This window comes from Balaenoptera borealis, assembly GCF_965194805.1.
Source record: "Balaenoptera borealis genome assembly, chromosome: 16".
In the NCBI taxonomy this organism is placed as follows: Eukaryota; Metazoa; Chordata; class Mammalia; order Artiodactyla; family Balaenopteridae; genus Balaenoptera; species Balaenoptera borealis.
Genome location: NC_138872.1, coordinates 44,289,103 through 44,391,642, shown reverse-complemented (window position 1 = coordinate 44,391,642; position 102,540 = coordinate 44,289,103). Strand labels below are relative to the sequence as shown.

At 52.9% G+C, this 102,540-nt stretch overlaps 3 protein-coding genes and 2 long non-coding RNA genes across 8 annotated transcripts; 1 reads left to right on the top strand and 4 right to left on the bottom strand.

Moving 5' to 3' along the window:
- Positions 1–759: 759 nt before the first annotated feature.
- On the bottom strand, positions 760–30,888 carry APMAP (adipocyte plasma membrane associated protein). Of its 2 annotated transcripts, XM_082360167.1 has the most exons (9): positions 30,729–30,888; positions 21,931–22,047; positions 17,323–17,438; positions 9,945–10,037; positions 7,209–7,325; positions 5,925–6,099; positions 5,209–5,343; positions 4,601–4,793; positions 760–1,840 (listed from the first exon to the last, which is right to left on the bottom strand). In XM_082360167.1, exons 1-9 carry the CDS (start codon positions 30,818–30,820, stop codon positions 1,631–1,633), a joined length of 1,248 nt encoding a protein of 415 aa, XP_082216293.1. In that variant the 5' UTR covers positions 30,821–30,888; the 3' UTR covers positions 760–1,630. The 2 variants fall into 2 exon arrangements, with proteins under 2 accessions (XP_082216293.1, XP_082216294.1); XM_082360168.1 differs by lacking the exon at positions 5,209–5,343.
- Positions 30,889–36,967: 6,079 nt separating this feature from the next.
- On the bottom strand, positions 36,968–78,832 carry ACSS1 (acyl-CoA synthetase short chain family member 1). 2 transcript variants are annotated; one of them, XM_082360165.1, is made up of 14 exons: positions 78,492–78,831; positions 70,849–70,945; positions 57,033–57,232; positions 50,693–50,868; positions 50,181–50,333; positions 47,064–47,211; positions 45,853–45,990; positions 43,938–44,030; positions 42,934–43,046; positions 42,602–42,728; positions 41,898–42,025; positions 41,718–41,781; positions 39,443–39,561; positions 36,968–38,483 (listed from the first exon to the last, which is right to left on the bottom strand). In XM_082360165.1, exons 1-14 carry the CDS (start codon positions 78,781–78,783, stop codon positions 38,304–38,306), a joined length of 2,028 nt encoding a protein of 675 aa, XP_082216291.1. In that variant the 5' UTR covers positions 78,784–78,831; the 3' UTR covers positions 36,968–38,303. The 2 variants fall into 2 exon arrangements, with proteins under 2 accessions (XP_082216291.1, XP_082216292.1); XM_082360166.1 differs by lacking the exon at positions 50,181–50,333 and having other exon boundaries at positions 78,492–78,832.
- On the bottom strand, positions 74,295–78,484 carry LOC309613409. The gene is made up of 2 exons (XR_014235709.1): positions 76,806–78,484; positions 74,295–75,236 (listed from the first exon to the last, which is right to left on the bottom strand). It is a non-coding gene; the product is annotated as an uncharacterized lncRNA (long non-coding RNA).
- A 1,233-nt stretch (positions 78,833–80,065) lies between the features above and the next one.
- On the top strand, positions 80,066–90,626 carry LOC309613199. Of its 2 annotated transcripts, none has more exons than XR_014235579.1 (3): positions 80,066–83,456; positions 83,786–90,435; positions 90,542–90,626. It is a non-coding gene; the product is annotated as an uncharacterized lncRNA (long non-coding RNA). The 2 variants fall into 2 exon arrangements; XR_014235580.1 differs by lacking the exon at positions 90,542–90,626 and having other exon boundaries at positions 83,786–90,002; positions 90,315–90,403.
- A 246-nt stretch (positions 90,627–90,872) lies between these two features.
- On the bottom strand, positions 90,873–96,977 carry VSX1 (visual system homeobox 1; the record flags this gene model as incomplete). Its single annotated transcript, XM_082359743.1, has 5 exons — positions 90,873–91,194; positions 92,390–92,570; positions 93,392–93,515; positions 93,924–94,002; positions 96,596–96,977. 5 exons carry the CDS (start codon positions 96,975–96,977, stop codon positions 90,905–90,907), a joined length of 1,056 nt encoding a protein of 351 aa, XP_082215869.1. The 3' UTR covers positions 90,873–90,904.
- Positions 96,978–102,540: the final 5,563 nt, after the last annotated feature.

Below are 102,540 nucleotides of genomic sequence, written 5' to 3'. Positions count from 1 at the left end.
TCAAAACAAAAAAAAGACACCTTTGCTGAAAACTGTGAAAAGCTACCAGCTTCTCTGTGCAGCCCTCAGTTCCCAACCAAGAAGAAACGTTCAGGGTCAGCGCGCTTGGGTTGTGTGTTTTCAAGGCAGAATGGTGAGGTTTCACCTTACTATTCCTGCAGACTCGATACACGGGTGCACTGTTGCCTGTTAAAAAGCATTTCCTATGAAGTTACATCACCTGACAGGACACAGGTCACATCACGGCCATGCAGCCAGTCTGACTCTGCTGTATGCGGCTGTGCGTAAAGCTGGCCCCGAGGAGGCAACTCGGAATGAGCCCCCATCAGATCCTGACTCTCTCCCCTAAAATGGAGAGGAGCAGGGAGGGGAAAGGAGCTATGAACCAGCACAAGACACAAACGGTTCAAGTCTCACCACGATGTCGGCCATCCTTGACGTTCAATGTCATCCCCTAGTCAAAATATCGTCTTTTCAAGTCACAAAGACAATTCCAGGGACACAATCCCTGACGTGTTCTCACAAATACGTGGGAAAGGAAGGAGCAGACATCAGCCCCACCTTGCAGAATGGAAACAGGAGAGCAGTGTCATGTGGACTGAGTCAGCGTGGGAGGCAGGCGGCCACAGGGGAGGCCCCGAGCAAATCTAAACATGACCCCAGCAGAACGGCCCTCACGACAGGCAGAGGACAAGACCTCACTCACTGTTAAAGTAGATTAAAGCACAGAAGAAATTCCCAGGCAACACCATCAAGAGGTTAATCAGCAGAAAAGTCCATTTAATTACCATAATCACATGGATCACCCCACAACCGGGACCATGTGTGGACACACCCGTCAGGACACACAGCAGCGTCAGGCTTGTAACACTAGAGCAGACGCAACCCCAGCACGTGCACTATTCACACCTGGGTCTGGGGTGAGGAACCAGGCGTATGAACAGGACTCCTGGTGCCCAGCGCCCACCTTCACTCCCCATCCTCTGATCCGCACGGCAGGCTGTCCATGGAGAAGCCGGTGAGTCCTCTGAGCTGCTGGAATCAACGTGCTCTTCCTCCACACACACCCAGGGTCCTGGCCTTCAGAGCGCTGGCGGGGACCCGGGTAGGGAGGGGGCCAGGTGCAGTAGGAGGGTGGGAGCCACAGGAGGGACGCCCAGGGCCGAGGCTCGGGCCTCACTTGACTCTGGGGAACGTAGCCGTGCCCTCTTCGCCTGCACAGCCCGTCCGAGGCTTCACACACGTTTGCTCTGAGCTCTGCGAGCCCTCCCGGAGCCCCTCTCACAAAGACAGATATCACCCATTTAACAACAAAGGCATCGAGGCTGGCGGGATACAGCCAGCAGCAAAAGCGAGACGCCAGCCGACTCACCCACAGCTCCATCCCCACACCTGAAGCCTGTTAAGTGCACCAAGTCCCCGGGTCCTAAAGAATCACTGCGCTTGGGAAGGTTTGGAAGAGAAAAGGGCTTTACGTGGACTCATCTCCCCCACGGCAGATGCAAGGCCAAGTCCAGGTAAGGGTGTCCCGAGAGGCTGCACCACACCTCCGCAGACCGGCAGGTGCAGGTGGGAAGGGTGTGTCCACGCACCTCCTGGCCCAGGGGTGGCGCGCAGGGCAACGACAGGCCTAGGCAGACTGCAGGCGGAGTCTGCAGAGGAAAGGGGACCTAAAGGAGCCCAGGTACAGGTGCCCATCATGCTCGTGCACCTCGCTCACGTAAGCGGCCACCTGCCCATCGGGGTCGTGCAGGCTCCTCCGGAAGGCCCCGCTGTCACTGAGCTCCAGGACGAGGCTGTACCGCGGCACAAACTTCATCACCGTCTCCTGGCTGAACAGCTGAAAGGGAAGCACAGTGAGAGGGGAGCGTGATGCGGGCCACATGGAGTCCCACAGGCCGGGCACCGTGGCTCTCGTCACCTGCTGTGCACGTCCCACCCACCCTGCCCCCCACCTCTCCCGGCCGCTGGACCACCTCCCCCCCGGCTCGCTTCCACACGGCACTGCAGCTGCCTTTTTAAAATACTGGCACACCCCACACCTGAACAATTCAGTCAAGAAGTGGCTTGTGGAGCCAAGCAGGGTAGGTGCGTGCAGGGGCGGCCCAGACCAGAGAGTCGGTCTGAGCAGGGAGAGTCCACGCTGGAGAAAAGACAGGGCCATGGCTCCAAGCAGGGTGTCAGGGCCCAAGCAGGGGAGATGGTGTCCTGCAGCAGGGTGACCTGGCACAGGCCATGAGCCCTTGAGAGGTAAGGCCCCTGCACACGGCTGGGAGGAGGGAAAAGGGCTGGCATGGGTGCTAGAGCCCTAGCCGGGGCCATGTGATGCGGGGGCCACATGACAGCTGAGGCCACGTGACAGGGGACAATGGCTACAGACAGGGACAACTGGGGAATCTGATCACATAGGTATGAAGGAGCATGAGACCCAGGTTTTTCACCCTTAGAGAAGGGAAGTACAAACACAGATGGTAAGAAAACTGGCAGCTTAAAACACACCCCCAGCTCTGTCACGAGGGCCTGGGAGCAGCGACACCCCGTCAGTAAGCACACTTGGCACTTGTCCCCTCTCGGAGGAGCCAGGATCCCTGAGAAACGGCTGATCCCAGAGTGGGGCAGGGAAAGAACGAGAGGAGCGTGAACAATGTGCAGGGCCAGGAAGCAGGAACTACTCCAAGAACGACTGGGACACATGCAAAGGTCAAGGGGCCATACGGATGGGGCTCCCACTGGCCACAGCCGGACAATGTGAGCGTCAAAGTAAGCAACAATGGTTAACCGATCATAATCACTGATAAAACCATCAACCCCGAGATCATAATGACACTTACTAACTATCCCCACTACAATTAATTACAAATGATAAAGAGTAACTTCACAGTGGAAACCCGGCAGCCACCACTGGATGAGGTGACGGGCACTGCAGGGACAAGTGGACACCAGGCACCTCCCGACAGGTCACACTGAGGGCACCGGAGAGGCACAGCCTGAACCTGACCGTGAGAAACACCAGGCAGCCCAAGGCAGGGACATTCTGCAGCAGAGCTGACCTGGGATCCTGAAGGTCAGGTCTGGGAGCTGCTCCAGGCTGAAGGGGACAAGGAGAGGCAGCGACTAAGCCAGCCCGACCCTGGGCACAGTTCCATTACAAAGGACACCCCTGGGCCACTGGCGAGCCTGAGCTGAGTCTGTGCACCGGAGGGTCACCCGTATCCACGGGATATCCTGTCCCAAGGGGGTCGTCCCTGCTATAGGAACAGTGCTTAGAGCGTCCGAGGGCGACTGGTCAGCCACCTGCCTGCAAACAGCTGAGGGAAAGACGTTCTCTGTTCCCTTCCTGCTGCTTTTTAGGTCTGATGTTGTCTCAAAACTAAAAAAAGAAAATCCTCAAAGACTTCAACAACATTCTGAAGAAAATCTAACCTCCTTTTCAAGTCTGCAAGGCCTGTGGTCCTCTCCCACCTCCCACCTGCCCCAGACCCACCATCTATCTCCCAGCCACATGAAGACGCCGGGCCACTCCTGCCCAGGACGCCCATGTCCGAGAACACGCCCACCCCGCTGGCTCTTTCTCACGCACGGTCTTGGCTCCTGATGCAGACACTGTTCTAGGCGCTGAGGATAAAGGAGGGAACTCAACAGAAAAAGCACCTGCTCTGATGGAGCACACGTCCCACCAGGGCAGAGATGCATCCTGTCAACCAGGGGAGAGATGCGATCACCACGGACAGAGCACATCCTCTGATGGGTACCAGCTTCAAGCACTCAGCTAAGGGCATCATCTGCATATTCTCATTAAATTTTTCCATCACCTAATGAAGTGCTATTATTCTTCCCACTTGACAGATGGAGAAACTGAGGCAGAGAGACCACGTCCCCTGCCCAGGGCCCCATAGCTGGTCAGGCCTTCCTCAAAACCCTTCTCCTTGCCCACTCTGCCATTCTGCCCCCCTCCAGGCCCCAGCGAACAGATGTAACTCTGCAGCCGATGATGCGTCATTTCTGAACAGTGACCTGCCGAACTCGGAACAACACTGAAGGACGTGGGCCAGCCTCACTGAGAAGGTGCCCGCAGCCCTTGGCAGGGCACAGACACAGGGCTACGTGTCGCACAGACTCAGCAGCAACTGCTGCCCAGCACCTTCCAGGACCTTAAGTCTCAAATAGTTTAGTATTTGCAACTAAGGACATGGGCAGAATCCCATGAAGGGGGTGATGAGGCTCCGAGGAGGCAGGAGGAAGCGGGGCGGGAGGAAGGGGCACCTGCAACCACTCAAGGAAGAGCTGAGTTTGCTGGGGGCGGGGTCTGGGGGAGAGCGGAGAGCAAGAGGGACAGGCAGGGCAGAGGCCCCAACAGGTCATGATGGGGAGGGTGACGATAAAAATACCCAGACAAGGAAACCAGGAGAAAAAATCAGAGGGCTCAAATGTTTACATTTACATTACAAGGTGAAGAATAAAATGTGTTTTAAAGAAGTCATTAAAAGCACCAAATACTATAAGCAGAACTAGAATTTTCAGAGCTTCCATAAAGGTCAAAAAACCCATAATTAGATGCATTTTCATTTTGTTTTTTGAAATCAATAGTTTTCACAGTTACCTTAAAAATCATTCTTTTAAGATACGGTCTCTCGGATAAGAAATCCAACATGGAAAACCCAGGATTGGAGCGAATGGTCGACATGCCGACCCAGTAACCCCCGGAGCTGCTGGCTCGGATGTTGTCCGGGAATCCAGGCAAGTTCTCCACAAACAGGTCGGCCCCTCCCTTCATCAGGCCAGACACGTAGAACCTGAAAAATTCACCCAAGCAGGCAATGAGTGGCAGCCCCCCAATTGAAGGAAAAATTTTAGCCGAGCACCAAATTGGTCTTGGTCCCAATAACCGAATGGATACAACTGTAAACACGTCCATCACGAACGATGTCACGGCTGCTCCTAGAAGCCCTCAGAGCCCTGGGCCCAGCGAGAAGCAGGTGCAGGAAGCAGGGCCGGACCAGGCCCACCAGCAGGGAAAAGGGCCGGGATTGCAGTCAGCATTCCATCAAGACTCTCCCAGCCCATGACGCGCAAGAAGGCTGAGGAAGGGAGAGGGAAGATGACTCTCTCATCACACAGGACAGGCACCCGCTGCGTCGCAGGCTCTGCAGCTGACACCTCACACCCGCCCGGCCCACAGCCCGGTGGACCTGACATCAGCTCACGCACCTCCTGATCCTCGCCATGGTCAATTCCGCCACCAGGACAAAGTCCTCCGCAGGAGAGAGCTGTACCCCGTTGGGGAACCGCAGGTGGTCCAGCAAAACCTTCACCTCCTTGGTCTCGGTGTCGTACTCCAGCAGGCTGCGGGAGCCAACAGCGGAGGGTCACACAGGGTGTCTGGGGGCCCCTGCTGGGCTGGAGCCCTGCTCCCGGTCTGGGCCCTCGGGCCAGGGCCTATGGAGGGGGACTCGTCCTCCACAAGAGTAGCAGGGCCCCCATCCTCTGCTCAGACCAGTTCCAGGCTGGCCCTGCAGGCCCATCCCTGTCCAGGGCAGACCCAGGCACCCTCCTCCAGAAAAGCCCACAGTCAGTTCTCTCACTGACCGTGGCTGGTTCACTGGTTCAGCACCAGGGAGGGCCACCGTGGCTGCAGCCTCACAGGAGTCCCCTTCAGAGGCCACCTGTGAGGTCTCCCCCGGCTGCGAGACCACACCCTCAGACAGCCTGGCCATTCTACCTTCATTACTCCAAAGAAGAAAGTGAGAACATCTCGCTGTTTCATTGTGTCCGCCACCTGTTTCCAGGAGACGGTAAGATCCTCCCTTAAAAGCTGAGTACTATGCTCAGAAACACCCCAACAATTCCGGGATGTAATAAGCTCTGCGAAGTCACCCTGCCTGTCTACGGCCTCCCTGAGGAGAAGATCCGGAAGGAACACTCACCGACCATCATCCGTCCCCTCCATCACCAGAAGCAGATAATCTCGTCTTTGCCATTTGCTGCTAGAATCCGTAAAATAAATCTTCCTCCCGTCCCGAGTTACTGTAAGATCGTTCACGAAGGACATTTTCCTCCCCTCAATGGGTGTCTCGGAGGACAGCAGCAGTTTTACTTCACCTGAGGGAAGGGGGGGAGGAAGAAAAGGAAAGAAGGGGAGAGACTTGCTTGTATTCTAAGAACGTGTATCTCAATAATTTCAAAATATCAATCGGCCTAACTGATTTAAAAGGAAACTAAAAGAGCTTCTCCGTGTCCTGACAGAAGATTTATTCCTTCTTACAGTAAAAATCAGTGTTTTCCTTTCTTTCTATTAGGTGATGAATGTTTTTTAGACCAGCTCCACTAAAGGCAGAATCCCCCCTCTAAGGATGAGGAACTCCTTTTATCAAGACCAACTGACTTAAAAATCTGCTAAGGATCTTAGGTTAAAAAGGCAATTTTCTATTTGTTTGCTTGAGAGAATTATAGAATGTTCACCTCATCTGCTTTTAAATTTAAAAAGCAGGAATCATAGTAAATCTTTTTAGATTGTAGCACAAACGTTCAAGGAGCACTCAGCGCTTCCCACATATAATCCCATTTAAACCCCCCACAACTATCCCACATGGCAGGCACTCCCGTCATCCCTGCCCCGTGGGTGAGGAAAGCAGGCACAGAGAGGCTGAGTAACTCTCACACAGCCAGCAGCCAGCAGAGCAGGGGCCGCCCGGGGGCCCGGTGCACCACCCCCGATGGCAACTCCTCCCTCAGCATGAACCTCCCGCTGAAGCGCACACAGCAATACTGTAGCACTGATCGAGGTGACATCACGCCCAGTCAGGGGAGAGAAACAGGAGAAGGAGCTGGAGGAAGGAAAAATGAAAAGACAGAGAGGCAGAAAACAAACAGCGAGACCAGAAGCAGAGAAATACACAGAGAAGTAAAGTTAAGAAGAGGAGCCTAACATCCTCAAAATGAGTCCTGCTGAGATCCTGTGGCTCAAACACAAAGGCCAGGGGAAAGGAGGGAATGCGCCAGAAGCAGGCATAAGTGAGGAGCCACACGGTGTGAATACTGGCTGGTATCTGCAGGTAATATTTTCAGTTCCATTCAGTGAGTAAGAAAAACATCAGGGTCTCCAGTAGACTGTACTGAACAAATTCTACTAAATCCATTTATAAATAAATGCACATATTGTTTAAAAGATCAGCAATCATCATAGAAGGAAACAAGTTACTGTCACTTACGTTTCCAGGGATTTACTTCAAATAGCCCTTTGTATGCATCAGCCACAAAAAGGGTCCCGTTGGGCCCGGCCCGGATGCCCAGGGGTCTCCCACAAGCAGGCTCGTCATCTCGGGTTTCTAGGGAAACAAACAGACAGGAATCAGTGGCTGGTCCAAGATTTGTGGCCCCTCAGTGTCCAAACACCTCCTCCACCCCGTCCTAAACCTGCATCATGCTGCAGAGAACAAAACAGACCATGGCATCAGAGACAGACTCGGCCCCCCGTGTTCCAGCCCCCCTAGAGCTCAGGACAATTGTCCAGCATGTCTAGAGGGACCACCCGAGAATCTGGATGTGGACATAAGCACAGCAACTGATACCCAAGAATCAAGTTCACATCAGCATCCTGAGACTCAAACAGTTAACTCAGGGACGTCAGCAGACACAGGCCCCACTCCTGAATCCCCCAGAACCTCAGGAGTGGGATTTAAGCCCAACAGCTGGACCTGAATGCTGTGCCCATCCAGGGACATGGCAGGGTCCCTCCACCCGTCATAAAGGGAAAGCTCCTATTTTACTGCTTAGATCCATTCTCCTGTTCTACTACCTATACTCTTTTTAAACCTGTGGCAGAGCATATTTATTGCTGGGCACTCCCTGCAGGGCACTTATCACAGAGTGCTTACTGCAGGGTGCTTACTATAGGGTGCTTACTGCAGGGTGCTTACTGCAGAGTGCTTACTGCAGGGTGCTTACTGCAGAGTGCTTACTGCAGGGCACTTACTATAGGGTGCTTACTGCAGGGTGCTTACTGCAGAGTGCTTACTGCAGGGTGCTTCCTGCAGAGTGCTTACTGCAGGGCGCTTACTATAGGGTGCTTACTGCAGGGTGCTTACTGCAGAGTGCTTACTGCAGGGTGCTTACTGCAGAGTGCTTACTGCAGGGCGCTTACTATAGGGTGCTTACCGCAGGGTGTTTACTGCAGTGTGCTTATTGCAGAGTGCTTACTGCAGAGTGCTTACTATAGGGTGCTTACTGCAAGGTGCTTACTGCAGAGTGCTTACTGCAGGGTGCTTACTGCAGAGTGCTTACTGCAGGGCACTTACTATAGGGTGCTTACCGCAGGGTGTTTACTGCAGTGTGCTTATTGCAGAGTGCTTACTGCAGAGTGCTTACTATAGGGTGCTTACTGCAAGGTGCTTACTGCAGAGTGCTTACTGCAGGGTGCTTACTGCAGAGTGCTTACTGCAGAGTGCTTACTATAGGGTGCTTACTGCAAGGTGCTTACTGCAGAGTGCTTACTGCAGGGTGTTTACTGCAGTGTGCTTATTGCAGAGTGCTTACTGCAGAGTGCTTACTGCAGGGTGCTTACCGCAGGGTGCTTACCGCAGGGTGTTTACCGCAGGGTGTTTACTGCAGTGTGCTTATTGCAGAGTGCTTACTGCAGGGTGCTTACTGCAGAGTGCTTACTATAGGGTGCTTACTGCAAGGTGCTTACTGCAGAGTGCTTACTGCAGGGTGTTTACTGCAGTGTGCTTATTGCAGAGTGCTTACTGCAGAGTGCTTACTGCAGAGTGCTTACTATAGGGTGCTTACTGCAAGGTGCTTACTGCAGAGTGCTTACTGCAGGGTGTTTACTGCAGTGTGCTTATTGCAGAGTGCTTACTGCAGAGTGCTTACTGCAGGGTGCTTACCGCAGGGTGCTTACCGCAGGGTGTTTACTGCAGTGTGCTTATTGCAGAGTGCTTACTGCAGAGTGCTTACTGCAGGGTGCTTACCGCAGGGTGCTTACCGCAGGGTGTTTACTGCAGGGTGTTTACTGCAGTGTGCTTATTGCAGAGTGCTTACTGCAGGGTGCTTACTGCAGAGTGCTTACTATAGGGTGCTTACTGCAGGGTGCTTACTGCAGAGTGCTTACCGCAGGGTGCTTACCGCAGGGTGCTTACCGCAGGGTGTTTACTGCAGGGTGTTTACTGCAGTGTGCTTATTGCAGAGTGCTTACTGCAGAGTGCTTACTGCAGGGTGCTTACTGCAGAGTGCTTACTGCAGGGCACTTACTATAGGGTGCTCACCGCAGGGTGCTTACTGCAGGGTGTGCTCCTCAAGGTGTATACTGCAGGGCACTTACTGCAGAGGCACTTATAGGCAAAATACGGACTGGGAAAAAGCAGGTTAAATACCCAAATGTAGAGTATGATTCCATCACATAAAACCATGTGTAGGTGTGAGTATCCATGAACAGAAAGAAATCTGAAAAGTTATTCATTAAATTGTTAACAGTTACATCTGAGAAGACTCTGAGGTGATTTTTACTTTCTTCTCCGCGTTGTTCGCATTTCACCCTAAAAATGCATCATTTTTAGAAAAACATTCTAGCTCTTAAAAAAAGATAACAAATAAGTCTGGGAGCTATCAGTTTTTAAACAGTGAGTTTCTAAAAGCTGAGTGACCTAAGGGTATTTCACTCTGGACGCAGGGCTGAGGTTCCTGAGGGGCTAGTGCAGGAATGCGCTCTAGCACGTGAGGAACAAAGCCCACACCTCTTGCAGCAGCTCTGGGGTGTGGGGGCCCGGCAGGGCCACGGCCACAGCTGGATGGGAAACTGCAAGCACAGGTGGCAAATGAGGAGCCCAGGCAGCCTCTAGCTGGGCCATCAGGCTCTCCTCCTCCAAGGACCCGACTTCTGGGGAACTCAGCTCCTCCTGGCACCCTCCTGGGTGCCTGGAAGAGACACGTGTCAGGGGTCACTGACTTACTGCATGGGCCTGAGCCAAACCGGGCGATGGTCTCTACTTCACCGTTTTCAAGTTTTACGACTCGGCCATCCGCTGTACCAGTGAACATTACATCTGTTTAAAGATAGGAGGGAATAAGGGTGTTACTGGGTTAGCCTAAGAACTGTGCTCTCACAACCTTCTACAACAGAGGCGGCCAGTCTGTGCTTTTTATCTCCAGAGAGGAAACGGCAGTTTTGAAGATGAAGGCAAGTGGTGTCTGGGGACAAAAGTCTTAACACGTGCAGCGATAAACCCCATGGGGGCCTCAGAACCAGCATGGTCATGACCCTGAGGCTGGATCCAGGGCACAGCAGACACCAGTAAGGGATAAAAACAGGATTTTCTACCCTCAAAGAAGCGGGGACCCTCGGGCTGACACTCAGCACTTGGGGCTGTTCATGTCTGCTTCATGTCAGTGTCTGCTGCTGTAGCCAATTACACCCAACCAAAGGGGAAGAACTGCTAGGAAGGCCCTCGGTGTAAAATTAAGTGCTCACTTCAGCAGCACATACACTAGAACTGGAACCACAAAGATGATGTGCAAATTCATGAAATGCTACATATTTTTAAATGTATATTGCAAACTCTAGGGCAACCACTAAAAAAAGTTTTTAAAATAAGTATAACTGATATGTGAAGGAGAGAAAATAGAATCATAAATGTTCAGCTGAAACTACAAAGTCAGAAGGAGAGTAGAAGAGAAAATAAGAAATAAAAAAACAAAGGCAATGAATAGAAAACAGTAACAGATATGGGAGATAGTAATCCAACTACAGTTAACCCTTGAACAACCTGGGAGTTAGGGGTGTCAACCCTGTGCACAGTCGAAAGTCTGTATAACTTTATAGTCAGCCCTCACACCCTCCAGGTCCTGCATTCGAGAGGTTCTGCATCACAAGGTTCCGCACCCGTGGATTTAAGCAACTGCGGATCGAGTAGTGCTGCAGAATGTATTTACTGGAAAAAAATCCACGTGTAAGTGGACCCACACAGTTCAAACCTGACTTGTTCAAGGGTCAACTGTATATCAATTATCACTTTCAACATCAATGGTAGAAAAACCCCAATTAAAAAACAGAGACTGTCAGAGTGTATCAAAAAACAAGACCCAACTATATGCAGTCTACAAGAAACCCTCTTTAGATATACAGACACATATAGATTAAAAATGAAGGGACAGAGAAAGATACACTACACTAACACTAATCAAAAGAAAGCTGGAGTAGCTCTATTAATCTCAGAGCAGCTGCAGACCTAGGAACACAATCAAGGATAAAGAAGGCCTCCACGTAATGACAAAGGGTCAACTGTAGAGAAGACATAACAGTCCTTAACATGTATGTGCCTAAAAACAAACATCAAAATACATGAGGCAAAACTGACAGAACCGCAAGGAAGCAGATGAATCCATGATTAGGGGAGGAGACCTCAGCATACCTCTCTCAGAAATGGACAGATACTGATGGACAACAAGGTCTGACTGTACAGCACAGGGAACTATATTCAATGTCCTGGGATAAACCATAATGAAAAAGAATATGAAAAAGAACGTATATATATGTGTAACTGAGTCACTTTGCTGTACAGCAGAAATTAACACAATGTTGAAAATCAACTATACTTCGATATAAAAAAAAATAAAAAGAAATGGAAAGATCCTACAGACAGAAAATTAGTAAAGACACAGTTGAACTCAACAGCATCACTGATTAACTGGATATCAACTACCTCATCCAAACAACAGCAGAATATATATTCTTCTCAAGTTCACATGGAACATTCACCAAGACAGACCATATTCTGGGCCACAACACACACCTTAACAAATTTAAAAGAATAAAAATCATACAACGTCTGCTCTCAGACCAAAATGAAATTAAACTAGAAATCAATAACAGAAAGAGAGTTGGAAAATCACAAAATACTTGGAGATTAAACAACGTGCACTTCTAAATAACACATAAGTCAAAGAAGAAATCTCAAGAGAAATTAGAAAACATTTTGAACTAAATTAAAATGAAAATACAACTTATCAAAATTTTCTGGCTGCAGAGAAAGCAGTGCTTAGAAAGAAAGTTGTAGCATCAAAGGCATATATTAGAAAAGAAAAAAGAACTAAAATCAATCATCTAAGCTTCCATCTTAGGAAACTAGAAAAAGAAGAGCAAATGAAACCCCAGGTAAGCAGAAGAAAGAAATCATAAAAATTAGAGCAGATATCAATGAAACTGAAAACAGGAAATCAATAGAGAAAAATCACCAAAACAAAAGCTGGTTCTTTGAAAAATCAATAAAATACTGGGTTGGCCCAAAAGTTTGTTTGGGTTTTTCCGTAAGATGCTACGGAAAACCCAAACACACTTTTTGGCGAACCCAATAAATAATCCTCTAGCCAGGCTAACAAAAAAGAGAAAAGACAGAAATTACCAATATCAGAAATGAAAGCGGGAACATCACTATAGACCCCATGGACATTAAAAGGATAATAAAGGAACACTATGAACAACTCTATGTCCACAAATTTGATAATGTAGATGAAATGGTCCACTTCCTTGAAAGACACAATCTGCCAAAACTCACACAAGAAGAAAAGAAACAATCTGAATAGGTCTTTATCTATTGAGGAAATGCATCAATAATTAATAACCTTCTAAAACAGTACCAGGCTGAGATGGGTTCACTGATGAATTCTACTAAACATTTAAGGAAGAAATGATACCAATTTTCTATAATCTCTTCCAGAAAACAGAAGCAGAGGAAATACTTCTTAACTCATTCTATGAAGCCAGCATCACCCTAATACCAAAACCAGACAAAGTCATTTCAAGAAAACTACAGACCAGACTTTCCTGGTGGCGCAGTGGTTAAGAATCTGCCTGCCAATGCAGGGGACATGGGTTCGAGCCCTGGTCCAGGAAGATCCCACATGCCGCGGAGCAACTAAGCCCGTGCGCCACAACTACCAAGCCTGTGCTCTAGAGTTAGCGAGCCACAACCACTGAGCCTGCGTGCCACAACTACTGAAGCCCGCGCACCTAGAGCCCATGCTCCGTAACAAGAGAAGCCACCTGAGAAGCCCGCACACTGCAATGAAGAGTAGCCCCCGCTCACCGCAACTAGAGAAAGCCCTCGCGCAGCAACGAAGACCCAACGCAGCCAAAAATAAATAAATAAAAATAAATTAAAAAAGAAAACTACAGACCAACATCTCTCATGTACAAAGATGCAAAAATCCTCAAGAAAATATTAGCAAATCAAATCCAACAATGTATAAAAAGAATTATACGCCCCAACCAAGTGGGATTTATCCCAAGTACACGAGGCTAGTTTAGCATTTAAAATCGGTTAAGTAATCCACAATATCGACAGACTAAAGAAAAACTACATGAACATATCAATAGATGCAGAAAAAGCATTGACAAAAATCCAACACTCATTTCATGATAAAAACTTTTAGCAAATTAGGAGTACAGGGTAACTTCCTCAACTTGATAAAGAATATCTACAAAAAACCTACAGTTAACATCATACTTAATGGTGAAAACTAGACGCTTTCCCACTAAAATCAGGAACAAAGCAAGGATGTCTGCTTTCATCACTCCTTTACAATACTGGACTGAAAGTTCTAGCTAAAGCAATAAGACCAGAAAAGGACATAAAAGGTATACTTATTGGGAAGGAGAAAATAAAGCTATCTTCACTTGTAGATGACATGATTGTTTATGTCGAAAATCCCAAAGGATCAACAACAACAACAAAAATTCCTGGAACTAATAAGCAATTATAGCAAGGTTGCAGGACACAAAGATAATATACAAAAGTCAATCAGTTTCCTACATACCAGCAATGAACAAGTGAAATTTGAAATTAAAATCAGAATACCATTTACACTAGCTTCCAAAAGAATGAAGTATTTGGTTTAAATATAACAAAATATGTACAAGATCTAGATGAGGAAAACCATGGAACTCTGATAACAGAAATCAAAGAACTAAATAAAAGGAGAGATATTCCATGTTCATGGATTGGAAGATTCAACATTGTCAAGAGGTTCTTCCCAACTTGATCTATAGATTCAAAGCAATACCAAGCAGCTATTTTGTAGATATCCACAAAATGATTCTAATGCTTATATGGAGAAGCAAAAGACCCAGAATAGCCAACACAAAAAGCTGGAGGACAGACACTACCTGACTTCAAGACTTATTATAAAGCTACAATAATGAAGGCAGTGTGGTAATAGCAAAAGAACAGACAAATAGATCAAAGTAACAGAATACAGAGCCCAGAAATAGATCCACAACTCATCTCTAACAAAGAAGCAAAGGCAATATAATGAGGTATAGATGGTCTCTTCAACAAATGTTGCTGGAACAACTGGACATTCACCTGCAAAAAGATGAACCTAGACACAGACCTCACACCCTTCACAAAAATTAACTCAAAATGGATCATAGACCTAGATCAAGTAAAACACAAAACTACAAAACTCCTAGAAGATAAAAAAGGAGAAAACTTAGTTGACTTTGGGTGTGGTGATGACATTTTAAATATAAAACCAAAGACATAATCCATGAAAGAAAGAATTTATAAGCTGGACTTCATTAAAACTAAAAACTTCTGCTCTGAGAAAGACACCGTCTAGAGAATAAGAAGATAAGCCACAGACTGGGAGAAAATATCTGCAAATGATGCATCTGATAAAGAACTTGTATCCAAAATATACAAAGAACTCTTAAAACTCAACAATAAGAAAATGAACAATCCAATTTTAAAAATATCCCAAAGACTTAAACAGACACCTCACCACAGAAGATATACAGATGGCAAATAAGCACATGAAAAGATGCTCCACATCATATGTCAGCAGGAAATTGCAAATTAAAACAGCCATGAGATACCACTTCACACCTATTAAAATGGCCAAAATCCAGAACACTGACAACACCAAATGCTGGCGAGGATGTGGAGCAACAGGAACTCTCATTCATTGCTCGGGGGGAATGCAAAATGGTACAGCCACTTTGAAAGGCAGTTTGGCAGTTTCTTATGAAACTAAACATACTCTTACTATATGATCCAGCAATTATTTTGGTATTTGCCCAAATGAACTGAAAACTTAAGTCCACAAAATAATTTGCACACAGATGTTTACAGCAGGTTTATTTATAATTTCCAAACCTTGGAAGCAACCAAAATGTCCTCCAGTAGGTGAATGGAAAAATAAACTATGCTACATCCAGGCAACGGAATATTATTCAGCAATAAAAAGGAATGAGCTATAAAGCCATGAAAAGACATGGAGGAACCTTAAATGCATATCAGTTAAGTAAAAGAAGTCAATCTGAAAAGAGTATATGCTGTATAATTCTAACTCTAAGACATTTGGAAAAGGCAAAACTAAGGAGACAGGAAACAGACCAGTGGTTGCCAGAGGCTGGGAGCAGAGAGGGATGAAGAGGTGGAGCACAGAGAATTTCTGGAGGGGCAGTAAAAATTCTCTGTATGATACTATAATGATGGATGCATGTCATTAAACATTTGTCCAAACCCATAGAACGTACACACCAAGAGTGAACCCTAATGTAAACTGTGGAATCTGGTTATGATGATGTGTCAATGGAGGGTCATCAATTAAAACAAATGTACCATCTCATGGGAGATGTTAATAACGGGGCAAGGGGCTTCCCTGGTGGCGCAGTGGTTAAGAATCCGCCTGCCAATGCACAGGACACAGGTTCAAGCCCTGGTCCAGGAAGATCCCACATGCCGCGGAGCAACTAAGCCTGTGCACCACAACTTGAGCCTGCGCTCTAGAGCCCGTGAGCCACAACTACTCAGCCCGCATGTTACAACTACTGAAGCCCCCGCGCCTAGAGCCCGTGCTCCACAACAAGAGAAGCCACTGGGATGAGAAGCCCACATACCGCACGAAGAGTAGCCCCCGCTCAGCGCAACTAGAGAAAGCCCGTGCACAGCAACCGAAGACCCGATGCAGCAAAATATAAACAAATAAAATAAATAAATTTTAAAAAATAATAATAATGGGGCAAGTAGGGGGTAGGGGATATACGGTAAATCTCTGTACCTTCCCCTCAATTTTGCTGTGACTCCAAAACTGCTCTAAAACATAAAGTCTATTTAAAAAATTAAAGGATGTTCATCGGCACCTCCTGAGGCTAGTGCCTCCCTCCACTGCCCGCAGCAGTGGGTCCCCGGGGCCTTTGTGCGGTTCACACCTGCAGGGGGTAACCAGAAATATCACCAAAGGACAAGCAGCTCCTTTAAGAGAGAAAAGGGAGGCGTGATGACAGAGCAAGATGAGGCATCAGGCCAAGTAGAAAAGACAAGAAAAGCATCCTCTGAGAGATTTTTTTAAAAATCACTATAACTCCTCAAAGTTCCAGTTTTAAATGTCAATACTGGTTTTTTTAACCAAAAACACAAAATCTGTGAAATTAATAAACATCAAAATCTTTTTAAGAGAAATATGAAGCTCTATCATGAAGTGCCCATCCCTCCTGAACAATTCTGACTTTGCCAAAGAGAAACCACCAACTGCAGAAATACCCAGTCCTCGGGCCAGCCAAACAGTAGGGCTGGGAAAGAGGGGCTGGTCCACAGCAACAGAGGTGGAGGCGTGGGCCTGACAGGCCTTCGGAAGGAAACAGAAGCACACTGGCCATCCATGCCCACAGCCGTTCCACCGTGCTTTGGAAAGACGGCCAGTGAGCCGAGGTAAGAAGTGGCTGGGAAATCCTCATGCCTCAACCCTCAGCAACCTTTTCATTAACTATATTTTTTGATTCCTGAGCTTAATTCTCACTCTAACAGACAGAAAAGACCTGTTCCAGGTTGCTACAGACTCAAGAATTAGAACCAGACCCTATTCCAGTTCTTAGGTTTGGGCAAGTTTGAAGCAGATGGTTACCCTTAAATGTACCCACCAAAGTGAGCTTTAAAAAAAAAGTGGAAATATTGAGAATGGTTCCTGTTCTTTCCAAAAATGAAATCTACACAAAGACAATCTGTGCTAGGAATGTCCTATCAAGTAACACCTACCCAATGTGATAAATGAACTAAACACCAATGTTTGTCCACATTTTTTCCTTTCTCCTTTCATTTTAAAGGGTCCAACAGTTTGAGCAGAATAAAATGCTTCACAGACATGAACTCAAAATCACCCAGCACTAAAATGGCCTGCAACTCGGAGAGGTGACAGGCTCCCGCAGGGCATCTGGTAGACAAACACGCACACGACCGCAGCCAAGAAGGCTGCCCGGGGCTCCCCACAGAGCTGCCCCCACAGGACCCCACTCAGGCAACAGACAGCGCCAAGTCCCAGGGGTCTACTTACCCCCGATATGTGCTATGGACTCTGGCCCAACAAGCTGATTTTCAAAAAGCCTTTCCGCCTGTCGTAACTTCGTATTTGGCTGCAGGACACCAAGCAAGAGCGGGGGTTCTTTGAAGCTGTAAAATAACGCAATTATAGGGATTTGTCTATAAAAGTACATGAAGAAAGTATTTACGGAGGACCTACAAGGACCTACACGCATAACTCCCCATTCTTTGACAAAGCGCACACGTTCCAATAACATCCTTAGTTGCCAGAAGCACAAGTTAAGAAAAAGAACTTCCTGGGATATCAGGACAGGTCATAGCACAAAAGAGAACTGAGAACATAAGCGTGGCTGATGCAAGAACTCCACACACGCGCAGCCACCCGAGGCCACCGGGCCTCCGCCCACCCATCCAACCTGCTCCACCTTCCGGTTCACACACCCAGGCCTTTATTCTCCCCCGGCCTGCCAGGCCATCCGGGTCCCGCTGAGACAGAGGGAGCGGAGTGGACATTTCACAGTGACAGCCTCACCTCCCACTCCACAGAGGGGACAGAAGACGGCTGGGCCTGGCGCCACAGCCCCAGCGTCCGCACCCGCGCACCTGTCTCCCGCCTGTCACTCTCGGGGGGCCCCCAGCTCCCTCTGTGGCCTGGACCCCTCCCCGCACGCAGAAGCAGCCCCAGGAGCCCTCCCCTCTCCGTCCACAGGCAAATACGCCGTTTCTCCCAACCCGTCAGCAACTCTTGCTGATGGCGCCTGTACAAGTCAGGTCCTCTGCTGCCAGCCTGGTCCATGCCACCATCTTCCCTCCCCACCTCCTCCCTTGTCCTCCACAGTCTGCTCGCAACCCAGCAGCCCCCCTGCACCTTGGGAAACAGTCAGATCACGGCATCCGCCCCTCAAACCCCTGCAACGGGCCCTCTCCCCCGGAGCCAAGGTCTTCCATGAGCTCCTCGCCCTGAAGTCCGGCCACAGCCTCCTCTCCTCCCCTCACTCTGCCTCCCTGCTGGTCCCTGAGGGCACCAGGCATCTCCCATCCTAAGTCTGCTGCCTCCTCCCCATAACCTTCTCAGTGAAGCCTGCTCCCACCACCCAATTTAGCGCCCAACACCGCCCCCAGAAGCACAGACCCCACCCCACTCGACTTTGTTGGCAGCACTTTTCAGCTCTCACTTCTCTCTGTCGACTGTCTGTCCCCACAAGAACACACGAGATCAGGAATTTGTTGTGTTTTTTCCCTGTTGTATCCTGAACACCTGGCACCCAGGAGGCTCCCAGGGAGTACCGTGGGAGGGAGGGAGGGAAGAACGGGGGAGAGCTCCCACTTCTCCCCCACCTCGCCCACCAGAGTGGGACAACCAAGGGGGGGTGGGTGGCTGGGGGGTGGCGATGTGGGAACTCTCCACCCCCATCCCCCTCCAGGCAGAGCTCTTCACTCCCTTCCGCCCCCTACTCAAGACACAGCACAACTCCCCCCAAATTAAATCCCCCCGCTTCACCCTCTGCTGCCTCCCAATTATGGCTTTCTACCTGCTTTTCAAAAATACACTCTTGGGTTAACTAAGGAGTTTTATTTCCAAAGGGGGAGAGCAGGACCATGACCTGCAACACACTTGGGTTCAAACTCTGCCCGGGAAGGTCACACCTCCCGAGGCGCAGGTACATGTGTAAACGGAACAACAGACAAGCACACAGAGCAGTGGCAGAGGAGCCTCCCCTGAGACTCAACCTCCCTCTGCCCACGTGTACGCTGCCGGGTTCCCTACACTCAGGAAGTCCTCAGGGAACGGCTGCAGCATCAAACTACTCAGTGTATCACGCGCTGTCCCTGCCCCCAAGGAGCCTGAGTAATCTGCCGCTGGGCGCAGAAGCATCAGGGAACAGCAGACCAGGAGGCCCAGCCCAGCACCTCGGGCCGGCCCAGGTCCCGTGGACTCGCATTGACTCATTAATTGTTAACGCCTATTCACTCGTGCTACTCCCCCTAACTTCAGTCACCACTTATGCTCAGTTTCCAATTTTATCCTGTTTCTCCCCATGGTTCCATCTGATCAGGATCACTCTTTCGTCTTCCTTCCGAGATCGAACTGATGAAATGTCCCCCCGACTGTGAGCTGTGAATGTGTCTCACAAGCATGTGGCCAGGACACGGCCCATGGGCCCCAATTCAGCAGTGATCACCGCAGCCTCCACCCACCACTTTGTGGAAGGACTCAGCTTCCATCCAGAAAGGAACAGAAACATTATTTTTCATAAAAGGATAGGACTGTTTCTGCCATATTTAAACCATATTTTTCAGTTCCTGTAAAATTTAACATAAAAAACACTGTTTTAAAGAAGAGATTTTTGTGGCTATGATTTAAAAAACCAACAGGAATAGTAATTCTTCTAGCAACTGAAAGCTATTACCATTACTGTCAAAAGTATGCATTTTATTAGCAGGGTGAAACTGTAAAACTCAAAGATAATAAATAAATCGTAGCAACAAAGTGCTACAGGTGGTCAGGGATGTGAGGAGCAAATAGAAACACAAAAAATAAAACTCAGGCAAGGCCCACGGGAGACCTGCAGGGGAAGGAGAGAGACAGTGTCCCATGCCCCCTGACCCCTTCGGTAGGGAGACACACTGGGCTCCTCAGAGGTGCTCAGGAAACCTTTGAGCCACCCCAACCCCTCTGGTTCCACGAGCAGACCCTCCTGTGCCGTGAGGACCACTGAGCTGATGCAAGTTTCCTGCGCCCGTGCCAACCACAGGTGACCACAACCACTGTGCTCCCATCTCTCCACATGGAAAATGTACCCTGACGGACACTGGGCAACACCCTCCAGGAATCGGGATGTCACGTGTGTCGTGTCCACTAGTCCCCAATCTTCCTAGCGAGGAAAAGAAGGCTGCTGTGCACAGCAGGATCTGGCCAAGTCTGGCAGCCTTCCCGGTGACTCTGCTCCCTAAGGACTGCCACCAACTGCATAACAAGCCACCCTGGAAGGGTCTCCCCTGGCCTTGCACCCTCTGGGTCTGCCTGTCCTCTGTTTTCCTGAATCCCCTGCAGACAGAGCCCCCAGGACACCTCCGCCAACTGAGCCCCACCAGCACTGAGACTGCACCGCTCGCCCCAGTCGGTGGGTCTCCCCCTTCCTTGCTCATTTTGCTCTGAAGGGAGTTTTACAAAAGTCCCGTTTGCTGCTGTCATCAGCACTTTTCCCCAAACCCCAGATCGTTCCCGTTCTCACCATCTGCCAGCCTTCTGCCTTCGTTCTGGCTTTGGGGGCCCACACCCCCAATGTGGGAGCCAGTCATTCCCTAACTCTGAGCCCTGGAGAGGCCCATCAGCCACACCGGTTTCTCTGGGTTTCTCCTCACCCGGCACATCTACTCCACAGACAGGGCTCACTCTGCACAACCTCAAAGCCTTCCTGACCTCGCTCCCCTCCAGGCTGTCAGGACTTCACACCTTCTTTCCCCGAATTTCTTCACCACTCTGCACAATAAATGACCTCTACTGAGACCACAGGTCTTCGGTCACGGAAGCTCTAATCCTCCCCGTCCCCTCAGACGCCGGATGCTCACCTGCTCCCCGCTGCCTCCTCTCTCCAAGGCCAGCTCCCCAGCCCAGGTTTTGATCCCCAGCTGTGGACACAATTCATGCTCCCGCCTGGCCAACTGGATTATCCAGAAAGGCCCAGGCAGTTTGCATTTGGGGCAGGCTTAGCCGCATCCTTCTACACAGTGAGGGGGTCGGCAGGAGGGAGCCCGTTGGAGAGGACGCCCAACACACCACCCACTATGAAGCCTCAACTCTCACTCACAAACCACCAACGTGTTATTCAGTTGTACCTGTTAGATTCTCTCTATACTGAGACAGGGTTCTTATCTGAAGCTTTTAAGTCTTACATGAACTCACTCACAGTAAACTTCAGACAGCCTCATGACCCTGGGCGGTTCGGAGGGGAAACAGGAACTTACTGAAGCAGACTGCACAGCCCCTGATGTCATAAATAATCACACCAAGAGGAGCCTGGCTCTGCGTGACTGTAATTACAAATGTGAATACATTCACGAGACCCTGAGGTGTATACTATTTTTTCAAGTTATAACGGACTGCATTACCCACAGATCCCCACTGATAAAGAGTAAGTTAGGAAAAACAGAACAGTAATTACAAGATTTACTAAAAATCAGCTACTTATAAATCCTTATTCCAGCAAACATACTTGTGACTGCTGAACAAATAGCACTTATCAATAAAAAAAACAAATCAGCTACTTAAAAAATTTAAAGAAGGCAACTTGAACTTAACCTTCGTTTATGTGTGCTTTTGACACTTCAAATGAATTCAGGTTAATCATCTCTAACACTTAAGCTTCTCTTGTTTGGGATTTTTCTGGTTTTTAATTTTGGTTTGTACAGTTTTGTTTTTAAAACAGTAACACGGATAATACTGTACAACATCTAACTTAACATGAAACACAGGCACTAAAGAAATCACAGATCTCTATTTCCCCTAATAACCTACCTTTCAGAGCAGGTTGGTTTATCAGTCGAGAAGTCGTTTCAGCCCGTTTACTATATTTTGTCAAGCAGCACCCCCAGCCCCCCAAGCTGTGCAGCAGCTCACCTGAGAGGCTGCGGGTCTATGGGAGAGTCCAGCAGCATCATGGCGCCGAGCAGGGGGACGGTGAGGAACACGGCCAGCATCAGGAAGGTGGCTCGGAACACTCTGCCGCTGAAGGAGCTGCCAGAGACAAAGCACACGAAGGCACCGGGCAGGGCTCAGGCGGAGTGGCCGCAGTCTCGGCCCTCTGGGCAGGGGCAGCCCTCCCGCCCGGCCTGCCCGCCACCACCTCCATGCCAGTGACTGAAGGTCAGCAGTGTCTGCACTCCATGCCCTTGCTCTTTTGTTAACCTTTCAGCGTGTGGGACACTCTTCTCGGTTACTTCCCAGGTAGTCTGCTAAGCTGTATCCTGGATCCTCTAGCAGAGGTCAAAAGTGGGCAAACCCAAAGAACTGATGGGCACAAAGTGACAGAGGAGAGACTGGCGCTGAGGCGAGGAGCCACCCTCATCCACGGGGAAGACAGCATCCCTGAGCCACCACCTCTGGCCACCTGGACTCAAAGAAGCAACGCTCAGAGACAAACTCAAGAAGGAAACAGGGCTTCCCTGGTGGCGTGGTGGTTAAGAATCCGCCTGCCAATGCAGGGGACACAGGTTCGAGCCCTGGTCCGGGAAGATCCCATGTGCCACAGAGCAACTAAGCCCGTGCGCCACAACTACTGAGCCTGCACTCTAGAGCCCACGCGCCACAACGACTGAGCCCAAGTGCCACAACTACTAAAGCCCACGCACCTAGAGCCCGTGCTCTGCAACAAGAGAAGCCACTGCAATAAGAAGCCCACGCACCGCAACGGCCCTCCCTCGCCACAACCAGAGAAAGGCCACGTGCAGCAACAAAGACCCAACACAGCCAAAAATAATAAATAAATAAATAAAATTAATTAAGTAATTTAAAAAAAAAAGGAAACAGAAGCAGAACATCCTGAGCATCCAACCCCCAACCATTTTGGGCATCGCACCTCTAAGAGCTCAAGAGGTGACCCCAGCTCTTCTGCCTGGGAGAAGCCTGACAGATACAGACAGTTAGAGAATCTACAAAATCACACCTCCAGGCCATTACTGCGAAAGCCGTGGGGAGACCTGACAGTGCCCTGGGACCTCTAGCAAAGCGTGGGGACAAATGACCACTGGGGACTGAAACTCCTCTCCAACAATCTTCACACACATCCTCACTCACCCTGGACCAGAGAGCACGTGAAGCCTCCTGCTAAGAAATAAACTGACCAGGATCACTGTTTCCTTGCATCAGGGTATTCAAATTCACTGAACACCTGAAATCAAGAGTAACTTAAAGCAAATTAAAATCATGAGCTCCTGGGGGTTTCCCTGGTGGCGCAGTGGTTGAGAGTCTGCCTGCCAGTGCAGGGGACACGGGTTCAAGCCCTGGTCTGGGAGGATCCCACATGCCGCGGAGCGGCTGGGCCCGTGAGCCACAATTGCTGAGCCTACGCGTCTGGAGCCTGTGCTCCGCAACAGGAGAGGCCGCAACAGGAGAGGCCGCGATAGTGAGAGGCCCGCGCACCGCGATGAAGAGTGGCCCCCGCTTGCCACAACTGGAGAGAGCCCTCGCACAGAAACGAAGACCCAACACAGCCAAAATAAATAAATAAATAAATAAATAAATAAATACATTTTAAAAAAAAAAAAAATCATGAGCTCCTAAAGTGGGAAATCTTTTTCTACCAAAAAAAGTTGACTTGAAAAAAATCAGGACTCACACTTAACAAAGCAACTTGACGTGAGGGCAATGTTTCACTTGACTTTTGACAAGATGGTTTCAATGTAGAATGCAGAAATGTGGGGGCCTGGGTGCCAGCCCCAGCTGTCCCAACTACAGCCACGCCACTTCAGGTGAGCTACTGCACCCCAAAGCCCACGGTTCCCCACTGTGACTCGGGGTTTGCGGCAGAGTAACCTCAAAGTCCTACCCGGTTCTGAACACTCATGATTTTAATAAGCAAATAAAGCAGAAAACAAATCGTTCTGCTTCTACTGGGGGTAGGTGGAAATGAAAGAATGACAGAGTGCCCCCTGCAGACACATGGACAGCATGCTGAAGTGCTTGAATCCTGCCCTCAGTCTAAACAGGAGGAACAGACTGTCCTTAGAGCTGCCAGGAGGAACGTGGTGGCCCTGCTGATACCCTGGTTTCAGCAAAGTGAGACTGTGCATGACTCCTGAGCCCGAAACTGTGAGAGAATCAATTTGTGTTGTTTACATTAAGTGTGTGGTTGCTTGTCATGGCGGCCACAGAAAACTAATACAGTTTTTTTTTTAATTTTATTTTATTATTTATTTTTGGCTGCGTTGGGTCTTCGTTCCTGCGTGCGGGCTTTCTCTAGTTGCGGAGAGCGGGTGCTATTCTTCATTGTGGTGCGCGGGCTTCTCGTTGCTGTGGCTTGTCTCTGTTACAGAGCACAGGCTCCAGGCGTGCGGGCTTCAGTAGTTGTGGCATGTGGGCTCAGTAGCTGCGGCTCACCAGCTCTAGAGCGCAGGCTCAGTAGTTGTGGTACACGGCTTAGGTGGTCCGCGGCATATGGGATCTTCCGGACCACGGCTCGAACCCGTGTCACCTGCATTGGCAGGCGGATTCTTAACCACTGAGCCACCAGGGAAGTCCTAATACAGTTTTCTAATTAAACTAAATCTGCTACCTGGAAATGGGGCGCTGCTATAACAAATACCTAAAAATGAGGAAGTAGCTCTGGAATCGAGCTGTAGGTGGAGGATGAAAGAATCGTGAGGAGCAGGATAGAAAAGGTCTAGATTTCTTCGAACTGACTGTTGTTAGAAACACGGACCTTGAAGACTCTGCTGGCAAGGGCTCAGGACGAAGTGAGAACAGACTGTGAGCTGAAACACGGACACGGAAGGCACCGCTGGTGAGACCTCAGGAGGATGCCAGGACAAGGACCAGACCTGGAGGAAAGCAGACCTTGTCATGCGGCAGCAGAGAGCCGGGCTGACTGTGTCCCACAGTGAGGGGGGACAGCACACCTGTACCTGACGAGCCGGGACACCTCCAAGCAGAACTGAGGTGCACCTGTACCTTCATGCACAGGGGACAGTACTGACCTTTGACACTTCCCTTCTGCTAATGAGTGTCCCAAACTGCGCCTATTTTCCCTCTAATAACCTCCAAAAAGCGAGTTTTGTTCCTAACCCCCTTTTCGCATGGGGTTGAGGACGCACCCCCAGCAGATGAAATGCCGAGTTGCCAGGCTCCTGGCAGAAGACAGGTGACCAGGAAGGGAAAATCAGGCAACCCGTCCCTCCCAGGCCGGTCTCGAAACCCCATGAGCCTTCTTCTATCGTGACTGACTCACGTGGTCAAGGGTACGAGAACAGAGAGTATGCAGCGCACACGTGGCACAGATCAGCACTGACCACCAGACACAACAGCAGGCGGGCACGGCCTGAGAGGCCTGCGACGGGCAAGGAGCAAGGGCCCCGAAAAGGGTGACGACAAAGACAGTGAAAACGAGAGGTGCCATGCAACGTGCTCAGGAGGGTGACCGGGCGGAACTGGACCGTCCGCTCCAGGACGAGGGAAGCAGATGGGGCACGGTGGCCGGAGAACGGCCCACTGCCAGAAGGACGAGACCAAGGGCCAGGTCTGACCCCAAGCCCACAGTCACTGCTAGCAACGCCACCTGCTGAGGACAGGAGGAGACGCCTTGACCTGGAGCCTGGAGTAGCGTTTGAAACACTCTGCACAAGCTGACTGTGTCTGCCCTTCTGGGCGTTTCGGGTAAATGGAGCTACCGGTGTGGCCTCTGTGAGCCGCTCCCTGCGCTCAACACGACGTGTCCGGCTTCATCCAAGCTGCAGCATGTGTCAGCACCTCCTGCCAACGTTTATCCGCTCATGTGCTAACGGACACTTGGTGGGAGGGGAGACAGGGAGTGATTACTTAATGGGAACAAGGAGTTTCATAGGATGAGGAAAAGTTTTGAAACCAGAGTGGTGGTTGCCCAACACGAAACATCACTGAACTGTACACTCTGAGGTGGTTCCCTTTATTTTATGTGAATTTCACCTCAAAAAAAGTTAACGGTGATGAAAATATTCTTAACTTAGACTGTGATGACTGTTGCAAATCTCTCTGAATAAACTAAAAACCCCTGAATTGGACATTCTAAACTGGTGAATGATGGTATGTGAATTACACCTCAACAAAGATGTCAAGAAAGTAAACAAAGTCAGTGACCAACTCTGCAAACCGCCCATTCAGAGGCTGGGACATGCATCACTCACTCGGTGCCCAGTCTGTCAGCGTGATGGCCACAGCCAGTGTCTGCACAGCAAGAGGGCATCTGCAAGGGCGCAGGGCAGGAATGACTTGGTCCTGTGGTTCCTTTAAAAGTGGAATCCCAGGGGCTTCCCTGGTGGCGCGGTGGTTGAGAGTCCGCCTGCCAATGCAGAGGACACGGGTTCGGGCCCTGGTCTGGGAGGATCCCACATGCCGCGGAGCGGCTGGGCCCGTGAGCCACAATTGCTGAGCCTGCGCGTCTGGAGCCTGTGCTCCGCAACAAGAGAGGCCGCGATAGCGAGAGGCCCACGCACCGCGATGAAGAGTGGCCCCCGCTTGCCGCAACTGGAGAGAGCCCTCGCACAGAGACGAGGACCCAACACAGCCATAAATAAAATAAATTAAAAAAAAAAAAAAAAAAAAGTGGAATCCCAAAGAGCAGGCCACACGGCACCGCACAAACCCTTCCGCAGGGCCCCCACAAAGAAGGACGGGCCGTCCTGCAAAGGGGGCTGATGTAATCCCCCTACCCCCGGCCCCTGCTCCTCAGGGGAAGGTGCCTTGTGCAAACTCACCAACGAAAATGGTGACACTGGCCAAAGCGCCCCTTTTCCTTGCCGAACACGATTCCACATAAAACAGAGCCTTCCCATCTAGCTCGGACTCTATATTGTTAACTCTCCTTTTCTACACTGTTGTGTACATTTGAAAATCTTAATTTAGGAATGTGATTTAGAGCTTGTGGCAGCGTGCTTGAAGACCTGGTTGCCCCTTCCTACGACGGAGAAAACGAGGAGTCCAGCCAGGACAGAAGGCAACTGCATACAGCTAGAAAGGCGGCCGGAACTCAGACAAAGGCCTGTGTCCACACAGCCCATCCCTGCTCCGGACCCAGCCAGTCCCCTCTTACAATGAGAGTATAAAGAACTGGAGAAGAACCTGGAGGCCACCCAGCCCAGTACTCCTGAGGGGGGCACCTCCCCTGGGGCAGCTGTAAACAAGGCCCAAGATTCTGTCTTGCAGGTTCAAGCCCCCCCAGTTGTGCCTGATGTGCGGCCGGACACCGCTGACCTGATCCAAACCCCTCCCCAGTGAGAGAAGTCCATCAACACCCTGGCTGACCGCCGGCCAGCCCCTTTGGAAAGTTCTGCACAGGGTCAAGTTTTAGAAACAGCAGCTCGGCCCCAGGCTGTTTAATTCCTCACTGCAGGCTGAGACACCTTAGCTCAAAAGGCCCATCAGCGCCAAACTCCAACTTTACATATCCAATTACTTTAAAAATAGCCCAAACACAAATTTTTAGCCATTTAGAGCCTGCCTGCTTTGCATTCTCTGTGAAACCTCACCAGACAGCTATTACCCATCGATAAAACAGAGCCTCGCCACTCCCACCCCACTCCTGCCCTTGGAGCTCTCTGACCACCTGCCTTGACCCGGGAGCCTCTCTCATCCCCTCCCCCGTGAGATTCCCCCACACGCAAACCCGTCAGTGTCACCCATGAAGCTCATGTGGCTGCTGCCACCCCACAGTCACATCACTTTCCTTCATCAGCCCCAGCATCCCTCAAACCCGCTCCATAACACCAAAAAGGGACTAAATTTTTAATTTTGGTTCATTTTAATTAATTTAGACTTAAGTAGCTACATGTGGCCAAGTGGCTGCCACATCAGACAGCACCACCTGGGAGCCCACAAGCATTTAATGGCCACCTCCCTACACGGCAGGCATGCCAGGCCCCATCAAGTTCCCGCCCTCCGTGCATCCTGGTGTAAACACGGCCCGCCAGGGAGTGACAAGCACACAGGGGAACAGTACGACAGGTTGGGCAGAGGGTGGGGAGGGCTCGAAACCCATGAGCTCTGCCCAGAAACTTCAGGAGAAACCACTGGGCAGAGCCATGCAGCCGAGGACACACAGGACTCAACGAGCTCTCGGCACAGGCGAGAGCTGCACTCCCCTGGGCACTGAGCCTGTAACTGCTGGGTGCACAGGTCCTGGGGGTGAGGTCGGAGGGCTTCCCACCCAGGCTCTGGGCACACGGTTGTTTTAGCCCAAGGTTCATTAACTCTTTGGCAGGTCCATCTCACCGCCAGCTCCTGTGAACTCACAGTCAGCCACAGTTCTGCCTCTCCTGCCCAGCTGCCCCCACCGCACACCTGCCCTGCGTCCACTCAAATAAAGGACCCTCCATTCATCCGACAAAGTGCTGCACGTGCCCATCCTACTCTCCTTCCCAATCTGGGCTGACACATCCGGAAGGCCAGCAACTTCCCTCCCAGGTGCCATCTGGGAAATCAACTTGTTTGCCCCAACCTCTACACCTGCACCCTGAAATTTCCTACAGTCTCTAAGGCAAGAGAGCGATCACAGTGACGCAACAGGATTTGACAACTACCATCGGCTCAGCCACGACTTACAAAATCCTGTTGCAGCACCAGCCAAATGCGGCGGAGGGCGTTCTCTAACCACTTCTGCACACAGGACATCAGGGCCTTGAGTCGCAGAAAGAAGTCCTGACCAACAGACTCAGTGAGATCAAAAAAGACCTGTGATTTTTATGGAAAACCTGTTAGGCCCAAATCCAGGGGAGACTGGAACCCAAGGTGCCAAGGTGATACCTGGAACCTGAGAGTCACACACAACTCTTCTCAATGCTTCTCACTGTCCAGCGGCCAATTCTGTCCTTCATTCATTTTCATGTCACTTGTGACTCCATTCCTCTGTAACTTTACATAAACCACGTCACTCACAGAGACCTCAACGACCTCATCAGGAAAAGACAGCTAATGCCACCTTTCATGCCAAGAGTCAGGAGACTGAGCAAGGTATCATTCAATGTCCTGTCCACCGAAATCTATTGTCCTGCTTCTGTTAACTGAACAGTATGTCCTTCAAGGCTTCCTTTACTCTGTTCAGCACGTCTGAAGTTTACTCTATCATCATCACGTTTCTACTTCCTTCAGATTCCTTTACTTCACCCATTATACACAACGTTTTCGCGTCTTAGGGTGAACCCTCAACTTTTAAGGTAATTCAAGATGACAATCAGATGAACTACTAGAAACCACCACAAAGAAGTGAAAAATAGAGAAGAACTGCATGATAAAAATAAGAAAAAACTAAAGAATTACAATATACACATAGGAAAGAAGGTGGGTGACAGGAAAGAGACTGTTACAAAGATACAGAAGAAGAGCAAAGAAGAGAAAGAGGGAAACACAGGAAAGCCAAGAAAATGTCTTAAATCAACACAGTGCAAAAGGCACCCAGGGAAAGACCAGCAACAGGTGAGGACTTTGGAACATTCGATTAACCCTACCATTAAGGAAGAAACCCCCAGAGAAACTGAAAAACAATTGAATTAACTCTGCCCTGGGGCCTGAAGTGCCTGGGGGAGCCCAGCTGAGAGTTGGGCCCATGGAACGAGTGCCCTTGGGCACTCTATGCCCTGCACCTCCAGACAGACCCGGGCTGGCTGCTTCCTGGTCTCCTGGGCATGAGTGTGTAGAGACTCGGTGTTGGCACAGTTTCTGGACCACAGCACTGCCAGTCGGATCATGTCTACTCTAAAGGCTCCTAAGTAATCACCAGATGATTTCACAACACCCACAGTCAAAAAGGCGTCCAACCTGTCCTGGTTTGCCCTGGGTCAGCACTTAGAGTCCCACGTCCTAAAGTCCAGGGCAAACCAGGAAAGCTGATCGCCCTACAGTGAGGGCTATATACGGAACATATATCTGACCTTTCCACTGATCCCGAGACTCATATTATTGAAAACTCTCCATGAATCTCCTTTCTAGAGCCCAAACGCTCCTCTCTGCTATGTCTCTCCTTCAGATGTGTTCCTCTCATTATCATCAGGGAATAAATTCGGTCTCTCTCGGCAAAAGCTGTCCCGCATTCAGTATGTACCACACCCGCTGGCACTCCAAGAAATAGTCCCAATATTTCTATCAACATATAAGTCAATCAGTTCCACACTTTGAGCTTGGTCTGTGTGGGGCCTCTTGGTTCTTCCTAAAAATCCAAAGTTAGGACACTCAGGGCATAAAGTTAAGAGGAGGATTTTAAGAATTTTAAACGCTTATGCTTCAGTTTTTAGCTAACAAAGCAAAGCATATTTAAATTCCGGAAGGGTGGTAAAAGAAGCGAGACCAAAGACCTGAGATTTCCTTTATTAGGCACCAACAACGACAGTACCCTATGCATCTCCGTCCCTACCAGGAAAATGTGCAAGGCTGGACCCTCACAAAAACTGCCCAACAACGTCCCTTCTGCTCCCCGTTCTTCCTGAAGGCGCGGAAAGAAGGGCAGGTGCGGAGGCCCTCTCCGCGCGCCCCGGGCTGCTCCGCAGAAGTCCCCACGGGAAAGTGCGGCCGGGCCGGGGGAAGGGGGGCCCGGGAGCCGGGCAATGACCGAAGGGCCGCAGGTGCACCGCGCGGCGAGAGCCCGCTTCCTCCCGTGAAGCCAGGCCCCCGGGGACTAAACGAGGCGCTCGCCGCTGTCACCGCCTCGGGGTCACGGTCCCGCTCCGGGCCGGGCCTACCTGCCGCCCTTGGCCTCCGGGACCCGGGCATCGTCCGTGACGACCTGCGGCCGCACGGCCCGGCGCTGCCGCACCCCATCCGCCTCGCTCATGGCGCCCGCGCGCCTTGCTGCCTGGGTCGCGTCCCCCCTGCCTCCGGCCAGGAGCGCGGAAGTGACGAACAGGCCCCGCCTCCCTCCTCGGCAGCGCGCGGAAGTGACTTAGGCCCCGCCCCTTCCGGCCGCTGGGGCGGGCGTTGCTGCAAGGCGCTTCTCTGCGAGTCCGAGCTAGCGCGCCATCCCGGCGGCGGCTTCTGGGGTCTGCATCGCCGCGTCCTCGCCAGCCGTCCCAGCCTTTCACGTCCGGTCTGACCTCGAGGCGGGGCCCACCAAGAATCCCGTGGCCGTTTCCTAACCGATGGGGTTAAGGGGAAAACGCGCCGGAAAAGGGCAGCCGGCCGTGTTCGCCGTTGTGTCGGTCACAGCGACGTTGGGCGGTTTGTAAGCGTGTGGACAGAGCTGTCGCCAGGAGCGGCGGACAAGCCGAGGGCCGGGCCCGCCGACGGACCCAGGCGATCTCCTCCCGGAAGAGCCGACTCTAGCCGGTCGTCGTGAGACACTTTGGGGTTTTAATGAGGAATTTTGCCGAAGGAGACCAACGGGCTCGTGAGGGCGTCCGGCAGATGACGGAGCTGAAGTTGGATGGAATTGGGGAAGACACTGGGAGGAGGCTTTCCCGGCAGAGGAAACCGGCTCCTGTTACTGTGCAGCGTCTCCAGAAAAGCCCACTCAAAATGAAACCCTGAGAATCGATTTCCTTCCTACTAGGCAAGGCGGTCCCCAGGCCAGTGTGCCACGGCCTTTCTGGGTGCTCAAGGGCACCGGACTCCCACCCAACTGTCCCCAAGAAAAGCTCGGAAGACCCAGCGTAGGGGAATGAAGAGTCCTTGTGTGAATCCAGGTCGGCAGGGTCCCAGATTATAGTTCAGGCCTTGGCAACATCTTACTTCATTCCCTGCGGGATGCAGCCAGTACAGCTGCTCTGCCAGGGATGGTTTTAACAGCGCTGCATGATCGGCCCCTTCCTACCTGTCTGGAGTATCCTTGCCCTGAATCCTGTGTTTCACACACTCAGGATTGCTTGCTATTTCTAATTCTGTGCCTCCCTGCCTTGGTCCTTATTGTTCCTTCTCTCTGTGATAATGCTTTCCTTCACCTCCACTTGGTCAAACCGGTTTTATCATTCAGGACCCACTTCATTTGCTGAAAATCCTTCCCCTAATTTCACAAGCAGGACATCTTCCTTGTGTCTAAGGCACTTTCACTGGAGCTATTTGTTTTCCATGCCAACTGAAAACAGCCAGGAACATGGCTGTACAAGAAAATAATAAAAGGTTAGGTTTATTCAACTTGCTGCAGCAAAGGAATGCACCAGAGGACACGTGAGTCTCCTCAAAACAGGGGTGTTATGGAAGGGTCCTCGAGGGGTGTGGGGCTGTAGTTGGCCATAGATGGTCTTGGCAAGGATGGGTCAGAATTTATAATCAGGAGAGCCGCTGGAGGGGTCAGTGGTTTTGTCTTGGAGCACGTACTCTGCATGAGCTGAGTCACGTGTGTTGCACGGCATGGTTTAGTCCTGTTTTTCTGTTTGGGTGTCATGGTCAGGCCCACTTTGCTAGCTGTGGTTTCTTTCCTTCTCGGTCCCCCCACCCACCCTCCAGCATAGCTGCCACCCCGTTCCTGGCAGGGGGAGGGGACCACTATGATTGGTTAGATCAGGTCCCTGAACCTCAGTGGTGTTGACAGTTTGGGCCAGATAATTCCTTGGAGGGAAGGGAGAGGGAGGAGCTGGCCTGTGCACTGTAGGATGTTTAGCAGCGTCCCTGGCCTCCACCCACTAGATGCCAGCAGCATCCCACCTAGTCGTGAAAATCAGTAACGTCTCCAGGCCTTACCAAGTGTCCCATGGGTTAGACCAACCAGAACCCACTCCCCCTCACCCTGAGCCTGTTCCAGCGGTGCTGCTTCCCAGTCACTTGTTTTTAAGTCACCTGTGCCAGGAGGACCGTCCCAGGGGTTAGATGCCATAATCAGAGTCTTGAGGCCTTCACAGTGTCGGCAACTGGACTGAAAGGCATGACATGAGGGTGAAAATAAACACGTTTGCCAGACAGCAGTGGCAAGTGCCCCAGCTGGTCACTGATTCGTGTTGCCCCAGGATGCTGTCCCTCTTTAAGACAGGGGTTCTCAACTTTAGCTGCATATTAGAATCATCCAGGAAGCTTTGAAATATCCTGATGCCTCAGTCCCATCCCAGAAATTCCAATGTAATCGGTCTGGGTTGTGGCTTGGGCATGGGTAGTTTTAAAGGGTCCCCAGACACTTTTTTTTTTTTTTTTTTTTTTTTTTGGCTGTGTTGGGTCTTAGTTGCAGCACGCAGGATCTTCATTGCGGCATGTGGGATCTTTCACTGAGGCGCACGGGCTCTCTTTGTTGTGGCGCACGGGCTTCTCTCTAGTTGTGGTGCACGGGCTCCAGAGCACGCGGGCTTTCTAGTTGAGGCGCATGGGCTCTCTAGTTGAGGCGCGCCGGCTTAGTTGCCCCGCGGCATGTGGGATCTTAGTTCCCCGACCAGGGATTGAACCCTCTTCCCCTGCATAAGAAGGCGGATTCTTTACTACCAGGGAAGTCCCTCCGCAGACACTTTTAAAAGCCGAAGTCGAGCATCACTGCTTAGAGAAGAAATAAGAAATAAAGACATATATACAACATTCCAGTTTGGGGGGGACAGGGGTCTGAGTCCAGTATCCCTAAGATTGGAGACCAAGAGAATCACCCCACCACCACTTCGCTTTGGGAGCCTCAGAGACTGCCTGCGGAAAACATGTGAGAGGCAGCTCTGCGCCACGAGGGGCTGGGGGGGACTCAGGCATGACCCTGAGGACTTGGGACCGGAGGGGCTGTGACTTGTCAGTGGGAACACAGATTATGATGAGGAACGGGCTGGGTGGCTTCCCACACGCAGGCAGTGTTTCCTCTCATGACCTTGACGGGAGTTACCTGGGTGTTTGTTTATGTCAATTTGTTAAGCTGTACATTTATGTTTTGTATACCTTTCTATGTATGTTTGTTATATTTCATCCCCAAAAATGTCTGAAAGAAAGCTGTTGCCTAGTTTGAAAGCTGTCTTTGTCCAGATCACTTTCGTAAATTGAAATAGAAGGAAATGCATTTAGTGTTGGGCTTGATCAGTGATCCCCGAAACTGGACCAGGGCCTGGCCAACTGTGCAAAACACCTGGGAATTGTTAAAAGTCCAGATTCCCAGACCCCAACCTCCCAAAGACACCGCATCCTGACACCATCACCTTGGAAGATAGGATTTCAACATGTGAATGGGAGGGGAGGGGGGCAAACATTCACGCCGTTGCAGGGGTCGAGCATTCCTTTTGATCCCATGGTGCAAAGATGGGCGTGGATGCCCATTTCAGTCTTGTTTGTGATGTAGACAAATTGGAATCACCTCAGGTGTCCATTAATAATGGTTAAATAAATGCTCATATTCAGTGGTTTGCCATATGCAATCAATGTAAGGAATAAGATGGGGAGATACTTGCATTATATTGGGAGGGAACAAACAAGTACAAAGTAGTATGTAAAGGGCCTCAGTAACTTATGGGAAATGCTTGGGTGAAGTGGATGTTGGAATTCAGAACCTTTCACATTTAAAGAACATTATGCATGACTTTCTGTTCGTGTGATGGCAGATTAGATAACTGAGACAACTGGCAGTGAGGGCGATGATGAACGAAACATTTGAAACATCAGCGTGAAGACACTGGCAAGCCCAGCATGGTGATCAGGTAACAGAAAGGGTAGAGAGAGGCCCAGGAAGATGAGCCCAGGGTCGGGAGCCACTTTTTCCCCCGAGTGCGTTTGCAGGTCCAGAGGAGGAAGTTGAGAGGCCAGCCAGTTCCGAGACACATGTATAGGATTCCTCGTGAGTCCTGCGAGGTCAGCAACGGTTGCCATGGTGTTAGTTACCCTCCTTCCCTGTGTCACCCCCATCCCTCACACTTGTTCCTGGAATCACATTCCTAAGTAAGAACAGGGAGGGCTGCATACAAGCCTTTATCTCAGGCTCTGCTTTCAGGGCAGTCGAGTCCAAGGCAGGCAGAGAGACTAGAACATGAGAAGTTCCAACATATGGGATGTCTGCGTCCTCAGAAAAGAAGCGAGAATGACAAAAACCTTATTTAAAGATATAATGAATGATGGAGATATTTCCAAAATTGATTCAGGTGGACATCAAGCCACAGACCCAAGAAGCCCTATGGAGCCCAGGCAGGATGAATAAAAACAAGTCAGTGAAAAATAAGACTGTGGAACCAAAGACAAATGGTTTTCACAGACCAGAAAGGATCTGTTTGCTTGGTTTCACCCTGTTACGCAGCAGAAATTCCCAATGATGAAGGAAAAGCCTCTAACTCAGAGTGGAGGTCACCACCCTGCCTCCTACCCCGCGGAGTCACTGCCTCTGGGAAGGCTTTCTCTGGGCCTGCACCTGGGTGCTGCTGTCCCCGGCCCAGATACCAACACAGAGGCCAACAGTAAGATGCCTTAAAAATTATAAAATACAAATTAAATGTAGATGTTCCCCTAAGCTCTCCCAGGAGGGGATCTGAGCACGGGGGTCAAAGATGGAGTCAGCTCCATCCAAACCCAGCTCTGCCACCTTCCCGCCTCCTCTACCAAGTGAGGACAAGTGTCTGCTCAGGAGGCGCCGTGAGGATGAAGCGGGCTGAGGAGTGGAGCACCTGGCAGGGCCTCCTTGCCCACTGTGCTCAGCAGCAGAAGCATTTCTGTTCCGACATTGGGTATCGTGAGGGCTGGAGGTGGGGGCAGGTCAGTCTGCGAGGACTCGAGTTAATTTCACTCGAGTCAGGCCGAGGCAGTGGGGTGAGAATTCACACTACCTTTCCTGCACTACAGGCTCAGCCGCCGTGGGTGAGCCGGGACCGGCATGTGCCTGAATCACCTCGAGATTTACCCTTAGATAAATGTGCAGTCACATCACGACGGTCTCTGAGTTCCGCCTGGTCCCTGCGCTGCTTCCACACCATCCGACATCCGTCTCTGCTCTGCATTCTGCTTCTTGGCCACTCCGAGCTGGGTCTTTGTTAGGACGTTTCAGCCTTGACAGAAGATCCAAAGCAGGAGGTGAAGCCTGGGGCCGGGGTGGGCAAGAGAAGCTCAAATGTCCCTGCGCATCCCCCGGCTGGGCCCCAGGCAGGCCCTGCTCGAGGCTCACCTCCGCATCCTGTCCTCTCTCAGTGGCCTGATGCATCACGTGGCCAGGGACTGTCATGCTGGGAATGACCTTCACAAGCCCCCAGCAGCCAGGAGACGAGATCAGGGTGGCTTCACCAGAAGGGGGCGCTGGGCAACTGGACTTGTTAAAAGCTTCTGTAACCCTCTCCTGCTGCCCTGCCCTGGGCCAGACTATCCTGATAAGAGGGAAGTCCTGCTGTGACTTCCCAGGCATCCAGAGGTGCAGATCTGGGTTGTTCCCCGGTGAGCCGCCTTTGTAAATTCAGCATCCTCCACAGCCTCCCTCCCCACACCTGGGGCTCGGGATGGACGCTGTCCCTGGGACAGCCCAGCTCCTGCTCTGGAGGAGCATTTCCTGTCCCATCTCTCAGGGCACCAGTTCAATGCGTTCTTCTCTAAAGCCTGCATCTCATCCACTGAAGGACACAGAAACCCTGGGCAGGGGGTGGGTCGCAGGCAGGCTGAGCTGCTCACCTGTGGGGTCTGCACGGGCGGTGCTTCCTGGGTGTGGTTTTGCATCCTTGTTCTCTGTGCTCTAGACCAGCACCCACGGCCAGGGCTCCATGTGACGAGGGGGTCTCGTGTCGTCCAGCCTGGTAGCTCCTGGCCACGTGGCACCTGAGTAGTTAACTATGGCCACTGCCACCAAGGGACTAAGTATTTTATTTTATTGTTTTTTTTGCTTATATCTAACTAGCCACCTGTGATTAGTGATTGGCCAGCACAGTGGTCTAGAGACAGGTAAGTTTACCAAATAACAGTCTAAGATAAGTGAGCGCTTATTGTGTATTTCCTCCCCATAAGACAGTGAATTTTTTAAGTGTTCTCTGTTGAGTGAATAGGTCTCTTCCAGTTTTGTTCCAAGGATTATATTCAACAACAAAGAATAGCGTTATTTGATCAAAAAGCATCACCACAAAAAAGAAGAGAATGAACAAAATAAAGCTTTATTTGAACGGCCCTGCACATCATTTTGAGGCCCTGGTCGCTGTCCCAGTTTATAGCTGTCATTTCATAAGTAGCACCCTAACCATAATCCGCCAAGTCCAGCAAACTGCTACCGGTACAGGTGGTGAGAGCTGCCAATCTGTGTGCTACAGCCAAGGCCACCCGTCCTCACCTTGTCACCGAGAGGCCAGCACAGCCACTTACGGCGGGTGTTGAGCACTCCAGGTCCCCGCGAACACGTGCACAGCTGCAGGGTACCGCCCTCTGTGGGGTGCAGGTTGGAGCAGCCCTCCTGTCCTCCAGGACCCAGCTCAGCAGGCCACCCTCCCAGCACTCCACAAGTGGGCCCTCTCATGCTTGGCTATCAATAGGCACTTTGCAACCTAATGGTCGACGTTGTCTTGCTAAGTCCAGAGGACCCAAGGCACGTTGGAAAAGGGAGAGACCTGGCTCAGAGTAGGGAGGTAGGGCAGTTTTCAGGGACCCAGTTCCGGCTGCATTACTGAGTCCCTGGCTTCCCTGAACAGCCCTAGGCATGGAGCACGCCAACTGGCTGCTGAGTGTCCAAGGCCGGGGGGAGGGGAATGTTTCCAGACCGCAAGCTGCAGAACCACATGTGACCGGAGCCCTTCAGAGCTGAAAAGCGCGCCCATCCCCACAGGTGCTTTTAGCGGTTAGATTTCATCACACACAAACCAAGAGAAGTGGAAACATACACCAAAAACAGATGCTGTGGGCTTGAGAGATTTCAAGATGGCTGTGTTCAGACGGAGGCACAAACATTTCCAATTCGGATTTCAAGTAGGCCAAACGGTACCCAAAAGTGCACCCTCCAACCCTCCACATTTCCCCATGAGCAGAGGCAAAGAAGGAGCTTTTCGTAACTGTTAAGAAGAGTGTGTACAAGTAAACCACACATTGCATATATGTGTTTGCACCATTTTTCTTTTGAAATATAAAAGTATAAAAATAAAATTTCCACCTTTCGTTTCTAGAAACACCTGGAGAAAACATGACTGCTTGTAGTTTCCAGTCGCCTGAGCAGGCACAGGGGCTCCACCTTCCTGTGCTGTCGGGAAGACATGGGAATGGAGGTGACGGACTTTTCACCGGGAAACCAAATTCAGGGCAAGTGGGAGAAAGCTCACCCTGTGTGAGGACCTGTCATGGGTCCCCACGTAGAGGGAAGGCAGGGACTTGGGGCTTCGTGTGGAGGGCAGTGTGGGTTCCGCTGGGGCGTCTAGGAACAAGCCGACTCGGGAGCTGTGTTCTAGGAGCGTAATTTCGGGGCCTGGCTCGGGGTCTCGGCAGAGCCATCGTCACTGGGCGGCCCCCCGCTTGTCTTTGTACTCCTGGTAGGCGCTCAGTATCTCCGTGATGACAGTGGGGTCCTCCAGTGTGGTGGTGTCCCCCAGGTCCTGAGCTCTGCCTGTGACGATCTTCCTCAGGAGCCTCCGCATGACTTTTCCAGACCGAGTTTTTGGAAGACGTTTCACTACCTGGCAGGGAAGGCGTAGCATTAGACTTTGGGTGGTGCCCAGACTCCCAGCCCGTGTCCGATGGCGTTGAGATGAGGAGGGTACTGCTCAAGGGAGGACGCCCCTCCCCGGGGACCCGACAGGAATGGCTGATGTGCAGCCCACCCCAGAGAACAGCGGGGCGGTGGCCTCTGGTTTTACCTTCCTCCATCTGGACCTAAAGCTGAAATCAGCCGTGGTCAGGGGTTTAGCTGAGCCTCCACCAGGGGGCTCTCCCCTACCCAGGTGGACCTCACTGCCGACACGCGTTTCTCCTGCCCGCTACACCGGGAGGCTCCCAGGCATTCTCGGGGCGCCTTGTCTCCTCCCCCCGCCGGGGCCATAGTTGGCTTTTTCTAACATAAGAAGCAAGGGGTGCTTAAGAGGAAAATGTCTTGCTTAGTGTTTGAAACTTAGCCTTTGCCATTTTCCAACTACAGGCATCCAGCGTCAAGGCGATATGTTAAGGGCTGCGTTTGGGGCCTGTAACAGTGGCCTCTCTTTTGAAAGAGTCCAGTTAACCTACGGGGAGTTCAGGTGAAGCTCTGGTCACCGGGCCGACAGTCTGACCTTGTACGGCACCGAGTGAAGCTGGGCCCTCCTGCCACCGAGGCCCAGCTCCCAGCCAAGGAAGGAGTGAAAAGCCAGCAGGGCTGAGAAGGTGGCCCAGCTCCTCTTTGAAACTGGCCCCAACACAGGCTCTCAGGCAGGGTCTGGTGGTGTTTCCTCACCGGCCCGGGAACCTCTGGTCCCACTCCAGGCCTCTGTTTACAATCCACGATGCTCCACGGCCCAGCCCGGCCCCTGCGCAGGTGGCTGTGTCTCCCTCCGTCCGAGGACGCAGCAAACCACTGCCCTTGCCCACCTCCTGCCACTGTCTCCTGTCAATGGTGGGAAGCGAGGAGGAGCAGTGCTATGGCCCCGGAGGTGTGTCCACTCACCAGGACCTGGTCGGGCACCGCGTACTTGGCGATCTTAGAGGCCACCGCCGACCGGAGCTCCTTCACCACCGCGTCTGCGTCACCCGCGTCATCTTTCAACACGATGAAGGCGAACGCAGCTGGAAGGAGAGCAGAGGATCAGGCACATCAGACCACGACCCACCTCCCGGGGCAGCATGTTTCACACAAATCGCCATATATCCAAAGGGGCTTTAAATCATAGGCCGGTGACCCTGTGGCAGCTGGTCTCTTTAGCTGCAGCCCCGAAGGTGCATTTCCAGTTTCATTCAAGGTGGAAGTGACTCCACTGGCTCCTCTGGCGCCCCGGGTGGCGGGCACGTGTGGAGAGACCCTGGAGCCGTGACTCACCTCTGTCCGCACACCCGTGACACAGCCGTGACGTGGGCTGTAGGAGACTCACTCTCCACCCCGTGCGACAGGTGTGGAAACACCGCCCAGGCACTAGTCTCTGGGCACGTGTCCAGCCTGTGGACACCAGCCACGTGGCTATTTAAAGGTAAGTTAAATGTAAAATGCGGCTCCCCAGTCACGTGAGCCACATGTAGCCGGGGCCCACCATGTGGACAGCACAGACGAAGAATGGCTCCGTCGAGGCAGGAAGTTCTGTTGGGCTGTGCTGGTCAGCCAGTATTTTAGCACAAACACCAGGTTTTGTTTTCAATACTTCAGCGAGGATCAGAGTGGCTCCCACGGGCGTCCAGCACGTTTCTCCTTAACCCACCGGGGATGATCTCGCACACGGACCCAACTCCAACTCCATTTCTCTCCAAGTGAGCAATCGCTGTCCCAGCGCCACTTGGGACGGTCTGTCCTTTCCCCGCTGACCCACACTGTCCTGCCTCCAAGCCAAAGGTCTCTCCACAGCCTCCTTCTTGCTCACTGACCTGTCCGTCCCTGCACCGAGCCCACCCCATCCTGAGCTACACTCCCTGCGCACCACCTAACCCCCACTGGTCCTGTCCGTCTGCCTCTCCCCTCTCCCCCAGCCCCTCCAGCACATGAGCCCCCGGGGAAGGGACTTAGGTCGCTCTCCAGGTCTGCGTCCTAATCACACGAGACCTGGGGGCTCCCCTCCGTCAGATCGAGTGCAAACAGAGACAGTGGGGACAAATACACACCCACAGCTTTTGCTGTTGTTCATGTTTTACAAGTGGACAAATGCTCAAATTTGTTAGAAATCAGGAAAATGCACATCCTCATACCCGATACACGAATTCTCCCCCAAAGCCTGGTAGGCAACGCCAGAGTGGCTTAGGATGCAGGAAAGGGCTGCTGGCGGGAGCGTGATGTGGCCCGAGACCCCTGAGACGCACACTCGAGGACCCGTCCTGTCTCATACCCTCGACCCCCAACAGCCCCCCACATCCCAGCCCCTGTTATCATGGGCGACATCCTCACGGGCACATCCTTCTGTGGCAACTGAAAACGCTTTTTTAAAGCACTTAAATAAGTGTTCAATTTTCCAACAGGTTGGCTTAGAGACAGTAAGTAACAGAAGAAGAGCACACAGGCGTGGCTGGGAGGCAGGTGACACTGGGTCATCGTGCATCCTGACAGCAGGAGGGAGAGTGCCCAGGCCATTCAGCCGGGCAGTAGAAGTCAGTCTGCCCAGCAGTGCAGCATAAGGTCAGAGAGTGTCTGGGTCACGCCAGGCCAGGCCAGGCCAGTGTGACTGCTACGTGCCTGGCATTACAACACTCGGGTGACCCTGCCCCTTCCCAGACCCACCGCTTAGAAACTGGCGGACTTTGGAACAAAGTGTGTCCCCAGTAAGGACCAGTCCAATCACTGGCTCTGTGCTCCCCTGGCCCATCGCTGTGCAGGGGGAACCACAGGTCAGACTCCTCCAAAGAGCCTCAGGCCAGTCAAGGAGCCGCTGCAAGGCACGGGGCGCTGTGACGGAGCACGTGTGAGGGACGTGTGGGCAGCACAGGGCATTTGCACACACTGTCCCTGACAGGGCCGCCAGGGCCCTGTGGACGGGGAGGAAGCTCCCCAAGCTCAGCTGGGCCAAACAGGTCACAACTGCTTGTGGGTGAGTGTCCTTAAAGGACGGCAGAACCAGGACATTTCAGAGTCCTGACTTTTTTCTAACACTTGTGTCTGTTCAGCCTCCTCACCCAAAATCTCTGCTTGAGAGAGACGTGAACCAGCAGCCTGACCCACAAGAAAGCCCTGGCCCCCGCCCACCAAGTCTGCTTCTCCTACAGGAGCCCTGGCCCCAGGGCCAGGAGGGTCCTCGGGGGACACGCACCTTCTCCCTTGATGTCGTGGGGGTAGCCGATGACGGCGGTCTCGGGCACTGCAGGGTGGTCAGCCTGGGCACGACAGAGAACGCAGAGGTGAGGCAGCGACTCAGCCAATGACGACCACCCCAGACCCCAGGCAGCGGCAGCCGGTGGCGGTGCAGGGCACGGAGGCCGGCTGGGCTCACCATGGCGTCCTCAATCTCCGCCGTCCCCAGCCGGTGGCCGCTGATGTTGATGACATCGTCCATCCGCCCCGTGATCTGGTAGTAGCCGTCCTCAGTTCGGTAAGCCCCGTCTCCTGTGAAGTAGTAGCCTGCACCACAGAGGGGGGATTCAGCACCAGCTCTGAACTGGGACCCAGCGGGGCTCCCGTCCTTCCATGAGGGACACCCCCTGGACAGGAGGAAGCGCCGAAGACCCCCTGCTGACGCAACCCCCCCCCCCCAATGAAGACACCTCTCCAGTGCTGCTAAGCTGGTGCCAGTAAAGGGCAGAGGGGCTGCCAGACAGCAGGAGGCTGCGAACGTCTGGAAGCAGAAGATACGAGGAGCCCACTCGAGCTTCCCCAAGGGTGAGTGTCGCTGACATGCTTGCGAATGCAGAGCATCGGTTCCCAGGGGCACACGTGTACGTGAACTCCCACCCAACGACACGACACAAGCCGGGAAGACAACGACACGGAGACCGGGGGGAGGCCTGGAGCCACCGCGATTGTCGCCAAGGTGGCGTCCTGCTCCTCTCCTGGGAGCCCATGGCCTGAGCCCCTGGGAGAACCCTGAGCTGGACCACTCCTGGCTCAGAGGTAAGGAAGGGAGGGAGCGTTCACGCAACCCCCGGCCCCTCGGAAACGGTTCTGAGACCGAGTCCAGCGGTGGCAGGAAAGGCTCACCCGGGTAGGCCTCGAAGTAGGCGTCCATGAATCGCTGGTGATCTCCGAAGATGGTCCGGGCCATGCCTGGCCAGGCCTGGGACAGGCACAGAGCCCCGGACACATCTCCACCCTTCAGGACATTTCCCTGCAGACCCGGGAGATGGGGAGACAGAAGGAGTGACCATCTCGCGTTCTCCGAACTGCCAGGCCCGACGCAGGAACAGGACAAGTGCCCCAGAGGGAGCTGCCCGGAGCTTTCTCCTCTGAGAGGAGACCCTGCGGTGGGTGCCGCGCAACGGGCGAGGGCAGCCGAGGCCAGGGGGGCGGGGCACGTGGACGGGGAGACTCACCTTCTCGTCCATGAGAACAGGGACGATGCCAAACAAGGGCCTCATCGCCATGCACGGCAGGATTTCTGCCCCCTCCTCCGAGGGCCGTGGCGAGATGCAGATGCCCCCCGTTTCTGCGGGGGGTACAGGAAGAAACACCAGTGGGCCTGGGGCTACTGACACGTGTATCCAGACCATATGGACACAGGGTCCACACACACGGCTGCTCTCCAGAGTGGGAGGGGGTAGACCTGCCGTCCGGGGCAAGGAAACAGCCCCCAGTGACAAAAGGACCTCTGAAGAGAAACCAGGCTTGGGTGCCGGTCCCCTCCACTGTGGAAATGAGAGCGGGCCGGGGGCCAGGTTCAGCTCCAGGAGCCACGGCCCCCATCCCGTGCTGTGGGGACACAGGGATGGCGGAAAGGAGGGCGGAGGGAAAGAACGCCCATGGGTCCTGCCCCCAGGCATTCCTCTGGCTCCGGCCTCCATCAGCCCGCATGGGAAGGGCCCCCCCAAGACTCTGCTGTAGGGAACATCTGGGGCCTTCCTGAACCATGAGGCCCGCGCCACTGGGAACGTCTCACTTTCTGGCTTCTTGAAGGACGAGACCTCAGCCACGTTTATTACGTCAGTGGTGGTCTCTTGCCCCCCAAATCCTGATAAGTCAGACACCCCAGAGGAGGGGGGCAAATCAAAACACAGTGGTGCAGAAAAAACTCCTTTCCCTCTAGATCCAAATCTAGACTCAAGATCGCTTAAACAGCAGGACCCATCACTGGGCCGCACCGGGTTCAGGAGGTGGGCCGCCAAGGAAGGGAACCTTCGCGGGGCCCTGTGTCGCCCCTCCGCCCCCTCCCGGGCCCCACCTTACAGATGAGGAAACAGAGGCTCAGGGAAGCCTTCGAACCCATGTCTCACAGCTGCAGAGCGGCAGCTGCTGCCCCGAGCTTCCTCTCCCCACACGCCAGGCGCCCGTTGAGCTGACGCTCCGCGCTCCCTGCCCCTCCCCCCGGGGACATGCTCACCTGTCTGCCACCAGGTGTCCACCAGCGTGCACCGGCTGTCCCCCACCACCCTGTGCAGCCACTTCCAGGCCTCCTGGTTGATCGGCTCTCCCACTGCACCCACACGAGAGAGAGAAGATGTTAAGAGACCTCAAAAAGGCTGAAACCAAAAGGAGCTGATTTCACGACGAAAACAGCTCTATAATTTTCCCAAAAGACACAAAAGGAGACTTGAAAAAGCAGTGAGATCATCAGGTTTATGGCTATGGAAGAACACAAATGACAATGAGATATTTTCACCATCAGAGGGTCAAAAACCAAGAAGTTGGCAAGAGTGTGGAGGAAACAACACCACACACACTGCTGGAGTGCAGTTTGGAGAGCGATTGGAGTGTTTCTCTTCCCGTTTAGAAGTGCACACACCCGTTGCAACTGCTTTGGACGCCTGCTGGTGAGGGAACCCACTATAAAGCCAGACACACTCGTCCTGTGACTGGAGGAGGTCGCTCCAGGCACCCACCCCCAGAAGCAGACACAGACGAGGATGTTCCCATGGCCAAGAGCTAAAAACTGTCCGTGGAGAGGAGAATGGCGAAGTGAATCGTGGCACGTTCGTGAGGGACCACCACCGGCCAAGGCATGAATTGTCCCAGGTGCAGGAACCGCCGTGCTATTCACCCACCTGCCAGCACGGCTCACTGATGCTGATGGAAGAAACGTCCACACGTTGAGGTGCGGGGAAGTCATTCTGGCTCACACACCATTTAACTCAGACCTTATGCTAACTGGAACAGCCTGCCAAACATACACTGCACATCTGCGTTAATCATTAAAGAAAAGGGCACGCTGTCCAGAAGTAAAGAATGTCTGAAGATAGAGATAAATGCCTCCCTGGGACGCCAATGCTGGGACTCCTTTGATGATAAGACTCCCTTCCCAGAGCCAAGGCTATACTAACTCTCTGTGTACGTGCTGATCTGCGTTTTTGAAACCTTGAAGGAATGTATCCCTGACTTGTTTGATGTTCTTTGTCCTGATAAAACTGCTGAAAACCATGCTTCTCTGGAGCAGTTCCCTTAGAGCTATAGTCCTCAGCTTGGTTTGAATAAAATTCTCTTCCATTCTTATTATAGATTGGTTACTGATTATTTTCCTCGACAATACCCTGGTCTCAGGAAACCCCCGCAGGGCTCTGCTGTTGGAGCTGGTTATGCAGCAGAGGTGCCCCCAAGCTACACAGAGCCCAGCCAGCTGGTGAGGACCCCCTGGGGGGAGTAGGGGGTCCCTGCACACTCGCTGCTGCCTGGTCCAACCAGAGAGTGGCTCTGGTCACAGCCCTTATAGAGTGAGGCCCATAGGAGCCCGCCCCTGGCCTGGGGGACGCGCAGCAGAGCGCTCTGAGCACCTGCCTTGTCACCTGCGTACTGCTTCCTTAGTAACCGAATCCCCTGCAGGAGAACAGGCCTGGCGCCTTCCCCCTCCCGGGACCACCTCAACTCAGGGTAACCCAGGTCACCTTTCCAAAACGCTCTCACATGACTTGGCGACATCTATCCTGATTACGAGTGGAGATAACCTTTGATCTCACAACTCCCTCCCTGCCTGGAAACACGCACCCAAGGGCAGAATGGCACTGATGACAGCGCTGGGAACAGCAGGGGGTGAGAGCCTGGGCAGCCACTAGCGAAAGGGCTCGGGCCTGACCTTCCAACGGTGGTGAGTTTTCATAATGAAGATGGAGCACAGACAACATCACAATGCTGAGCCCCAGACCCTTAACGGCTGTGGGCTCCCAGAAGGGGCTTCCACGTGGGACATCTGCTTTCTACTGGCTGCAGCGCATCACATGAACTCAGCGCAGACACAGCCTTTGTGATGAAGCCATCCAGAGACCTGCGCTGGCTCTGGCACACACATGCCTCCTGCAGCCGCTCACCTGAGCCCAGGGTCCGCAGGGAGGAGCGGTCATACTTCTTCACCCAGGAATCCTCGAATTTCAGCAGCAGCCGGAAGGCCGTCGGGGCGCCATAGAACTGATTGATCTTCAACCTCTGCACCATCTCCCAGTACCGACCTACGAGAGGCCCCGGGTCACGTCACCTCCATGAGCCGCACTTAGAGGCGGCCCACGTTACCGTGCGCCGGACGTGTGCAGACACCCACGGTGTCCACGAAACCCACTCTGCATCCACCTCCGGGACGGGAGGGGCTCCCCATGGGGCCGCCTCCCGCACTCCCCGCGTCGGAGGCTGGAGCCTCCGCTTGGCCCTGGGTGCCGACCCACACGCTGACAGCCCATGTCCTGACCCACGGGACACAGCGAGGAATCGGGTCAAAGGGATATTACCGTGAAGTAGCACCAATGCAGAGCCCGCATTCAGGCACATTTAAATGGTCTCTAGTGGCGACCCGTGCTTCCCCCGGAGCAGCAGCGGCACCCAGGACGCACGCGCCCCATCAACCCCCCAACTCGCCGCCACCACTCTGCACACAGGAGGTTGAGGCCACCTGAGACTCGGCTCTCATCCCTAGCCGGGCCCCCTGCGCGTCTTCCGGGAGCACATCTGGCCCCTGCGGGAGGCTGGAGAGAACCTGGGAGGGGGGGACCAAAGTTCCAGGCACCAAACCATCAGCACTATGGACCGCCTGCGCAAGAGCCTGGGCAAGAGCCTGGGCAAGAGCCTCGGCAGAGCCGCCAACCTTCGGTCACGTTTGAACAAACACTTGAAGACGCTGTGCCGCAAGGGAGGAAGATGCCAGGGGAGCAAGACGTGGGTCCTCAAAGGCACCCCTCTCCATGGTGGCGGCTCCAGGCCACACACCACGAGCTCGGCCCGAGCAGCCCGAAGGCACAGGCAGTAGGGCACACGGGGAGGCTGGCCACTGGCCTCGGCTTCGAGGAAGGGCAGGATCCGGTCAGGTGGCCGCAGAGGTTAGAGGGACACTAGGGTGGGTGGTCTCTCGAAGGCTCCAGCGATTGGACCCCCTCCCATTGCACGTGTGATCCCACTGCAGGCCTGGCCCGGCCCCTGCCGCCCGGCAGCTTTGTCACAAGAACCCACGAGCCTGACCCGAGCAAAGCCTCCAGCCTGCAGCCCGCACCCCCCAACCTCTCCTCCCTCGTCCTGCCCCTCCTGCAGTCCGCACCAGCGTTGGGGTAAACCGGGGTGCTCTCAAAAAGGACGCTGGTCGCTCCATTGCAGAGAGGCCCGTACACCACGTAGCTGTGTCCCGTAATCCAGCCGATGTCAGCCACGCAGCCAAAGACGTCACCTGGCCAGTAGTCAAACACAAACTGCAGAAACAGGAGGAAGGGCTGTCAGGAGCCTGTCACCCACTCCCACACGTCACAGGGCGTGTTCTGTCCCACGGCCCCCGAGAGCAGGAGTGAGGGCAGAGCAGCCACAGCAGTGATGAGAGGGGAACCACGGGTGACAGCGGCGCCAGGCCCGCAGATGACAGCGAAAGAAGCCGGACTTCAGAGGGGACACTCTTTGAGCCCCAGCACAAAGCCCACCCATACGCTGGAGGTCGTCTAGCACTAGTCCTGAGGCGGGCGGGGATGGGAGTTTTGGGGGAGCGGGCGGATGTCAGGGCCTGAAGGAGCTGGAGATGCTCGCCACACGTGTACCCACAGGTAAAACTCCATCCAGTCCTATGTCTAAAATAAGGGCACCTTTCTGCATTAAGTTACACCATAGTTTTTTTGTTTTTTTGGTTTTTTACACCATAGTTTTTTAAATCCTTTTAAAACTGCAAAAAACAAAAGCCAAAAAGACCAAGAAACGCATCAAGCATCATCAGCTTCTAAGAGTCTGAGAGACACGGGCATCTCCTTATTCTTGCCAAAAGGTCAAACCTGAACCTGACCCTGTCTGTGGGTCCACTTGCCCTTTTGCAGGAGACACTGAGGACAGAGAGACACACAGCCGGGCACTACGACCGACAACGTTCAAGGAGATGAAGGGATGGAGGGAAACCCATTGGCTAAACTTGGCTTAAAAGGCTTACCCAAAACAGTCAGTGGGCAAGAGTAAGCTACAGTACCTAGGGATGCACATTTGGGTGACAAAACTAGAAAGGGCAGGGACACTATGGGCCATGAAGGGGCTTCTGTGTGAGGCTGGCGATGTGCCAGTTTTTGACTGAAGTGAGTTTGTCCAGCAATAATTCATTAAGCCACACATTTGATTTCAGTGGTTTTCTATATCTGTGTTCTATTTTGCAATAAAGATGTTTTTTCAACCTTTGGGCGAGTGGCCCAGTCTCTTGCTGCCACAGACACACACTGAGGTCCCCCAGGAGTTTCCAGACAGCACAGTGGTCTCGAGTCTGCCAGGGTCCTGTGGAGCCATGACCCAAGGCAGAGGGTTGGAAACTGCACTCCCACTGCACCGGTGAAGCAGGACGCCCACACCCCAAGGCCCACAGCATCCCGGAACTGAGAGGATTTTTAATACGAGGACCCACAGTGCCACATCTTTCACGGGGCTGGCGACCTCTCTACCTGCCGTTCTTGGAAGGAGAACAGGAGCCCGGGACCGGCCACGCTCCAAAGGGCACCCTGACCCCACTGCTCACCCTGAAACCTGCCCATGTCCCCACCGTCCCTGCAGAGTCAACTGTCCTTTTCCCTGAAGAAACCAACAGTCCTAATACCTTCAGCAGGTGCACGGGCGGACACACACACACACACACACACACACAGACGTACACACTCATCGACACATGCTTATGTACAGAAGGCTGAAAGTTTCTATTCCTAATGCTTTAAAATGCCCTCACTGTATTGAAGAGAAATTCAAAAGATGGTCCCGTCCTTACATCCCCACTTCTTTTGCTCATGTAGACAGTGTCCTGGTAATGCTTGAAAACAAAAAATGAAGACTCTTTCACCACATTTACAGCTCCCCTCATGCTAATTTTGTTATAAATGGATGGAAACACGTTGACCCATTCTGTGACTTTCTTGGTGTTCGGTCTCGGTAGCTACATTTTCCAAAGTGTCCTGACTTACACTACATGTCAGTCTTTGCAACATGCCCACCCAGAGCTGAGCAAGAGGCTTTCAGACGAGAACAGCTCTGTGATGCTCACGGTCACCCAGCGGCCAGAAGACAGCGGCTTTAACATGGACTGTGTCAAGCATAATACCTCGTCTTCCCGGCCTGGTTCTGTGCCGCGTCTATCTTTCTGCCTCACTTCCGCATCTTCAGTGCTGCCCGCAAGTGGCTGCCACTCCCAGGCCTCATCTTTGCCCTCCCAGGACCCGCTCGTCGTCCGTGCTCATCCGTGAGGTCCACCTCCGGATGACCAGGCCTGGCCGATCAGCATATCCCACTCCCCCCCACCATAGTGACTGACTGGGCGGGGCCCTGGACCCCAGCCAGACTGTAGGTGCTCTCAGCGTCCAAGCCCTGCCTGGATGAGCCTGGGCTTCCCGGTCACGTGGCCAGTCAGCTCCCCTGCTGCTGGCAGTGCCTAGGGCTGAGTTCTGCCTTTGGCCAGAGAGAGAGTCTGGTCCACAGACAATATCCTGAGACCCCATCCCACCTGGGGAGCGTCAGCTATTCCCCAAGGCAACCAGGGATGCATGTTAACCAAAATCCCCCCACCCACCCATGTTTAAATGAGTGCTGATTTTTAAATGCATTTACTATAATAAAACTGTGCCAGACCATTTGCTTTATAATCCTTAAAGAATGGTCCCCTGTAATACAATTTCCATACACTAAATTTAAGTCTCCTCATAAAAGCAAGTCTTTTTTAAAATTTTCCTTTTAAAATGTGGCCCCAGTAAGCAGAGCCTAGAGGCCACAGCACTTTTAGAGGCCCATGAAAATGTTTTACTTTCTTTTAAAACCAGATAAAAAAGACCTCTTAAGTAGAAGAAAGCGTCTTAACAAATAACAATAATGTACTCATATTTACACCAACCTTGCTGTATAGGAGAAGAGCCCAGGAAGGCCAGAGCACCTGGACTCTCAGCACCTAAAAGCAGCCGTGCCAGCCAGCACATCAGGCCTAGGGAGGGCTTGGCACACGTGTGACGGGCTAAAGACCAGCAGAAGACACAGGTCCAGGACCCAGGCCCTTCCAACAAGGACAGAAACTCAGCCCCCCAAGCACACCCCTCCACCACGCTGATGCCAGGACACCCGGCCCTGCTCGTGAACACATGAGGAGAAGACGTTAGCAGGAGCTCTGGCCCCAATCCAGCCTCTCCTGGCCCCCCGCCCGGAGCCCCCCGGGGCAGCGCCCTACCCGGTGCGTCAGAGCGGCGTACAGCAGGTAGCCCGCCTGGGTGTGGACAAGCCCCTTGGGCGTCCCAGTGCTCCCCGAGGTGTACAGCAGGAAGAGCGTGTCCTCACTGCCCATGCTCTCCGGGGCGCACACTGGCTCCTCCTTGGCCATTTCCTGTGAGGGAGAAGACCAGACAGCCCGTCACGGGCAGTGACCTCGCCCCTGCACCTGGCGTCCCCTCGGCCTCAGAACTCGGCAGACAGGGTTCAGAGTTCACCTTCTCTAGCCTGCCCTAGTTTAATTCCAAATAAAAGGATGGATCCAGTCATTTCTGTTATGTTAAATGTTTCCCTCTGTTTGTGGAATTTGAGTTCCATCTTCCCTACCAGGATGGAAGCCCATCAAATAGCAAAGGGGAACCCTGGGCACCTCTGGGGGACCCAGATTGAGAACCACAATCTGACAAGACTCAGACTCAGTTAATCCAATGACAACCCCTTCTCCTCAAACTATACAAAAGGAGATAAACCCACCTGCTCAAGGGGGATGTCCAGATCCCCCATGTGAACCTTGTTGTCTGTCCTGTGAGCCACGAGGACATGCTGGACGGTTGGGCAGAGCTTTATGGCTTCGTCCACAATCTTCTTCAGCTCCACCACGCGCCCTCCCCGGAGTCCTTGGTTGAAGGTGATAACCACCTTGCACTTGGCTATCGGAGTCAAAGGCAGGTAATTCTGGTCAGTTTCCTCCCCACTCTGACCTTCACAGCCCAGACAGCCACACACCCCAGGCCTAAGGGTGTGACAGAGAAAGTCCATCCTTGAGCAAGAGAGTCAACAAAAAAAAGTGAAGTTCCACCTGCTCTGGGATCTTTGTGCTCAGAGCAGGAGCGCCAGCCTTTTCCCGGCTCTGGGAAGAGCAGGTGTAACTGGAGATAAGTCACCGGATGCTCAACTCTGCCAGACTCCCGCTCCCTCCCACCTGCCCCAGGGCCTTCCCAGGCTACCCTCCACCCACCATGCTCCAACCTGGGATGACCCAGAGGCATCACGGCTGAGGTGGGCTATTGTACAACTGGCCCCTGAGAAAGAGCCTGGAACAACCATCCAGCTGCCATGCTGGTGGCCACGCACAGCCCTGAGACCTGTGACGTGGGCACCGAGGTCTGATTTGGAGCCACAGGCAGGAGTGTTGAGGAATCACCCCACCCAGTAGTCCTCAACCAGCCCCTCGGGGTTCATGCTGACGCCCGGGGCCCCATCGCCTGCCAGGGTTTCCCTGCGGTCTGAGCCCTGGGCACCCACAGTAGGAGCTCCCCGGCCTCACTCCCCGCAGCCCGCAGCATCTCCCAGGACCACCTCCCCAGTGAACTGCCTGCACTTGAACTCTTGCCTCAGGGCGGCTCCTGGGGGCCCTACCTGAGTCTCCCTCAGCTTTCCAGTCTGAAACGTGCTTTCTAGAGACATGCTCACAGCCTCTCTTCCTCCCAAGAGCCCTAGAGGTGGCACAGCCCCGCGGGCCACCTGAGACCCCTCCAGCACAGGCCTTTGCCTGGGTCAGAGAGATACTCTGGACTGCTTGGGGCGCCTAGGGCAGTGTCATCAGCTCTGCACGCCAGGCCCCGGCCACACACACTGTTTGCTCCTCAGGCCTTGGCAATCAGTCACCTTGCGGAGACAAAGTCAGGTGGACAGAGCCCGCCTGAGACGCTCCAGGCCTACATCCCCGAGCTGGGACTGTCCAGGGAAGCTCCCTGTGGGGCAGGAAGGGAGATGGCCCAGCAGGTAGAAAGGGACCCTGCTCAAGGGCATGAGAGACAAAGAAAGCTCAGGACCCTCTGGAGAAAACAGCGGCCCCTGCCCAACCTGGGTGCTGGAATCCCGGCCGCCGAGACACAGGCCTCGCTCCCGGTGCCCATCTGCGCGAGGCCTCCCTGCCCGAGTGGTTCTCCAGGGCAGGAACCTCCGGGCCCGACACGCCCAGTCCCCAGGAGGTGCTTGGGGAGCACCCTCTCTCTGCGGTCCCCGAGGGCGGGCAGCGGGGCCGTGGCAGGTGCACGGCATCAGCGCAGGCAGCATCAGCAGATGCTTCGGTCTGGGGGGGATTCACTTTCACCCTGGCTTTTGATCACGTCTCAGCTTCTGTATCCCATAGCCAATTACCAGAAATTTAGTGGCTCAGAACCCCCATTTTTTTTTTTAGCTCACAGTTCTGTAGTCTGGGTGAGCTCGGCCGTGAGACTCTAAGCTGGGTTCTCTGCTTAGTCTCACGGCCAAAATCAAGGTGCCGGTGGGGGTGGGGGCAGATGTCACCTGGAGGCTCTGGGGAGAATCTGCTTCCAAGTTGCTCAGGGTGTTGGCAGAAGTCAGGTCCGTGTGGCTGTAGGACTGAGGCCCCCATTTCCTTGCTGACTGTCAGTCAGGGGTCGTCCTCAGCTTTTAGAGCCACCTACACCCCCTGCACACAACCTCCTTCATCTTCAAAGCCAGCAAAGGCAGGTCAAGTCCTTGTCACTTGGAATCTCTCTCACCTCCCTCTCTGCCACATGTTTTCTGCTTCAGCCAGAGAAAGTTCTCTGCTTTTAAGGACCGGTGGTTACACCGGGCCGACCAGCATCATCCCCCCATTTTAGGGTCCCATCGCATCTGCAGAGGGCTTCTGCCACGTAAGGTACATATTCACAGGTACTGGGGAATTCGGGCGTGGACAACTGCTCGGGCCACTGTTCTACCCCCACAGCATCTCCCAGAGCCATTCTCCACCCTCCCCATGCCTCCCTCTCTCCACTTCTCACACAGCCTAGAGCAGGAGGGAAGATAAAGGAAGAGGAGTGGCCAGAGCCCAGAGGCCAGGCCAGGGGGCCGGGGCCGTAGAACAGGACATACTAACCGGAGTGGCTGCCTACTCACCGTGAGACCTGGTCGCCACACTGACACGCTCCTTCCCGGGGGTGGACAAAAGACAGCTGTGAATTCTCTGACCTGGTCTCACGCCACTTCTCATGGACAAGTAGGGTCTAGGCCCCCTCCCCTTAAATCTGGGATGGCTACAGACTGGTTTGACCAATAGAGTATAGCCAAAATGATGCTATGCATATTCCAGGGTCAGCCTTTAGGACAAGTGGCAGTTTCCTTGCTTCCTCTTGGAGTCATAAGCCACCATGTAACAAGTCTGACCACCTGAGGCTGCCTTGCTATGGGGAAGCCCAAGTTAGTCATGTGAAGAGGCTACATGAACAGAAAGAGACCCCTGGCCACCCCCAACCATTCAAACCAATCCAGCCAATATCCCAGATATCACAAAGCAGAGGGAAGCCATTTCTACCATGCCCACCTGACTCCTGCCCCACAGAATCATGAAACATAATAAGAAAATATACTGTTCTAAGTACTTACTTTTGGAGTAGCTGGTAACACAGCAATAAATAACCAAAATACCACCCTCACTGAGCCAAGAGAACACAGACACTTGTCCCAACAGGGTCTTGCCCCCAGGAAACTGACACCTGAATAGTTGGACATGGAGGCCGTAGAGTGCTGGGGAAGAGCCGATTAATGGCAAAGTTCTAGAGAAAAGTTATAGGACTTTCCCCTACTGAGTCCCTCAGAGCTGACTGGGCCCCTGCCTTCCCATGGCCTGGCTGTTTAGGATTCCTGAGTTCTGGGAGTTGCCCAGCATCCAGCTACTAATTCTCCAGAGTCGATTGCTTTTGCTTGTTTCAAAGAATCTTAACAGAAACACTTGGTAACTGTGGCCACATCAGCAAGAGAGGAAAGGAGCAGCCTAATGTAATGTTGAAAGCATTGGTAGAATGCCTGGGTTCAAATCCTGGGTCTGTCACTAAGTAGCAGTGTGACCTTAGGCAAGTCACTTAACCTTTCTGTGCCTTAGTTTCCAAGACCAGATGGCTTCACTGGTGAATTCTACCAAACAGATAAAGACAAATTAACATCAATCTTTCTCAAACTCTTCCTAAAAATTGCAGAGGAGGAAACACTTTCTTACTCATTCTGTGTGGCCAGCTTTACCCTGATACCAAAACCAGACAAACAGATCACAAGAAAAGAAAACTACGGACCAATATCCCTTATAAACACTGATGCAAAAATCCTCAACCAAATGCTAACAAACTGTATCCAGCAGCATATTAACAAGATTATACATCATGACCAAGTGGGATTTATTCCTGGAATGCAAGGATGGTTCAGCATACGAAAATCAAGGATAGATATATAGATCAGTGGAATAGAATAGAGAACTCAGAAATAAGCACTCACATATACAGTCAAGTTATTTTTGACAAGAGTTCCAAGACCATTCAACAAAGGAAACAATAGTCTCTTCAATAAATGGTATCACTGGATATGCACGGGCCAAAAAAAAAAAAAAAATGAAGCTGGGCCCTTACCTCACACCATATGCAAAAATTAACTCAAAATGGATCAAAGACCTGGGACTTCCCTGGTGGCACAGTGGATAAGACTCCGTGCTCCCAATGCAGGGGGCCCGGGTTTGATCCCTGGTCAGGGAACTAGATCCCATATGCATGTTGCGACTGAGAGTTCCCATGCCACAACTAAGAAACCCACGTGCCACAACTAAGGAGCCCATGGGCTGCAACTAAGGAGCCCATGGGCTGCAACTAAGGAGCCCTGGAGCTGCAACTAAGGAGCCTAAGACTTTGCATGCCACAACTAAGGAAACTGCCTGCTGCAACTAAGGAGCCCACATGCCACAACTAAGGAGCCGGCGAGCCCTGGAACTGCAACTAAGAGGCCCGCCTGCCACTACTAAGACCTGGCACAACCAAAATAAATAAATATTTTTAAAAAAATGGATCAAAGACCTAAATGAAAAAGCTAAAACTATAAAAAACTCCTAGAAGAAAACACAGAGGCAAATCTTTGTAATGTTGTACTTGGCAATGGAGTCTTAAATAATACACCAGAAACACGAACAACAAAAGGAGACAGATGAACTGGACTTTATCACAATTAAAAATTTTTGTGCTTCAAAGGACAATATTGAGAAAGCAAAAAGACAACCCACAGAATGGGATAAAATAATTGCAAATCATATATCTGATAAAGGTACAGTATCCAGACTATCTAGAGAACTCACAACTCAACAACAACAACAAAAATACAAACGACCAATTAAAAAAATGGGCAAAGGACTTAAGTAGATATTTCTCCAAAGAAGACACAAATGGACAAGCACATGAAAAGATATTCAATGATATTAGTCATTAGAAAAATGCAAATCAAAACTACAATGAAATACCACTTCATACCCATTGGGATGGCTATAATTTTTTTTTAAAGGAAAATAACAAGTGTTGATGAGGATTTGGAGAAATTGGAACCCTCATACATTGCTAGTAGAAATGTAAAACAGACTAGCTCCTTTGGAAAAGTTTTGCAGTTTGTCAGTAAGTTAAACATAGATTTACCATATGTGCCAGCAATTCCATTCCAAGGTATATACCCAAATAATTGAAAGCAGGTATTCTTGTACATAAACGTTCATAGCAGTTCTATTCACAATAGCCAAAAAGTAGAAACAAGTAAAAATACCCATAAACAGATAAATGGATAAACAAAATGTGGTTTATTCATACAGTGAAATATTATTCATCTACAAAAAGAAATGAAATACTGATACACACTACAACATAGATGCACCTTGAAAACATGATGCTTAGTGAAAGAAGTAGAACACAGAATGCCACATACTGTAGGAGTTCATTTTTACAAAACCTCCAGAACAAGCAAATCATAGAGAGAGAAAGCAGATTAGAGTTGTCAGAGGCTGGATGGAGGGGAAGTGAGGAATGCCTGCTTAATGGGTATGAGATGTCCATTTGGGATGATGGGAAAGTTCTGGAATAGTGATGATGGTGGCACAACATTGTGAATGTGCTTAATGTCTCTGAACTGTACACTTTAAAATGATTCAATGGTAATAGAAAAAGGGAGAGGGTAGAAATAGCAAGAGTATTATCTCATATAATATTTATGAAGACTAAGTTAAAATGAAGAGAGATGGCCTTCACAAACTGCTTAGAACAAAACCTGGCACACAGTAGGTGCTACAGAGCTGAGGGAGAGAGAGAAAGGAGTAGCAGCACCAATGCTTGAAATTAGAGGGGAAATGTTGGAAGGGAGCAGAAAGGCTCCCCAGTCTTTCCTAAAGAGAGTGGTCAACAGAGGTCTGAGAACTATGCCCTTCAGCTCTGTCCATTACCCAAAGGCAAGTCTTCTGTGAGACACAAAGAATTCGCAACAGCCCCCAGGGGAGCCAGCTCAGGGAACCCTCTAGGATCTCAAGGGAGCAGGGGTCAGGCTGCACAGACATGAGGCCACCATTCAGACACTCAGCCCTCCGACACCAGAAAAAGGAAGGAGACGATACTGCTCTGCACACCTGTCTGGGAGGCTCTGACCTACCTGCACACAGAAGGCCTTAAAGACACACCACAAGGCCCACGCCTGACTCCAAGCCTCAGGAGATGGCCCACCCCGTCATTCCTCACCACGGAAGACTTCCAGCTGTTGACCTGTGGAATCTTCCCCATATCTCCCCAGCCTCATCTCACCCTACGTTTCTTCCCTCCTCCACTGCAGCCACACAACCTCCTCCAGCCGGTACCTATGCCATTCCCTCCACCTGGAATCTTCCTTTCCTTCCTCTGGTTAAATCCAACGCACTCAGATCTCAGCTGATGGAGCAAATGTTCATTCAGCCATGCGCTGTCCCTGGTAGTGTCCATCATCTGCATGTGTCACTTTCAGTGATATCTGTCACCACGCTAAGTCCCTGAAGGCCAGGGGACCCAGGTGCCTCCCTCCCTCCCACTGCCCACGTGCTCACCATCATTGATCCTCCCAGCCAAGGACCCCGCACTGAAGCCAGCAAAGACAACAGTGTGGATGGCTCCAATCCTGGCGCAAGCCAGCATTGCGGCCACAGCCAGCGGGGAGACAGGCATGTAGATGGCTACCCGGTCCCCTCGGTGGACTCCATGCCTCTTGAGCGTGTTGGCCAGGCGGCACGTGGTCTCCAGCAGTTCCCTGCGGCACAAGGAAGGGAGGGCTGTCAGAGAAGGGGGAGGGCCGGAACGCATAGTCATTTGGCTGGAATAATTCTTCAGACTGCAGGCACTGGGGCCCCGGCCAGCCAGAGGGAGGGCAGCCACTCCAACACTTGATGCATGGAAGGCTCTTTTCAGAAAACATTGTAACTTTGTAGGCTTGTCCTGACACAGATTCACGGCCACACTGCTGAGAAAAATCGCCTGTCCCCGCATCCACTGAGAGCAGGGCTTCTCAGAGACCTGGGTCATCCGGTCCCGGAGTCTTCTGACACGTCCTCCCCGAGAGGCCCCTGTTCTCTGGGTCAGCACAAGCCTTGCTGGGCAGGGGACCCCAACTCTGCGAAGCCTCAGTGATTTGGGAAGGAAAGCGGCCCGCAGCCTGGGGCAGGGCTGGGTGGTGAGGGACCGGGACACTGTGCCCTGCCTCTTGTGCCCACATGGTCCCTGCCTCCACTGCAGGGGCTTAGGCTTGGTCAGCCAGAGAGCAGCATCCCGCTGAACAAGCTGATTGGCTTGGGGTTGGCACGGAACCCAACACAACCCCGAGAGGATGACAGTCTACCAGAAACCAGAACAGGAAATGGAGGAAAGTGCAGGAGGGCAGAAGCAGGTGGACGCTGGGTTCAGCACTGCTTCCCACGTGGTCCCACTGAACCCCACTTCCCACAGGAAGGGACATTTCCCATTTTCACTGCTCTTGTTTTATTGTATTTGTTATTTAACAGAAAGCTGGCATGGAAGGGCAGAGTAAGTCCGCCCCACCCGCGTGGCTCCACCCTCCTGGCCAAGACCCAGGAGAGTTTGTGGTTGCCCTGTGCTCAGAGGCCCAGAAAGGGGCAGCCCAGCAAGGGCCAGCAGGAAATGAAGGGTGGGCAGTGACAGGCCTTGTGGGAGACCAGACGAGAGATCACTAGTGTAACCAAGCAGGACCTTATGGGGCCTTCTTGGGACAGACCCCTCCCCCATATCCTCTGCTTTAGCTCCTCTCTAAAGTACCTAGATAATAGTATCTGATGCACATTCCTGAGTTGTTTTACAGATGTTAAAACCCCCACCAGATGGAAGAAATTAACTACTTGTAGCCTCCGGACCTACTGGAGCCTGAGGATTGATAATGTTAACAGCCCCGTTACGTCACCATCAACCAGAGAACTGTGGTGAGCTGATCACATACTCTGGGACTCCCCTCCCTCACCTTGCCTTTAAAAAGGCTTTCCTCAAACCCATCGGGGAGTCGGATGTTTTGAGCACCAGCAGCCCTGGACTCCTTGCTTGGTGCCTGCAATAAACGCTGCACTTTCCTTCACCCCAACCCAGTGTCAGTAGATTGGCTTTACTGTGCACGGGCGAGCGGACGGACCCAAGTTTGGTTCGGGTAACACGAGTGCAGCCTGCGCTCCCCCTCGACTCCTGCCAGGCTGGCACAGTGCCTCTCCGGTAGGACCCTATCCTTTCTCCTTAAGGCTTTAGGAGGACAAAAGCGCCATTCACTGACCCCATCCACCGCGCACCTGAGCTTGTGATGAAAGAAAGAGCACCCCGACAGCCCCCAACAGCAAACTCCCCGGAGCCAGGGCCCAGAAACACACCTCCTGCGTGCAGCGAGGAGGCTAGGATAGTCTGTGACAGCACTAAAGAGGCAGCTATGGTCAGTCACACAGAAGGATAACTTAAGCCCAGCGCAGGTGCCATTTTCAACAGCGCTAAGGACTTAAGGAGTCGGTGCTGGGGAGATGGAGGCTCAAGTGCGTCAGAGGTCAGTGGTGATGAAATCCAGTCCTTTTTCTGCAGACAAAAGGCAGCATTTTGAAGTTGAGGAAGGCACAGAACCATCCAGACAGAGAGGCCTGGGTTGCTTTCTATAGGAGCTGCACAGGCATGGGAGCTCACCTTTCTCAGCTGCCACAAGATCACCTGAGAAACAGCAGGCCCCTTCCACCTTGTTTAACTGTCACGAGTGTTAATGAGAAGCTTCACCCACTCAGGACCCTGCCAAACATTCAGTAGAGATTATCTTTACCATCAGACGTCTTTGTTTGAAATTACTTTCTGGAAGTACTAAAATCAACTAATTCATTTTGATGAATTTGTAAGATGTTAAAAATTCCATTCTAGGCACCACAGGGGCGAGTAAGGCACCAGACAAAAGAAATGAGAGGGAAAGTGTCCTCCTGCAACCCAGCTCCCACTGGGGAAATGAAGGCACATGAAAGTGTGATGGGCGTTTATCACCTCAGCTTCTGGTACAATTACTGAGGCAGCAGGGAGAGCTTTCTGGAAAGGTTGGCTGTGGGGAGGAGGAGCAAGGCAGCAAAGGGGAAAGGATTCCCTTCAGGGGCAGAAGTTGCCCGGCGGTCAGAGCTGGGCAGCTGACCTATAGCCCTGGGAAGGTCTGGAGACCAAGCTGAAGTAGCCCAGGTGTTCCCTGGAGGATCGAGGGGCCTTATCATGGGCCCTGGAACTGAGTCTGCTGGGTCCCACACTCTTGCTGCTGCATCCAGAGAAGTTTCTGATAAAGAATCTGATCCGGGTGAATCTCTTAAGTTCACTCCCCTTCCCATCCTCTCTGCCAAGGCCATAAAACTCAAGGTCGAAGAGATCCTTGAAGCCTCCCTGGGGTTCCTGGCCACAGCGGTCCAGCCTCTGCTTAAACATCACGTTGCTGGGAGTCACCCCGCACAGCATTAAACAGTCTTCCTAGAATCAGGCCAAGACTTGTAGCTGTTCCACTTCCACCCCTTGGTCCCAGCTCAGCCCTTTAAAGATGTCCAGAGAAAATCTGTCATTCGATGATAGCCCTTCAGATTCCTGAATACCCCCCACCACTACCTCACAAAGCCTTTTCTCTCCCAGGTTCTCTCGCCCAGCCCTCCATGACGCCACTCCCATTCTCTAGAAACCCCCAGGTTATCAAACGGACCCCGGCACTCCCATGGTATCTGCCCGGGTCAGAAAATGGAATGCAGACCCTTGACCCCAACTCTACATTTAACCATGTAAATGAAGAATACATTTATTTTCTAATGCCTGACAAAGGTGGCCCAGATTCAACATGAGGTCACTAACCCACTGACCATCGCCACACACAGAACAGGACTCCAACCAGGGCTCCTCCATTATCACAGTCAGCAAATTAATTTTTAAAATCGGACTTTCCAGACTATCCATTTGTCCCTGTTTAATTCCATCTCAATTTCTACTCATCTTTCCAGTTCATCCATTATTTTTTTAAACTTGGATTTTTCATTTTAAGCTTTTGCTTTTCATTAGCAATCTCCTCCAGACTTAGAACGCTGGAATATATGGTCAGCAAACCTAGGTCTTCAAATCACAAAAAAGTAAGTGTTATTCAAGTGATCCTGTGACCCGAGGTACTCAAAAATCACTCAAAAGCAGTTCTTGGATACTCATAACTTCTCAGACTTTCACAAACCGAAATGCTGTTTCTGTATCAAACAGATAATGCAGCCACTCAGTGACGGGCGCTCTGGGCTGTGGCTGCAGGATGCACTGGTGTCCTCCTTGCCTGCGGGATCTTTCTAAGGGACAGTGCCGTGCAGCTTTCTGAGAAATGATCTCAACAAAATGAGTCAGAGTTCTATTTTCAAGTGCCAGGAGAAATATAGCATTCGTCATGCAGGTTCTGAATAAGACATCTACGTTTGTCTGTGAGTAAACTCCTCAGGGCCGTGCCTTCCATGTGGACGCATGCAAATGACAGGCACAAATACACAGACTGGCCTCATATTCAGGGTGCTGAACACCAGCAAAATGCTGCCTTGGTCTTGGGGGAAGGAAGGAGACCCTTCTACAGCCAACTCTAAGCTTCAAGTGGGAGGAGCATTCATCCAATGCTAATCCGTAACCAACACGACATCTGCCCAAACACAGACAGAAGAAAGGCACCTCTGGCCCAGCTCAATCCAAAACAGGACACAGCTGGACAGCCCCAGGGGAAGTAAGATAAGCCGTGTGTGTTTGTGTGTGTGTGTGTGTGTGTGGTGCTGTTGTATTTAAGAAACTCATCCGGAATGCATGCCTTGCTTACTTGCTACCATTACTCCGGCTCTTGTGCTCATTAAATAAACACTGGCTAAGAGGCTACCTCTTTCTTTGTCCACCTGCCTCACTGAGTATGAGCTTTACTTTGGCAGAGATTTGTTCTTTGCTTTCCTCCCAGCGTCCAGAACCGGGCCTAGCTCAGAGAAGGTATGCGACAGATATCTGTGGAATGGAAAGGAAGAGCAGGTAAGCAAGAAAGGACGAGAGCCCTGGCGGGCGCAGGGCAACTGGAGCCCGAGCTCTAACCATGAGCGCCGGTCCACTCTGCAAATGCCTCCCAGCCTCCTGTACCTCCTGTACCCTGGCAGGAGACATCCTGCCCCTCAGAGAGAGCGATGGGCAGGACCGCCCCACTGATAGGCCAGCACACAGCTACTGTCCTCTGCATTTCCTTCTGCCGATAAGGGAAGGAACCCAGGGAACTGTGTCGATGTGTGCGTGGAAGGCCTGTGACAGTCACTTCTTTCCTCCAAGCCTGGTGCTGAGGGGAGGGGTCAACACCATAGTCCAGATGCAGGACTGGACGGGATACATCTTTCTTCGGTACACTTTTCTAGACTTTGATATTCTCTTCAGCCAGCCATTTCTGGAAGATGGAGGTGGTGAGAGAAGCAAGGGCTGGCTTTCGGAAAGCGGAGCACGGCAAGGGGGTCCCCTTCTCACAGGGAGAAGCTCACCAGGCCTCGGGACCAACTCCTTCCCTCTGGCAGACTCCTCTGGCCCAGACATTACTGTAGCCACTAAATCTAATCTAACGTAATGACATGTGCTTGCTCTGCTACTTACTGCCACCGAGAGAACAGAAGCCCAGGAAATTCAGCTGAGCGGGCTCATAACCCAAGTATGAAATTCCTCTCATGTCATGATTTGATCACGTGACCGTGACCTTGAGCAAAGGTAAGCTGCAGTGAACTATAAAGCAGCTGCCACATGTCAACACAAAAACACCCAAGCTGCCATTGCCAGGGAAGGCCCCGGACACACTCAGCGTTCACAGAAAACGAGAGCTGAACTGCCACAGCTGACACCAGGCCAGCCAGTGAACTTGTGATCACTAAAGCTGCATGTTTTCTAAATTTCTTACAAAAAATAAATGTATTCTCCTTGAGGCTTTGCTACATTCTGCAGAAAGTTCTGGACTCAGAGAATTTCCCTCTCAGGAGAGTGCCTCAGTGAACGACATCTGATCAGAGATGGGGCTCCCACCCAGCTCTCCATACACCCAGGGTCTAGACTGTCCCAACCATAGAATGGCCTAATAATAGGACCACTACTAAGGTGGTCTCGAGGACGCCTGTGGTCTGAATGTCTGCAGAATCCTAACCCACAAAGATGATAAGATGATAGCATTAGGAGATGGGGCCTTGGGGGGTAATTAGGGCATGAGGGTGGAGCCCCATGATGGGATTAGTGCCCTTATAAGTGAGACCCCACAGAGCTCCCTTTTTCCTTCCACCATGTGAGGACACAAAAGGAAGGCACTGGCTGTGACCCAGGTGGAGGGCCCGACCAGCAGGTGACCGTGCTGGCACCTTGATCTTGGACTTCCAGCCTCCACAACTGTGAGAAATAAGTCTCTGTTATTTATAAGCCCCCCCACTCCCCGTGGTCAGTGGTTTTGTCATAGCAGCCCAAACAGACTTAAGACAAGACCAAATGTGAAGTCCTAGGCACATATAAAGGCATCCTATAAACAGTAGCTATAATTATCGCAGAATGGCAGAAAAATTAAATTGGTGAAAATCAGTGGTTCCTTAACAGCAGGAGGGAGAGTGAAAATGCCAGTTTGCTCTTGTGTAAATCTTAGGCAGCCATGTCACTGGCTCAGGGTGAATGAGAGTCACCAGTGTATTCGAATGTGGTTCGAGAATCCCTCCCCTGAAGGCCCACCTGCTCCACGTGCCCTGCGGTGGTTGTTGATGGGAAGCCCTCGTTTGGGGTGGGAAGTGGGTCTGAGGATGCATCATCCACAGTCAGGGCTGCTGCCAGCTACAGATTCCAGGCACTTGGCCATGGCCTGGGGTTCCGAGAGCCTGGAGGGAAGGCAGGCCCACCGCCATGCCTGTGCACCCCGCCCACCCGCCACCTGCCGTGTCACCCCACCGCCTCCACCAGCTGCCCCGTCTTCTCCAGCCACGCTTGCCACCCACTGTGAGCACAAGGAGCCTCCTCTCCAGGCCAGCCTCGGCCACCTGCAGGCCCACGGGGTCCTGCCTCCTCAGCCTTCCCCAACCCGCTGGTGTTACTGCCCAGAGAAGCCTCCTCCTGCCCGCCCACTGCCACCACATGCACAGTTCCTTCAGTGACAGCAGGAACAGCACTGCTCTGAACCCTAGGCACATCTGTGGAGCACTCACAACAGCCCGTGGGCTGGGAGCTACCATCACGACCCCATTTTCCAGATGAGGAAACTGAGGCACAGAGGAGTTAAGTGACTTCTCAAGGCTATGCAGCTGAAAGGGTCAAGGGTCAGGTCAGGATTCAAACCCAAGCCTGGCTCCAAGGGCAGCTCTCAAAACCCACAGCTTCAGAACAACTCACACCCTATTTCAGAGGTTCCCAGACCTGAGGATGTTTGCCATCTGCCAACTCCATCGTTATTTATGTAACATTTTTCCTTGGATTGGTTTAAATGAGCAAGAGAAGTGTTCAAAGCCGCTCACTGTGGTCGAATCGAGCCTTCCGCTAATCAGGACGGAGGAGAACTGGGGCGGGGTGGGTGCGCTTTTCTTCACGCTTCAGTGTTTGGCTCCACATTCAGAACCACCTGCCCCAGGGTCCAGCTCCCTCTCATCCTAAGTCTTTCTCTCCCACTCTTGACGCAGCCCTGGTGGAACAGAAGTGACGGGTCAGACTTGAGAAAAGGTCTGCCCTCTTCCCTGATTCACGCCTGATTTCCCTTGGACCTCGGCACTGGCCTTCAGCCTGAGTCTTGTCTCCGGAAAAGAAGTTCTTTACTTTCCAGACTCAGAGCCCCGCTGACATCGAGGCAGCCAGTGCCAACACACGAAGAAACCCAGAGGCTCCCGCGGGCTGGTAGCCCTGGGCAAGAGCGGTCTGAGGCCCCAGTCCAAGGACAACCAGCAGGGAGAATGGGGCTGTCGGCCCAGATGGAGCAAAGGAATTCACCCTCCCAGTGGCCCAGAAACCTCGCTCCAGCTTCCCAGAGGAAGTTTAACTGGATCTGTTGATGGGAAATTGCCAGGCCTCTCACCCATCCGGATCCCCACTGTTCCCAGGTTCAGATGAGGTCCAAGACAGCCACAGGGGGTCAGGAGACAGAATGAAGGGCCAGGCAGGCCCCCCAACCTGGCCCATTGCCCCTCCTCTTGTACCCACAGTGACCCCTCCTGCTTCCAGGGCCCCGAGGTCCCCAGAGCCCCTCCAGCACGTGCACTTTCTGCTCCTCACAGCCCCGCAGTCACACCAGGACTCCACAGCCCTTAGGCCCACCTTGTTCCGCAGCCGTCCCTTGTCCCTCTTAGAGGCCACCTGGAGCCCTCAGGCACTGACTTCTCCTCCCCAGCTGGAATTGCGGTTAACATGTGTCTGCTTGTCTTGGAGGTCCTGGAACACATGGCCCTGCTCAGTGAAGAGGTGCGATGTCTGCACACGGACCTACAGGCCTGTCACCAAGTTAGCGCCACAGGGCAGCCCGCCGTTTACACCTTCACCGCCTCCAAGATTCCACAGCACATCTCACAGATCAGACACTGCTGGGTCCAAACCCCGTTTCTGGCATTTCCAGCTGGATGAGCCTGAGAGCCCCCTAAGCTCGCTGGGCATCAGGTCCCTCACTTTACAACCCAGGGTGACCGGGAATACAAACTAAGATCATAAGTGCCAGTGGCCCACACAGCAGGGGCTGCCCCAGCCTTAGGGTCAGGGCCAGGGTTAGGGTCCGGGGACCTGGAGGACAGCCAGCCCCTGGCTGGTTACAGGGAACCCTCCTGCGAGCGGGTCTTGGGCAGCAGATGGAAGGGTCCAGCACGGTGGGCACGGGGGGCTACACGTCAGCCGAGCATCAGGGTGGCCCTGCAGGGTCTCAGGGCTGCCTGCCAGGCTGCTCCTTCCAGGGGCCTTGATTTTCCACCTCAGCCAGAAGAGGAAGTGGCCAAGGAGAGGGCGGGGAGGGCGGGGGAGGGGCCTGGGGTGACAAGCACCCGAGCAGGCCTCCGTGCTGCCCCGAGGGGACCCAGCGCAGCCACAGCAAGGCTGTCGGCCCCCCTCCCCCAACCAGGTCTGCAGCCGCCAGAAGCCGAACCACACAGCTGGAACAGAAGCACCTCCTTAAAGACTGGTCCCCAAGGGGCCAGCGCCCCTCCCCTCCGCAGGCTGCTGCCCTTCCACCTCCCACAATGCAGCCCCCTCCAGCATCCCCTGCACAGCAGAAGGGAGTTCACAAAAAGCAGGCATCCAGCTCCAAGGGAGGCGTTTGTTATGTGTGCTCCTCCGACTAAACATCCGCCAGAGGGTTCCCAGGAAAGGGCCCCATCAAGGAGGGTTGACTCTCTGTGGAGGTCATTCCTGCTGCAGTCCCAAGACAGGGCCATTCTAAAATGTGAAATTCCAAGAGCCTCAGCTTGCCCAAAAGAGTGAGAAAGAAAAATAAGTGTCACGTATAGAAAGATTCAAAGCACTTGCCAGCTTCAAAATCTGGAGCCAAGTCTTAAAGGAAAGTTAAATGCTGGCTTAAAACCAGCTCCATCCAAGTAACCCAGAGCTCCTACCGGATTCGGGGAGCGAGCACGGGAATTCCTGACCAAGTTTTGCAATCGGAGTTACTCAGAGGTCAGCAGGGGACACTGCACACAAGCCTGACAGCCACTAGCTTCTGGTACCTCCACCGAGGGGAGCCCACCGACAAACCCACTTACCCTGCCTGCCAGGGGCCCCTGTCCTGGAGCCTCATGGTCGCCGGCCCTGGTTCACCCCAAAGCACCCCACCCTCAGCCTCACTATGTCCGTTAATGATCCTCCCCCTCAGTTGCCCTAGTATTTTAATAAAGGAGTTTGCTCACTGCAAACTGTGGTTAATCTGGGGGTCAGAAGCACCAGGTGCAAGGGTCGGGGGGCCGCCTTTTAGCCGACTCCAAACTGTTCTCCTGAGGTGAGGACCTCTCCCTGAAAACCCCACCTGGCCCTCCCGGCAGCAGCAACCGCAGGGCCACCCGAGCCCTTCCCCTCGTCAAATCTGAAACCCTCTACTGACCTCCCTTCACCTGCCCCGACCTACAGCCAAATCAGACCCGCATCCACCCAGACCCAGGTCTGCGCTTTCATTCCCCTGTGCTAGTCACACCAGCACCCAGTGGAGGAGAAAACAGGGTCAGAGAGCTGGAGATTTGCTCCAGGTCACACACAGCTGGGGACAAAGCGGGCGGGAACACAGGCCACCGCCCACCCCGCCGCCTCACTCCACAGTGGGCTGGCCGGCCCTGCCCTCGGCCTTCATCCTCGGGCCTCCCCTCCTCAGCCTCCCAGAACCCAACCCCCCAGCACTTCCTCAAAGTCTTCTCCAACGGCGTCCCAGCAACTTCCTGCTTCCTCCCGCCACAGCCCACAGGGCCCTTCTGTGACCTTAACAAGTGGCCACGTAAAGACACCCGGGGCCCAGGGCACGAGCCAGCTTCTCAGGAGGTGCCTCCTGGCTTCAGACCTTGCGGCCCCTCTGCCCAGGGGTGCTGGTGTGGCTGTCCCAGACAGAGGGCCACCCCAGGGGCTGGGCCCCATTCTGTATGCTCAGTGGGCCCCCCATGCTAGGGACCAGAAACGCCCAGTGCCTGGTCGGCTGGCCCAGGCAGGAGGCGTCCTCCGCGCCGGCCGAGGGGTTCTGAGACAGGCAGTGGGGAGGGGGCCTGCCGTCCGCTCTGCGCCTCTGGGCAGGGGCTCCCCTCTGTGCCCGCCCCGCCATAAGAAGGCCCAGCTGGAACAACTACAGAAATCACCGCCTCCAGGGCTGGACCCACAGTGGAAACTCCACTCGGCTCACGTATGGGCACATGGGGGGCGCCAGGCCTGCTCTCCCCGCTGCAGCCCAGACGCCCAGCTCAGCTGCACAGCCTGGCCATGACCACAGCAGCGCTGCCCTCACGGCAACCCGCGTTCACAGAGGAGGGCCAGGCCAGGGCTAAAACCTGCTACAGATTAATTAAAAGGTCACATCTTAGCTAAATGACAAGGGCCTACTGTAGAGCTCAGGGAACTATATTCAATATCCTGGGATAAACCATAACGGAAAAGAATATGAAAAAGAATATATATGTGTATAACTGAATCACTCTGCTGTACAGCAGAAATTAACACAACATTGTAAATCAACTATACTTCAATAAAATAAATTTTTAAAAAACTTTTTTTTTAAAGGACTCATGTCTGGACCCCTGTTCAGAGAGCCTCACACGGGAGATCCTGGTTCAGAGCCTGGTGAATACTCTCAGGCCGCTCTCTCCTCTGTCCGAGCACAGGCACCACCACTGAGAGGTCCTGAGCACAGGAACACCGGGACCAGCCACAGTGTCTGCTCTGCTCCACGCCCTCTGCCCGTCCCCAGCTTGGAAATCCCTGGCCCAGAGCCCGGGCTCCAGGCAGGCAACGGTCTTGAACCCCTGCACCACCTGCCTAGAGGACAGGGATTTGTGTTTGTCCACATCCCCATCGCCAAGGGCCTCTAGAATCTGTCTGCTTAAACTGAATGTGAAGGAGCATCTTGCGAAATAAGCACGTGGACGGCTGGAGAGAACTGCTCCCAGTGCTATCTGGCTGCACAGCCTCGGGGAGCCACCCAGATTATCTGTGCCTGCCTGGCCTCTGCAGCCCTGGCCTCGGAGGCCTCAGGCGGTGCCAGGAGGCCCAGGTTTGCAGGCCTGCTGGCTCACTGGGGAGAACAGCTCCCTCAGGTCGGTTCTGAACACACCTCTGGGCAGAGGAAGGCTGGAAATCTGCTGGGCGGCCCTCTGGCCCTGGCTCCGGCCTCAGGTCACAGGCTGCCCTCTTCCCCGGGAGACACATGCAGGCCATCCCAGGCTGACCCCAGCCAGCAGAGGTCCTGCCCCTTCGCTTCCCATCGGGGAGGGAGCACCGCGCCTGAAGGACAGACCCCAGCCCACGAGGCTGTCCTTCTCCCAGAGCCACGCAGCCGGAGCCAGCACGAGGTGCCCCACGCGCTGCCTAGCGGACCCCCGAGGCCTCAGCCCGTCTGCCAGGGTGCGCCTGGGAATTGCCGCCAGCCAAGCAACAATTGCAGGCAGGGTGGGGCCGGGATGAGGACACTCAGCTGCCCCGGGGTTCCCAAAGCTGGTCCTGCCAGGCCTCCCCCACCCTAGGGAGGTGCAGCTGCAAACACACCCCAGTGCTCAGAACCTTGAAGAGAGCAGACAGCCCACCCCCAGGCAATGGCCCAACTTCCAGAGCAGGAGCAGGGCGGTGCCTGCAACCCGGGAGAGCGGTTCGGGAGCATCCTTGAACACCAAGAGCAGGTTGTAGACACGTGCACGTTTAGGGCATGTGTGCGAGGGCGTGTGCAACACACGTGGACCCACATATCATTAGGGCTTGGGACAGGAGTGGGTTCACGTTACAAGCTCTCTGATGATTCTTCAGAAATGCACCTCTTCAGAAGAATTCAGCAGACTCAGGAGGGAGAGGCTCTGGGCACCTGAGGACTGAGATGGGTCCCCCAAGCTTAGGACAGACCAGGCAGGCGTGGTCCCCAGGAATCCACCTCCAGCACCCCAACCCGGGAGAACCACATCCCCAGGCAGTTTCCTTCAAGGGCTCAGCCCATGGGTCTGGAACTTGGTCTTCAGGCCGCCAAGGCCTGTGACCGTCCTGGGGCACCTTGGGTGCCACCATGTGAGACACTTGGCAGGAATGCACTTTATTTTAGTGGCAGTTTGTATGCTGGCAGGACAGCCAGCACCAAGTGTAGGCAGCTCTCCTCTGAGACAAGAGGAAGAAAACCTCACGTCAAAAACCTAACGTGACCAGGAAAATGATGAATCCAAGTCCCTCAAAAACTAGCTGCAATTACAGACAACCCGTTCACACACTTCTCTTTTTTCCCTCAAACAGTAAATAACAACAGTCACCTGGCACTAAGACCGGCTGAAGTTTGTAAAACCATTTCTTCAGGCTGAGCTTGTTTATTTTTAGAGAGAGAATAATAAATTCTTTGCCTGTACTTATAGGTTTATACCTTGCCCGGGGCTGCTCTGCAATGGAAATGAAGTTGTACTTCGTTTTAACGAGCTGGCTGCAGTCCCGAGACTCCCGCCCAGTTACACACACACTCAGCAGGCCAGCCGAGCGGCTCTCAGAGGCCTGACGCGGCCCAACCCCAGTTCCGGGTCCCGGTCCACGGGAGGACTGGAGAAAATTAGCCCATAGCTGAACTCCCCTTACCTCGTCCACCCCCACCCATAGAGACTTAATCATAGATCAAGTCGGGCCAATAAGGGTGAAGAACAGCAGGGCAGCTTGTCCATTAGAGCAGTGCCCCCAACTCCAGTGTGCAGGGCCCGGGGGTCCCAGGCCACGATGCTGCTGATCTGTGGACCCCATGGAGTCAGGAGGATATCTGTCCAGGGGACCCAGGTCAGCGCAGTAACTGCCAGTAAAGGCTGGGAGGGACTGTGTCGGCCGAGGGGTATTGGGAGCAGGGGAGGGACAAGCAAGGCAGGGCGCGCTAGGAGCCACGGCAGATTAACGAACGTCACTCTGCTCCATCCAGAAGTTCAACTGAACACAGCTTCCCCAGGCTTGGTGCACTGGATCTGTGATAAAACCTGCATCTGAAAAACAATCAGGAAACCAGGGGTCCGCGGGGTCAGGACCTGCTCCTCTGAACCCTCCTCCTGAGATAGCGCTGTAAAGGTAGGTTGAAGCTTGAGCAAAGGGGTTTTCCCGCAGGGATGCGGTGACAGACCAGAGACCTCTGAGCAAGGCAGTCCCGGGAGGGGGCAGGGCTTTGAGAAGGCCAGCACCTGCCCCCAGACGCCGGGTCCGCTCAAACCCCCCAACACACAGGCTTGGCATACAGAATACGTGAAGAATTTATTTAAGGAGTCACAGATACAAATATCAGGTGTAGTCCCTTTTTGTTTGTTTTATTTTAGCCCCTTTTTAAAGACTCAATTTTATTTGTTGTGCCACAGTCATAAGCACACTAAGAGCGGCTGATTTTAGTTACCCCAGCATGTACTTTATTCAGTCCATGCTCATGTCTACTTTTCCTGAGACCAGAGAACGTTTCCCAAGTGGAAACATGGCCCCTGATACTCACATAACCCCCCCCCCCCCGCCCAGAACAGGTCACAGGCACACGGGACTGCACCAAGAGCCTGCCTGTACCTTGAACGTTTGTCATATTTGTTTCTGAGGACCCAGTTCCTCCCAGGGGAATCTAAAGACAACAAGTATTGCCCAGGTAGGCAAGGAGGCCGGGGCTCCTCCTGTCAACAGCCCGGCAGCAGCGTTCGGTGCTGACGTCCAGCACGACAGAGGCGCCCTCCCTCAGGGGACACACGGTACCTGTAGGTGATCCTCACTTCAGTTCCAGGCTCATCCTGCTCCCAGATCAAAGCGACGCTCTCCGGGGACTTCCGAACGTGCTGATCCAAGCAGTTGACTGCACAAAAACAGGTTCATGGACATTACACTTGGTGCCACTGGAGTCGGAAAGGGGAGAGTCAGGTTTGCAGTGGTTTGCGCTGCTCTCACTGGGGTGGACCCTTCCCTCGTCAGAGGCGGGTTTCTACTTCCTTGCAAGGAGAAGGGTGACAGAGCCCGCAGAAACGAGGTGGTCACTACACAAAGATGACCTCGCAGGTACAGGTGACCCCTGGGAATGCTCTGAAGCAGGTGCTTCACACCAGGAGTCCCAATCCCGGCCCCCACCCAGGGGACCCTGACCCGACTGGCCCCGTGGTTTTCAAGGCTCCCTGACGGTTCTAATGTGCACAGCCAGGGCTGAGCACCGCAGGCTGGGCTGTGGGAAAGAAGACTCGATGCAAACAGGGCGCCCCGACTCAGTGCGCGTGGGTGGGGTGGGCTCTCGTGTGGTGGAGGTGCGATCCAGGACAAGGGCCCATATCCCTTCTCAGGCGTCCAGCCAGCACCCTGCCCCAAGAAGTGATGCAATGATGGCAAAATGCCTTGCTAGTTTTCCGGGAGGCTCTGCTCCCCCTCCCTCCATTACCCAAGCTCAGGTCACATGACTGCCCGCAAAAACAGTTCAGTTGTGCTGGTTTACCGTTAACCTGAAGATTAGTAGGATCATGTTCATTGCTAACCTCTTATTCACTACAACTGGCTGGACTTCAAGGTGAGCTTGGCTCTGGCCGGTTTGTGCCAGAGCCCCTTCCAGCCGGCCCTCGTGGCCTGTTTTCATTACGCACTTCCCCATCAGCAGAGGAATAAATACCACAAACAGCTATGGGGGCAGCAGCCACTGCCCACCTGGTCTTCAGGGTCACCCTCATGTCCAGGTACATAAATTTTTCTTTTTTTTTTCTTTTTGGGGCAGTTACTGTCTTCTCCAAATCAATCTCCTCCTACATAAATGGGAGATGCACCCACTGCTGCATCTAACTCACAGGGCTGGGTCAGAATCAGATGGAAGGCAATGCTGAGGTGCTACCACAGGAATACAAGGTCAACTACCACCTGATAATCACCCTGCTGCGAGTTACTACAAATATTTCCTGATGGAAAACCATTCTGACAAAAGTTATGGGAGGCCCTCCCCATAACAAACTACGTGATTCCCATAATCCTCAACAGGGTGAACTCACATGAAAACATTTACAAACTTTAGCTTGTGTGTGTCTCTGTGTGTGTGTGTGTGTGTGTGTGTGTGTATGTATCACATTTTTCCCTCTCAGGTTATTTTATCTGTCATTTACTCTTATAAATTAAAAAATTTCATTTCAGCTTTCTGGCTCCTAACAAGTATATAAATTATACCTCAAAAAATTTAATAAATAAAGATAGATGTCATGGGAAAAATTGCTACTTACACAGGAAAGTTCTTTGAATTACTAGAAAAATAGAAGAGAAAAAAATGCCAAAAAAATAGAAGAGAGGAAAGCAAGAAGACAAACTGAGAAGGGGCTTGGTGGCAAAACCTGGATTTACACAATAAACCCAACATCAATGTGTGTGTCAGTCTGGTCCAAAGTTTAGAAATCAAGAGTTTTCACACTAAAACCACAGATTTCTGGCTTCTCTTGAACAAGCAGCAGATGAGGCCATACCCTCGCCTGGCAGCTAAGGTGGTGACCACCCACTCACGGGTGGGTCCCGTCCCCTCCCCTCACTGGCCGTGCCGAGTCTGCTGAGGGTCTTCCTGCCTCAGGGCCTTTGCACAGTTTCACCCTGCCCGGGGTACACCATCCCACCCTCACCACTCCTGCCCTTCATCTGGTGCCCACCCTCCCACAGGTCCCAGCCTACACGTCCTCACTCTATTATGGAGCACTTCTCTTCCCTTGGACCTCATGCCTCCCAAACTCTTAACTCTTCCCTCGATGTATCCAACTTGCTGCCCCTCTGTGGGCAGGGGCTGGATGCCCTGTTCCTGTTTGGACACCTGCAGCCTGACCCAGGGCTCAGAGCAGAGGAAGCACCTAAGCTCTGGAGGACGGATGGACCTCCCAAGTCCCTGAGCTGGAGGGCAATGTGGGGTCTAAATGACACCAGGTTGGCCCCATGCCCAGGGGAGGGAACAGACCTCTTCTCGTCTTCATGGCTTAGTCCCTCAAGAAGTTTTCTTTTTGGTCTAAATCAGGGCTTCTAAATTCCCCAGGATCCCCAGAGGACTTATGAGCATGTAGCAAGGCCCCACTCTAAGTCTCTGACTGAGCAGGCCGGGGTGGGCCTAAGCATTTCACTTCTACCAAGATCTGACATGATGCTGTGGTCCAGGACCACGCTCACACTGGCGGACGTATGCACACGTGCACTCACGTCTACCTGGTATGTATATTCCCGATTCCCGGGGGGCTTTCTTTTTCCAATGGGGACAGGAGTACTTAAAGACCCTTGCGAGCTCTGTAAGACATCTGGCCATGCCCCCACTGGATGGCAGCCTGGGGTCATGGTTAAAATCTTGCTCTAGAGCCAGGCCGCTGTCCAACCACTCGCTAACTGCTAACTGCAGACTCGCTTGTTTATCTCTAAATAGCACCGCTAAATCTCACTCTTCTAATCCGTGGTGGTGGTAATGGTTCCGGACTCTAGGAGTCACGGTAGTAATTAGATGCCACTGGAGTTTTCCTGCCATGGGGTCAGATGGTGTGGCTGTGCCCCAAGGGAAACACAGTTCACAACTGCCGTGGGCAACACTCAGATGACACAGCGCCCAGAGAAAAGCACAGTGCAGGGTCTGGGGCGACGTGGCTCTACAACGCCATGTGTATGTTGGCTCTTAACACGTATGCATGGCTCCCGCTATTGCCTCAACAGCAGAGAGAAAAACAAAAGAGGAAGGAGGAAGGGAAGGAAACTCTTACATCCGCCATTTTTAAAAAAGTCTCCACCCAAAGAACTGGGCAGTGGGACAAGGAAATTACCTTTCCAAGTATTTCCAAGAAGAGTTGGGCAAGAAGACAGTGCAATTTAAGGATTGGCTCAAACCCGACCTCTTATTTCAAGCCTTTTCCAAATTTCCCAGCACACAATGATCTCTCCCTCCCACCACACCATTCAGTGCTCACTCATCTTCCCAGCTCTGCTAAACCCTCCCCCATCTGGGTCAGAATGTCCCTGCCAGCAGAGACCACGTCCCTAAGATTCCTTCAACACGGGAAGGGGGCAGGGGATGGTGGAACACACTTCCTAATTCTCCCCTTAGCAGCTGTAAAAACCTTGAGAACGTTCCCCAGTGTGGATCTGCTCCTTTACTGATCTGTGGTCCGTCTCATTAGAATGCAGGCTCTGAGGCACTGGGGCATTTTCTGCACCATTCACCACCAAACATGAGTTGGAGCCTTTATTTCCACATCTGTACAAGGGGGCCACCAGACACTTCATGTTGGTGTCACAAGGATGATGTGAGATGAAGCATCATCTCATTCACCTAAGGGCAGGTCTGCACCCGGGCCTGGCACGGCTCTGCAAGCAGGTAAGCTGATGTGTGTGGTGGGTTTGGGTTTGTTTTTAAGAAAAGGTGACGAGAGGGTCATCATTTCCATCATAAACATGTACACACAAAGGCTGGCATTTTCATTCAACGAACTCTTGCTGGTTGTTTAAATGCATCCCTGCCCCTCCCCACTTTACAGAACTTTAATTTTAATCCAAAGAGATAAGGGAGTTAATATTCACAAAAGAATTCACAATAGGTTTTCTTTAAATAGAAAACCTCCTTGGTACAATTTGAGGTATTACATCAGTCACAAAAATTGTATTTGCCAACTTTCCAGAAGCATCTGCTATTTAAAGTAAGTCGCGTCTCTAACAACTGGGGAGGATTCAGACTTTTCTGAGGGACGCTCCTTCTGAGACCTGAGGTCATGTGTCCACTTAGAGTTCCTTGAAGGACCTGAGAGAGCTACTTCAGTCGCTGGAAGGAAATGCAACCCAGGAGGCAGGCTCTTGCCATCTCAGTGTGTCTGTCATCTGAATTATTCGAGGCACGTCATGAAGAGGAGAGAGCTACAGCGAAATGGTTTCCACTGCTGCTAGGAATGTTCCCAAAAGCGTCCAAGGAATCTCTGTGTTCAATGCTTAGTTAACAACAGTGTCTCTATACCCGAGCTTGAAAGTAAGAATAAACACACTTGTTTTTTAAACTCAGACTCAAAGGAGAGTTTAGTTTTGTGTTTTGAAAGCAATGCGTCACTACCCTCCAGTTCTGCACTTGCAACTTCCTGACATCTCGGAGTTTATACCCAAGGAGCAAAGACGTCTGTTGAGCCCTACAAGGGAAAGAGCCAAACTTCAAAATCTGGAAAGAATCCTTTTCAGAACGTGGCACTGCAGGGGTTGCTGGCTTTACCTCCCCCACCCAGGGCCTCTGACACCACGACCTACCCACTCCTACAACAAAGGCCTGGCTCTCCCAGGATCCAAGACGGGCTTTCAGAGCCACGTCGGCCACCTGTGTGCCCTCCCCAGCCACCTGTGTGCCCTCCCCAGCCACCTGTGTGCCCTCCCCAGCCACCTGTGTGCCCTCCCCAGCCTGCTTCCTGGAACAGGCTGATCAGGTGGAAACCCCCATGGTCAAGTTCAGAGGAAGCACAGCAGACTCGGCAGCACTGATGAACACCAGGTTCAAAGTCACAGCCTCCTCCCAGGATTCATTAATAAATAACAAAGGCCAGTGATTGGGTGCAAGGAATGTTCTAAAGACAGTGCAGAGTGCTTTAGAAGTGTTTTCTCATTCAGTGGTAACAGCAGCCCCAGGTGTCCCCAGGTCACCTGCCGCTGGTCAGAAGCCTAGCAGCCTCTGCCTTGGTCTCTGGGACCTCTGGCCGCCAACGACCCTGGGCCTAGTCACCACCCTGTGAGAAGCCCCTTGTAGGTGCTTTGGGCCACGGCTCCAGCTGAGCCCAGCCTGCAGTTCAGGCCCCAGACTTGGGAGTGAGCAGCACGTAGATGACTAGAGTCACGTAGATGACGGGGAGCAGAGGCAAGCCACTGCCGGCCCTGTCCAAAGTCCTGACCCATGGAATCCGTGAGACTAATAAAATGGCAACAATAGGAACTGGAACAGAATTCAGTTACGCACTATTCTCATGTTACAGAAGAGGAGACGCATGAAAGAACTGTCAGGGGAGAGAGGGAGGGATAAATTGGGAGATTGGGATTGACTTATACACGCTACTATATATAAGATAGATAACTAATAAGAACCTACTGTATAGCGCAGGGAACTCTACTCAACACTCTGTAATGACCTATATGGGAATAGAATCTAAAAAAGAGTGGATATATGTGTATGTATAACTGACTCACTTCACTGTACAGCAGAAGCTAACACAACATTATAAATCAACTATACTCCAATTAAAAAATTAACTAAAAAAAAATAAAGCACTTGGCAAGACTTAAAAAAAAAAAAGAACAGTCGGGGAAAACAAGGATTCAAACCCAGGTGTGACTCCAAAGACACACCTGGAACGACTCAACTGTACAGAACCACCCACAGACTCTTCTTGTTTGTTTAACAGAGTCATCTCCAGAACACTCATCCCAATTCTGCCCACTTTAGCAGGTTGGACATAGGTCAGTGGTTCTCAACCTCAAGTGTGTATCAGGAGCACCTGGAGGACCCACCCCTGGGTTTCTGGTTCTGGCCACCTAGGATGGGACCTGAGAACTTGTATTTCTAAAAAGTTTGCAGGTCGTGCTGATGCTCCTGGTCCAGGGACCACACTTTGAGAACTGTACGTACAGACCTTCCTGAAGGGGTAAAGGGAGTTTCAAGCGATGCTCCTTTGGAACAAGCCATCATCACACAGACAGATCATGCCAAAACGCCTCACCCAGCCCACAACTTTCTAGTGGCTCCCAGGGCAGTCACGGCTTGGTCTGGTCCTTTTTCATACCATCACCTCTGTGATTTGCAGACACTGGTGAACAGCAGAGATATTCCTGACAGATGAGTGGGTTGCACACACATTTGAGGTGAGAATGCGGCTGAAAAGCTGTTTTTCTACAAGGCAGTTTTCTGAAGTTCAGTTTCTGGCTAAGGTAACCATAAAGGAGAAATAAGTGAAGAAAAGGAGGCAGAAGAGTTGCTTGCTGCTGCACCCTGACCCTGACCTTGACCCTGACCAAATGAGGCTCAGGAGGCCCTTGCTGCCTGTCCCATTATGTCTGTCGTTACCCACCCCCCGCCACCCCACTCCACCCCCGTCCCTCTGCACTCGGCTCTCCCCCATCCAGGGCACATTCCGCCAACCCTGCAAACTTAAGGGTTTGGTTTTTTCCCAATAGTTCAAGGACACTTGCTGCTGACTCAAGTTCAGAGAAAACACTTCTCTACTGAGTCATTTTTATTAAACCAGCAAAGCAATATACCATATGAAAAAAAATCTGGTCCGAAGTTCCCTTAAGTTTCTTTGTTTGAAAAATAACTGCAAGATACCACCTATAATTCTATGACTATTTCTGAATTTCACAGGTTGAAATCACTACTACTTATTGATCAGCAATAAGTGCTGGGCCCGTTCCATCACTCTATGTGCCTTGGCCTCACAACCAGCCCCTCAGGTGGGCATTACTGCCTCCGGTCTACACAGGAGGAGACTGCAGCTCAGAGGAACAGAAAAAATGGGCCAGTAAATGGTGGCGCCTGGGAGATTCAGACCCCACCGCCCAGTTCAGGCCTTGGCCACCAAGACCTACAGATCCTTTCCTTAAACACCCCCTAGACCCCACCTATCCCCAGTTACCCCCTTCCTCCTTGACAGGCAGCCACTCTGACCGCCCCACCTGGCTGCCCATACCCCAGGCCTAGCCTGCCTGGGCCCCCCCTCACTTCCTGGGCCTTCTCCGCTTGCTGGGCAGGGCGTGGGTGCAGTGCACCCTTCCCCACCCCACCCCCATCCCAAATCTTGACAAAACAGTAGTGGATCCGATCTCAGCAGAGACCAGAGGACTGACTGGCGGTGGAGCTGGTTTCTGGGATCTCAGTCGCACCAGGTCTAAAGCCAGCCCCGTGGGTCTTGGGGGCGAGGGTGAAACTGAGAACTGGGAGGCCCCACCATGGCCTCCTTCCCGCCCGCGGGCTGACTCCCGCTGCCGGCCGGGCTTCCTCCTCCCCGCCACCCGCCACGGCTCGATTTGTTTACATGAGCAGGGCTGCTCCCCAGGCGGGTCGCCGGCCGGCACCCGGCGGTGACATCGGCCAGAAACTTTTCGGTTCTGTCTCCGGCGCCGGGGCGAGAGCAGGGAGTCCTGCTCCGGGCGCCCCTCGCCGCCTCCACCGCGGCCCGGCGCGCTCGCCGTGCGGGGCGGTGGGGGCCCCAGTTAAACTTGGGGGACGCCGGGCGCCCGAGCCGGGCCGGGAGTCCCCGGGGCTAATGGCTGGGGGCGGGGTGACTGCACAGCTCGCCGGGGGCGAGTCCCGAACTCTGAGGAGGGAGCATGTGGGGCCGCCGCCGGCTGGGCTCGGGGTCCCCTCGAACCGCGTGAGCTGGGGCGCCCCGGCCCCCAGGCCCACTCACCGGACACGTTTAACTGGCCTCCCAGGAACCAGCCGATCCTGCCGCTGCGGAAGTCGCAGTCGCTCACAGTATGGAAGGGGGTGTCCCACACGAGCACATCCCGCGCCAGCGGCCCCCAGAAGGCGGCCGGCTCGCTGGCGGCCAGCGCGAGCCGCTCCCGGTACGAGCCGGCCGGCGCGGCGGGGACGGAGGCGCTGCCCCAGAGCCGGGGGGCCGCCAGGTCCCGCGCGCCCACCCCGCGAAGGCCTCCCAGGAGCCGTACGACACCGCGGCCCAAGCAGCGCGCCGCCATCGCGCCTCAGAGCCCCGCGCGGCTGTGGCAACCGTGCCCTCGCGTGCCCGCGCCCAGCCCCTACCCGCCCCGGCCCGCCCCGGCCCGGCCCGGCCCCACCCTCCGGCCAACGCCCCGGCCAGGCCCCGCCCCCCGACCCCGCTCTCCGGCCAACCCCCGGCCCTGCGGGTCCCAGTCCGAAGATTCTACCCCCGCCCCACCTCGTCCCACCTCGCCTCTCTTTTCCCACCCTAGAGCGGGGCCGGGAAGGGAGGGGGAGCAGCTGGGGAAGGGGTCCCAGGGCGGGCTGCCGGGGTTTCAGTTGGTGCGTCCTCAAGCTCCGACGGCTGTGCCGCGCGGGGACCCGCAGATACGCGCGCCGCGGACGCAGGCTCTCCCGGGCGCCCGGAACTGTCTGGCGTGGGAGGGAGCCGGCTCGGCCTCAGAAGACCGGCGGAGCGAGGCCCTTAGGTGGGTCCGAGGACCACCAGTTAGGTCAGTTCAACATCTCAGAAGCTGAAGGCGAAGTAGTCATCCTTTTGGGCGCCCTTGCGAGTGAACCCTCTAGCGGCCTGGTCGGCCTGTACCCGTCCCCCACCCCCCGCCAAGATGCACACACACATAAGCAGCCCCTGTGGGCTATGGGCTGGTCGGGGGTCCTCGGCGCAGGAGGCTGTGGGGACCTGGGGCGGTGGTCTGGGGTCCGGTGCTTTCATGTGGCAGAGAAGTAAACGCTCCACTAACCGTAGCTGATTTGGAACCCTGTGGGGTTTTCGCTCATTGCTCCAGCATCTGTGGCCTGGGTTCAAAACCCTACGTTTCTAGCTCTGTGACCTCGGGCGAGTTCCTTAATGTCTCTGTGCCTACACCACCTCCACTACTGAGCTCCCTGGCTGCCCCTTCCAGGTTGCATGTTTCAGACACCAACTCATTTATTCTTATGCAGCCCTGAGGAGGGGGAAACAGGAGTGATAACTCCCTCCCTGGGCTGCACCCAGGAAGCCCAGTAGTGGAGGTGGTGTTCTTGTTGTCAAGCCACGAAAGATAGAAGGGAACCCACAGAAACTTGTCTCAGCCAGACTCTTAAATATTACAGCACCCACGAACTAAATACATAATAAATAAGGTAAACAGAAGGAAAAGGGTAGTTTTGAAAACTGGTTGGTTGAGTTCTTTGGGCTTAGGAAACATCCCCTTCTATTAGCTGTAAGAGGAACTTCTGCTGTCAGTCAGCCCCGGGTGTGTGTGTGTGTGTGTGTGTGTGTGTGTGTGTGTGTGTGTGTGCGCGCGCGCACGTGCTTGCACGTGGTGCCTGCTTTTTAAGGCTGGGGAACCAGTAATAACAGCTAGCACTAGACATGGCCCCTGCTCTGTGCCAAGTGCTTGACCTGCATTTTTCACTTAATTTAAAAATTATCTAATGCTGTCAAGTCCCGCCCACTCTCAACTCCTGAGTGGAACAAATGAGGGCACTGAGCCCTAAGAAATAGGCACATGGTGGGCAGAACCCTACTCCCACTTCAATTTCTGCTTCACCACTTGGCCTGAATCACCTCTTTAATAGAATAAATAAAACTGAAATAGGGAAAGACCATAACTGTGGCCGGGGGCCCCAAAGATGGCCATCAACTTCACCCCCTTGTGTAAGTGAGAAGCTCCCCCTCAAGTGGGCAAGCAGTGCTGCTCTGACTGTCCCAGTCCAGGCCCTGCAAGGCCACAGCTGCAGCCCCTGCTCTCCTGGAACCCAGCTGCCATACGGTTAAGCTCCAGCCTTCTAGAGGAAGAGACACCGTGGAGAGAATGTTACTACAAGTACATGTGCCTGATGCACGGTAAGGCCAAACAATACCGAAACATCGGAGTTTGGAGCAGAGAAACATTTATTGCAGGGCCATGCAAGGAGACAGGTGGCTCATGCCTTAAAAACCCTGAACTCCCCAAAAGCTTTCAGCAAAGCCCCTTTATAGGAAAGGTGAGGGAGGGGCGTGGTTAGTTGTTGCAGACTTCTTGGTGTCAGATCCTTTGTTCTTGAGGTTAGGTCGTGGCCAGGTGACAAAGTTCCTGTAAAACCTCCACCAAAACAAATGTTATTCTCTGTTCTGACAAGAAAGGGAAGGGGAGGCATTTAGTTCTGTCTCCATGCCTCCTTGCAGCTTTTAACACTTAACAAATCCCATAAGCAAAGCAACATCATTACCCTTCATTTTACTTGTTCAAGGTCCCAAGGCTCGACTTTCACCCTCCAAGGCTAAAAGGAGGGGGTCCATGCGTCAGGTGGTTACCTTATCCGGGAGCATTCGTCCAGCACCCAGTCTGGCTCCTCCTGCCAGTGCCCAGGCCCGACTGAAGAGGGAGATCTCAGCTGGCAGCACCCTCATTGCCAAGTCCCCAGACCCCGTCCAGCCGTCATCACTGAGGGAGCCAGGTGCCCAGGACCCAGCTGGCCCTCAGGTCACCCAAGTGGGGCCAGGTCCCTCAGACTGTGACCAATGGAGACCGCCGCCGCCATCAGGTCGCGGAGGTGGGGATGGGGGAGAGGTTCGTTCTGCTTCAAGGCCTGGGCCTGGCCAGTGAGCAGCCGGGGCCAGGGCTCTGGAGCTCCGTGGGACACGGTCCCCAGCCTGTCCCCGGGCCCCCCAGGGCAGATGGACGCAATCCGCCTCTCACTGCACTCTCTGCCGCCAGGACCCCCTCCAGCTGACTGTAACCGCCACATAAAGGCGGCTCACCCGCCCCATCCCTATTACAAGAACAGTGGGCAATGTACATGGAATTGACTCTAAAGAAGGAAGTACAAAGCTGGTGTTTCCTTCAGGCTGGGTAAAGAGAAGTGATTGTGGGTACAGAAAACACTGCTGAGCCAATCAGGTGGTACAGAATTGCACTTCCTGCAGCCCAGTTTACCCAGGATGAGGCCACTGAGGCCAAGGCTGCCAGCTGCCTCCTGGAAGCGGCTCTCTGGGAACTACGGCAGGTGGAGCCACACCTCACCGCCTGTCTGGCCACGTCCACAGAACAGCTTCCCATGGGGCCTCGGCAGTTCTGAGAGCAGCCGGTCGTCCAGGCAGTGCGGGTCACAGAAGCCCCTGCCCTTAACACGGGCAGGACCCTCTGCTGCCGAAGGCTGCAAGTTGGCAGATACAGATGTGGGAGGCCTGGGAGGGTTTTCAGGGGAGCTGGGCTCACTTTACGTCTCAGGCCTGATGTTCAACTCGGAGATGGTGACCCTCACAATCCTAAGAGAAGGATGCCCTGGTCCTCACTTTACACATGAAAAAGCAAACACAGAGAGGGGACAGGCCCACCCAAGGCTGCACAGCTGGCAAGTGGGGAGCCTGGGCCCCCAGCGCTCACAGCTTTAGCAGCTTTAGGGTGTTTGCCTTCTTAGGCCCTACCTCCCACATTGCTCGGAGCTGCAGCACTGGACCCTCCTATGAAGCAATTTTGTAGATACAGGCCCGGGAGACCCACCTGTTCCCCTCAGCAGACCCAGCAGTGAGCCACCAGAGCCCCCTGCTCCTTGGCCCCTGTTCTCCTCCCTCCTCCACCTCCCTTCAGTGACGGCGTCTGTGGACCACCGCCCACCCCGTGTGCCTGGGCCAGCATGGAGGCTGTCAGCTCGACAGCAATGCACCGGACGCAGCCCCTGAGCCCAAGGGCACGACCAAGGAAAGGGGGAGGCAGGGAGACAGGCACCAAATCAAATGACTGAAATGCAAAGCAAAACCAAAACAGAAAATCCACACTAAGAGCCTTGAAGTGGGTAGGAGGAAGGAGAGGACGCAGCTGCTGGGGGTCTGGGATGGGCTGCACAAGGGTATCAGGCTCCCTGCCCCCAGGTCTGCATTTCCCGATGTCCCCATGACCCCAGTGTCAGTGAAGACGTGTGGGCACACTCGTATCCATGGCTTCAGCAGTGGGGTCTCCAGGACCCCCACGCAGTGCCCTGTAACACTGCACACCGGATCCCCGGGAGGGAGCGTGCACACAGCAGCCCCAGGGCAGGAGGGTTCACCACCAACTAGTGGGAGAGAGCACAGGTGAAAACCAGAACAGGCTCCAGGTGGCACAGGGCTGGCAACGGTGTCCTCCCAGAGCTGGGGACCCCCATCTGCTGAGGATGGGGCCATGTGGAGCCAGCAGACCTCGGGGTGGGTCTGTTCTCAGGGAGCTCTTGCAACAAGCTCCCTAAATGCCGTCAACACCAGATCCTGGAACCCCTTAACTCCCTCTAGCCCTCTGTGAGCAGGAAAGGCTGGGGTGTCATCCATCCACAAACCACAGGAAGGACTTTGGCTTTTGAGTTCTCCGTGGCCCCCAGGAGACACTCTCACAGCCCACAGTGGTCAAGAGCTCCGTCAGAGAAGACAGCGGCATCTCCTGTGATGTGTCGTTGGTACCTCCAGGAACCGGTTCTCTCGCTGCCCAGGTCCACAGGGACCTCACAGCCACGGCCCCTCCCGCTTCTCTGCATGGACACTTGCTGTGGCAGCAGGCCAGAGGTGATCACCAGACATAGGAGGTCCCTCTGAGGGCTGAGCTCTGGGAACTGTGAGCCGTGGCCACCGTCACCCGTGGATCAAGCCCTGGCTTCCTCCTCCGTCCACCTCGAGGAAGCCGGGTGGACAGAGGGCGCTGTCAGGGAGCCAGGACAAGCGCACCAGGCCCTCGTGCTGCCCTCAGCCCACCGTGCAGTAAGTGCCTCGGTGTTGTCATGTGCGAGATGAATGGGTGGGAGCCAGACCCTGAATCCTTCGGCTCTCAAACACCAGGTGCTGTGTTCATCCCAATGAGGATATGCCGGACAGAGTATCCGGCTTTTCCTGTTTCCGTAAAATCATAGCTTCTAAGGCATGGGGGCTGCACAGGCGTATTTAAGGGCTGATGAGCTTAAATCTCATGCCCTCCCCTCCCCGCCCCTTCCCTTGTCTTTCTTTGGCTCCCAACTAGTAGACTGCCCCCTCCCAGCCAGAGGGCTGCTGTTCCCCTCGGTCGGCAGCTACTGTTTCTCCTCCCACTTCAGGGCTCCAGCAGTGAAGTCACCATGCCTCCCTCCCATCACACCCGAACGCCAGCTCACTTCCTGCGGTCTCCTGTTGAAGCCGATCCCCCTAGAACCAACTGTATCCTGGACTCAAGTGCAACCAGGGATAAACAGATTTTGGTCCAACAGCTTCTGAGAATGGCAGCAGTTCTGGCTGGGAACGTTTGTATTTTGACACGCATAAAATTAAACACTGAGGGGCTGGGCAGCTAGGGAAGGGGCTCTCAGCTGAGTCTCGGAGTTTCCTTTGAGACCGAACCGCGAGCAGCGGGCAGGTAGAGGGGGAGGATGCCAAGGGCAAGGGGGCAGGACGGCCAAGGGCAACACTGCTCAGAAGAGCCAGCTCCCACACCAAGACCTCATCCTGAACAGCCCGTGGGTTTCCCACACACGCCAGAAAGCCCCCGTGGCCACTTGTCCTCGTGGTTCATCCTGCAGGTCCATCGTCCGGCAGAGGCCTGTGCAGTCCCCTCCCTCTGAACCCGAGGTCCCGATGCTCAGCGGTGGCTGCCTTGTCCCCTTCGTGGTCTCAGGCCGGTGGAAATCCCTGCTCAGACGCTCGTTTGGCAGTGATCACCCTGGATGCTGGGCTCCTCAGGACCAGAGCAGGATGAGAGGTACGGAGTGAAACCAGGGAGCAGCTTCTGGGCTGGTCTTAGAGATCGGTCTCTTTTTCTGCCTGAGAAAGCAGAGGCAGCTGAAAACACGTCACCGTCCCTACCCGGGGCCTCAGGAATGTCTCTGGGGCTCCCCAGCCTCTCAGCTCAATCCACCCAAATGTGAGGGTTTATGATACGAGCATGACCTTGAGACAAAGGCCACGACAGGGAAGGGTCAGCCAGCAAACATGTGCTGACCGCCTGGGGTGGACACCGCTTCCTCTGGGGCTGACCTCTGTGGGTCCCAAAGAAATTAAACAGAGCCCAACCCTGAAGGCACCAGCTGAGAATCCAGGAGGGTGTGTGTGGATTGAGCAGGGGCCCAATGAATCTGGATTGATTGATTGATTGTGGATTGATTGAATGGGAAGATGAGGGATAGAAAACAAAACAATCAAATTTCTCGTACCCAGTGCCCATTTTGACAAACTTTAAAGCTGGCCAACACTGCCACCTGGCGATGAATTCTGCCTTTAACTTTAAAGTTGCCTCAGGACCAGTGGACAGGAAGAACACAGCGCGGGCCTCGAAGCCACGTCTCCATCAAGGGAAGTTCAGGAGCATCTCCTGAACAATGAGGCCCTCAGAACAGTCTTTGTCTCTCTAGTGAATTGATCAACGAAAGCTAGTTGCGCCCAGAACAGCCCTGAACTTGAGGGGCAGACACTCTGGGGAAGGAGAAGAGAGATCTAGTGTACACGGCAGAGAGAGATTAAGGTGGTGGACTGGGCATAGGGAATAACGGGAATTATTTATTTTAAATGATGATAAATTGAGAAAAGATGAGGCCTTGTGTGTCTGAGTCCGCGTGGGCTCCTATAACAAAGTATCGTAAACTGGGCAGTTTAACCACAGAAAGGGTAGCTAACGAGACAGTTACATGACTGAAGACATTTCAGAGGGGAGACGACCACAGCCGGTGGCTCAATGGGTGGGTTGGAAGGATGGGTAGAAAAACAAATTCCTCTATACACACGTGTTCAAGCTGTGCTTTTAGATGTCTGACCCGCAAGTCAGGCCAGAGCACAGCCACATGCCTGCCAACAGGTGGCGCCAGCATGTTATTGGTGATGATTTATTTATTTATCCATTTATTTTGATGGAAAGGGCGAAAAGGCAGCCAGCCTTGGATGAATTTTTAAGAAGTGGGGAGGATCCAAAGAAGTCAGAACGAAGCCATGGGTCCCTACTGTTCCATTTTGATAGATACCTTTTTCTTGTTTGTTTGTTTGGCTGCGTTGGGTCTTCATTGCTGCACGCAGGCTTTCTCTAGTTGCCACAAGCAGGGGCTACTCTTCATTGTGGTGTGCGGGCTTCTTATTGCGGTGGCTTCTCTTGTTCCAGAGCATGGGCTCTAGGCGCAAGGGCTTCAGTAGTGCGGCACACGGCCTTAGTTGCTCCGTGGCATGTGGGATGTTCCCGGACCAGGGCTCGAATCCGTGTCCCTTGCATTGGCAGGCAGATTCTTAACCACTGTGCTACCAGGGAAGTCCCTTGGTAGATACCTTGTGTGGAAGCCTTAACTTGGAGGATGCTTCTGTAAGAACAGCTTTGCGCGCCTTTCCTTGGGCCCGGATGTCATGGGTGTGGTTCTGCTCTCACCAGTCGGGTAATAGATTTGGGAAAGAATACAATACACTTGGGAGATCAGTGCTTTCTGTCCTAAGGTTGTTGAGCCTTTTGCATCATCAGGGAGCCCTGCACGTGGGGCGTCCACTAACAGGGACCATCAGTGGTGACAGGGACACGGCACGCTTACTTTGGGCAGAACACAGCTGTGTGAGAAACTCCCCAGAGGAGCAAACTTTGGCAATATTAGAGGGTGTAGCTGAAGGTGGTCATGCACCAAAACAGGGTATGGAGCAGCCTGTGGGGTCCCTGATAAAATCCTGTGAACGGGACCTGGATGAGCAGAAGTTAACATTGGAAAACAGAGAGTTTCACAGTAATTCTCTGAGAGCAGGTCTCCCTAGAGCTATACTCAGGACAAAATCCTTGGTCCAATTCCCAGGATTCTGAAACCTTTGCAATCCCTACTCAGCTTCCAAAGTGAGGCTCTAAGAATCCCAGAAGCAAAATCAGATCAATGGCCTGGGGTTCTTTGGCTGCCATTGCACGTGTGTCAAATCATCACATTGTACACCTCAAACTTACACAATGGTATATCAATCAATTATATCTCAATCAAGCTGGAAAAACAGATATAAGGGGTCTGATGGTGTATGCATCTTAATCTCAAATGGTTCAGAAAAATATAATGTGTGGACAGAGAGATGAGATGATAGATGGATGGAAAGAGGGGCTGAGGCTTGGTAAGCCTCACTGAAGAAAGACCCACAGAACTGTGAGCAAAATAAAATGGTTGTTTTGAACCACAGCCTTGGGGCAACTGAAGCATCTTCTAGACCCAAACATCTAAAAGCTTTATAGTTCTGCGTTTCACATTTGTCTAATCCGCCTGGACATATTTTCCTGTGAGGTGTGAAACTGATGTCCATTTCATTTTTCCCCATTTGGATAAACAATTGTCCCAATAACGTATCAAAAAGTGAGCCCTTTCCTTCGTGGCTGGCCTTGCCACCTCTGTATCTGCATACGCGTATGCTCCCTGCTCTTGGGTCTGCTTCCCCAGCCAGCACTCTCAGGCCTGACCATACAGCTTCACCCAAGTGTCCACATGTGGCAGAGCAAGTCGCCGCCTCCGTCTGCTTCAAGGCTGACTTAGCTCTTCTGGCCCTGAGCCTTATAAACTTGAGAATCAGCTTAGCAAGTTCACTTAATTTCTCTGCAGCTCAGTTTCTCACCTGCTGTGAGAATAAAAAAAGACAATATGGACATGATTTGTAGACCACAGAGAATGATAGTTTTAGTTTATTGTATTTATACTGGTAAACTTCAGAAAACGACACTGATTGCTATATCTTGTTCTGTCATTTCTGAAAATATCTCCTGGAGTCACGCATGTTTCTCAGGCACTGATGTGCTTCTCCTGTCACCAAAGTGCAGCGGGGGTGACACTGGTTCATAGTAGGAATCTGTCCAAATTGGCCTTGCTAAAATTATAATTTTTTTAAAATCTCCTTTTAGGCTTTTATAGCCACATTTCAACTGGAAAGCAATTTTGAAAGCTGGAAACAATTCAGTCCTGCTGTCAGTGGTCAGATTCCAATTTGCTGCATGATTTGAGTAAGGGCTGAAGGGGACTGTGTGTTTCCTGTCAAGCTGGCACTTGTGTTGACCTGACAGGAGACGCAGGCAAAATACGGACTCTATCATTAAACGTTTTCATTGTATTTTCAAATGAGATTTTGTCCTGTGTGTGCTTAGCCCTAAATTGAGAAAGAGAAATTTCTATTTTAATAATATTATTAATATTAATAATCACTATTTTATTATATTTTTACATATTAACTTAAAAAAACTTAGAAAATATGAAAAAAAGACCAAAAGTATCCATTTACCCATGATCCAAAGATAAATGCTCTGAACGTTTCAAAGGAATTTCATCTGCTTTCTTTTCTTCTTTTTTAGTGTCGCATATACTATTTCACATCCTGCCTGTGGCCAGCCTGTCCCTTGGCTGGTCAGAGGCCACTCCTTTTTCTTCTTTGCTGGAAGGAGCCCAAGTATACTTAGTTTTAGGGCAAAAGGAGCTTGGGGACAGCAGGTGAATTTTTGGTCTAAGCCCAACAAGGAATTCTGCCCCCTTGACTCACGATTGGTTTAGGCCCGAGAGTGACAGCAGTTCTGACCAATGGGGAATGAGGAAGCCTGTCGCGCGCCCAGCACCCCGACCTGGACAAACAGGGCAGGAGAAGGAGGCAGAAGGACAGACCCTACCTGGGTCCCCCAGCTGCTGGAAGGCCCAGCCCAGATTTAAGTTCACCGGACAGCGCCCGGTTGTCCGCATTGGGCAAGTCCCTCTCTTGCGCCCGGCGGCCCCCAGGTGGAGTTCTGCTGTGCCCCTGGGGCTCTTCTTAAACGCTGTTTGCACAGTGTTCCAACCGGTTATTATCCCATGATTTACTTAGTGGATCCCATGTTGTTAAATAATGATGATGACAAGTGTTCTCATTGGCATCTTGATACTAATGGGAATGCCAGTAATAGTGTAACAATAGTATTTATTTTGCTCTTTCTCTACCATGCTGGAAAACGAGGTAATCACTTTACTCACGTCCTTCCATTTAATCTCCACGAAAACAAGGGTGTTCTATTATGATCCCCTTTTTTATGATTGAAAAAACTGAGACATTAGTGTTCTTAGACATTTAAAATGGTCTATATTACTGGTTCTAGTCCCTTTCTCTTTTGCCTCTTCCTGTTTTCTCCTTTTTTAGATAATTTTGCCTAGAAGATTGTCCACTATTTGTATGGTTCTATGGCAGTTAAGTTTCTTTATTTCATTTTTATTCTGCTTTACATATTTTTTTCTACTTGTATCCTTTTTGGGGTTCTTTTAGGAGTTTTCAATCAGCAACTTTTTTTTTTAATTACGTTTAATTTTTTTTTTTAATTTTAAAATTTATTTTTGGCTGTGTCGGGTCTTCGTTGCTGCACACTGGTTTTCTCTAGTTGCGGTGAGTGGGGGCTACTCTTTACTGCGGTGCGTGAGCTTCTCATTGCGGTGGCTTCTCTTGTTGCGGAGCACGGGCTCTAGGCACGCGGGCTTCAGTAGTTGTGGCTCGTGGGCTCAGTAGTTGTGGCGCACGGGCTTAGTTGCTCCATGGCATGTGGGATGTTCCCAGACCAGGGCTCGAACCCGTGTCTCTTGCATTGGCAGGCGGATTCTTAACCACTGCACCACCAGGGAAGCCCCTACTCGGTAACATTTCATGAACATCTTTCCACGTAAGTATGCCTCATTGTTATCATTTTTAGTGGCTGCATAATATTTTATTTTATGAGTGTGCTGTATGTAAGTTGCACAGGTTACTAGCTCCCTCCCCCAAACTCAACCCTGGATAAACTAGGAAGAGAGATGGAGACAAGAATCTGAGAACCGGCCTGAGGCAGCAGAGGGTCCAGAACAGGTGTAGCCACATCGCTCAGGGCCTGCTCTGCGGGTCCAGCGGGTCCAGCGGGAGAGAGAGAAAGTGACTTCCAGATTCTTCCCAGCACCTGCCCTCCCGCCGTCAGCCCCAAGCTTCAGCTGAGATCTTGGTGCCAGAATGAATGAGAGAAGGTGGGGCTCATTGTTAGCTGCTGTTGTTGCAGTAAGGTTAGGTGACATTTAATTTTCACAATAGTCTGGGACAATCACAGGATGAGAGAAACAGACCAAAGCAAGGAAACTGTGTTTTCTCATCCGGAGAGACGGGAGAGCTAGGCCCAGCATGATGGGCGGCGGTACCCATTCCCAGAGGAAACCACCTGCTTAGGGGGTCCTCACCCTTCTTCCCACGCCTTCTTCTTCAAGAAGAGCCGTGTTTCCCCCTCAGCCTCCCCATCAAGAAGGTGCAAGCTCTAGACTCTGAACTCAGAAAAGAGAGTTAGACACCGACGCTGCCCCATAGGAGTTTACAGAGCGACACAGGGTAAGTGCTGCAGCCTGAGCGTGAAGTGCTTGGGGTATAATGTTTCCGGGCTAATGGAGGCACCCTCGGCAGAGGCAGCAGGAGGTGCACATGCAGACAGAGGGGGTGTGTGAGACACGGGCACATCACAAAACGTTTATTTTTAAATAATAAATAAAGGAAAGGAAATACAGGCAAGGAAACATTCACGAAATCAAGTCACTAAAGTGCTCTCAAACATAAATTTTAAAAAACCAAGAAGCCTGGTCTGAACTTAAAACACTGTTTATAGATATTCAGCAGTTGTTCAGATATGGTCCTGTGCTGTTTCAGAAGGGAAGGGAGAGAGGGCTTTCTTGGTGGAAGAGCTCCACAGACCCGATCAAATGACACTCAGGAGGACATAGGATCATTGCCTAACAAGAAAATGAAAATGTCCAAAGCCAAGTTCAAGGTAAAGATGTTATGTTTCATTCATATGAGATCTGCATGAAGTCTTCAGTATTTATGAAGATATATGATTCTCTGTAGGTTAAATAATTTTGTATTTTTGGATTCAGAGTAAGGACACCAGACTTAACCTGTGAGTCTACACAGTATATTGAACCAAATCTTGGGATGTCTGGCAGTGAAAATGGGTTTTGGACTTAAAATCCTCCCTCCTCAAGTTCTACAGAAGAGAATAAAAGTTTTACACCAAATTAACTGATTCATGTGCCTTTAAGAAATGGTTTCCATTCTAGAATGAAATGGAATTTTCCATAAGTCACCATTTGTCTTCTTAAAGCAAGTGGCATTGCATTTCATCCTGACACCGGAAGAAGAAAATCCAACTGAGAGTATTTGTCTTCGACAACTTTTGTCTTTTGAAAAAAGCTGGTGAGGAATGTGCACATTTGGTGGGGGAGGGGGGACCTGCAGCTTCATAAGGCCCCCTCCTTCCCTGGCTGGAGCCCCTCTAGCCCCTCAGAGTCTGAACATCCTTGGGCACCAGACCCCTGCTGCGCTCTCTTGGTCTCCTGACGTGTGGTGCTGGAGAGATCAATGGCCACGTCTTCCAAGCCGCTCTCAGGGCTGCCTTCCTCCAAGCCCCTCTGGGGTCCTGCCTGATGTGGGCTAGAACCTTCCTTGAGATGGTCAGAGCCCCAGAGTCCTGCCAGCTTTTCTTCACTTTCTGCTTTCCTTATCATCCCTGTGGATTTTTTATGCATCCCTTGCAAAAAAGGAAAATAAATAAAAACAGATATCTCTAAATACAGCAATTAAGTAAATTTCTTCCATGTCACTGTTCTCTAAATCCCATTAGAATTTCCCTTATTGGTACCTGTCTTGGGGCCTGCAGGAGAGTCTCGTAGGTAACTCTCAACATCAGGGGTTGTAGACTGGTGTCTGCCAGCTGGACACAGCCAGCAAAAGTGCCTTGTTTGGATGACATGGTGATTTTTAAATTTTTATTTTAAAACTTGTTGGCAACATTTTAAAATCAGGAGATTTACATCAAAAGTCAGACTTCCAGCTTCTCTCAAAAAGTCAGATGTCTGGCAGCACAAGGCCCAGTTTCTTGTTCGGCCACAGACCTGCGGACTCAGTAAGCTCCACCCCACCTGCTCGTGTAAACTCAGAGAGGTGGGCCCGGTTACCTGCCCAAAGTTCCCTCCAGGCTCTCCAACCCTTGAGGGCAAAGACGATTGGTTTCTCCAGTCCCAGCATAGTGTCCGGTGGGTAGGGGTTCAAAAAGTGTTTGCTGAACAAAAACCCTCCTCCTCCCCAGCCTAAAATGCCCCCTCGGCCCCCTAATCCTAATCTCACACCCTGCTCAGCGTGCTGTCTGTCACTCATTCCTCCAAGCCCGAGTGTCTCTGGTAACAGCCAACAGACCAGTAAGGGTGCCACCTCCTCAGAATGCCCAGCCTCAAAGCTAGGACCTCACCAGTGCAGACTGTTCCAGCACCAAAAACTAGGGGACAGAACAGCTACGCGGCAGATTATTAATGGCCGAGCCAGGACCAGGAACTGGACCTCCTGAGTCCAGGGTGCAAGGGGTTAACAGTCTGCAGGTTCACTGCCTGCGCCTTCCCGCTTCCAATTACCATGAGCTCTGAACTGTATGGTTTCCAAAACCTCTAACAGCTCTCAACATTTGGGAAACATATTTCATATAATGAAAGTGTGTCATTCCACTCATAAAACCAGGGCCTGATTGGACCTGTCTACACACTGCCTACATAGTTCCAATGAAAAATAAGGCAACTGATCAAAGTCCAAGCCTTGTAATTAATTAAAAATCGGATGTGATATTCTGGGCCTGAATCTGAGTAAATTTACATTGCTTGGCTTGACAATGGCCACCGGGCATGGGGACCCCCAACATCTCTGGCAGGGTGCGGCCACAGGACCCTCTTCCTTACCCAGAAGCCAGGGCACACAGGAGCCCAGCAGGCCGCCCTCCGCGGAGCCGAGGACTGAGTCGGGCAGCGGGATGCAGTGTCGCACCATCGCCCCGTAGAGCCCGTACTCAGCCATCACGCTGCTGCCGTCCCAGCGCTTCTCCCGCTTCCGCCACTTGGCCCGCCGGTTTTGAAACCAGACCTGGATTGAGGCGGGAGGGGAAGCAGAAGGGCTTACGGGAGGAGACCCCAGCGCAGAGGGGCACAGGTGCACCCTCTCGGGGGCACCTGGGACCCAGGCCTTTCTTGTGGCTCGCAGGACTGGTCGTGCTGGGTGATCCAGACCAGTTTCCACCGAGGTTTCCACGGAGTCAGGGATGACAAAACAAAATCAGAGTATCCCACAGTGTGTAAAGAAGTCGATTTTACACCGATGGGAGCGGTTCCCCAGGGCAATGGTCTCTTCTAACCTCGGTTGTTGGATTGCTTTATCTTAATAATAGTGTCGAATATTGTTAAGCTGCTTAAAAAGAGTGAGTGAGTGGCATGCCTTCTGACCTGGCAAGGATGTGCTGTCAGCACAGAGGCTGAGGCACACACAGGACGGCTTTCTGTAAAGACAAAGACCAATCCTGTGTGCCTGTGAGCGCGTGTTCCAGGGCCAGATGTGCATACGGCATGGGGGCGGTGTGCAGAAAGGCCTCGTCAGGCTATTTACACTGGTTTCTTTGAGGGCTTGCAATGGAGTGATAGTCATTTTTTCATTGATATCTTGACATAGTTTCTAGATGCAGCGCACACTGTGTAATTTTTAAGAATGATTTAATAAAAGGAAAAAAGGCTTGAAGGTTACAGGGGTCATCCTCTCTAAATGAACACAAAGGAAGGCTCTGGCATCTAAGTGACCTTCGGTTTGGGTGCGGAGGGGGAAGTGCTGGGCTGTTTAGAGGTGGCTATGGGCTGACTCATTGCGTGTAAGGACAGCGTGTTCTCTGTGGTGTCTCTGGGTGGTGGGACCTGCACCTGTATTCGGTCTTCGGGGAGTTCGGTCTTCACGGCCAGCATTTCCCGGGCATACACATCAGGATAGTGGGCCTCGCTGAAGGCTTTCTCCAGCTCTTCCAGCTGGTGGGCGGTGAAGACGGTCCTGGAGGGAGGCCCGAACACACACGTGGGCACATGTCCACAGGAGGCTGCAAGGCTTCCAGCCTCAGAGGACCCCATGCCTGGCCCCTCTTTGTCCACTTCATGAAAACTGGATGCCCCACCTCTGAATGATTAGCCTCTGGAAAGTCCACAATTTAGTTCAAACCAAACAAAGTTCTTTAGGTCTTTTTTTCTCCTCAATGAATTCCATCAACTCATTCTAAGAAGACCCATTTTAAAGGCCCACCAAATTGTGTCTTTAAAATGCTACAAAGGCTGACCTGCAGCCCCCTGGGTACTGCAGAATTACATTCCCAAATGGCTACTGAGCCCTTCCCGCTGCTGCCCTAACGCAGGGCCAGCTAGTTCTCAGGCACTGTGTCCCAAGGAGAGGGGTGAGGGCAGGTACCTATGCCTCCGCTTCTTCCTCTTGCCGGGGGCGGGGGACGCCTTCAGGTCACTCCTGTCTTCAGATGGGCTGTCCTCATCTATTAGCACAAGGAGAGAGGGAGGACTTTAAAGGTGAGCATATTTTTCACTTTGTTTTCTGGATTTTACTTTGAGGATTGACGCTATGAACCTGTTGGGGATGTGAATATTTACAAGCTCGCATTTTTCACACCATGCTCCAGGTGCTGAGCTTAGCACTGCTCATGCATTATCACCGTTATTCTCCATAAATTAAAAGAACTCCAAGTCAGCTGCTATTATTATTCTCTTTTTACAGAGGAGGAAACCAAGGCACAGAGAGATTAAGTAACTTGCCCAAGATCACACAGGTAGTCAACAGTGAGGCTGGGATTCAAACCCCAGACTGTGTGAAGCCAAAGCTACTTGAACACTAATTGCATTTCCTGTCCCTTCAGCTGCCAAATTCATCCACTTCCTTCTGCCTCTGTCTCACCTTCCTCATCTTAACCAAAACATCAACATTTCTTAAAGGGAGGACGGAGGTTTGTGACATCAGACCCTCATCAGAGCTGGCCCCCTGCCCTGCTGTACCGATTCCAGACCTCTGGAAGTGGGGTCTGGGAAATTCATTCTTGGCAAGTGTGCCCAGATGATTCATAGATGGCAGGTGAAATAATTTTAAGAACCCACTCCCGGTGTTTCCCTGGTGGTGCAGTGGTTGAGAGTCTGCCTGCCAATGCAGGGGACACGGGTTCGAGCCCTGGTCTGGGAAGATCCCACATGCCACGGAGCAACTGGGCCCGTGAGCCACAATTGCTGAGCCTGCGCGTCTGGAGCCTGTGCTCCGCAACAAGTGAGGCCGCGATGGTGAGAGGCCCGCGCATCGCGATGAAGAGTGGCCCCCGCTTCCCACAACTAGAGAAAGCCCTCGCATAGAAACGAAGACCCAATACAGCCATAAAATAAAAAAATTTAAAAAATAAATAAATAAAAAAGAATTAAAAAAAAAAAAGAACCCACTCCACTACGCTTTATCTTTTGAAATCCATTATATCAAAAGATCTAGGTTGAAAGGAAGGTTAGAAGACCAAACTATTGTCAGGTTCATTGTTAAAAAGCATATTTGCTTCAAAACACTAAAAAGTGAATTAAGAAATGCAAAAATAGTAAAATAATGTCAGTTTTACTCCTACATCAATTACTTCACCAGAAAAATTGGATTATAATATTATGCTATTCACGCTGTCCAATCTGGTATACCAATAGATATATAAGGTTATTGAGACGTGAAATGTGGCCAATCTGAATTGAGACCAGCTGTAAACATGAAACAGTCAGTGGATTTTGAAGACTTAATACCGTCAAAAGTAAAATATTAATAATTTTTATATTGAGTACATGTAAAATGACAATGTTTTGTATGTATTGGATTAAGTAAGATAGAGTATTTAAATTTGTTTCAACTATTTATTTTTCCTTTTTAACGTGGCTTTGAGAAACTTTCGTTACTCACAGTCACATGATGTTTCTACTGGACAGTGTTGGTCTTGGTCTTGAGAAACGCCCTCACAGACTAGGATGCAGTTGCATTTTGCCTTTAGTTTTATGGTCCTCACACAGAAAGAGCCCATCCTATGAAGGTGGTTCCTGCATTTTTAGTGAAACAACTAATAGTGGGGTTCATTTGATCTTACCTAGACACTCATGAAACAAAGTCCTTTTAGAGCTGGGTGGACGTTGGCCTGCCTGCTGATTCCGCCTGCTTACTTTTTTTTTTTTTTTTTTTGCCGCGCTGCGGGGCATGCGGGATCTTAGTTGTTCCCGGACCACCGTACCCCCTTCAGTGGAAGCGCGGAGTCTTAACCACTGGGCCGCCAGGGAAGTCCCCCGCCTGCTTCCTTTAATCAGCAGTGGAGACCACTGCACTCTCTCTGCCTCGCTGGCTGGATGCTCCGCTCTGCGGTCCGCTGCATAGTTTCTCTCCGTCCGTCCACCTCTTCTCGTGTAATTCTCCGTTCTCTTCCCCCACACCCCAAACCTCTCGATTTCTCGGCCCTGTCTTTGTAGATTTCCATTGCTCCCTTCTGTTGCCCACAATCCACCCCGACTTCTCTGAGGAGCTGAGCACAGCTACCATAAGACGGGCGAGCTTGCTTCTCACGTGCTGGAAGGAGGGGAGAAGCGCGGAACCCAGACTCGCTTTTCAGCACAGGGAGGAGGACAGTTCCAGGCCTCCGCCCCCCGCTCTCCAAGAGACGGACAATTCGTCAATCAATTCAGCGAACCCTCCAGCTCTGGCGGGCACCGCGTTCTGTGCCACTGACAAACGAGGCAGGCCCAGGCCTCCCGCCCTCCGCCGTTCCCAGAGGCCGAGCCTCGCGCGGGCGCGGGGGAAAGGCCCCCGGAGACCGCGGCCGGGTCGCTGAGACCCCAGGGCGGGTCCGGACCGGGTGGTGGTGGTGTCCGCGGGGCAGCGGCGATCAGACCCGGAGGAGAGGTCAGGGGCAGAGGGCGCGGCTGCGAGAATGCCTTCCCCGGCGAGGCCACGCTCTGCGGTCCCGACTTCCCTAAATCTGGGGAGCTGCGTTGGGCTTGGCGGGGCCCCGGAGTGTCACCCTGCGCGCCCGAGCCGAGGGAAGGGACAGGAGCGGCACCGACTGGCCTCCTTACCGGACGTCGAGACGCTCTCGCTGCGCTTCTGGCGGGCGGCCGGGGTCGGCGGGCGGCCGGGGACTTGCGGGGCGCTGGGCTCAGGCCCCTCGGGCGGCAGGAAGGGCACGTCTGCGAGGAGCAGGCAGGGGGCCCGGGCGGCCGCAGGGGGCTGCGCGCCGAAGCCGCAGAGGAGGCCGAGCCCTGGACCCGCGCAGGGCGCGGCCGCGGGGCCTTCGCAGCCGGATCCCGGCCCGGGGCCAACAGGTGCGGGCAGCTCAGCCTCCAGGCCCAGCAGGTCGGTGATGGCAAAGCCCCGGGGGCGCGAGCCGGTGGGCGGGCCTCCGGGCACCAGTGCCCTGCTCCTGGCACGCCCTTCGGAAAGCGCGTCCCGGCCGGTCATGGCTTCTCAGGCGGCGAGGCTGGACCCTCTCTCGGTCACCTTTGCGGAGGGGGCGCAGCTCTGAGGACGATTTATACAGTCGGGCGCCAGGAGGGCTCCAATCAGCGGAGCGCGGATGCGTCACGCCTTGGACCCCGCGAGATGGGGACGCCACCAGTCTCCCTCCCTTCGGTCGCCGCCCTCCCAGCTGCGGTCCCCTCAATCAGCTCCCTCTCTCCTCTCCTTTCCAGTTGTCCCCCTGCCCACCCCCACTCCCGTTCTCGGTGGGAGGAAGATAGGCAGCAGACAACTCTATTCCTAAAATAGAGTCATCCCCTCCCTAAACCTCTACTCTGAAAGCCGCAGGTTCCAGATGCCGATTCTATTCTCTCCCCTTCGCGATACTCCGGCGGAGGCCCCGCTCGCAGCTTCCCTGAAGCCTCCCTCCCCGCATCCAGCCGCCCATTAAGACCGAGGCCCCATTCCCAGCCACACTCTCAACACTACCACCAATATGACCCCCTCCAGCCTTCCAACGCCACCGCCGGAGGCAAGGTCTTCCCCGAAAATCCCCAAGGGGAAAGGAGTGGAAAACGTTCATTTAACCCGTGCCCACTCCACCTCCAGCCAAACCCACCCCAGCGTTCTAATGGCCGAGCCGTCGGGGTCGCAAAATTCACACACTGAAGGATCTGAAGAAGTAGAGAGAGGCGGGAGCGGCCGGGTTGGGTCAGGGCGTCGGAGAAGGGCGCCAGGTTTTGCAAACTGCATTACAGGAGATCCAGTGAAATCAGAATTTCAGACGAACTGTGATTCTTTTAAATTATAAGTATGTTCCAGTATTTTATCTGGCGACCCCTAAATAAGGATGGTAAATTGTAAAATAGGGCCTGTCTACTGGGACCCACCCCTCTTCACGGAGGCTAACAAGTTATTGTCAGATTTTACGACTATTCAAAGAAAGCCTGATTTTCACGTGCAGCGCCCATATTTGTTAAAGTTGGCGCGAAACGAAACACGTGGGTAAACCTCTCCTGGCTCGCACTCCGAAAATTTGAGCCCACCCAACCTGAATCGCTCGGAGCCCTGAGCCCACCCTTCTCCAACGCGGAACCCGGGAAGCAGAATCTCTCAGTCCCGCCCCTGAGGGCGAGCGGCCAGGCGGGCGCCCAGCGAGGGGTGCGGCAGCTCTCACAGCGCCACGCGGACGCCCCACGGGTCTCTGCGCGCACCATCCAGCACAGCCGGAGCCGGAGTCGGACCCCGAGCCGAGCTGGGACGAGCCGGAGCCCGAGCCGAACCGGAACCCGAGCCGAGGAGGAACCCGAGCTGGAGCCGAACCCAGCAAACCTACAGCTACAGCTGGCTGCGCCTCGGGGTGGGTCCTCTGCAAACCTGAGGATTAAACGAGGGGCTTCCAATAAAGATAATTACAAGAGGCTGCGCATTAACTTTTCATTATTAAAAGAAGACCCAAATCTCCCCCTCGCAAGCTGTTTCCGGGATTAGCAAAACAATAACTTTCCTTTGGGATAATTGTCCTTTGAGTCGCTCGGGGTCGGGGGCGGCTTTAGACGCCAGCGTCGTTTTTGGCTCCACCAGGAATTTCTCCCTAAATTTATCTCTGGGTTTAGGGGAAGGTGTTAGGGGTACAGGACCCAGCCAAGATGCTCTGGCTCTTGGCCCGGCAGAGCAGAAGTTTGTAAATCAGAATTTGGGGGCGCAGTTAAGGAAGACAGCTAACGATGCACACATTTGCAGACGTCCGGAGCAGGCAGGCTGGACAATCGGCCTTGAGGTGGCCCCGCCCGGGGCATTTGCAGGGGCCGGTCTCAGAGGCAGACGTGTGCGCCGCACCTGCAGCTTGGAGGGCCGACGGCGCCCCCTCGCCTGGGCCCAGGTCTCGAAGTTTCTGTCCCCCAGCCTCTGTCAGAGCAGGCCTCGAGTAGATGGCCAGGGACCCAGAGGTACCAAAAGGCCATCCGGGAGGAGGCCAACTTCGACAGCACCACACGGTGACCGCCACTCAGTGCCAACAGCACACCGGTTTCCAACCCCTTCGGAAGGATATTATAAAACCCATTTTGCAGATGAGAGAACCTGAGGTGTATTAACCCGCTCACACCTGACACGGAGAGAGAAATCGGGAGAGCAAAGCGAAGCAGAGAGAGACCCCGAGAGCCCCGAGGTTGGAGCTATAAGGGGACCTTGCAATTCCTGGACGGAAGAGTCACTGCCTCCTCCTCCGGCCACGCCTGCAGGAAGGGGCCCACGGGAGGGACCAGGATGGAGGGAGAGCTGAACCCCGGGCGCCTTCCTTTCCGCGGCGTGGCGGCGGCAGGAGCGCGGCGCGGGCGGGCATTCTCACTGCTCCCTCCCGGGTAAGAAGCGCCCCGCCCCGCTACGCTAATCCGCACCACCACTGACACCCCTAGCTCCCGCGGGGGATCGCGGGTCCACTAGCGCCCCTCGACTCTGCGGGATCGGCTCAGAAGACCCCACCCCTGGGGAGCCGGCGAGCGCTCTGCCCAGCGTCCGCCCAGTGGGGGAAGCGCGTCCAGTGCTTTAGGAGACTTGGAAATGGAGCGAGCCGGCTCCGAGCCCACCCACGTTCCGCGCGTCCCCCCGGGCGCCCGGGCGGTTGCTGAGTCTACGCAAGTGGGCGACAGCGTTGGGGAACCCCTCGGCCACCGGCGGGGTGGAAGGTAGGCTCCTCCCAGCCCCCCTCCCAACATATACAGATCTGCGGACAGAGCCAGAGCCCTCTAGCGCGTCCCCGCCTGGGTCAACCCCCGGAGTCGTTTTGGAACCCTAAATCCGTTAAGGGGTCCGGATCTGCCTTCATCAACCAGGATTATCTGGGATTTAACTAATCAGTAAAGGTTTCTCCGCTCAATATTTTCCAGGGAAGGTTTCCAGCCCCTGTCTGTGGCCAGCCACGAATGTGCTCTCCGCTTCCCTCGTTCTCCCTGCCTGGACGCGTCCCGGCTCCTCACCACGCCAGGCTGAGGCTGGCCGCGGTGTAAGTGGCTCAACGACAGCCGGCTCGGGCTTTTCGGAGCCGCCCCCGGCCAGGCTGGTAGTATAAAGCGCAGATGCGCTAGGAGTGAGATACGCACCGCGAATAAAGAGCATCGCGTGTGTCTGCGCGTTGGAACCTAGGGCTCTGCTCCTCTGGATTTTCCTCCTGCCTCTGTCTGCTCCTTCTCGGTTGCTTTTGTGTCCCCTTTAAAGGCTGTTGTAGCAGATACTGTTTTGCCCTGTCCACATCTGTGCCCTGACCATTCCGCCTGCAGCCTGCAGGGCCTCCAGTGCCCAGGGCCCACGTCTTTGCCTGGGGGTTTCTCTGGTCTGCAGAGTCCTCTGGCCAGAGGGGCCAAGGAGTACATGCCCTGAGAAGTCGAGGACCAAAGAAGGCAGAAGTCGGAGTATAAACACAGCCCCAGGTCTTCAGTGGGATAACTCAGGCCTTCCAGAAGTCCCCAGCCGGGTTTGCTCAAGTTATCACTAATTATCACATCCCATATTGCTTTCTTCCTAAGTGCTATGGGTGCCCCACCCAGAGCCCCTTTCCTGGGCTCTTGCACCACCCCCCACCCCATCCCTACACCACCCAGTCCCACACCTCACACCCCACCCCAATGTAGGCTCTTGCCCCTAATCAGGAGAACTGCCCTCTGCTGGCAAAAGCCTCTAACCCAGGCCACACCCACACCCACACCCACACCCACACCCACATACACAACGGTTGATCGACTGATATGACTTGGTAGGAAGCTGCCCACTTACCCTCAGAGGGACAATTGTGCCCAGCCGTCTCTGCTTCATACCCCTTTCGGCTCACGGGTCAGGCCAAGGCTCATCTGGACCCAAGTGTTCATCTTCGTCCACCCTTTCCCTCCTCTCTGGCCCCCTCACTGCTGAATTCCCCCTCCTTCCCCCCATAAAGCTCATGCATCCAGACCGTGCTCTGGGCTCTGCTTCTAGAGACGTGTTCCTGTCTCACTGTTGAGCTCCCCTACTGGCATTGCCTGAAATCCCCTCCCAGATAAACGACTTATCCTGGAGGCTCAGAGCCCACTCTGGGTTTTGTACAGGAGTAGTGGTGAGTGTCCAGTGGCTACTCTGCACTCCCTGATGCTTCCCCATTTGGCCTCCTTCACAGATGCCTGGCCTGCAACGGCCCTGCTCTTTTTCTCCAAACTTTCATCAGTCTGGGGGGGAAAAAAAAGTGATGCCATCCTGTAAACTTCTTTGCAGCATGAATTGGCTGGCTGTGGTTCCTATGGTTTGCATCCAAGAACGCTGTCTTGGGCACTGGGCTTCCTTCCACCTCTGGTGTCTCCCCCACCTTCTTTGTGCCCCTTCCCACGCCCCCAGGAATCCGTCTTTATTCCACAGCCACAGTGACCCCGCCATGGAGGCCCAGTCCAAAGGGCTCCTCTGGCTGAGTCCTTCCCAGATTCCCCTCACCCAGCCGTAAAAATCTCTTCTGGGCCAGGTGCTGTGCTAAGCGCTAGACACACATCAATTAATTTAATACTTGTGACAAACCTAATGAAGGAGGCCTATTATTATCCCCATTTTGTGGTTGAGAAAACTGAGGGGCAGAGCGGCAACTAGCCTGGCAGGCCTTGGAGAGGTCGGGACCCAAAGCCTGACTGTTGGGCCTGAAGCAGCAAAGTCACGATGGGGAAAATGACAATGTCAGGGGTTCCCTACGCTTTTCTGAGGTTTAGCATTGGTTTTATTTTTAATTTCTAGGTGCTGAGGGCCTATAAAGCCCTCAATAATCTTGCACTGCTCCAGGTGCTATCAGTCAGTGGTGTTGTGGGCTTGAGGCAGATTTCTGCAGGAGGCTCGGGTGCCCATGCTCGGTCTCTTCTCTTTAGGTCCTGAGATAACAGGGAAACCCCAAGTAGGAACCCAGGTAACGCTTTGGGCCCGGGACCATATTTCCCTTCTTCCTTCCCTGACCTCCGCCCATCTCTGTCCTCTTTCCTCTCCCCACCCCCTTCCTCCTCAGCTCCTCCTTCACTTCAGCCCATCAAAAGAGCTCATGGCCACACTCCTCAAGTCCCATCTGTAAGTCCAACGAACCCCAAGACCAAATGAAACTCAGGAGAGAGCACGGTACCCAGCACCAAGCGGGGATCCCTGAGCAGAGGAAGACTCCGGGAAGGCCTGCGTGGCCTCCCCGAGGGGACAGGGACCTGCAGATGGGAGCAGGTGTGTTGCTTGGGCATCAGCAGGGTGGGGGGTGGTGACAATAGGCTATGTCGGCCAACAGGTCATGGGGAGGGGTCACGAAGGGCAGGTGGGAGCTGTGGCTGACTTTCATTTCCAGTGTCAAGTGTTAGGTCATCTACTGGCAATTGAGAAAACTATCTAACAGCAAATAACATGCTTTTAGCCAGTTCGCAGTGGCAGTGAATACACGATCACCGCCCTGACTCACACGTAGCCACCCAGGCTCTTGGCCAGGGTGAGAAGTGTTCTCCCGGGGAGGCGGGGCTGCAGGTTCCTCACCGGAGACACAGGCGCCTCCCACCTGAAGGAGGTCCTCCCTTGCCCCACTGCGCTC

What these genes read in the sequence shown, in the direction of transcription:
- APMAP (XM_082360167.1), bottom strand. Translation starts at nt 30,820, where the DNA reads ATGAGCGAGGCGGATGGGGTGCGGCAGCGCCGGGCCGTGCGGCCGCAG. An exon ending in GTCCATAGCACATATCGGGG is followed by an intron (nt 10,038 to 17,322) that starts GTAAGTAGACCC and finishes ATCTTTAAACAG; the next exon opens with ATGTAATGTTCACTGGTACA. An exon ending in TTAAAAGAATGATTTTTAAG is followed by an intron (nt 1,841 to 4,600) that starts GTAACTGTGAAA and finishes CTTCCCTTTCAG; the next exon opens with CTGTTCAGCCAGGAGACGGT.
- ACSS1 (XM_082360165.1), bottom strand. Translation starts at nt 78,783, where the DNA reads ATGGCGGCGCGCTGCTTGGGCCGCGGTGTCGTACGGCTCCTGGGAGGC. An exon ending in AGGCCAGTTAAACGTGTCCG is followed by an intron (nt 70,946 to 78,491) that starts GTGAGTGGGCCT and finishes GTTTTTGTGCAG; the next exon opens with TCAACTGCTTGGATCAGCAC. An exon ending in CCTGCGGACCCTGGGCTCAG is followed by an intron (nt 44,031 to 45,852) that starts GTGAGCGGCTGC and finishes GTGTGGGTGCAG; the next exon opens with TGGGAGAGCCGATCAACCAG.